This window comes from Platalea leucorodia (genome assembly GCF_965183815.1).
Source record: "Platalea leucorodia genome assembly, chromosome: 1".
NCBI lineage: Eukaryota > Metazoa > Chordata > Aves > Pelecaniformes > Threskiornithidae > Platalea > Platalea leucorodia.
Window position 1 is genome coordinate 103,660,262 of NC_138823.1, and position 121,896 is coordinate 103,782,157.

General features: G+C 47.5%; 1 protein-coding gene across 2 annotated transcripts; it reads left to right on the plus strand.

The window, feature by feature from the left end:
• Positions 1–4,850: 4,850 nt before the first annotated feature.
• Positions 4,851–121,554, plus strand: NFATC1 (nuclear factor of activated T cells 1; the record flags this gene model as incomplete). Of its 2 annotated transcripts, none has more annotated exons than XM_082315113.1 (10): positions 4,851–4,986; positions 14,362–15,460; positions 24,816–24,975; positions 50,667–50,869; positions 53,969–54,141; positions 56,561–56,701; positions 73,071–73,126; positions 74,037–74,169; positions 88,058–88,744; positions 119,040–121,554. In XM_082315113.1, 10 exons carry the CDS (start codon positions 4,851–4,853, stop codon positions 119,087–119,089), a joined length of 2,838 nt encoding a protein of 945 aa, XP_082171239.1. In that variant the 3' UTR covers positions 119,090–121,554. The 2 variants fall into 2 exon arrangements, with proteins under 2 accessions (XP_082171239.1, XP_082171240.1); XM_082315114.1 differs by lacking the exon at positions 4,851–4,986 and adding an exon at positions 9,276–9,354.
• Between the last annotated feature and the right edge of the window lie 342 nt (positions 121,555–121,896).

A 121,896-nucleotide genomic window follows, 5' to 3' on the forward strand; every position in this document is an offset into this window, starting at 1 on the left:
TTTGTTACAATGAATGAAATTCTGAACAGATGCTGATGCTTCTGAAGCTGCCAAGACCCAAAAGATGGGCACGCAGACCCTAAGGAGATGGCCATTATTATATATGTTAGATATAAAAGGCTACAAGGGCAAGGAGCCCAAAACAGAACAAAATTTCTGTGCAGAGCATGGGTGGCTTTTTGTGATCTTGGATTATGGGATTCTGTGCATCTATTGTAAGAACATATTTGCTATTGGTAAACATTGGAGAGAGAGGTCCCCCCGACCTGCTTTCACAGCACTTTTGTGCAGACGAAGGTGAAAGATTCTCATTTTACAGGACACCGCGCAGAGAAACAGTTTGTCCCCAGTCTTGCAAGCAGGTGAGGGTGCAAGTCAGGAACAGCAGCCCTGCCTGTCTGTTGTGCCATGCTACTAACCTATGTCCTCTGGTGAGGTGATAACTAAGGCATTTTGGTTGAATTATTAGAGATTCCCTGAGAAATACTGTAGCTACTGTGTAAAAAGCTCCATGCAAACCATCCCTCCCGGTCTGCTGAGGCCCAAAGAAAAGGAGAGAAAAGCAAAATGCAGGAGGGAATACACACACTCACACGACTTACTACAATGTGAAACTAATTCAGTGAGCATGAATCAAACTCTTCAGTGATTAAAACATCCTGCATAAATACTCCGCAGGTTTTGGGGTGTTTTTTTAAAAGATAGCACTACATTTCCATGCAAGAGCTGAGGACAGAGGCCAAATTTATAGCTTTGCTTGCAAAGATGAACAGAAGGGGTAAAAAGTGATCAAAAAGTGCCCATTCAAGCCTGTGGCATTTGGGTCCTTCCTGCAGCAAAAGAGCGGTGTGTGGGGTTCGGAGGGAGTGCGTGTCAGACGCCCAGGCTGGGCAGGCAAAGCCAACACGGGCTGCAGGGGCCAGAGACAGCTCCAGCATCGGAAGGGTGCAGGCCAGCAATCGCCAGCGACGCCGGGCGGTGGGAAGCACTGTGGTGCTGTGGCAGCGCTCCTCACCCACCCCGCGGCTGGGTGGGAAGAGGGAGGGAAGGCTCCTTTCCTACTCCTGCCCTCCTTCCTTCTACAATATACAGATTTTTTTCTTCTTGTGATTTCTCCATTTCTTGTGACTGATTGCCGTCGGGGCAGTGGAAAATTGGTGGGAACCCAGAAAGGGTATGCGCTAAGACAGAGGCTCTGTGGCCTGCTCTGTTTCCCGCTGCGCTGCATCCCCTTCTTCCCAAACTATCACCCCCGTCCGGCCGGTTCCCCCGAGGGAGAGCCGTGACGCACCGCCTCCCATGAGCATCGCCTCGGCACGCAGCCACACGGACAAGTTTCTCAGCCTGACTCGGGCCACGCAAGCCGCCCTGTGCTCGGTCTCAGCCGAGGCGGAAAGGTAGAGCGGAGCAGCCGAGCTCTCCCTGGCAATTAACCTAGTTGGCTGGCTAAAAAGCAGCAAGCGCTTTGTTTTCAAGCACAGCTGCCTCTGCTGCAGCATGAGGGAAGGGGAGCACCAGCTCGCTCCCTCCTCCTGGCTGTGGGGCGTGTGGATGGAGAGGGACTGCCCGGGGAGCCCGTACGACTCTCTGCGGCGGCGATGGACTGTGATAAAAGAGGGGCCAGCGGAAGCGCTCGCGTGGAAAGCTGGAGAAGGCTGGCGGCACGGCGGTGAGGGGGGTGAGACACGGCCTGGCACAGCACCAGTGACAGGGGAGGGTTCCTTGCTGGGGTACACGTCTGTTCAGCCCTGCGTATCCAGCGGAGCAGAGCCTGCTGAGGTCCCACCGGCTCTGCTGTGATTTACCTACAAGGGATTAGGGCTGGTAGGTGAGGGACCGGCCTTGGACACGGGGAGCCCCGTGTCCGGTCTTAGTGCCCAAGCTGCCATGGGGCGATTCCCACACGGGGAGGAGAGGAGAGATGGGGAGCGAGGCCGCGGGAGCAGCCGCCTCTCCCCGTCGCTCACTGCCAACCTCTCCCTGCACGTGGGCTGTGGTGGGCAGCACCGTCACCCCGCGGCCCCGCGGGACCGCTTGAGGCTAAATGCGGAGACCTGTCTCTTTCATCGCGCACCTGGGAGGCGAAGGAGAAGTCCTACAGAAGAGCTAGCCCTGCCTCAAAAGGCAAGGGGATCCCCTTCCAGGTCCCTGCTGAGCCAGCGCTGGAGGTCACTGTAAATTGCTCAAATATTCCAAGGCTTTTTTTTTGCCTTTTTTTTTTTCCCCCCTCCTTTTTTCTTCTGTGGAAAGAGTTGTAGGTTTGTGTGTCGGAAAGTCTAAATTAATTAAGACCAATTGTAGCCGTAGCAATTATGGGTAGGGTTTAGCCAGTAGATGTAGGAAGGCGAAGCAAACAATGCTGGGCCGGCCAGGCGTGTGCGCCTCGGCGGCAGCGCAGAAGAAAAAGGACTTGGCATCTGGGAAGTGGCTTTTACAAACGGCCAGGGTGCATTTGCTACAATAATCCACTGAAACAACAGCCGTCTAAAAATAAGGTTGTTTTCTGTACTAAGCTCCTTTTAACTTCGTTAGTCATCACCAGCTCCCAAAATAAGCTCCGTGTAACAGTCTCTCCTAGTAGCGGCTGTAAACAAACTCGGGGAGGCGGGAGGGAGGCGCAGGGGAAAGGGAAGAGGAGCAGCGGGCGGAGGCGGGCGGCCCCGGGGCGGCGGCGCGGGCCGGCGGGGGCGGCGGGGCCGGGGCCGGGGCGGCGGCCGGGGCCGGGGCGGCGGGGCCGGGGCGAGGGGCGGGGGGCGGCCGCGGGCCCCGCGCTGCGCCGCCGCCGCCGGCTGCCTGCGCCGGCTGGCGGGGCCTTGGAGCGGAGCCACGGTGGTCCGGGCAACGGCATTAAACAGGAGGAAACAGACGGGGGATTCCGTCATTTCAGCGGGGAGCGGGGGGGCGGGCAGGAAAGGAGAGCCCCGCCGAGGGGAGCGCGGCTCACCCCCGCTCCGGCCTCCCGGGAAGGCGCCGGGATCTCCCCCCCAGCCCCCACCCCGCTCGGGCAGCGCCGGCAGCCGCCCCGGCGTACGCGGGACCGGGGCGGGCGGCCCCCGGCCGCCGGTCGCGCCCAGCGCCGCCGGGGCCGCGCCGTCGGGGGGGGGCGCTGCGGCGCCGCCCCGCGCCCGCCCCGCCCCGCAGCGCCCCCTGGCGGCGCCACGGCGGGGCCCGGCCCGCCCCGCTCCGCGCCCGCGGCCCCTGCGCACCCCCGGGCGGGCGGCGGCGCCCGGCTCCGCCTTGGCCGCGTCCCGGGTGCCCGAGGGGAGGCCGCGGGGGTGGGGGTCGAGGGCTTTCCCCTCTTTCTTCCCATCCAGCTTTCCTTGAGAGGAAAACGTCGCCCTTTCTGCTTTGCCTTGGGTTCCCCCCCCCCCCCCGAGGGGGCGGCTGGGTGCGGGGGGGCCGTGCCCCGCGCCGGGCGCGGCCTGTAGCGGGGACCGTCTTCCACCATGATTTAGTGGAGGAGCTGGCCCCAAAGAATCAGCCGCGGCCTCCTGTTCCCCGGGAGCAGACAGGATTTCGTTTATATTGGGTTTATTTTCAACCACATATGGGTGTCATGCACTAGATTTATGATTTTTTTTTTTTTCTTCATACACCAGATACGCTCAAAACCACCCCAACTCTCCGCACGCCGCCGTCCAATTCCAACAGGAAAGTATGGTCCCCTCCTGCCAGCTGTGGGGGCAGAGGGAGGCCGAAGGGGGAGCTCGGGGCGAGGGGAGCGGGGCTGGAAGCGGCGGGGGCGGCGCGGCCCCTCTCGGCAGCCCCCGCCGGGGCGGCTCCCGCCTGCGCCGGGGTGTCACGGCCGCGCCGGGGGCCGGGACGGGGCATCCCGGAGGTGGGAGGAGGAGCCGCCGTGGGTTGGAAACCTCTCCTCCCCCCCGCTACGAAGTGATGAGATACGACTGTGTTGCTGAGATATTTACAGAATAATAATAAATAAAATAATAATAAATCTGGAGCGACTGAAACCGAGTCCACCGGGTCTGTTAGTAATTTAGCAGAATGGGATTTTCCTTTCTCTCGCCTGCCAGTTGATGCTCTTTTCCAAATTTCCACAGCGGGGGAAGCCTGCGATTTTTTACATAATGATTTCAGCATGCGAGGCTGCCTGGCTTCCCCCCCCCCGCTCCCTGCCTGCCTCCCTCTCTCTCCCGCCCCCCCCTTCACTCCGCGACCCCGGCGCGCCGCCCGCTCCCCCGAGGGGGGCACTCGGCTCCCGCGGGCCGCGGGGACCCCGCGGGCGGCGGCGGCGGGGCCGAGCCGGGGCTGGGCGGGCCGGGGGCCGGGCGGCCGCCGTGCCCCGCGGAGGGGCGGGCGGGCGGCGGGGCGGCCGGGGCCCGTCGGTGCCCGCCGGTGCCCGCCTCCCGCTGGCCGCCGGCCGGCGGCGGGGCCGGGGCCCGGCTGACATCACGGGGCCGGGGCGGGGAGAGGGGCCGGGAGGGGAAGGGAGGTGGGGGGGTGTTTTCCAGCTTTAAAAAGGCGGCGCCGGGCGCGCAGCCCTGCGTCAGAGCGAGACTTCCCCGCTCCGCACACTCACTCGCCCCCGTACCCCGCCTGCGGCACCCGGCGGGCGGGCAGCGCCCGCCGCCCCGTCCCGCCGCCGCGGCGCGGGCAGTGCCTCCTCCGAAGTCCCCACGCACACCCGCCCTCCTCTCCATGCCCCGGCCCCGGGGGGGCGGCGGCGGCGAGCTCCTGTGCCTCCGCGGGCGCGGCTACCACGCCGGGGGCGGCGCGGCCCCGGCCCCCGGGGCGTGAAGGCGGGCGGGGGGCGCGGGCGCGGGGCAGGCGGCGAGGGGCCGGCAGCGGCCCGGGGCGCGGCGCCGGGGCTCCGCCGCCCCGCCGGGTGGATGCCAAGCGCTGCCCCGCCGGCCGCCGCCGCCGCGCCGCCGTCGCGGGACCCAGCCAGCGGGAGAGAGAGGCCGGCGGCGGCCCCGCAGCGCGGCGCCCGCCCGCTCGGCAGCACCATGAAGGCGGCGGAGGAAGGTAACGGGCGGCGCTGCGGCGGGGCGGGGGGCGGGCGGGCGGCGGGGTCCCCCGGTGTTTCCCCGCGGCGGCCCGGCGGTTCGCCGGCGGCCGCTTGCCAATAGGTGTCTCCTGCGCCTCTCGCACGGCGTCGCCTCGGCCGCGCCGCCGCTCCCGGCCGCCTCCCGCCGGGCCCGGGCCCGCTCCCGGTGCCGCTCCCGGTGCCGGCCCGGCGCGGCAGCGCGGCGGCGGCGGCGGCGGCGGCGGCGGCGCTGCATCGCTCCTCGCCGCCAGCGCGGGGCGGCCGGGGTCCGGCCGCGGGGGGAGGCGCTGCGAAGCGGCTCGGGGATTCCCTCCCCAGCCCCGGGTTTGACTTTGGGGGAGGCCAGGATACGCGCTGTGATTGCGGCCAGCCCTCCCTCTTGGGAAAACGGGTCCCCCGCGGCCCCGGCTCTCTGTCGCGACTGCTTTCGATGCCCCGTGGTAACCCGGCTGCGAAAAGTGGGCCGGAGACACGGCGGCAAAGTTTCTGGAGAGAAAGATCGCGGGCGGGGGGCTCGGGAAGCGCTTTGCGGGGAGCTCCTCGTTCGGACTGAACTTGGTCCTGCCAGGGGCAGCGTCTGGCTGCAGCGGGTCCCGGCTCCAGCCAAACGCTGCCCCTGGCAGCACCAAGTTCAGTCCGGAGGAGCAGCGCCCCGCAAAGCCGGGACCGGCTCCAACCTCTCCTCTGCCAGTCGGGACATTTTTCTCCCCCCGGAGCATCGTTACCCAGCACCGCTCTGCCCACTGGCGAAAACTTTCGCACCTCGCTTTTCCCTACCAGCGGCCCCGGGAAAGCGGGGACCCCGGCGGGCATCAGCTCCGCGCCGCGGCAGGTGCGGGGCAGCTCCCGGCTCCCCGCTGCGGGCCCGGGGGCAGCCCTCTGCCGTGCCCCCGCCTCCCCGCCTGCTCCCGGGCTCCCGACTTCCCTTCCCCGCTGGCGGTGCCGCCGCTTTGCTGCTGCCGGGGGCTGCCGGGGGCTGCCGGGGCTGCCGGGAGCTGCCGGGAGCTGCCGGGGGCTGCCGGGGGCTGCCGGGGGCTGCCGGGGCTGCCGGGGCTGCCGGGGCTGCCGGGCTGGGGCAGGGCGCAGCGAGCCGGAGCATCGCGGAAAGTTGTGCAGAGGGGGAGGGCGGGGGGGGGTCGCGTCCACGTCCGCCGTGTTTCTTCCGCGGCGTGGGACAGCGGGGTTCCCCGCCCCGGGTTTGTCCCCGGAAAGCTGGACGGGCGCTCAGCACCCATCTTTTCTTTTCCTTTTTTTAACACAGATGTTTTCGCTCCAGGGCTTCATTTCAGTTGACAGGATCCTGCCAGTGCAAAAGCTACAAGCGCGGCTGCGACTGCGGCTCCGCTTTGGAAGCATGCGAGCGCCTTTTTGGATGAAAGTTAATTACGTTTTATTTAATCGCATTGCCTGGCGTGCCTTTCTCCCGCTCGGACCTCCGAAGGCTGCACGCACGGCGTTTCCAGCGCTCTGGGCTTCAAGGGCTCTGAATGCACTAACTTGTAAAAATTACACCCAGAGACAGCCGACACAAAAAGCGTACTGGGGCCTCTTGTCAAAAAGAAAAAAAAAAAAAGTCCCCCCTCTTTACTTCTGTGGCATTTCTGATGCCCGCGTTAAAATGTCGCCAGCCCTCGCCGATGGTTCTCTTCCCTGTTGATGTATTTTGGAAGGGACTAAGAAAATGAGGCCAGCCAGAAAGTGTGACCCAATCCAGGAAACACGTAGGGGAGCCCTGCAAGTCAGGATCGCTGCCTGCAAATTAAGGTGCCCCTTGATTGCCAAACTACGACAATCAAAAGAAAATACTCTATTTCTTGCTTAGCCTGGGAAGAAGCCGTGGCGCAGTGTCGCGGTAGGAGGACCCCGCTTTTTCCGTGGGGTCGTAGCGAGGCGCGGAGTCCTTTGCTTCAGAGGATCCCGGTGGGGGAAGGCCACGTGCAAGTTAAGTTCTCCTTCGGGCCGCGGGGCTGCGTGAATTCTCCTTCAGGCTGCGTCCCTGCGCCGCGGCCGGGGCAGCCGGGACGCCCGGGCCGGCTGCGGGGGGAGGCTCGGGCGGCAGCGCCCGGGCCGGGGGCCGGGGGGGGCGGGCAGCCCAGGGGGCCGGGGCACATCGCCCCCCCCCGCCCCCGCTCCTTTCGCTCTCCCCAGTTTAATGGCACTTAAACTTGGGCTTGTTCACTGGCGCGACGCTGTTGTTCCGTCCCCACATGTGGCATCGCTTCGGGTTTACCTTTCCGTAGTACGTTTTTCCTCTTTCTCCAGGGGAAGGGTGCCAATCGAAATATTTCACCGACAGCACTGGTATTTATGGCACTGGCAAACCAAGCCGTCCGTAAATAGTTTGGGACACTTCCCCCGCCCCGCAGGTACCAGATGTGGGAGAGGCAAAGGAGCGAGAGCAGCGGGTACCTGGGAGCTGCTCCTCGCCGCCCCCCCGGGGCGCCCGGCAGGAGATGGGGAGCAGGCCCCGGCCCGGGGCGGCAGCGGGGTGAGCCCGGCGGAGCCGCCGCGGGGGCCGGGGCCGGGGCCGGGGCGAGGCGGCGGCCCGCCCGTAGGCCCCGGCCGGGGGCGGGAGGCGCGGCGGCCCCCGCCGTCGGGGCAGAGGTGCGGGACGGGCGCGGGTGAGGCGGGAGGCTCGTCCCGGCGGGGAGGCCCCTCTCCCCGGCTGGGGCGGGCCGCCCCTGGCCTGCTCCGGCATCCCGGGCCGAGCACGGCCCCGGCGAGGCGGCCGCCGCGGGCGGAGGGGTTCCGCTGCTGCCGGAGGGGTTCCGCTGCTGCCAGGGCCTTTTGCACGCTCGGGTGACCCAGCCCCGGCACCTGGGGCAGCGGCTGCGAGCGGGGGCACCGAGGGCGGCCCCGCGGCGGCCTCGCCGTCGCCCCAAAGCAGGCGCCCTCCCCTCCGGGGCGAAGCCGGGGCCGCCGGCTGGCAGCGCCCCGGGGCCGAGGGGCCCTGCGTGCCCGGGGCTGCCCCCGCCGGCCGCCGGTGCCCGCCGGCCCCTGCGAGAGACGGGACTGCAGCGCGGCTCGTCCCGGCGAGGAGGGGAAAAAGCGTAACGGGCTCTGATGGAAAAAAAATGTGTTTTCCTGGCACTTTGTAACGGAGATTTCAGCCATAAGCCTGGAAAATGGTATTCCCTGAGTTTATAAGGGAATACCATTTCCATAACCGCTTTGAAAAGCTATTCCTCTTGAAACCCGGCCTCAAGCTCGGGGAGCTCAGGAGCCGGGGCGAGCCGAGCTGCTGGGGCGGGGAGCGCCTTTGCCTGGCGGAGGCTTTCGAAGGGGCCGGTATAACCGGACAGCAGCGCCTTTCGGAACAGGGGGAGAGTCCGATTTACTTTCCTACCTGACTTTTGACCCGTGCCAGCGGGAACGGCGGCAGGCCGGGGGAGCGCCCCGCCGCCCCCGCGGCCCTGGGGAGCGCGGCCTCGGCCCGGGGACCTTTCCCTCCCCGGCGCACGGAGGCGGCCGTTAACGTTACGAGTCCCGCTTTAGTGCGCTTTTTATAGCAGTTGGCACTAGTGGGTGCTGCAACTAAGTGAAATAAATAATAAATAAATGAAAGCGAAGCCTCCTGGCTCGCAGGCGCGGCGCGGCGGGGACCCTCGGAGGAAGCCTTAGCAGCCCTCGGCGGAGAGGGAGCACGGCGGTGTCCCGGCCGGGCGGGCACAGCCGCCCCCCCGAGGCCCCCGGCCGAGGGCGGGAAGCGCCGCCGCTGCCCCGCTCCCTTTGGCGGGAGCCCGGCACCTGCCTCGTTAATCACCGCCGGGCGGGAGCAGGTGAAGCCCCGCTGCCCGGCCACCCCCGGCCTCCCCCCCCCCCCCGCCCCCCGGGGAGCCGGCGAGCCGCGGCTCTGGGGTCCCCCCCGGTGCCGGACCCCCGGGCAGGGGGGCGCAGCCGCGGCCCCGCAGGGGCTCCCCGCGGCGCGCAGGCTGCGCTGCAGGGGCCGAGCCCGGGGGGGGCCGGGCGCCGCCGTTGTTTGCATCGACCCGGAAACATCAACAGCGGGCGGGAGGCGGATCAGAGGCGGCGGCGGCGGGAGAGGCCGCCCGTCGGGGCCGGGGTCACGTTACCGCCCGCCGCGGCCGCCGTCCTGCGCCTGGCCGGGGCTTGCGCGCAGCCCGCCGCCGCCCGGGGGGAGCTCGGCCCGGCCCGGCCCGCCGGCAGCAGCAGGTGTCCAGGCGCGACGGGGCGGGCCCGACGGGGCGGGCCGGGGGCTGCGCCGCCGCCTGGGTGCCGGAGCGCGGCGGGGGTCGCGGCGGGAGCCATGACGGGCGTGGAGGCCGAGCAGGAGTTTGACTTCGATTTCCTCTTCGAGTTCAAGCACAGCGACGAGGGCGGCGGAGGTGGGTCGCGGCGGGGCGGCCGGGGCACCTGCGGGGGTGCTGGCGGAGAGATGCTGCGGGGAGCCCTCCCCTGCGCAGCCCGGTTCGGGAAGGGGGAAGGTGATCCCCCCCCCGCCCCGGGGGAGCGCGGCCGGGGGCGGAGGAGCCGGCGGTCCCGCCCGGCGGGGTCGGCCCGGCCCCGGGCGGCGCTTGTCGCCTCCGCCGCGCCGGGGAGCGGCGAGCGGGGCCGCGGCCGCCGGCGGCGAGACCCTGCCCCGCTCCCCGTCGCCGTGCCCTCGCAGCACCCGGGCGAGCCTGCAAGGGGAGGCGGCGCGGGGGGCAGCCGGCGCCTCATTTCGGAAACTTCGGGACTGCTGGGGCTGCCGCAGCCCCGGCCTTGCGGGCGCGCAGGGCTGCCCCCGTCGCCGGCAGCCGGGGGGAGCGGGCCGTCCTCGCAGGCTGCCCGGCGCTGGCGGGGGGCCGCCCCCTCCCGCCGCCCCCGAGGCCCCCGCGGGGTGGGAGCGGGGAGCTGGGTCTCGCCCCGTGCAGAGACGGGCCGGTTCCAAACCCGCTTCTGCCCCCCTCCCTTCCCCCGTGAGCGGAGCTCGGTCGGCTCGGGGTTTAGCTTGAAGGTCATCCGTACATAAAAATAACGGGCCTGAATTTGTCGCGGGTCACACCGTTCCCAGCGCCCGTGCCTGGTCCGGCTGCCTCTTTTTATGGCTTTCAACAACGCTGGAGGTGGAAGCGGGGCGAGCGGCTCTGGAAACGGGAGAGAAAGTGGTCCTTTGCGGGGGTGAGGTTGCTGCTGCGGCGCCGGGGGTAGCTGTCACCATAAAGAGCTCTCGCACCAGTAGGTGATGTAACGCAGCCTGGGAGTAAGGCTGTCCCCGTGTCTTTGGCCTTTAAATTGAGGCAGGTTCCCAAATCCTTGCCTGCGCCTCGCAGCCTGCCGGGACGCAGCGGGAGGCGAGGTGCTCCCCTTCCCCGTGCTCCCCTTCCCCGTGCTCCCCAGTTGCCCACCTCTCCGGCACGTTGTCAGCGTCCAAATTGTTGTTAGGAGCTTCTCAGTTCTTAGAAAAATGCGGTTTTAAGAGTTTCACACCAAGCTTTTCAGATGAGTGTCCTGGTAATTAGACACCGGGAAAGTGGAGGGGCCTAAGCAAATTAAGTGTCAAAGTCCCAGTGAGAAAAGTACCTAACTCCATTAGGCAATTTTGAAAGCATGAATTTAAACACAGACCTAGATGTGGCTTCATCTTTAGCAATGTAAAATAGCCCTCACCTGCCCTCACCTTCTCTGAAGCCCCCGAGCTGCAGGTGTTCAGCATTCCTATTTAAAGAATGTAAATAAAAACTGATGGTGCCCAGTGCCTTGCAGGATCAGCCCATTAATGACAGAAAGGAATAAAACTTTGGCTCTGTGAAATTAGAGGAAAAAAAAAAATCTGAATTTTTTATGTTGTCACAAAGTGAAATGTAATATGTGAAGATGTGCTCACAATGCAAGGGGTCCAATTTCTTGTCCTAGTTATGCTTAATGTAAGTGTGGATTTATTGGAACAGAACCGTTGCAGACCTGCACTGGTCTATCAGATGCTGAGGTTTGGCCCAAGACATTAAAATACACCATTGGAAGTGTCTTGGTAGTAACTGCGCTGGTCCCGGGAGCCTCTGTGTATCACGGTCGTGACAGTGACTCCGTGTTACAGTGTTACCTTCCTTTCGTCCCTGTCAGCACTGTCAAAATACCCTACGCAGCCGCGTTAGGGGATGCAGTTTTGTGCCTTTGTAGCCACCTCCATCTCCCGTCCCTCAAGACTGGCATTTTAGTTCTACATGTCACGAGGAACACGTCAGCATGTTATGAGTGCTGACTATGTATGTGCCTTCGGTGAATTTTGTAAATACAGAAGCTGTGGAGAAGAATGTGCTTTTTCAGAAATTGTAGCTGGTGGTTTTTAGCTCACGAACCAAGGACTCGGCCCTCTTCCTAGTTCTGGCTTTGGGGCTTTTATATTTGGTGGGCATACTTTCTACATGCTGCCTGAAAATTTAAGTTACCCGAGTATATTTGGAAGGCTTTGGATCTTGCTTCTTTCAGTTTTGAGTACTATTGTGTGAGAAGCTGTATGACACGTTATTTTTCTTGGCCCTTTAAAAGTTGGCTTTTTAAAGCTATGCATAATAGTTCTAAAAGAGGCTATTCCTTGCCATGTGCATTAGGGGAAGTTGTTGCTTTAATTTTTGTATTTTTTTAAAAAACTGGATTCCAAAGGCTGGTCTGAGCCTTTATATTGCCTGTTTGGCCTGGGCTGCAGATCTCCAGCAGACTTCAGTGTTTGAATTTCACCCTAGTCGTGCATTAGATTTTAAGAGAACTGCTGAGTTGGCAGTACTTTTCACGCAGGTAATAATCACCCCTGCTATTTTGTTTGTTTCCCTATTTATTTTTAATAAAAGGTTTAAAGGTGCTGATCCCGCAGTCAGCAGATGCTGCTGTTGCACCCCATCTGCAAAGCCGGCCTGGTGGGCGCAGAGCCCGGGCAGCCTGCGGCCCCCTGCCCAGGGCATCCCGCTGCACGCTGGGGACCGGCCGGCGGCGGCACCGGGCTGTGCCGTCTCACCAGCACCGTCCGCCTACACGCCGGGCCGGGGGGCTGTGGAACGGCCCGTGGGGCGTACGTGGAAGAAGGGCCTAGCCGGTGCCCCGGCAGCGGCGCGGTGCCAGGGGCATCACCTTCCTCTGGAGCTGGAGGAAGCGGCGAAGGGCTCGAAGCTGCCTTGAAGGCGCTGCTTAGACCCTTTCTCTGAGCTAATTTCTGAACCGGAGAAGGTCTTACCGCTGTTGTACCACTTTGGGTTTTTTTTTTCCATCAAGAGTGAGAGGGAAGCGGTGGTGGCTGTGGTGACACTGAGCGGCGCAGCCGTGTGGCAGGGCAGCAACAAAAGGGGACTAATTTTGGATGGAGGGGACTCTGATCCCCCAGCAGATCTGTGCCTTGCTGTGACCACTGCAGTCGGATTATCCTTGTCAAAGTACCACCTCTTTCCCCGTGGTTCCTGCCTGCCTTGTTGTTTGAATAGAGTGTGAACCGGCAGCACGTTTTGAATAATCCAGTGGCACGCTCCGGTGTAATTTAATGACCCTTCCTCAGTAAACGGGCAGCCTCTGAAGGCAGACTAGAGAGCGAGTTCAAAAGGTGCTGTTGCTCATCATTCCTGACTGTTACCTGACATGACATACGTCGGCTGGAACATCGCAGAGTTGCCGTGAAACTGCGACAGCACATTAATTTTTCCTAAGTACCGTTTGCCTTGGAGTCGTTGCCAGCGAGAAAGGCGAGCGCGGGATTGCCGGAGGATGACACCAGAGAGGGCTGAGCTGATAAACAAAAGAAAGAGAATAGCTGGCTGCGCTGGCTGGCGTTACCAGCTCGGAGGCTCGTTTGCATCTGCAGCGCTCCCGGGGAGCGGGTCACGTTGGGAATAGCAGCTGCAGCAATTAACGTAGCTTTTCCGTATCTCCCTGGGGAAGGTGGGCAAGGGTGACTGCCAAGGGAGCTTCCCTCCCGGCAGGGAAGGGGATGGGCTCCCCGGGTGGACGGCTGTGGCCAGGGGGGACGCAGAGTTTCCCTCTGTCCTGCGGGAAAGCGCTGCTGCCGTAATAAACCTCAGGGAAGGCTGAGGCGCTGCAAGCGCAGCTTGGGGCCGGAGCTGGGTGCATTTCCAACCTGCTGAGAGGAACCCGCAGACAGCATTACCCAGACTCAAAGTTCAGTGGCCGTTGTCCCCGATAGAAAGGTTTTGCTGTCTTTTCCCAGTAAGGCAAGAGGTACTGGCATTAGGGGCTCTGGCCCATGTGTACTGGTGACACAGCCTCCCTGTATCGGGAAGCATGGGTGGATGACTCCTGATCCCACCACTGCTCAGAGCACCAGGGGCACGTTGCCCTTGGCCAGGGGCTGCCCGTCTTCCCGCGCATGGCCCGCCGGTGTCTCCGGGTGGCAGAGAGAGACACACGTCGTGCAGCCCCGGGACGGGGGAGCAGAGCTGAAGGAGTCCCTTCAGCAGGGCGACAGCGAGGCGAGGCAGGGACGGTCTGATGCGGACCAGCTCTGAGATGCTGGTCCCCGTAGCAGAGCAGGGATGGAGGCACGCGAAGGGCCGGTCGTTCCCCTGTGCCGGGTCAGGGAGCCCATCGGCACAAGTCTGTGATGTGGTCTGTCACCTTCCAGGTTCTCCACACCAACTGCGCAATTCTGCCGTTGCTTGTGTACACCCGGAGCTGTTAAACGGTTAGACCGTTGGCCAGGAGCGCGCTGCCTGCAGCGCACAACGTGGCGCGCGCAGTAACCGGCAATTTCAGTGGAATTTCAGCTGTCGTGGAGCAGTGAGACATCCGTGTTTATCCTTCACCTGGCCTCTGCCAGTTGGGCTGGAGGATAAGTGGTCCCAGAAAGCAGCGCAGGTCAATAGATCTGTCTTGTTCCAAAATCCTAGTTAACTGGAACCAGTTGGAAACTTGCTGTAATGGAAATTTCGGTTGTGTATAATTTTTTTAACAGAACGCAGTTGATCACGTTCTTCGCTTTAGTCTGCCTCCGCTTTTGTTTTCTGTCCCGTGTTTTTTGTGTATTCCAACTTCTCAGGGAGGGAATTAGGCTCGCTTATGTAAAAACACATCTCTTGAGCAGCACTGCAGTCCCTGAACGCTGAAGCAACGTTGTTTGAAGACTCCATTTTTTGCTCTGAAGGTTCACATAAGAGTGTCCTTCAGGCAAACTCGGTCCGTGTACATCCCCCTCCCAAGATAGCTTGTCTGGTGCTGGAAAATTAGTGGCATTTTCAAGGAGGCCAGTCTGCAGCTTCTCCCCTCGCGTCGCACGCCCGTGGGCTGGGTTGTTAAGGAGAGCTGTGCTTTTGTGTGTTGTGCCGTGTCCCTCCGCTCCAGCCGGGTACGTTACTGAGTGACTATATTTGTGCAGCACCTCATATCATTCTTGTTTGTTTGTTTGTTTTTTCCAGAACACTATAATTATACATCTTCAAATGTAAATGCTGGCTTGCCTCTAAATGTGGCACATTCCTCGTTGTCAACTCCATGTCATGGCCTTCAGACATCGAATCCCGTCATTTCAGTTGTCCCATCGACAAACCATCCTTCTGGATACGGAGGACACATAGACAGCGGGGCCTCCGAGTATTACCTGCCACCAAACATCAGACCTAATGGAGCTCCAGCACTAGAGAGCCCTAGAATTGAGATCACTTCTTACATGGGACTTCATCATAACAACAACCAGTTTTTCCACGATGAGGTTGAGGAGGCCATCCCAAACGCCAAGCGGTCGCCTTCCACTGCCACTCTGAACTTACCGAACATCGAGGCGTACAGAGACCCATCCTGCCTGAGTCCAGCGAGTAGCTTGTCTTCCAGAAGCTGCAACTCCGAAGCGTCTTCCTACGAGTCCAACTACTCGTATCCGTACACTTCACCCCAGACCTCTCCGTGGCAGTCCCCGTGCGTCTCCCCGAAGACCACCGACACAGAGGAGGGCTACCAGCGCAGCATGGTGGCCTGCACTTTGCTCAGTTCCCCGAGGCACTCTCCGTCAACGTCTCCCAGGACAAGCATCACGGAGGAGAACTGGCTGGGGGCTCGCAACTCCAGGCCTCCGTCTCCCTGCAACAAGAGGAAGTACAGCCTCAACGGCCGGCAGACCTCCTACTCCCCGCACCACTCCCCCACGCCTTCTCCGCAAAACTCGCCGCGGGTGAGCGTCACGGATGAGACGTGGCTGGGGAACACCAACCAGTACACCAGCTCCGCCATCGTCGCCGCCATCAACGCCCTCACCACCGACAGCACCATCGATATGAACGACGGGATTCCCATCAAGTCGAGGAAGACCGCCATCGACCACACCCCGTCCATGACTCTCAAAACTGAACCGGCTGGCGAGGACCACGGGACCATATCGCCAACTGCCGATTTGTCACCAGAAGACTTCTCCAGCTTTCAGCACATCAGGAAAGGAAACTTCTGTGAGCAGTACCTGTCTGTGCCACAGCATCCCTACCAGTGGGCCAAACCAAAGTCTCTGTCTCCGACATCCTACATGAGGTAAGGAACCCCGACTTAGAGGACAATCCTGATAATATCTTTATTGCATGCTTTTTTCCCCTCCTTCCCCTTCCTGCCTCTGCTTCCTGCCAAATCTGCCCATTCCACTTAGCCCTATCTTGTGACTCTGCCTCTGCTGTTGGTGTGGCGTGACCACGAGTAAAGCCTTGAAGGGTTAAAGAGGCTGTTCTAGGAGCTGGCCATGCATGGGTTGTAACGGGTTATCTGCTTCCTAGGGGATGAGCCCCAGCCCGGGCAGTCTGGAAATGGGGTATGCAGAGGCTCGTCAGGCAGCAGGACGATTTGGTGCCATCAAACCTGTGGCTTTACCCAAATAGTTCATCATGTCTTAGTATGTTGTTATTGCGGAACAAGGAGATGGTCTCATTATTGTGGCTGTTACAGGGCCTTTTACATTTATGCTTTATAGAGAGTGAATACAAACAGAATAGGAATATGGTTCTTTTGTGCATTATTTCTACTTTTACTTCACTTCATCTGAAAGCTGCTTATCAGTCTTCTTTTCCTGTCTGTGTTGGACAGTGATTTTCTTTTTTCCCCCTTCCCCACCATGTTTATGTTTAAAGAAGAAAACCTTATTTGTCAGCTGATAATGTACTGGTCACATTTATTTATCACCAGAGGACTCCAGGTAGGAAGCACCACAGGATAGCCAGAATTTGAGTTACATCCATTGCTTTCTCTTTTGGTCTCAGTTATGGTCTTTATTTTGAACTCTTCTGAGGGCTGTATACGCAGAAGCACGTGGTGCAGGAAGAGAGTTTGGCTTTCCAACAGTTTGCAGGCTGTTCCCAGTCCCTGGTTGTGACGGCCACCCCCTCTCCTCTTCCTCCCCAAGCACACCTGGCTTCTTGCTTTGGACAGCAAAGCTGTCTTTCTCAAAATGAAAGAAGTGGGCACATAGCTGAAACATAATTAGTGATACATTCCCTGGCTCTCAACCATGCCAGTCTCACTTTTCTCCAGCCATGCTCTCCCTGCCATGTGCTTCTCCCAAAACTGAGGCTGAGCGGTCCACGGCCCTTTGTGTTACAGCGTGTAGTGCTGTGGTCCCCTTCCTCATCGTTCTCCTCCTCCTCCTCCTCCTCCTCTCTGCGTTGCCCAAGCTCCTTGCAGGACCTTGGCTCAATTCAGCGCTGGGAAACGCAGCAGCCCCTCTGGGTCTGGCCGCGCCGTCCAGCGGTAGGCAGTCGCTGCCTTTCGGAGCTGGGATGGAGACTCCTAACACCAGGCAAATCCTTCAGAGCCGTCCTGCGTACTTAGAAAAAGCCTTTTATGTTCTCCCACTGAAGTGCCAAGTAGCCCACATTCATCAGAGAGGCTGGCCGTGGGTTTTTGCGTCGGGGGGCCGCTTTTTGCCGAAGACTCCAAGGGCAATAGCAGGACAGCTTGACCAAACAGGCTTTTATCTTTCCGTTGCAGCGAGCAGCCCGTAGGCGCTTTGCTGCAGTCCGTCAGGAGGCACCCGGCATGCCTGTGCGCTAACACAAACAAGAAAGGTGAAGCGTACAAAACGGAGCCCCACTACGTTGTGTATTTAACATTTTTTCCACTGTTTTGGTCTTGTATAAAATATGTTTCCTGGTTCACAATATGTTTCCATGTGATCTCATTAACTCGTGCTCTAGGGCAGTTGGAAGTTACTGTCGAAATGTGATTTTAAGTTATTTTACCAATCAGATACACTGACCGTGCTTCCTTCCACCAAAAATACCTCTCGTTTTATGTATATGAAAGTGTTGGGCAACTAAGCACGGACGTCAACAGGATCACAGCCTACGCAACAGAAACTATGTTATTTTAAATCTTTCCAAAAAAATTGGTTAAGAATTTGTCACAACAGCGCTGGATTTTTTTCCTGTTATGTTACACATCTGTTCTATTTCAAACGTGAGGGCTGGAGGGGTGGGTTCCAACAAACAACTCGGGCTCCAAAATCTACCCGGTCATAATGATTTCGAGATAACCAGATTTGATTACCTCCTCTGTCTTTTCCTGAATACGCAGTGCCATTTTCATCAAAAGCCAGCGTGCCTTGGAAAATCACTGATGCCTTTCCCTCCCTCTCTTGCATTCCCGTCTCTTTGGGGGCAGGAGGGAGCAGGCTCAGGCAGACCGTCGGCCGGGTGCTGTCTCCTTTCCCGGGGTTTTATAGCGGGCATCAGTCTAAAAGGGAATCTGCTTTTTTGTATCGTTTCTAAAATCAATGATGTTTTTCATTTGTCGTAATTAAAGCTCAAGCCGCTTTAGGCTTTTCAAGTCCCGGAGCAAGAGAATAATAAGAGTGTATCATAAGAGTATAATAACGCCTGCCTTAACAGAAACACAGTCTTTCTGTGCCTCGTGCTTCTCTTGGTTACTTAGGAGGGCTATGGGCTCAGCCCGGTGCCCTGGCTGTGGGCTCTTTGGAGCAGGTTTGGGCTCACGCATCCCCCTCAGGGGCTATGAGCTCTGTTCCTGCGTGGCGCTCGGCACGCGGGTGCTGAGGGTCGCAAGACGGGGTGGGAGGGCAGAGCCCGACCCCGCAGCCGAGGCTGAAGCTGCACAGGTCAACCCAGGTCTGCTGGGGCTTGGTCTGCGGTGCTTCGGTTGCAGCCCAGGGCCTCACGCCAAATCTTTGGATGTAGAAAATATTTAGAGACCAAGCAGAGATTTTCAGGGGAAGCTCTGGAAGAAACCCTGAGGTAGCGATGGGAATCGTACCTTTTCCAGACCAAAATGGGTTACCTAAATGTACCAGTCTGCCTCAAAAGCTACTGGAGGTACATCATTAACGCAGAGAGTCAAGAGATGGTCTTTGTGAAATTCTGCTTTAGCTTTTAGCTCCAAGGTCTTTTTTTTGTTTTGGTATTAATGCATTGTGCTGTCTCACTCAAATGCAAGAAGTTTCTGTCTGTAGTCCCTCTTTTATAGTTAATGTAGCAAATAGTTTAAAAAAACCCCAAACCACACACTCTACCGGGCAGTTGTCATCCAAGCAGGTGATGCTCTGTGTTTCTCAAGCCCTTGCTGGCTCAGTTGTGTTCCTTTCTGTGATGTTTCTCCATCTCTCCTCAGTGCTGTGTAATGCAGAATCTCTCATGGGCAAAAGCATGTCAAAGCCAGAATGGAAGTACAGGACTGGACTGCTGCCCTTGGGTATGGGGGCAGTGTTAGTGACTATTTCCAAAACTAAAATCCCATGTTTTATTTTTTACCCGCTCATTAGCATGTCCTAAATCTTCTTATATTGCAACAAGAAGTATAGGCACTCATGAAAGTGCCGGATTTCTGAGTATCTTACACATTTTTTATGACTTCCTCTTCAGCCGCTGTATTTGACTGAACACAACCTGAAATTTCCTAGAGACAGTTTCTCACTCGTTGAAGAGTAATGCATTGTAGTTATTTTCAAGTGTCATCAGTTTAATCCAAGAAGTGTGTTGGCCTTTAACACTTGAGTTTTCATTAAATGTAGTGTTTTTTGGGGGGAGGGGGAAGAGAAATGGTTGGGTTTGTTGGTTGGGCGTATGGCATCTATGAGGTGTACCACACCAAAAGGAGCTTCCAGGAATAGACGCCCAGTTCCAGGTGGCTTATAAAGCTCCCTCTTGTACGGTTTATTTTTTTTAACTGTTGAAAGCCACATTTTCTTTAGCTGCAGTCTCTTTTTCAGCCTCAAAAATATACATGTATGTTCTTGACCTCACAGACACGGGGTCATGTAGTTTTACATATGGAGGCTGCAGTTTGCACCCAGAGAATGTATGGCTGGATACCTGTCTACCAGTTGCAAAAGCACATTTGGTAAAGGCCAAAAGTCTGCGTTGATGGGCTTGTTTATTTTTTGTGGATTTTTTGGATTCCGCTTTTGTGACTGCAACAGTATTAAACTCAAGCATGCGAAAATTGTTCATTGAGGGCCCAAATAATATGGTTTCCTTAAAAATCATGATTTTAAAATGTTGCCTATTTTTTCCTTCTTTCTTTTGATCTGTGGTCTTTTCAGATGCTCTTGATGCTTTTCTTTTTTGTTGTTTTTGGTTGTGGTTGGTTTTTTTTTTCTTTTTTTAAATAGATGTTTTGGTCCAGATCATGAGGTAGAGGACAACCTTACTTGGGAGAAGTTAAGTTTCTCAAGAAATTGGAGTTTCCCGAAGGTGGGAAAGGGCACCAGCTGTCTTAAGAAGAGATAGGCACCGGTGCGGCAGCACCGGATTTGCCAGCCTGCGCGTTCCCGGCAAACGCGTGCGCTTCATGGCGAGCGGGAGGAAGCTCCTCAGACAAAGCAGAGGCAGGGCTGTCTGGGCGCCACCCGGTGAAGGGGGGACCGGGGGCTGTGTGTCGGTGACCATCTCCTGGGACTCATTAGTGTTAATTGGGGGGCGGCGGGAGCGGACAGGGAAGAGCCTGCAACGCCTCTAACTTTTTCTCTCTGCTGCTATATTCCCGCTGGATGGGGATATTTAGATGCTTCAGCGAGTTCGGCTTGCCAACACGTAGCAGCGGCTTTTGGTTACGTTAGGTTGCTGTACCATAAGGCTGAAGACTGCTTGGAAGCCTGTCTCAGTAAACTGATTTTTTCTTTGTTTGTTTGTTTGATTTAATCCTCCCCACGCTTTCTCCTGACTGTTTTTCAGTTCATTCAAACGCCCCTGTGAGCATCTTATTAACAGCCTTCCTTCACCAGCTCGTTTTAGCACTGCATGATTCTAAATTCAGAAGGAGCAGAGATGCGATGCCAGCCGCTTGTTATCTCCATTCCTGCGGCAATAGTTTCTTGTTCTTCCTCTAAGCCAACAAACGCAGAATTTCCCATGCAAATCGATCTCTGAAAGTGAAATTTCAGGAGGGTAGTGTTAAGTATTATCTGGGAGCATGACGATGACTCGCGTTTTCAGACTTCAGCGTGAGGAATTCCAGTGCGCCACATGCACGCCACGGAGCAGCTACTTGCTCCGCATGCCAGCGAAATCCAGCCAAGTCTGGGGTGGGATGCAGCATCTATTTTAACAGCTCACAGCCGGATTGCTTAATTGTGAGACAGGAAATTAAAAAAAAAAAAAAAAAGAGATAGAAAAATCTGCCCACATTAACTCATAGGTGAAATACAAAGCAGGTATATTTTTCTGACCACAACCAAGTTGGTGGACACATAGGCACATCGTTGTTTTCTTGCTCTTTGAAAAAACACACAAGCATCTTTAACAGGCAACCGCTTCGATGTGAGACACAGGTAATAAATAATAAATTGTAACCGTGTTTGCATTTGGTGCAGAGTTGGAGCAGGGGCAAGATTGCAGCCTGGTAAAAATTTCAGCAGCCCTGTGATTTCTCTAGTTTATGTTTTTGTTTCTAAAGGAACACTCCCTGTTAGAAAAAATAAGTTCAGTGCAGGGCACCCAGTCTCAGCCACGCTCCTTCTAAGTCCCTTGCTGTAGTTTAGGCGCTGAACCACACTGACCACCCTGCCCTCCCAGGCGGCGGCTCGTGCCGCTGCCAGGCGGCTGTCTGGGGGAGATGGCTCCATGCTGTGGTACTTGGCCAGCGAGCAGGGTTAGTCCCTGTGCGAGACCGCCGGTTGTTCTGACACCTTTTGCACAGCAGCCTAGTTAAGGACGAAAAAAGTTTGCAAATCTCTTTTTCAAGTGGCCTTGGGCATCTAGTAGCTTAGAAAGTGCAATGGTAATTTAATTCCCAAATGCATAGCAGTCATGTGAAAATGGGGCTTAAACACTTTTGCAAAGTGTAATAGAAATTTTTGGCTTTGTTTCCTCTCTGTCTATATTCCAGTGTGCTGCTTACTATCTTTTTTTTTTTCTTTCTTTTTTTTTTTTTTTTTGAATTTGATAAATCTTTCTGCTAAAGGCAGAAGTCAGCCAGACTGGATAATCTGGTTTTGATTTAATCATATTGTGTATCTGGTGTATGCAAAATAAATCACTATTCATCTGTTTTGTAATCTGATTTATGTAGGACGGAGTTACATTGAGCGAGTTTTCTACAGCCTAACACCAGGTCTTGTGAACCAGCCTTGAAACAACTGTCCCTCGTTACAGCAGGACACGTAGAAAGGAATGGGACAGGTTTTCCATTGGCGGAAAATTCGATCTGAGGGAAATACACCAATGTATATTTGATAGGAAGACTGCGTGAAGACCTTTCCTTTCTCTTCTTGACCCCTGTGGAGGGGCTCTTCTCCCCTCCGCGTGATGCTGGCTAGATGTGAGGTAGTTTGGGCCTTTTCAAATTGATAAGGTTTATTTGCAGCAACCAGATTTGATTTTACCACTGCACCATTTGCTTGGTGACTTTTTCCTTTAACCACGTTTAGCTGCAGGAAGTTAAGTGCACGATGAAGATAACCTAACATAGGAAATAGCTCTGACAGCCCCAGCCCATGACACTGTTAAATGCATCACTCTGCTTCCTTTATCAGGAAAACTGCCATTAATTGTCAATTTATAATTGGGCAGGTGGTATTTTGGAATTTCAGTGATAGATTGCAGGCTAACAGCAAACTGTATTTTTATTTTCAGGCTTTATTTGAGAACATGAATTTTACAACTTAATTATACTGACATTTTCAGGTGCTGATTTGAAAGGGTTTTTTGTGGTTTTTTTTTCTTTGTTTTTTAAAGAGATGTAATTAGTTATGGAACTATTACTTACTTCCATGTGTCTTAGGAAAAAAAAAAAAATCCCTCTTCACTTGAGGGCTACATGCTGCCCGTCAGAGTTGTCCTTTTTAATTAAGTGTTAAAAATTTATAATCTGATAGATGTTGTGTCCTCAGAAAAAAAAAAAAAAAGATCCATCAAGTGAGAATTTACTTAAAACCAGAAACATCTGTTTAAAAATGTGTGCTGATCATCACCAGGAGAGAGACAGCTGTTTTGCTCTGCTCTTTGTCATTTATCATTAGTCAAATATGGTTTATCCAGGATTTTTTTTTTCTAGGGGGGGACGACTTTTTCAGACTAAAGTATGTGTACCTATTGTGCTAGGCAAAGAATAGTGGCTATATACAATGGCCAATTGCCTGTAATTTTTTGCCGTCTCTTTGCTCTTTGTACGAGTGGCTAGTAGCAGAAGAGCTTCTCCTCGCCCTCAAAGTGGGCCCTGGCCGCTTTGGCAGAAAGGCTTGCACAGGAGCTCGGAAGATGTAGCATCCTGCCTTTAGCCAAGGCTGGGGCTCCTGTGCCCGCAGGGACAGTAGCCAAATTCAGGATTTGTCCCTGGCAGGGTCTCGCCTCTGCAGAGTGTGCCCCGCGGGCTCCTGCTGGATCCAGATGTTTGTGGGAGCTGGGAGCCCTCACAGAGGCAACATCTTTCTTTTGGATGAGCTCCCATTTGGGCTGAGCTGGGAGCTGTACGGTTACCTTCTTCTCTCCCCCTCTGTTATTTTTGAGGATGCTCCATGTCCTGAGGGCTGGAGAGCAGAGTAGCTGGAAGTTTGGAGCCTGCGACTCTCCAGCAAGCCGCGCTGGGGTAGCAGGGGGTGCCCAGGGGTGAGGGTGGTCCTGGTCCTCACCCAGGGCTGGGACTCAGTGGCTCCAGCTGACCCCTGTAATGCGTGTAGTGCGTGCCTACAGGCATTCAAATCACATGGCTCAAATTGGCAAATTTATAAGCAGTGAAGAAAGATAATGTAGAGAAACTTAGCACCACCTGAAGTCCCGTCACTGTGTATGCACGTGTGCACTAGCAGATAGGAGTTAAATATGCTGGTGATAAAGGGCTGGATAAGCACTTAAAAAACCAAAACGAAAACAAAACCAAAACCAAGGCAAAGCAAAAAAACCCCCAGTGCAAGTGGTTAAAGTCTCTGGCCCTCAGGGGGAGGCAGCAGGGATGCTTTGGGGGATGCGAAAGCCATAATACCTGCGGAGCCGAAAGCATGCTAGGGTAATGTGTGGATCGCAGGGACAGTAAAATGGAGTATTCAGTCTCCAGCTGAATATGCGCTTGTAATATATGCATCCAGCGCGGAAGCTCTTTTGCATCCTCTCCCTCCCGGCCAGCTCATTTCAGGCGTGATTCACACTGTTCAGACTGTCCTTGCACCAGGGCTATAGCAGCAAGGCATGGACCCGGTAAATCCCCAGCAGCCACCTCCTCACAGACTGGGGCGAGAGCCAGTTAGCCCTTCAGCTTCCTCGTCTGCGGCAGGATGAGCCCTCTCACCACGGCGGGTAGCCCCGGTCCGTGGCGACAACAGAGGAGTCGAGGGCTGTGGTTTTCTGTTTGCTGGTCAGCTCCTCCAGGCTGGTGGGAGAGAGAGTAAAGTTTGATATAAGAGGACAGGGTAGCACGTTGCGATTGTGCCGTTTAACTACTTGTAAAGGCTTTTGAAGGACATCTGGTGAGGAGAATTCACCAAAGGAGAGAATATACACTAGACATAAAATTAGTGTGTTCATCACAAAGCTTTTTGCTTCAATTTTTAAGATCAATAAATTTGTCTCATGCCTAACACTGTTTCAACAGTGCTTGTTTGTTTCTTTTTCTTTTTTTTTTTTTTTTTTTTCTCCTCACCCCAAAGAGTCAACTTGGCATTTCTTACAGCCGAGCTCTGCTGACTATTTTCAAGTGTGGTTTTACACTGGAAGTGGGTTTCTAAGAACGACACTTCCCCACCATCGCATGCTGTCGGGCCTGCTTGCTTGTGTGATGGTAATGAGTCCTTAATATTTTAGTTAATTGCAGAGTCAATACAGGGCCGGAAGAGCAAGCTGGATTTTCTTCTGGCTTGTGCGTCATCATTAGTAGGATTTGTAAGCAAGTTCTGACTTCAGAGCTTGCTCCCTTGCAGTGCATGAACCAGAAAGAGACCGGCTTCGCTTTGAGACTCTCTGACGTGTTTTGTGTTGGGAAGGAAGCTGGGAAATGGCTTTTTTTCTTCTTTCCGCTCCCTGTAAACTGAGCAGATTTGTTGAAATCCATTAGATTCATTAAATGCAGAACTCCTCCAGAGCTGGTTTGGCATTCACTTCCACAGCAGAAATCCTCTTCCTTAAGTTCCTCTGCATCTTTCTGCCTACCTTTCTCCTTTTGGTTCAAGAATCAATATATTAAGATATTTGCAAGCTGTGTCTTAACATTTTTCCATTTTGTTTACAAACGGGATAGCATCTGGGCCATCAGATATGCTCAACCCATAAATCTTCATAAAATAACCATTACCTTTTAAATTACTTATGTTGTGGCATTATCCATATTGATGAAATTTTAAATGTAAGATGGTGAAGGATGAACTGTGAAACACAGTCTCTAAAGTAATAGTGCTGGATGCTTGTGGTTTGTGACAGTGTACTTGATGTTAATTTTTAATACGTTTTCCTTTCCATTATAGCCCATCCCTGCCTGCCCTTGACTGGCAGCTGCCATCTCACTCAGGACCTTATGAACTGCGTATTGAAGTGCAGCCGAAATCCCACCACCGAGCTCATTACGAGACGGAAGGCAGTCGAGGGGCTGTGAAGGCGTCTGCGGGGGGCCACCCTATCGTGCAGGTACCAAAGCGCGTAACGAGCAGCACAGGGTGTTTATCTCGGCGCTCTCTGGCAAGCACCCTTTCTTCTCCAGAACCGAAAAGTGGCGGGAGATTTCTCCTGTCCTCAAAGATTACTGTGCATGTGTGCGCCTTAGAGTGTACTTTAATCTGGATGGACAAGCCTTTACTGAAAACAAGGCAAGAGCATCCACTTGCTCTTAGCAATGTGAATGCGGCACAAGCAGATTGCTGCTCCAGCCGTGTACGACGTAGCGAGCGTTCAGCTGGCAAGAGGCGACCAGGGACCTATCGGTGCAGTCAGATTCCAGACGTGCAGGTTATACTCAGATCAGCTGGGGACGTGCTTAGTCCTTAACTTGTGGTTGGATTAATCAGAGCTGTGAACATGTCGGAGGGCAGGGCCGTAGCAGTGATGTGGAAGTATGTCGCTGGTTTGGATGTTGCAGTGAATGCTGAGCAAAGCGAGGCTTTTTGAGTTTCTTCTGTTTGGTTCCTTAAACCCTTCCAGCCGCTCTGGAAACCATCTGAGGTCTGAATCTAGTTTCATGAATTCTACCGAACTCTTCAGTTACTGTATATAAAGCATTTAATCTAATAACACTGTAAACTGACCCTTAATTCATTTACATGACTAGTCTCATTCATTTTTAAAGGACTTTCCTCAGGAGTGGGAAGAACAAGATTTAGTTGTTTAAAACAAAAAGAGAAAAAGCAGTGGGAGGGAGCTGACTGTGCCTGCCCCTCCTCAGCTGCTTCTTTCTCACCCAGAAGTTAAACTTCCAGTGCCTTCTGTCGGGGTTGTGACCCGCTGTGCAGCGGAGCCCAGGTTGTATCGCTGCCTGGGTACCGCGGGACCCACGGGTGTCAGGGCCCTGCCCGTGGGAGGGGGGCAGGCGCTGCCGCCCTGCTCAGGCTGCCTGGGTTTATGCCGCAACTCCTCCCGCAGCGGCAGCGGCGGCTTGTGGAAAGGCCGGACGGCTCGAGATACGACGTACAGACCGCACACGCAGGGCTCGCGTGCGTCTGTTTATTTGCTGTAAAACCCGGTTAGCGAACACGTCGCTCGAAGGAAGGGCGCGCGTTTGAGATGGCATTGGGCGGGGAGTGCCACTACAGAGCTTGTCTGCTGCGGCGGCAGCTGAAAAAGGAAAGTGAGGGGAGTCGTCAGCAGCAAACAGTTTGCTCTTCAGCTCTGCCAAAACTCATCAGTGACACGGGATTATGGAAATGACCTGCTGAAAGACAAAAGGTTTCAGCAGAACATTTGTGAATGATATTAAAGAGGGGTTTGTGGCAGACACGCTTGATGACAATTAATACCTACTCTGTTTGTGGCTTGATGCAAGGAAATGTAAATGGGGAGGCATCAATTCGCAGCGGCCAGCCTGGCGTTTAAAGTTTCCTACGTGCTTTTTGGAAAGACTGAATGTGATGCCAGCGTTTAATTGGACTAAATGAGTCCAGACATTTCCCCTCTCATCCCCTATCTCGGTCTGTCGGGAGTGAGCGTGCTACTTCCAAACAAAAACAAGTGTCAGAAAAGAGGAGAGGAGAGGAAACTGTGGAAGGGCACGAAGGGAGAGGGGAGGAAGCAGCCAGCCCGAGCCCTGTCAATTGGCTCTACCGGTTTAATAAAGATTAATGTATTTTTCAGTCCTTTTATTACAACCTGAGCATCCTTTCCTCCAAAAAGAACAGAAACATAAAGAGGGCCAGAAAAAGCTTCTCCATGCTGACATTGCTATCCCTGCTAGTTATCTGTTTGAGGAAATACTTAAAAGTTTCTGACTTAGACCAGAGTTGGATGGATGGATGAAAAGTACTTCCAAAAAAGAGAGAAAATACTTATAAATACTTTTTATAAGAGAAACAGTAAGTACTTACAAAGAAAGAAGTACTTTAAAAACAAAGGTGCTTATAAATAAATGAAAGGAGGAGGAGGAAATCTAGGCAGTAACTTCTGATAAATTGGTGACTGAAAAAAGCTGTAAAATGCATCTCCGAATCAACGTATTTCCAGATGTTGCAGGTGTTTGGGTCAGGCTTGATTCAGTCCACTATGTTATACAGAAAGGAGCCAAGCTTCAAAGTTCAGACCCAGGTGTAAGCTCAAAGAGTATCTTGAGTGTCTTCAGGTGAGAGATTTTGCATCAAGCTTTTCCCTGTAATATTTCCCAGTGTTTTCAATGGTGTTGACTCAGGGGCACCCCTCATAAAAATGCTCTGACATCTTGCACTACCCTTTTGCGTTATTTTTTTTGCCCCTGTGGGCAGTCAGGTCTTTCTTATGTTGCTCCTTTGGGGGAGTTTGCTTAAATTCTGCTTTTGTTAAAGCTCTTCCCCTTTACCTTTAACAAGAGGAGAAGGCAGAGGAGGTCTCTTCCTCCCTTCTCCGTTTCAAACCCCCTCTCACTAGCATCCTGCTTCCCAAACCAGATTTTCTCACAGTAATACCGCCACATATCTGTAGGGCATGCTAAGGTAGAGGAGAAGTAAATCCAGAAAGCATCCACTGCTCATGGCACGTTCCCCAGCAAAATTGCCAGGAGGTGGCTTTCTCTGCAGCCGGAGCATGTTTATCTTTTTTTTTTCCCAGGCAGCGTTAGCTTCCTTGCTGCTGCTCCAGCTCTTCTTGTAGGAGGTGGAAGGGTCCGAGAATCAAAGGTTTCTGAGGCAGGCGTGCTGGACGAGGAGAGTGGTGGTGTAGGAGGGCAGGAGTCCCTCATGGGTGTGACATGAAGTCCAGGGTTGGAGACCAGTTTTTTTCCTTGGCTCTAGTGGCTTCCTCCAGGCTGTTGACTTTTCTCTGGAGCTGGAGAGGGCCGCACGTAAAGCTGAAGAGCTTTGCCCTGGGACCCAGCAGCATGCTCAATGCCCGCCGGTCTATGAGATTACTCCTCTCTCCCAAACCTCAGCCTGGGAAAGTGCAGGCAGCGCTGAGCACGGCAGGCTGCCGCGGGGGTTTATGGCGACCCGCGGAAGGGGCAAGCCTGGCGGGTGCTGCCAGCTGCCCGCGGCAGCAGAGTCTTGCCCCGACCTGGTGCTGGAAGGCGCCACTCGCTCCTTATCATCTCTCCATCATCGGCGTGGGGCTTGCTCACTTGGAGACTCCTGCAGGCTGTCTCCCAGGCCTATTTCATGCCAGCAGGATTTCCTATGGATTTCCTTCTGTGGGATGGCTGCACCCTCCCTTCTGTACTTAGGAACGATACGGTTTTGAGCGCTTCAAGCTGCCTGTGAGGGCTAATGAGCCCGCTACGCAATATTCCTCTCTCTCACGTTTCGCCTTTGCCTGTTTCGGTATTTGGCTGCCATGGCAGCCCCAAGCTATCGCTGTTCTCGGTTGCTAAATGTTTTGAGAGTGGGATGAGCCGGCACACCTAGCGAGCTAAAAATGCTGCAGAAGATTGGCAAACGAGCGGTGCTGGGGAGCGGTGCTGGTGAGCTCACGGCTGGCACCGGCTTTTACCCCTTGGCTCGGGGAAGTATTTTGCAAGTTGTCGTTGCCTGGATTTCAGGCCGGGGTGCTCCCCGCTCTGAGTCAGAACGGGGCCTGTGCCCCAGCTGGCGTCGGGCATTAGGAGGCTGCAGGCCGTGCCAGGTGAGGGCGAAACCTGGGACCACTCCGGCGAGCGAAATCGCGCCTGGTAGCATCCTGCTGGCACCGCCGCGTTTGCAGGAGTTCACAGCTAGAGTGAGGATTTCTCTGAATGGAGCAAGATGAAGTGAATGGGGACTTTAGGAAACTCACAGAGTTAGATAGCTACAGCCATATTTTAAGTGAGGTGAATTTAATTCAAGGGGTTTACATCCAGAATGTCTTAAAAATGTCCTTCCTTTGGACCTGTCTCCCTATTATTCTTCATTTTCAAAGTGGTGGTAAGGAGTTACACAAGGTGGGGGTTACATGCCAGCCAGCGATGGCTCTGTTTCAGCTGCAGGTAAGTCATCTGGCAGATAAAAGTTTGGGATCCCCAGGGAGGGATGGCACCAGATTATAAGTATATGGTCTATAGATACTCTAATTAATAACTCATCTTTGGAATAAGTCAAGCTCTTTGGCTGCCTGAGATAGAACTTTTACAAGCAGGGTGTGGTGTATCTGTGAGATAAAATCCAAATACTCAAGAATGTTTAATTAAAGGGCATGATTTACGCCCATAGAAGACTGGACGAAAGGGTAAAAGAAAATATTAAAATGCACAGAATAGTCTAGTAAGCACTTTCAAAAGTCATGATTATTATTCAGTTTTTTGACGCAAAGTATGCCAGGAATTTTCTTCAAGGTCACTCTTGGCATGAGGTAGATAAATCGGTTAGAAAAAGGGAAGAAAGGAGTTAGAGGATTTCTCCTTTTTTATCTAGGTAACTGGTACTAGCCAGAATTTGTTTTTCTCCTGGAAATATAAGTTAATATTGAAGATAGAGTGAATGCTGCCTTGCCTTTCACTGTATCGCTTTGCAGTGTAGAGGTGGAGGTTGTCTATGGCTTGTGCGCTCCTATACAGAATTTGGTCTGAGCCTGTGAACAGATGAATAGTCTGAACTCCCTCATTTTACAGGCAAAACACAATGATTTGTCTGCTGATTTACATAGTCAAAATGTCTGTACCAGGAGGCTCGCTCACAAGAGCTGGCTTGTGTTGTTTCTCAACAAGATCTCAAGAAGGCACTTTGGGTCTGATTTTCAAAGTCCTTGAGGCATATGTTGGGATTTTTAAATCCCCTTATGACTAAGAAGTGTCAAACTCTTCTCTAAAGCAATTGCTGTCTCAGTATTTTTGTACATCTCCACACCACCATAATTAGGCACCAACATGCCTCTTAGCTATTTGTGCACCCCAGTAACATGTGGAGCGCGTTATCGTTTGCTTCCCAGGGATCAGTTGGTTTTGTTGCTTTTGGATAACGAGCTCAAGTAGTCCAGGTCCAGGTGCTGGCCACCACAGGTATCTATCAGAGCCCTTTCATCTTCCAGACCCAAGAACTATGAATACCTTCTGCAAACCCCTCAGAGGACAGAAAGCCTTGTCGATCAAACCGTTGTAACTTCAGGGGGCAGCAGTCAGTCCGGCGAGCTGAAATGCATTCGGGTTGGGGCTTTATGTTTCAACATCACAGTCACATATAGCACTTCTCGTGCACCTGGCTTCACAAATAGTTAACAGCGCGAGGTAATAGGGTTGTGTGGTTACACAGAAGGCAAGATAGGAAGAAGAGAGAAATGAAGAGCTAAGGGAAAAGACTGGAAAGAGGTGTTCAGCATTGATGATAAGAAGGAGATGAAGGGATAAGGAAGCTGAGAGGAAGGCTCTTCCAGACGGAGCGGGGCAAGTCCTTTGCAGCAATGCTCTGGTGCTGCACAGCAAGAGTGAGCCCGTGGTTAATTTTTAAGTACATAGTATGGGACTTCTCATATACCTGCGGTGCATGCCTAAGTGCTTTTCTTGGTAGGGGTCCCCCAGTGCTGTGAGTTTGTTTGAAACAACAGGGCTGCCACCATTGCTGGGTGAGTCAAGGGAACTGGAAGGAAAACAGTCCCTGGTGGATCCAGCTCATGGCCATCTGACGCCTGACCAAGAGGACTGGATGTGGAAAAAAATCATGTTAGCCGCTTTCCCCTTCCCTCTCTGGATCTATCAGAGCAGAGAAGAGGGCATATTCTCGTTAGTAAGCAGTGATTCAACTTGTCATGCCACAGTGGACTTCCTCTCCGGGCTGCTCTTAACTTCTTTTTAGAAGACAGCGTCACCCTTTTATCCAGATGGGAATATGATCCTTTCTTATGGTGAGGATATAAAGACATTGGCAAGCACCTGTTAGCCAGGTTGCAATTAATAGCACAAAGCCATGCAACCATACAACAAACCAGACAGGGAGCCTACATTTTTATAGCCTTGTTTTAGACAGCCGGTACTTCTTAAGAATAAATCTAAGTTGAATGGCTTTCTCACTTCTTGCATCTGTATAGTTAAAGCTAACCTCAAACTAGCAGAGAGATAATCAAAACTGAAAACTAAAATGATTTGGCAGATGTTTTAAGGCTGCTATTGCTTCTATAAATCCAACAAATTGAAGAAAGCCCATTGAAAGCTTTTTATCATGGTTTTTCATCATTAGAAGATCATATTTTGGGAAGGGGGGAGTTTCTTGGTTTTGGTATTTCACACGAAGTTTGTCCCACAGGGTAGCTCCACAAGCACAGCCGTACAGGTAGCATAAGGCCTCCCTGAGAAGGGCCGAGTCCAGAAGGGAGCCGTTCTGGAAAGTGTGCTGCTGTCAGCCAGTGAAGATTTCATGACCCTGAAAATGCAACTTCAGCTCTGATTTATGAGCAGTCCTGGTGACAGGCCTCTGCTGTTTGGCGCAACAGCCCTTTCCAAATGAAAACTGAAATTTCCACCAGCCAGTGCTTGGGCGATGCACTCTGCTCACGTTTAAAAATGATACCTCACCCACAGAGGGCTGATGGACGCCACAGTACGTATCCCGGCGGTTAGGATGCCGAGAAATTCAGTCTGGCTTACCAGCTCGAAGGACTTAGCCTAACAGCCTAGGTGTGCCTTCAGTTTGGATTCGCTGGCCACCGGCAAAGCAGAAGTTAGTGGTGGCCTTGAGGGAGGAGGGGATGGAAAGCGTTCCCACTCCGCCGCCGTTGCTGTCTCCGTTCCCTCGGGAAAGGGGATGATGACATCAGCTCCTGGCTTTCCTCTTCCTTGGCCTCTCCCGGTTTCCTTTCTGCCTCGTCCTTCGTGACAAGGGAGTCGGTGGCATTGCTCTCACTGTGTTGGGGTATCTTCTAGCTGTCCTCTGGTGGTGGTTGATAAGGCAAAGACCTTCTAGGTTAAACCTAGGAAGGAAGCAGGGGAGTCATCTTTATCTCCACCACTGCTCACGGAGCCATCCTTTCTGCTTCCCTCGTCAGGCTGGTTTTGGTGACCAGCAGCACACGCACGCACACCGAGTGTCTAGAAACAATGTGATGGGAGTCTCTGCAAGACCAAGAAAGCACATAAATGTAGTAATCTTTCTTCTCTCATTCCTCATTTACTTTGTCCTCGGGTCTGATGCCGCATCCTTTCACTTGGTGAATTGTTTGCAGTGTGGACAGAGCTTTTTCTGCACATTGTCTGAAAGGGCCATTCATCATTATTTTGGAAGCATACCTCAAAAACGTGTATCACTGCTCTCCAGGGAGGAATCAGGACTCATCCTTGACTGTTTGAGTGCTATGCTTTTTTTGTCCTTTCCATCCCTTTTGCCCCCCTGCTTAATAGTGCATCACTCCTGCTAAAAGTTGCAGACGCCATGGCTCTTGCTCTGTCTCTGAATTTTCTTACAGAAGTTGCCATTCCTCTTTCCCACAAGTGTCAGGTCCCAAGCAAGATAACAAAAATCCCCTTGCCTTGTCTTTTCTACATAACTAAATAAAGTGCAAGTGTATCTGTAGGCCTGGGGAGTATCTGTCAGTGGGTGGTGTTCAATGAAGATGGAAATAAAAAAATTAATGTAATCAGCAGTTGAAATAGGCAATTTCTCTGCAGTGGTGTGCTAGGACCTGCACAAGCTGCAGCAGCCTGGCAAAGGCATTTGTAGTACTGCTGGTGAGGCTGCTGCAAATGTGCTTACAGAGCTAAATGTTCCCAGTTCCTTCCTTTCTACTCTCTGTCAAGATCTGCTAGAGCTCAGGAGCCTGCAGTGTGATCTGTTCTCTCTTATATTTCTTTTTTAAAAAAGTATTAGAAAGAAACGGTTCAGCTTAAGTAATACAAGAAGAGAAAAACAACAGCCAATGGGATTCCTGGCGATTTTGGGACATTTGAAAGCTTAAAAAATGGTCATAATGTAAAAGCAAAAATTGGCAATTGCTGAATTCATGCTCTAATAGATCTTTGTCTTTTGGAAACATTATTCAAATGCCTGAGCTATTCATGTTAAAAAATGGCCCCTGCATCTGCATAGTGATTGCTCTCTCACAAGAGCAATCAGTGGTGGTGGCGGCGGCGGGTTTTTTTCTCAGTAAATTTGTGGTAGAAGCATCCTTCTACTGAAAATGCATGCATCGGGGGGTACGAGAAGTGCTGAGAGTCACAGAATCAGAAGGCCACAGTTCTGCAGCCCTCCCTAAGCTTCAGCTGCTCTTCTTCTGCCTTCCCAGCATCTGAGAAGGAGCTGCAGATGCTTCTGGTTAGCCAAAAGAGGTTACCAGTAGTGCTACAAATGGGTACCCACTTTTCTAAGGAAAAATACAACATGGGGAGACCTTTTGCTTGCCTTAAATTACCAGACCTCAGTTACCAAAAAAAACAGCAAAAAAACCCCAAAACCCAAACCAAACCACATTCAAAGCGCTATCGTGGTACTGCTGAAGTCAGTCAGCTTAGCCTGCTTAATTCAAGCACGTGCTTAGGAGTTTGCTGACTCTTAGTCAATTTAGCTGTTGTTAAGAAAATAAGGCTGTGGATGGGTAAGATGTTGAAGACTGGGTTTAAAATGGCCTTACAGGGACGCTCAGGCGATTTGTGAGGCTGTGCTCTGGGCGTGAACCACAGTTGTTACTTGACTTAGTTTTTGTTGCAGTTGAGAAGACCTACACCAAAATTATCAACCAGTAAATCTGCTCCAGACTTGTCAGATTATTGCACGTTGACATGCACCCAAAAGCTGAAATGAAACACGGTTAAAATTAAAATGCAGCTTTACCAAAAGCCAGATGCTTCATTATGAGCTGAGCTAACCTACCTGCCAAATACTGCTAACCTGCATGAGGCAGGTGATTAATTTTTTACAAGTCTGCTTTGGCAACTAGACATCTGTCCTCTATTCCTAAAAGGAATATCTCAGGGCAAACGATTTTCTTTTTTTCTGGTTAGTACTCCAAATTATATAAAACATACATATAATGAAAATTATATTGTGTGCATTCCGTATGAAGATGTACTGGGGGCCAGTTCGTATTTCAGATCACTTTCACACCAATGTAACTCCATTGGAATAATTCCTGGTTTTATACTTTCTAATTTTTATATGTAAAAGAGTAAAAAATCACATCCGTAACATACCTTGTAATCTGGAATGTCAGGATATGGGGTTATAATATGGATTTTCCATTTTAATGAGTCATTGTTCCAACTAACAGGCTAATCAGTGGAAAATATGGTGTCAAGTTACTCAGTTGCTCTCTCGAAGTACGTTGCAGCTTTCATTATGAGCAGGGGTTTATCATTTCTTTCCTTGTGAAGAATAGCTCAAGATCTTCTTTGATACGGGCTGTGAAAGGGAGATGATCCATTACAGCATCTGCTGTATACATACACATAAGTAAAATATGTTGCATGCTGGCAGTGCAGTGAAATTAAATAAACTTTCTCCTCCCTCCACATGTTTAAGAAATAATTTAGCAGGAGTTGCATATTTTCACTGAAACAGTTGAAGCACACTAGTGATCAATTTACTTGCACATGGTAAAAATAATACAGGTTGCAGACAGATTTGTAATATGGTTTTTAAACACCTGTTTTTAATGTTTCAGTACCCAATAAAGCAGAGGAACTCCTGCTTTTGGTTTGCATGCAGACATTATGTATATTGGGATTTAAAAGTCTACTGCCTAGGTTTCAAATGCAGCCCTGTTCAAAGCAGCAAACAACGCTTGCAGGCACAGCGTGGGTACGTTTTTGGAAGTTCCTCGGCACTACAGTTACAGACACCGAAGTCCCCCTCGATGTGTTTTGCTCTTTGGGGAGCTGATAGCATGGTGTTGCTGCCAAATGTGAATCCTGGCGAAAACCCATCGTCCTCACCAGAAAGGGAACTCCTCCCTTGCCACTTGCAGTGCTACTTGCATAAAAATATTGCTGGTCCAGTTCTATGTAATGTAAGGGAAAAAAATGTAAAAGAGATTGAGCAAAGTGATCTTTCTATTACAGTGCAACAGAGCACTTAAGTACATCCTTAAATTTTCATAAAGTGGAATTAAATGTTGAACGTGCGCTTAAGTTTTCTACCAAGCAAGGATACATTGATCAACTGGCAATTAATTGTGTCACTTATTGTTGCTTAGGTTCCTCAGCTGCAAAATCTGGATTAAGACACTTCCACTGCCTTGCAGGGGCGTTACAAGAGATTGGGTGTCACACGTGAGCATGTGGGGCTGCCAGCTGCCCAAAAATAGCATGAAAAAGGGAGCAAGTTGCAGAATCTGCGCGCTGTTCTTGCAGACCTCTTTGCAGCTTTTCAGGAGGTCCATTAAGTTTCCCCTCTTAAAAATCTGATGCACTTTGGGCATAGGTTGCAGGTTCCCCATGTGTTGTTGCTGCTTCCTTCTGATGGTTTTCAGGTGAATGCTATTAACTGGATCCTCCTTTCCCTCTGCCTTCAGTCCCTTTGATTTTGGGATCCCTTAGGATGATTGCATCTTTTGGTTCCGCCACCATTACGCCTGCCCACATCTAATGGGCCTGAAGTCCCTGTGTCTCTGAAGCTTTTACTGGACGTCTTGATCGCAAGTCAGGCGTAATGATGCCAGAGCAAAGCTTCCCGTCGCCATCCAAAATCTTCCCATTACTTTCCTCTGTCTTTGGGCAATCTGTACCTTTCTTCATGTCATTTAAGTCTGTAATTTAGACCGGTCACTGAAGTCTGCTATATTTAGCTGATTCCTGTCCCTGTGCCTGCATCAAAATAGCAGTATCAGCATATCATGGGTGTTCTGCGCAGGACATGGATGCCCATATTCGCTGCACTTAGTAAGCCGCACATTCCCGTCCCCTCGGCTCTCTGCCCGTGAAAGGACAGTGGCTAGTGTTCGGGAAGCCCGCGGCACATCGTGGCTGCATAAGTAGATAAATAGCTAGGAGGGAGTGGGTCGGAAGAGAGATCACGTTTCGTTTCTGGAGAGCTGCTCAGAGCTGAGCTGTGCGTGAAGCCCGGGCACAGCCCAGGCACAAAGGGTTGGTCCCGAGTTTTCATCCCCCTCTTAGCGTCTTCACCTGAGGCCGCGGCTTGGTTTAGCACCGCAAGGGGAGAGACCTGAGCCCAAGATGGTTGCGACATGTCAGGATTAAGAAGCTCGAGCAGGGCTTGCACAACGTTGCCTGTGCTTGCCGCGGGCCAGGACTACCGGCGCCGTGGCGCTCCTGCGTGTGCACGCAGGGACGTAACGCTTTGCCCATGAGCGCGGGGCGGAGAAGGGAGATGCGAGTGCCTGTTTTGGATGAGGCCGTTGCCAAAGCGAGCCCCGGCGAGCGGGGCGCGCGCACTGGTGGGGCGCTGGATGCGGCCGCGGGGCGAGGGGACGGGCGCCGCGTGGGTGCTGCCGGCGGCGTGGCTGGCGCAGTGGGCAGCACCGGGGCCGGCGGCGGGCCGAGCTCCCGCCGCCGCCCTCCCTCCCTGCACATCCTGGCCTGGCATGTTGTTGTTATGATTGCTATGGAAATAATTTCAATATGTTTTGTAGTTCTGAGATGCTGTCTTGCATTGTTTGGCTGGAAAGCTGCTTGACTGGTTTTAGAGGGTGGCTGTACATGCACAAACACTAGCTGATTTTTTTCTCGTGGTGGAAAGTAGGAGATTCGCAGCATGGTTTTAATTAGAATCGCTCATTTAGTCTTTCACTGCAGTGTGTTCTTTAGTTGAAAGATAATTTAATTTTCTTTGTTTTGGAAGATCTTCGTGCTTGTCTGTGTGAAATGTCTTTATTTACTGTGCCTCATTGTGCTTTGTGCATAGCTTTGGTTGTGAGGAGAGTCAAAAACAAAAACTTGCCTGGGCTGTATTATTTTCCACCTGCTGTGGCTTTTAATACAGTCTCACTGCTATATATGTACCAAGTGCCTGCATTTCTAGGAGGAAAGCACCAGAGAAAATTGGCAAAGCATGCAGGGTTAGATTTAGCTGTAAAACTCTCATTGACTTGAAGAGGAGTAGCACATCTAAAAGTTGTGAAATGCTGAAGAAGTGTAACTGGTATGGGTTTGGGTTTTCGCCTTGGAGAAGTCCACAGAAGGTAACGCTTGTTGAAAAAAGGCAAAACCCAAAAAAATCCTGCCTCTCTTTGCAGAACTCCGTATTAAGATCTTGTAACACCTCCTGTGCTATGGAGAGTATTTGATCTGGTTGAAACACAACACAGTGTGGAGCAGTCATGTTTGTATGTATAACAATATTTAGATAGTACCTGTTATCTCAGAATAAAAAAAAGCTACATAAAATATGTAAATCTCTCCCCATAGATGCAAGAATTCATAAAATGGCTTGGAATGTGCAGCTTTTTAAAAAAAATTATAGATGGCATTTATTCATCAATAATCCTTAATAATCCTGCAACAATTTTCCAAATGGCTTTCAAATTAATTTTCAACCGCTTCTCTTGCAATGATGTTGTTTTCATTATGTGGTCCTTATGTGTCATAGCTCTTATTCTGCAATGATATAATATTCCTCAATATAGACTCAAATATTGTTACTGAATATAGGTTGTAGAGTATTATTAACTACAAAATGGCATACAGTAGTAGAATTTTACACAAACTCCACCTATAGCTGCAAACATGAGCTGCCAGGGACAAACAAATTTAGACCACAACTTGCAGGCACATGTGCTAGCATCTAGGTACACAAGTAATCTCAAGCACATGTCCTGAACACATCAAAGCCTCATTTTCTAATCCCTCCCAGTTGTGAGGAAAACCTTAAAATATGTGAACTGACATAGCCCCACTGCTGGCTGCAAGAGCCCTACTTGAAATGGAGGCAGGTTGGAGAGGTGTTGCAAAGAGCAAGACAGTGCAGTGGCGATGCTGGCGCTGGGCTACGGCTCTGCAGTTCTGCTAGCGTAAATGGAGCCCCTGAAACTCTCAGCCCAAATAGATTTTTACATGGGTAGTTGCTCTAATCACAGGGCAGTGGTAACCTAGAAGCCTAGCTGTAACAGCAGATGTTTTTAGGAAAATCGTCTAATGAGTGAAAGCATTCTTCGGTTCCTGCAGTCTTGAGTAAAGTAACGTAAATAAAATAAAGAAAAATATGATCAAATTTGGCCTCTAGCCTCTCGACTCTCCAGTTATTAGTGAATGCTCTTTTCCCTTTTTGTATTAGAAAGGTTTGAATTGAGTATAAAAATGACCATTAGCAAGAGTACTGCCTTTTTAGTATAATTTTAACATGCACTCCCGTTTTGAAACAACAGCAGCGGCAAGGCCACCCAAAACGTACCTGACGCTGCTGCAGAAGTTCCCCTGTGCTCCAGAGCTGAGATGGGGAGCGCCGCTGGGACCGGGTGCGTGCAGGGGGAGCTGCTGCAGTCTTTGCATGCCAGTGAGTTGGTCCTTGCACACCTCTCCTCTGAGGGAGGGAAGGGTTTTTAGTCCCATCTCAGGCGTGGAGAGGGAGGCTGTGGGTGCAGCTGGTTAAGTATCCGTCTCCCAGCCGTGACCACCCGCTGCCCACCCTGCGTTGTGGCTGATTCTAAGTCCAGGGTACAGCAGGCCCCCAAAATCAGGGTGGAGAAGCCAAAGCACTGAAGTTAAGCTGTGGTGGAGCTGGCTTTGTTCCCTCTGGGAAAGAAAAGGGCTGCAAAGTACAACTGTTCAAGTTGATGGTCTCGTAACCCTGCTGTGAAAAGCTGTGGGCGACTGCCCAAAATGCACGATGGTGAAGTGCAAAGCGTTGTGCCTGTAGCGGGCTCTGCCACTGCGGGGGTCTTCTCACAGAAGCTCTGCTCCGTGTCGCTTTGGGCTAAGGGTTTGTGGGACACTCATGCTTTGAACTGTGGCTGGTTACAGGGGCAAGTCTACGTTTTGGGTTTATTTGGCTAACCGTAGGTGTCTGCAACTGAGCTAATTGCCTTAGTTTCTCTCTGTAATCAGGAGAAGGCTTGTCAGTATAGAGTTTAGGGAGCTATTAATTTTATTTTGATGTGAACATCTGAAGCAGCTCAGGTAAGTCACACCTTCAGCGTGCCTGTCTCATTTTGCTGGCTGCGAAGGCAGCCAAGGTGACTAGACCCTGTTGTTGTCCAGCCTCTATGTGTTAAAGTTAGGTGGCGTGAATCAGCTGGCTTTTCCCTGTTCCTTTTTGGCTTGATGTGCTGTGTATAATTATGTGTAACTGGGTCCGGCAGGCTTTAAGATCTTACCTGTTTGCCAGGACTGAAGTTTACTTCTTAGGTTAGATACCCAAGCAAGGCTTGAGTATGTTGGGGAAGAGCAATGGCTTTTAAGACTTCGGCGTTCCTGTCTCTGGCTTGGGACTTGACCCATGCCAGAGCCTCGTGTTTGAAGTCAACAGGTTGATATAGATGCTGTCTTGGTTTGGGTGTAAAAACACAGGTCCTGGTCACCAGTACTCATCGTACCTCCCTTCAGAGGAGAAAGTGTTACCCTCAGCGTCCTCCTCAAATCCCAGCTGCGCACTGACATCCTGCTACACCGACTGCAGCAAGGTGTCGTCCGTTTGCAGCAGCAGATAAGCTACTCTGTAAAGCTTTTATTGGCAAATTCTGCCATTAGTATTTGCAACATTTTATTTGGCTGTCTTACTAGCTTTAAACAGGGTTATGGTATTAGCTCGTCAGTATTTGGATGAAATTCTAGTGCAACAGCTGTTGCTAAATAATGTTACTCAATGTGACAATATTTAGAATGATTGATTGAAAATAGTCCATATATGTTGAGAAAGTTTATCTAAGAGTCTTTCATGTTTACTTTATTTACTTGCTGTTGGAGATTACAGGCCTTTCACTTCATTTTAGCCCTTGTGGCCTGTTGGGCAGAGCTGCTCGTGTTATGCTTGTCGGTCAGAGAGTCTGGTCGGTTCGTCTTTTTTTTTTTTTTTTTTTTAAACAAGTGACATCAACCAGTGGCAACACCATTGCTCTCAGACGACTCACAGCATGGAATCCAATCTGTCAGGATTTTTCACAGTTTAATCAGACTGTCTTGGAGGTCAAAACCTTGAAGCCGAGCTGTGAGATATACCTGACCTATTTTTATTGCTGTATTAAGATGCTTTCTGTGGAAGGCACGCTCTCAGATAAAACTGCAGCGTAATCGGAGCTGTAGGACCAGGTGGATCAAAGGTGGCTTGTGGAGGGAGAGTAGGACCAGAAGTGTGTAGTGACCTAGAAAAACACACTGCCCTTTTCTGCTCTGAGACAGGAGTCACAAATAGCGGGTTTATGAATCTTGTGCATGTGATGACAATACTTCTTGGGGGTTGAAACAGTGGAAGCAGAACCTGTCTTGAGGAACATACGTGTGCAGACTGCACTTTTCTGACTCTGAAGAGCAAGGGGGTTGCATTAATCTGCTATATTCCCCAAGGAACGCGGGTGTAAATTGCGCGAGGATTGGAACCAGAGGGCTGGGAAGCGCTGCGTTTTCCATAGTGAAGAAAGGGTTACCCGGCCACGTGGCATGGTTACTGGCTTTTATTTTATAAGAAGGCTGAAGCACAAATTGATTAAACATAGAGCAGGCTGGAAATATGTAAAAACTTGTTATGAAATTTTCTCTGCTCTAATCAAGTCATGTATCTGTGATGAAAGAAAAACTATCTGGCAGAGCTGGAGACGGGAACTCGGTCACCCTATGCCCAGCTTGCTACTCCTTCAGCTGCAAAGCCACCCTTGCTCTGCACTTTTATAAAATGCCTTGAAATACTTTCCTTCTTTTAATTCATTTCTACATTAAAAAAACAACAAAACGGACAGAGGTACTGTGAAATTTGGAAGCCATCGGTATTCATGTGACTTGCAGAAGCAGCAAGGAGGTTTATTTCAGACCTTCAGCCAGCCTCCCTTCCCGCTCCCTCCTTTTCCCAAACACAGAAAGCAGTCAGGGCTTGACTCATGGACTGTCTGATTATAATAAGTCCCACTTGGGACATACAGCTATATAGCATGCTAGCGCACTACGTGCTTCGTCTGCCTCTATCATTGAGTTTTCAGTTCCTGCTCTGTGCTGTGGCCTTTGACTCGGATGGCTAATTAAATAGCAAGACGTCTTACATAAGAATCCTTTTGTGTTTTCAAAGGAGTTCTTGGCAAATCAGAGAAATTGAGAATTGGAAGTGTATTTATAGTAATTTTCATGGCAACAGAACAGTAAGTCCAATATTCATATTATGAATATGGCTCAGTATTTATAGCTCTCCAAATATTTACAGAGATAAAGCCTTTAAACATAGCCCCAGCTTTCTGTCTTCAGTAGCAGTTTAAATAAATGTCATTGGGATAGGAGCTAAAATTTAGGGGGAAAGCAACCAGTTCTGGTCTAATACTGTCTCACTGGTGTCTGTGAACCCCAGAGGTATTTTGCCTGGAACTGCGTTGCCCCTGTCCCATGTGAGCCAGCGTTCTTCTTGATGTGCAGGAAAAGCACCTCAAAAGAATTGACCCTTAAGCAGATAACCCTTGGGGATAGCTGGGCATCCCGTTGCCCTCCAATTTGCAGGGGTGGGAATTCAAAGTCATGCAGTTACTGCAGCAGTGGTGAGCCACCGAGTGACGACACGGCATTCGGGCTGTGTGGGGGGGTGTCTCGGGTTTGGAGAAGTCACCGATGGATATTGGCAGTGGAGGTGTGCTGTGGTTGGGACGGGCATCGGTGAGGGCATCACGCCCGTCCCGCTTGCGCTGACGGCACCTGACGCGCGCCCAAGGATCCCGGGCCAGCCTGTGCTCACCCACAAATGGGAGCTTGCTGGATGCGAGCGATGCGTCAGCGGCATGACGAAAGGCAGATTCACAAGTATAAGCTTGCCTGGGGTATCTGCCTAAGAATATGTAATAAATTCCTGTTGCAGTGCTCCTGTGATTTTTTTTTTTTTTTTTTTTTTTTTTTTTAACTCTTACATGACTATGGGTAGGCCTGTCCAAACTGAAAGCTGTTATGGATGCTGGGAGCAAATGTTTGATTGGAAGCTGAGTAAATTGAGGGGTTGGGTGGTTTCAGGGGGTGCACTACTGCATTGGACTTCCTCCCAGACCCGGATTTTTAATCCGCGGTTTCCAGAGCCCCTCTTTCTGTCGTCAGCATACATTTACTCAAACGCAATTTGAAAGACTCCCGCGCTTCAGCTTCACGTTGCTATGGATCCTGTCCAAATGCGAACGCACACAGGCTGCTAGGGTGGAGAGCCCCAAAAGGCCACACGTGGTGGCCGTGCCGTGGGACAGGCTATCCGGGAAAAAGTTGTTCTCCCATGCGAGGGCCAGCGGCGGCCCGCCCCAGGGAAGCGCCGGGCTGTTCACGAAGAGGAAAACTTCCTCATTTAGGTGGACTGCCTGGCCTGGGTGCCACCTCCGTGCCTCCACGGGGGAACGACTCTCCCCAGCCCTGTCCTGCAAGGTGGTTTTGGAAGCTCCCACAGCTGCACAGTTAGGTGATGCCCTCTTGGAGATGGGCCGTGGTGGGGATCATGTAGGGGCAGCTAGGATTATGGAAAGGACACCTCTCCGGTCTCATGGTAGAAAATGGCACAAGAGCAGTAATGATCTCCCCGTGTCCCAGTGAATAAGGTGCTCAGGACCTACAAAATCATTCTGTTAGAAACTCCTTTTCTGATGGGCATCCCTCTTGTAAGTCTAACAATTTTAGGAGGAGTGCAAGTTGGGTTGGTTTCGAGGTACGTCTATGTTTGAGGAGGAAAATCCTTCCTAGAAATAGGGAGCAGCATCTTGCGGCTCTTTAGACAAGGAGGTTTCATGGCTGTGCCGAGAGCCAGCAGCCATGAAGGCTGTTTTTCCCTGGATAGAGACCGAAATGACTTGTGAGCCAGTGACTGAGTGTACAGCGTCTCTATTACATTAAGATTAATAATTCCTCACAGCGTATTTGCAGCTGGAAGTTTTATATAGGTCTTTATTCATCATGATGTGAACAGCTGCTCTTTTGCAGCGCTGTTGAATTAAAGTCCAAGTGGCAGTACTAGAAAGTGCCACATAAAACACACTCCTGCTGTTTTCCATTCACTCCCCCTGTCCAGCTCTCACCCTCTGCCCAGGCTTAGCCCTTTGCAGGAGCAAGCCATTTTATTTTTATTTGTGGACCAGCTCTGACTACATTTGGATCTTAAAACAGAGTTTGAGTGAATCCAAGGAAAATTAGTTTTAGAAAGGAAAAATAAATCTTGAAAGCAGCACAAAAACCTGTAGGAATTCCTATTATGTTTTTATTTGAAGTAAGTGAGGGACTAAGGTGTCGTAGCATGTATGTTAAGTTGCACAGGGCATAAATTATACACTTTTTTGGTTAACTGTGTCAGCTAAAATTCAGCAGAAGCTATCACAGCCAGAGGGTCACCTCAGCTCCTAAGGAGGTGTTTTATTTTCTGTTTTGTTTTTTTGGTTTGTTTCTTTGTTTTTTTATTCTGAAGTCTGTATGCTCTGCTGTTTTGAATAAGACGCTCCTCTTTTTTTGGCTTTCATCAGAGAACAGCGTGCAGGAGCATTCGCGTGGCCCAAGTTCAGCACCTCCATTTTGAATCCACACTGACAAGTGGTCTGGAGCTGAGCTTTGCACCTCATCCGAAAGCTGGCACCCGCTGTTGCCTGCCTGGTTGTCAGCAAAGGGAAGAGGTACCTGGTCAGGACGATGTGCCTCTCTCCGTCCTAGGTACGCTGTGGGCTGCAGCAGCCTGCGTCCTTCTGGGCCAGAGACCTAACAAGCACGTGGGGCGCGTGGGTGGTATGGCAGCGGCCGAAACACGTACACCTGCAGAGCGTGATGCTGAAGGTGCAGAGAAACGGCTGGAAAGAGACAGGGGTGCTGTGAGAGCCCGCAGCGAGGCGGGTGCCGCAGTGGTTTGTTGGTGCCCCATGAATAGGTGCTGCCGGGGCCGCTCCGTGGGGACCGTGGGGTCCCGCATCTCTCAGTTGGGGGCTGCCGGCCCTTGCCTGGAGCCCGCTCTGTAGGGCAGAGTACAGCTGCCTGCTGGTTCCCTGCCGCTGCCCTGGGGCGCGCGGTGCACCCCCGGTCTGCGGGAGGGCTGCCTGGCTTCTCCCGGGCACTTGGTATGAAGTCCCTTGGTGTGGGAGGGGAGGCTGAGCGGAGAGCCTCTGCCGTCCCCTGGCTCTGCGCACCTCAAGTGTGTTTTTTCCACAAGCCTCCCCTAGCAAAGGAATTTGGAGTCAAAAGAGGCTGGAATAGGAGGGGACTTTGCACCGAGGGCAGTCTTTTCGTATCTTTTTTTCCCCGAGCCGTAGGTTGCTGGCTCCCTGAGCCTTCAGCAGCGGGTCCCTGGGCGTTTTCAGCCCCGGGACGCGGAGGCAGGGCAGCTCGGTGGCTGCCCAGGCGAAGGCTGGGCAGGATCTCGGCAGCGCGCACAGGAATAGAGGCCCAGCTCTCCTCACCTCGCCCTCGGTGCCTTCACTTCGCCTGACAGCCGTTGCCCACGAGACCAGCTTTTCCCTCTTCCCATGTAAACCGGTGATGCAACGGCTTACGTTTCCTAGCGCTTCTACGTGGTAGCTGAAAGTAAATTCTTTTTCTTAAAAATCAGATTGATGACCCTATTTTTATGCGTGCTTGGTGCTCACAGCTGAAATCAATGCTCAAAATGTTTGTGCACTTTCTTTGTAGTTTAAACAGCTTGATCTTCAATTTGGTTTTAAAAGATCAGGGCACTGAGCACTCGCTGATGTTATTTTTTTGAGGCTGTATATTAGGTACATTTTTAAAACATGACCATTTGTTTCATTTTATCATTCATCATGTGCAGTTACTGTAACAAACAAAAGACCTGCTGCTTGAGAAAGTTAGCAATAAAGCCATTTGGTGTGTAGCTCCCAAAGCTCTGGCTTAAAGAGACAAGCAGCAATTACTTTAAAAATTTCACTGTTTTGTAGATTTTATCCTATTTGACCTTTTTGAAAGCTTTGGAATTACATTCCAAAACACTGATGGGAAAAAAAGGGAAAGAAGCCCCTTTTCCCCAGACTGAATGTTTAGTCTCACCAATGATTCTCTCCAGACTGACTCAGGGTATTCCTTGAACAGTTCTAGAAATGCAAGTGGGACAGACGGACGTGTAAGGCACTGCTGAGCATAAGCTCTGGTGGTAGGATAAGAAAATGTACATATTGTTCTTACTATTTTTAGAGGCATAAATGGGTCTATTTACTTGTTGTCTTTATTATGTACCAAACGTACAAAGAACAGGCATGCGCGTTTGTAGACGCATCACTGGTATGGATGCTACCTATGGATTTTTTTGGGCACATCATTATCATTAAAGATGCAGCCCCTAGTAGCCTGGAGAGCCTCAAGCACAAGCTGCTGACTAGTTTAGAGGGTCCCTGGTCGTGCCCCACTTTGTTATTAGTGGGAGCTCTGCCCTGAATGCATTGGGACAGGCTAAGCCCTAAATCAGGCACCACGGGCATTTAACATATTTACAGAGTCAGGGTCTGGAGGAATGCACCGCTGGAGGGTTTTTGCAGGCTTTTCCCAGAACTCCCAATAAGTACATTTAACAGCTAATATATGGTGTAGCTCCCTTTTTTCCTGACAGCGTGGGTGGGTGCAGAGGGTGTACCTGGCTGGTGTGTCCCGTCAGAACGGGACCATTCTTTCGGTGGCCTCCAGGAGCCTCTCCAGGCACAGAGGACTCCTTGTTATGACAGGTAGCTTTCTGAGCATTTCAACAGATGCTTCAGCATGCCAAAAGCATAAAGCACTTGGAAGGGAGCACGCAGAATATTTCAGCCGCGTTTCTTAAAATAAATGTCGTGGCTTAAATAATAGAAGTTTTCCTCCCAGACTCTAGAATAACCACCAGTGCTGAAATAGCGTTTGAGTTATTGGACGCGATATTTGCAAAAATTCCTCAAAATTCAGTAACTAGAGCGAGGTTTGGGGAGGGTTTGCTTTTTTCCCTAACGCTCGTGTTAAAAGCACCTCAGCTCCATCTGCTCATTGTTTTTCAAGTCTGTTTAACTCTGATTGCCAGATTTCATAGATATCCACCAGGCACACGGTTGGAATCCAGGCAGGCTCGATATGCTCACATCTGTGATAAACCTCAGGTTATCATTGCTGTAGGACTGAATCAGATAGTACCTTGCAGTCAGATGTTGGCTGCAAGGGGTGAAACAGCGCTGTTTCCCTCGTGCTTTGCTGGCTGCTGGAGGAAGACGCCTGCGATCAGCGCCACGGCGCCTGGACCCGCGAAGACCTTCAGCCCCGATGCACGGTGCACAGCGCGCCTGCCTGGGGAAAGGCTGGGATTTGCTTTGGCACCCTGTGCCAAGATGAGCAGCAACCTACTGGTGAAAATCAAGACGTGTTGGTGGGAGAGGACGTTGTGAAAGCGATGACGGAGAGGTGTAGGAATCCCAGGGAAAGCTTGGTGTGGTGGAGCTGTCGCCCAGCCGGTGCAGCCTTTCCCTCGCTCTTGCGTAAGATGATGTAAGGTGACAAAGAGCTTAACTGTGATCGGTCCTGTTCTGGTGTTAATTACCAGTGACTGCATGGCTTTTGATAGAGGAGTGTAAAACAGGCCCACAATTAAGTCCGATTTTGATCTTAGCAGCTTCAGACAATATAAATGCAAATATCATTCGAGACCAGTTCAAATATTTTTAACAGTGTTGCTCAGGAAGGAAAAGAACAGAGTCGTCACTGGTCGCTCAGAACAAGAGAATATGACCTACTTTCATTTCAAAACCAAAACCACTGACCACAGAGGTCTTATCTGCATACTTAAGTTTTGCCTGTGTTTTTCCTTTGTACTAAACCAGGCAACTGCCGTATCCTCACCTTTATTTGGGAAGGAAAACTCATTCCAAAACATTGTGCACCTGATCCTTATTTGCAGCTAAGTCCTTTTACACTTTCACAGCAGGGGAAAGTACAGCTCTTTCCACTTGGATCTACGTATTGCCAAGCAAAGCATGCTTGGTAGGAAAGGCACATCCTTTATTATGAATGTGGTAACCGAGAGCAGCCTTTGTCACCCGTACTCAGCCGCTGAGTTATTAAGAGAAGAGCTTCGGACTGAGTTACACAGAGAAAAAGATAAAAATAGGGTGTCTGACGCATGCATCCCATGCCGCACGCCAGGAAACAGAATCATTATACCACCGAGTACAGTATTCCAGAGCATGCGTGGAAAATATGCATGGGTATGAACGCGCGAGATCTTTCCTAACCAAGAAAAATACTCAGTCCCCTTTTTCCCCCTTCCCCTTTTACATCGGTCTTGTTCGCTATTCCCTTTACCTGTTGACAAATCTAACAGCCCGGAGTACCGCAGCTCTGCCTTCGCTGCCACTGCTCGCCTCCTCGTCCTGCTGAACGACGTGACAGTAATAACGCTCTCCTATATTTTGAGGGAACCACAGAATATTCTCGCTGCGCCCAGCTGAGAGTAAGCAAAATCTTGCCCGTTCTCCAGACATCTGCAGCGTGACAAAAACTCCCAAAGCTCAACGCTCTCTGTCACAGAAATTGTGTGCTGGGTGCATAATCTAAAATGAGTCATCCCCAGTATGTGCCCCTTTAAATGTTAATCCTTGCATCGTTTTCTTTTATTGTTTCTGTTGGCATACACGATTATGTGACATAACATAAAAGTAAATAATGTGATGCAATGGGTAAAACTCAAAGGGAAATACATATCCGAGATCAGATGCCTCTTACCACAGAATATGAAATAAAACTTAGAGCGAATTGAGAGTGAGGATTTTGCCTGTTTTGAGGGCAGCAAAATCAACTATATAGTGATTACACTAGTCTTTCTGGATGTTTTTGGCACTTCCCAGCTCTTGAAAACTCATGTTCATTCAGCGCTGTACTTGTCTTCAGGTGCAGAAGTAGGTGTCAGGGAGTAAGCAACTGTGGGTAATGGATCCAAAGCAAAGCCCAGCAGGGCTGTACGATAGGGGCCTTTAAAAAAACAAACATAAATTTAATTTAAAGATCGCAAGCCTTAAGAAACACTGCAAAATGTGCATCTGAGATCTTATTATTTGTTTTCCAGCATGTGAACCCTTCTTGGGGGAGGGCAGGTACACAAAGCTGAGGACTTTGGGTGTTCACTTGCCTCCTGATAGGAAACCTGTGGGAAAAGCACAAGCTGAGACTCAGCAGTAGGTTATGAGATACAGCAGCAGCCGAGTTCAGATTTAAAGATAAAGCCTGAAATAGCAGAACCCAATGGAAGACCAACATTTTTTGACCCCTTTGCCCAGATTCAGTAAAACATATGGGTACCTCGGTGTGCGATTTTGCTTTTGCTGAATTGAGGTTTAAGTTACTCACTAGTCTATTTTTACCTTTTAAGCGGCCTTGTAATTCAATATGTGTTTGTTTTAATTTTACACTCTCCATAAAAAGCACCGTCCATGATGAGTTGGAGAAGCGACCAGTGGTAATGCATAGAAATTTAGTTGGCTGGTGTGTCACACTGTTCTACTTTCCCCCCCTGCAAACCTGCGTGCCGCTCACGATCAAAAATACCCCGTGATACCCTGCGTCTCCTCCGTCACCTCAAGCTTTACCGCTGAGGCTCTGGAGATGCCGAGGCCGGGTGAGATCAGCCCGGGCCGAATCCAGGTCACTCCGCCAGCCCCGCTCGCTCGCGCCGGTGGTGGCAGCGAACAGCCAGGGCGGCGAGGCGGGGGGACGGGGCGGCGATGAGTGGGACGGTGGCTTCCCCGTGGCCGCCGGCTGTGCCCGGAGCATGCCCGCGATCGCCTGTCGACAGCTCGGGCTGCATCTCCGCCTATGGGGGCTAATACCAGAAAGCCCTCTTTGTGCAGCGTAGCGCTGACGTTGGTGTGAAGGGTCGTAGGAGGCGGGCGTGGGGCTGAACTGAGACGTGCAGCCCGTGGTGCCCTGCTGAAGGCAACGCACAGGCTTGGCTCTGCTTTTCTCTCTCCATCATTTTGTTGATACCGCAGATCTTCAAACTGCCACTGATGTGTTTTCAATTTGAAAACGCTTATATGGGCCCACACACCCTCCCCCCAGTATCATATCGCAACCCCCTGGTTCCGAGCTGCCTTTGTGTGGTGTCTCAGCAATGCAGAGCTGATAAAATACCGGAGTGCTGGAAATAAGCTTACTCCTCCTGTCCCTGCATCCTCCCAGCATCCATGCGCTTTAGATAAGGATGTAAAAATTGCTACACCGAATCGCACAAGTTAAAGTGCTTCTGTTGTCCTCTTGGCTCTTCTGACCAAAGCATGGGGTGAAAAATCTACAGTATGCCCGATGAGTGATAAAAGATGTGTCTAGGCACCACGTCCCTTCTTGCTCATGCACTGGTCACCGTGGTACCTGAAACATTGCCATTACGCGTTCCTGTTGTCGGCAGTGTGTTTGATAGCAGCGGGAAGGCTTCGTGCCGATGTTTGCACTCACCAGAATTTTGCAATGCAGAAGAAGCACAAGTGACTGGAGATCTTTGTTCTTAATAGCATTCCCACTATCAGATGGTAAAATACCCTGGAGAGATAGGTCTTATGTTATTATGAAGCCATAAATTACTTTTTGAGATTTAAGGAGAGTGAAAGCAAGCAAAATACAAATATCAACAACATTTGATAGGGGTTTCACCACTTGCTTTCAGCTTTATTTAGCTTTGGACTTGCATGCATCATAAATGAAAAATGTTGCTCCTCACCAAATTATGATCAGTGGTCTAATTTCGATCTATCAGATTTAGTGATGGTGTGGTGATAGTGGGTAACTTGTGCCCAAACCCACCTGAACCATTTGCAAACTAAACCTACAGCAAAGCAAGCAGGTTTGCTCTGCACGTCTCCTGGGACAGCCCACCTTGCCCGCGCTTCTCCCTCCTGTAGTTGCTGCATCGTCCCTTCCCTTGGGACAAGGCGTCACAGCTAACTACTGCAAGATAACTGTTTTTGTGAGACTTGTTTCCCAGCGGCAGGCGGCCGCACGAAGTGGAGGTCGGAGCTGTCCCCAGACAGCTCCACCCGTGGTCTCCTTCGCACCAGCGTGAACCCAGGGTAGCTTCTTCAGGAGATGGTGGGGATGAGGTCAGACTCTGCTCCTGCTTCGTCCCCAGCCTGTGGCAGAAATAACTCTTGTTGTCATCAGAGCGGTCACTGTAACATGGATGAGGTTCAAGTCAGGCCCAGTAGCTTCAATGAGATTTTTGTGTGATTATAACAAGAATTTGACACACGTGGTGAGCTACTACCAGTCATGTATATGTGATCTGTCTCCACGCTGTCTCAGGAGGTATTTACCAGCATAAAAATCAGTTAATGAGGGGACGTGTCCCAAGCGGCAGCCTGCTGCTGCACGAGGGATGACCCGGGAAGCTCGGGGATGGATGGGCTGCGTCCTTTCCACTTGCAAACTCCATCAGTTTTGCCACCCTCAGTACTGGGAGGGAACATTGACTTCATTGTGGTTTTTTGCTGAACGCCACAGCACACTTTATGCAAAGTTTTCTGTGGACGTAGCGGGAGTGCTCAAAAGCTCACCCCATCTAAAGTGCCTCAGGTCCTTTAGGATAATGAGACATTTTCTGAGTGCACCTTTTTATTGTACCAATATTACGTTACAGGAAAAATGGAAGGGGGGAACTTAACACATAGCACCTGTCACAAGTTCTCTCCTTGAATTAGGCTCTCCTGCTTATAAAAATTTAATTGATTCCTAGCAGTTTATGTGCATGGTGCTCAGTGGGCGTTTTCTGTTCTCTTGCCAGCTACATGGTTACTTAGAAAGCGAGCCGCTCACGCTACAGCTGTTCATTGGGACTGCAGACGACCGCCTGCTGCGACCCCATGCTTTCTACCAGGTTCATCGAATCACTGGGAAGACCGTTTCCACCACCAGCCACGAAACAATACTTTCCAACACCAAAGTCCTGGAAATTCCACTTCTGCCAGAGAACAACATGAGAGCAATGTAAGACCCAGGCACCGTATCTGACTCCTAGCAGTTTCCTCTTGGTTGCCCCACTTGATTTCTTCTGTGCTGGTTTTTTTTTTTAAATACAATTTTCCTTTTCCTATCTTTTTTTTTTTTTTAAGTTCTCTCTGTAATAGTAGGTTTTCACAACTTTGCTGGGACAAATTGCCCCTAATCAGCTTAACAACAAAATGAGCTTCACAAATATTTATGACAGCTGATTGCTTTCATTCTAGAGTTTCAGCCAATGTGCTTATTTGCCATTTAAAATAAGTATCTCAGTTACCAAGCTGTAAATATCTCCTACCTCAGCTCCTGCATTTAGTTTCTAAATATGACACCTCTTGCTCCTATACGCACTAGCACAAGGAACAGGGCCTATTAAAATTTATCTTTGGATGTCAAAGGAAACTCTTAGAGAGCATTTCCAAGTACCCTAGTGGTTTTTTGAGATGAATAAAACCACTCTTATTTCTTACATAATAAAAATCAGGCATTTGTTTAGAAGCAAAGCTTCTAGAACTAAGAAGAGGAGTAAAGGTGATAAACTTACAGATTGGAGTTACTAAACTGGGATGAGTTTAGTCCTATGCAGAAAAGCAGGCATGGATGTCTTGGGATCTCTGAATTAGTAGGAGTCTGAGTGATAATTAAGTGCCCTGTAGGTCCATTACACACAGGTAAATTTCATTATAGGATTGTATATGAAAGTTCAGATATCCCTCTGTGTATGTGACATACATGAGACCCTCCACGTTATTTAATCCCGTCCTCTCTGCCCCCCTCATTCAAATGATCCTAACCCTCATCTGAGGTGTCTGCCTTCGGAGGAATCTGTGTGTGCTTGTGTGCATGTACACCTCTCAGTGTGTGTATAAATGTGAATGTATTCATATTTATGTATAGATGCATGCACCTTTGTGTGTATGTATAGGGAGATAGAAAGATAAGTAGGTAGATAGACAGAAAGCAAGCAAGAAATCCTGGCCCCACCAAACCATATACCATGGGAAAATCCCAGGGAGCTTACTAAAAATCACAGGTTCGCTCCTTGTTATTCATACCGTTTTCCATGCCTTAGTGAAGTGAAAAACGGTATCAGACACCTGAAGTTCTTGTGCACAGAGTGGTTATTAGAAGCTGGTTTGCAGCGTCATGTACATGCCCTGGAGTGCCTCATGTAAATAGAAGAGCTAGAATGTGTTTAGATGCATTGCCAGCTGGGCTTAGGGTGATCACTCAAGACCTGAGGACCTCTGTCAGTGCATTGTGTTAAAAGTCATGACAAGCCTGCAAAATTATTGGCCCCGTTTGCTGTCGTCTTAAGCTGGCACAACTGACATTGAGGTTATTGAAATTTCACCGATTTGTACCCACACGATATTTATTTGGCCCTTTATTTATCCAGTTTGAGTCATGATTTTGGCCATCTAGGAACTTTATTACCATTTCAATCATCTCTCTCCCTAGAATAAAGGTAGTTGCGCAGTTTGGGAGCCAAGCTGAATATTTTCGTGACATGCGTGCCAGATCGTAGTAGAGCTCTCTCAAGAACCACAAACAATGCTTTGGCATATATAAGCCTTACACGTCAGTAGTCTAAAACCTCATGTAGCACTAACAATGAATTGAAATTTGGAGCCAAGGACTTTTCTCACACATACTTTGTGTATTCAGGCCTTGATTCAGTGAAACACTGAAGCTCATCTGCACATTTAAACTTTTGCACATTTAGCTGCTCCTGTTGACTTCAGATTTTAATGTCCGTGACTTTACAGGCCTGAATTTAAGTGCTTTTTCTCCTCTGAACTTTATTGGCTCTGAACTAGTTGTCACTAAGTACTTTTTGTTTATTTTACAAGTGTTGCCGCAGGAGAGACAATATTGAGAAGCGCACTGTTTCTTCCATATCTTATGGATCTTTGCACAGAATATTGACATGGGTACAAATATTTCATAATTCTTGTGGCTTCACCTGCTAATATGCGTTGTTGAGAAGCTTTAATACTTTCATTAGTTTCTTTGATCGTATCAGCAAGGGCCTTTTCGTTATTCTGAAATCCATACTTTAGAAAAAATGCAGATCAAAACCGTGCTGCCATAGTTCTTGTTTGCTTCAGAACAGAGCTTCAAAGGTCTGGAGGGGGAATTAAACTCTTGGAATGCAAAATAAAATTAAACTATGCATATTCAGTGTAATAAAATGCATGCCAGAGACCAGTACCCAGAAGAAATTGCCATGTAGGCTTTGTAGTCGTGGCCAAAGCAGAGGTATTTTTGCAGTGGGCTTTTGAGTGCGTATGTTTATGTATCTTTTGTTTTGGGAACTTCCTCTATTGAAATTTGCTTTGACAAAAATCCTGACTTGTAAACTCATCCAGGAGAAAACCAAAGTTAAAAAAAAGGAGAGAGAGGTTGGAAATAGTAATAGTTCTATCTGACAAAAAGCATGTTTTTCCCTAACGTGGAGGGAGGACTCTGAGTTTAGGTTTTTTCATGCAGGGCTTCAGCTGACCGCTCAGCTTGGGAGTATTTCCAACTCATTCAAATACAAACACATAGACAGTAGAACTGACCTCAGGGAGAGCTGTGCTCATTAATAAGCATTTTCAGGATTTTGCCCTAGAATAAAAATCATGTCAGATTTTTCTCCAAATGAGCTGTAACAACAGAAACCGTAAGTAACCCTGCGTTCTGGGTTAGTAACACTTTGTGCACTACTGTCTCATCCCATTGACTTTTCTAGTCTCGCGGTTTCTTTGGGCTTTGGTTAATCTGTAAGCGCCATCCTTACAGGGTGTGTTGGAGAGGAAGGATCTTTTAGATTTTCTTCCTCTGGGAACCGAAGTAACATCCTAAATTTGTAGCTGCTCAATAGCAGCTACTACCTGTTACTACAGATAGCCCCAACTTAGCTACTTGTGGATGCAAGTAGTAGGCTTGACAAAGTGTGCCGTGTTCAGCCTGGTCATTGGGTCATGTCTAACTCAGATTTTTAAGAAGGATGTACAGGAGAGAGGGAAGATACTGCACGCTCGTGTCTTCCCGAAGTCTGCTTGAAATGAATTGAGTTGCTGTGTGTTTCCTTTTGGATAGCATCGACTGTGCTGGGATATTAAAGCTCCGAAACTCTGACATTGAGCTGCGCAAGGGAGAGACGGACATCGGTCGGAAGAACACGCGCGTGCGGCTGGTCTTCAGGGTTCATATCCCGCAGGCCAACGGCAGGACCCTCTCCTTGCAAGTAGCCTCCAACCCCATCGAGTGCTGTAAGTAGCAACAAACATCCTTCTCTTGCTTTGCCACCCCGCATGCAGTCTTTGTCCACCAACATGCTATACATTGGTTTTGCTTTACCTGTCTAGTCGGTGAACCTTAATCTGCTTTCCAAAAGCACGTGGTTTATACTGAAGACAAAATACCCATGTTTTAGAAAAAAAACTGTAGCTTTGTGCATTGATTTGTGTAGGAAAGAACACACTTAAAACAAAAGTAGAGTGCACTTAGACTAATAGTAGACCTGGCAGTGACAAGGCTTTCTTTTTTGGTGACTCCCTGTCATACAGGTAACTGCTGTAGGAGTTTTGGAAAACAGCTATCATGTCCTATTCACTCTCTGTCTCCCCACCATAAAGCAAAAACCAGCAAACAAAACCCTAGCCCCTTTGATGCTGAGCTAGCAGTATGCTAGAGCTGACACACTGGCACAAGCTGCCTGTGGCTTCAGAAAACCTTCAGAAGCCAGGTTTCCGCACTGGGGTCTCTTTGATTGAACAGACTGCTTTTTATCAGATACACTGGGGCACCCTCCAAAGCCACCTATATCATTCTTGCTCCGTAAGCCTCGTCAGCCTCCCACACACAAAACAAAACCTGTTTGCTTCGTGTAGCTTTAACACTCCAGCACAAGTGGTGGAAACTGAATTTCAGTCTAACTCCCATTGCTCATTTGGTCGGCTGGATGGACCGAAACAGTTTTTTAAGGTTTTGTTGGATTCCACAAAGTGGATCTTTCTGATGTCGACAGGGTAGGGAGTAACTTAACATCTGGCAGGTATGTGGGGGATGAGCCCTGGGGGCGGGGAGCAGAGGGGATGGGGAGGAAGGTTTGACCATCCCTAGCCCCATGCATGCTGGAGGGTTGTGTCCACGCTTGTCCCTGCGTCATTGACAGGCTGGACTCCCACACAGCGTGTCTGGCAGGTCCTGGAGCACACCAACATTTGATCTCTTGGAGGCATGGTGCTTTTTCGGGGGTCTTTAATCAAGAGGCTGCAGGAAAGAGCATCCCTGCATTCCTCTTACAAAAGCAGTGGCATCAGTGACAGGCTTTCAGACCGGCGACAGTACTCCATCCTTTTGCCTAGGGTAGCACCGCTGCCGCTCTGGTAGTCCAAGTCTGCAAGAGAGGCAGAAGTTGTAGGAAAGGGTAGTGCTGTTAGACCAACAGTGACAGCTTCTCTCCTTCACAGTCGTTCATTTAAATAAACAAATGAGCGTTGGCAGTGGGAAGGGAGTTAACATTAAGATGAGCCTCTGTTATTTATAAAGAATAGCAGAGCCTCCCTACCGATAGCAGGTAGACTGACATAAAGCCCTGTCTTCTGTCCAGGATATGTATGAGATGAACAATTTTGTTCACCTTTGTTTCTTATTCAAGGGCAAGTTCTAGGCTAACAGGCAAAGCAAAAAATGTGAGGAGTCATGGTTTCATCCTGCTCTTGTTGAAGTTGATGGGAGCTTTTCAGTGGCTATATAGCAGGATAAGGCACAATTAAATACATCCTGAACTGGTCTGTGCAAAGGTACCAAGCTCAGGAAGCCACTAAATATGAAGCTGATTGGATTTGTATCAGTGAACTTCAGTTTTGGGGGTTGTGTAATGAGCAAAAGCATGGTACGTGCCTCCTGAAAGGAGCGGAAAACAGGAGAAAAAATAAGTGCTTGTGTTATTTCCAGTGCAGAATGTGGAATAAGCTGGTGCCAAAAGCTTCATGCATCTCTTAGTGCATGTGACACCAGGAGGAACCATGTAATCTGGATAAAATGTCACGTCATCCCTTGAAGCACAGCCATGCTTGCTCCGTGTCCCAGTTGGGGGGGATAAAATATGTGCCACAAGAATACCGGATTCTGTTTGCATGGATCCACGTGTGCTTTGGCACTCGGGTGCTGGTGGAAATACGCTCTCTAAACTGTGAACTTCTGCTGGATCGCGAGGCCCATGGCTGCTGCTGCTGCTGCAAGACAGTTTGCAGAATTGACAATACAGTGTTTGGTGATGGAAACACATTTTGGACATGGATGGTCATCTTTTCATGTGTGCCTTGTAAACACGTGGCATATGTTATAGATCACATAAGAGAAAATTATTTTAAATAAATGAATTTCAATAAAAATTGATACAGTACAGATCAAGCTGAGTTTTAAAACAGCTTGTTCTTTGTAAGCCTTTTGAATCTGTACTGCTGTGTTTGATAACCCTATTGTTTACAATCAAGGCACTTGAAAACCAACCATGTTTCCTGCAAACCTTCTGACCTTTGTTTCTGTATCAAACTCAGCTTAGCTTGTGAGGGTAATCATTAAGTTACTTACTAATGCAGTATTTACTTATTTTTGTCTGTGTGTTTGTGGTTGCCTTTTTTTTTTTTTTTTTTTTTTTTAATCTTCTGTATAACTCTCCAGCTCAGAGATCTGCCCAAGAACTGCCTCTGGTGGAGAAACAAAGTATTGACAGCTTTCCTGTTATTGGAGGGAAAAAAATGATACTGACTGGCCATAACTTTCTGCAAGACTCCAAAGTCATCTTTGTGGAGAAAGCACCAGGTATGTCTTTTCAATCTAGACTCCCGTCTGCCTTTTTACCCCTGTTTTAAAATCTCTGCCAAATGATGAAAGCGTAAATGCGGTAATGACATTTTCTTCTGCATGTAATATGTTTTCCATGTCACTGGGCAAAGCTGTGAAAGTGATCTGAGCCGTGCCTAATGCTGAGGTTGCACACTGGCAGGTGTAGTTACAGGTAGACAATAGCGACATTGAAAGTCAAAGTTGGGCATTTGTTGCTGTAGCAAACCACGGCTGCACCGGTTAGGACCTGTGAAAGGTGTTCGAAACCTCAGGTGGCATGTCCCCATAAAGCCTGCAAGGAGGTGCATCTTGCTAAACCTTTCTGTAATTTGTGGAGGAGGGATTTGCTGGTGATGTGTATGTGCACATGTGTCTCCTTCTGTGGCAGTCGAGACCGGTGGCATTTACAGTCCACTGGCTGAGGAGGACTTTCAGTGCACACCCATTCATGCGAAGGAGATAGGTCTGGTTTACCTTGAGGACTGGGGAAGGACGGCCGCCGGCTCCCCTTTGCACTGCACTGCTTCTGCAGTGCATTGGTGGTGGGACAGGTCCTCTCAGAGAAGGGTCACCAGCCAGGCTGAAGCAGGGCAAGCGGCATGGGGTGGGAGCCGGGGCTGGAGCAGGAGGTGCCTGGAGGAGCGGTGGGGCGTCTGCCGGAGCGGTGGGTCACAGGGTGACAGCGCGTAACACGCGTGAATGCCCTCGTGGGAAAAGGCGATGGGAGCAGAGCTGTGAGTCAAAGTCAGGCTCTGAAACGAGATCATTAAGAGTAGTTTTGAGTCTTGTTTTGGAAAGGGTTTCCGTGGCGCTGGCACAAGCTACGGATTCCTCAGCTGCCGGCTGAACCCCCCCTGAACTTTAAACGGTCTTGGGCACTCCGCAGGCTGCCAGCGCTGGCTTTGATGCTGCGCCTGTTTAACCCTCCGTGTCCACGAGGTTCCCGCGCCATTCCCTTGCCCACGGCCGCTGCCGGTGGCGCAGGAAGCTGGGCCGCGGGAAGGGATGGCGGGGTGAGGAGGGGAGGCTCTGGAGGCGAAGACGTCTGAGTAGGCGCAAGCTCAGCGGGCTCAGGGGAAAAGCAGAAGACTTCCCTGAAGTTCCCCAGTGGAGTCCTGGGTCAGTGAGGTTTTAAGTCACCAAAAGTGCGCGTGGGGTGGAGGTGATGCCCTGGCTGCTCGGCGAGAGCCAGTCAGCGCCATTCCTGTGGCCCCCAAGCACCACGTGTGGTCAGGCTGTGGCTGTGAGGTGAGCAGAACGCCCTTCTTGTTTCTTAAGAAAGTTAAAAAAAAAGGGAAAAAAGGTTGTATTGCAATTAAAAAAAAACGGAACTTTGCATAGCATGTGGGTAGGGAAGAACGTGACTGTCTACTTCATATTTAAACTTTGTTCACTGCACAAAAGTGGGTTAGTGTGACACGTCAGGAGCAAAGTCCTCCATCTGTCTCGTTACAGGAAGGAAACCACATTAAAAGGTGCTTTCCTTCATACTTATTTTCTCTCCTCTTCCTTTATTGAGTTAGAAAAATTTTGAAGTGTCATGTCCCAAAGGATTTTGATGGTGATGCTACTAGCCTACCAGCGGGTACCAGAGTGTGGATTTGGATGCTGTCTCCCTTAGCATTAAGTGCACCAAAAGCAGGATGTTCACTGTATAGCCTTACATTACCAAAATGCAAAACAGGGCCAGCCTTGTACTTCTTAACCAGACAGATATCTGCCTCGAGCAAAAGGAATTTGAGGCTGCACAAAGACAGCATATAGATAGAAAATAATTTATATAAGTGACATTTTTTAAACTTTGTGAGAGATGAAGGAGTGCACTGCTGCACACCGGGTGTGCTGATGAGGAAGAAAATTATCAAAAGTCCTTGCCTGTCACCCTGAAAAACTCCTGGGGTGAACTCCTTGGGTTGGCAGGATGGACCAGTGCAGGAGTGTCTCTTCTGCATGAAAGCACCACTGGAAATCCGCCTGCTCTCTTCCCCCTGGCATGGAGTGGGGGGCAACGCTGCAGGAGTCAGTCAGTGAGCTGCTATCATTGGAAGAGTAATCAAGATCATTAAGTCATTATTGAAAGATCTGATCTGAAACTGTCCTGCCTGGTTTTAGTAGTTTCACGGTAGATTTGTTGCGGCTGCAGGGCAGTACTGCCTCATGTAGGTACACTGCAGGGGCTGAGCCTTTAAAGTCAAGCGTGTTCAGCATCTCCAGGAGCTGCAATCATGTCACTAGGAATGGCACACAAAAAGCAAAGTTGCCGGCTGATCTGGGCTGAGCAGTTTCTGGGGCTTAATTGACGAGTTGTGTGCTGCACTGCCTAACAGCTTGATGCATTGGAAACAAACAAGCGTGATGCATCGTTGTCTTAGTGGCAGACTGCTCCGGCTCAATTTTTGAGCAGCGTCAGCGTATTTAACGTCAAATGAACGAGCATTATGAGCCTTCACTTTTGAAAATCAACACACGGTGTTTCTTTCCCTTTCAGCTCTTGCACGTCTGTGAAAGCAGGTCAAGAGAGGGAACACCAGCATAGTTTCTCTTTCTCTTAGAAAGCTGGTTATGAACTCTTGTGATTAGCTGGAGACATTCATTAGTTTTGCTGCTGTTACCACTTTTGGTTTTGAATTCAAAATGTTAATCACGTTCCTAGTGGGTAGCAGCCAAACGCATCTATTACAAAGTAATACATCACAGGAATCATTGCACTCATAAGGAGAACGTATCTTTTATGTAAAATTTAAATATACTACATGAGCTCATATCTTCAGTCCTCACTGGGGCAGAGTCCCCAAGCCGGGAGGCAGTTTCCAGGAGCTCGTCTAATTCATGCTAGTCTGCATGCTTAATTGTTTAACGCAAAGAGTTTGAGAACACTTTTTTGTTTGCCTTTCCCCCCCCCCCTTCTGTCTGAATAATTTCTTTAAGCCTGCCTAGTGCATTGTGGTCCGCTGAATGTTTTTCCAAGCATGAGTCCCAAGCTCTCCGTCTTCAGGGCTAGCCCTCAGCTGTTGTAGTCTCTGGAGGAATGGCATTATCCTGGCCTCCTTTCGTGGGGAGTCTGTCTGAGCAGTGACTCATACAAGAGGGAATCCCTGAAGAATGATCAAATCAATCCTTCAGCTGGGGAGGCAGCGGCTTGGCGCTTTCAGCTTAACCCCTTACTGGCTCCTTTTCAGCCAAGAAAGCCTATGAAACAGAGCAAAACATCCTTTGCAGCCCTGCGACTCTGTGTCTCACGGAGGAGGAAGGAGGCAGCCGAGGGCTGAAGGCAAGGCGCACTGAGAGGACCATGGGAGGAGCGCTGGGAGGACCTCCTCTGAAAGGAGGACCCCTCACGGTGTGGTCCAGCGCTCAGGCGGAAGGCATCCCTTTGGATAAATAATGAGTCTGTTCAGAAGTGGACTAAAATTTGCTCAAGCCTTTTACAGTACTGTAAAAAGTTCTCGTGTGTTGAAATGAGTCCTTATTTTACGGGATTTTGGTCAATGTTTTATTGCTTGCACATCAGACCGTATTTTCCAGTGATGAACGATGGTATAAAACGACCATCCAAGAAACCTAGTGGTAGTAAAAATGTGAATGCTGAATGTGCTCTGAGAGGTTCACGCTTTTAATTCAGAATTTCTCTAGACTGGGGAGCCCCACGATGCCTTTGTCTCTTACAAATTACGCTAATAATTGTTTTTCTTATCTTTTTTCACTTTCTCTTTTCTCTTTCTCTTCATGAGAAAGTCATGCTTTTCTCTTCCTGAGTTTCAAAAGGGTCTTGTGAGTCTGCATGTCATGGTTCTTGGGTGCTAGGTTTAGGGCGTCCAATACCAATCTGTTTTTCATCAGAAGAATTAGTACTTTCTAAAATATAAAAAAAGTCTGCAACTTCTTACCGGCAAGGGCCCTTGATGTCTGTATGCCTGTATTCGCTGTGGAGGCAAGGCGTGCGTTTTAATTACAACAGCGGATGAAATGAAGTTGATGTTTGTTAGCTGTGGGAGGAGGTGTTTGGCTAGGAGGGACAAAATGTCTCTTGTCTAACACATGCATCTGCAAGAGCATGGATTGTGATCTGGAATTGTAATGAAAAGACGGTGATTTATTTACATATCTTTTTAAAACTTTTTATTTGATTTCTAGATTATAAATATACCAGGCCACAAAAATCTTGAGGGAAGTTGAGAAAATGCAGAGGTGTTTGGAGAGTATGTTTTAAGGACTATATATCTGTCAGCTACCTTTTTTGGTAACAACTTCTGCAAACACTGTGTATTTGTTTTCAAAGCTAGTTTTTTGAAGGTAATGTTGAGTTAGTTAACAGAAATGACCAGACTGCTGGCTCCTGGTATATCAGATTATGATTAGCGATCTATAAAACTGAGTGCAGTGGAAAAATCCTAGTTTCTCTTCACTCAGTTCACAACGTGTTTCCTGTAACTGATGAGTGAAAGCCCACCGATGAGACACAAAGCCAATATCCCAAGCACCAAAGCGCAGGAAAGTTATGGGTATGTCTTCCTGGCATGCTCTAGGACGTTGTAAAGTTGCCCAAGATATTTTGGGATTTAGAAAGAGTCTGGCACTAAGATCTGAAAGAGTTAATCTACCCCGAAAATCACTCTGTCCTGGTTTCAGCTGAGATAGAGTTAATTTTCGTCTTGGTAGCCGGTATGGGGGCTGTGTTTTGGGTTTAGGATGAGAACAATGTCGATGATACACTGATGCTTTGGTTCTTGCTAAGTAGTGCTAAGCTGTCTCTGAATAGGTGCTAAGTGGCGCTCACAGTGGTAAAGGACTTTTCAGCTTCCCCTGCTCTGCCGGGGGCACAAGAAGCTGGGAGGGGGCACAGCCAGGACAGCTGACCCAGACTGGCCAAGGGGCTATGCCATACCATATGACGTCATGCTCAGTATATAAGCTGGGGGAAGAAGAAGGAAGGGGGGGGACATGGGGCATGATGGCGTTTGTCCTCCCAAGTAACCATTACGCGTGATGGAGCCCTGCTTTCCTGGGGATGGCTGAACACCTGCCTGCCGATGGGAAGCAGTGAATGAATTCCTTGTTCTGTTTTGTTTGCGTGCACAGTTTTTGCTTTGCCTATTTAACTGTTCTAATTTATTTTACTTCAATTATTAAACTGTTCTTATCTCAACCCACGAGTTTTCTCCCTTTTACCCTTCTGATTCTCTCCCCCATCCCACCGGGGGGGAGTGAGCGAGCGGCTGCGTGGTGCTGAGTTGCTGGCTGGGGTTAAACCACGACACACTCCTTGCTCAAAAATTGCTCCTTGCTCCTGTAGCTAGAATGGTTTTGGCACTGGAACTAGCTCAAGTATTTCTGGACTTCACAGATTTGGCCAAGTCTAGACATACCTAAGAGATCAGGTTAAACTGACCGAAATCTTCATTATTAGCAAGTTGTGATCTATGGGAAGAAATGGATATTTAGTGTATTATTATTAATTATCATTCGGTTGAGTTTCCACTAGTTAAGTTGGAGCTCCAAACCCATTTCTTTGGTTTTGTGCTTAGTGACCAGAGTTCAAGGGAAGAGTTTTAAAGAGCGAAAAGGCAGAAATGTAACACCCAACTTCACTACAGGATTAGTTTCTCAAATAACACTGACTTTGAAATTCTGATTCTGGGCTGTTAATGTTGAGGGCCGTTTTGTCCTGGTCAAAGGCCTACATGTGAGCTTCCTTGTGACAAGTGCTCCTCCCTGAAGACGCGTCACTCTCTTTGATGGACTTTAAGAGAGTTCACAATTTTTAACGCTGTATCCCTGAGTAACTCCAGGCTTAGAGACTTCAGTGGTTTTGAAGGTGGTGTTAATTACTCGGCCTTCAAATCAACAGTGACCCTAGCACCTACACACTCTGTAATCTAATTGCATAATATCCTCAGCTGTTGTGCCCAAAGCCTTTGAAACTCAAGTTCCTGAAAGACAGAGAAATAAACAGCACCTAAGCAGCATTTCCTCCAGGAGTTTTTCTCTTTTTGAATACTTTCAAGCAATTAAAGAGTTTTTCCGATTTAGTTATTGCTTCAAACTGTGCATTCTGCTCTTGTTTTTATTTTCTTAAATGGATTTTTCTGTCAAAACTGTTCCTCTTCCCTGCTGGAACAAGTTTTGCTCTTAGAACACGAAGGCGTTGACGTGGCATGGTAATAGTTATACTAGAGCAGATGAAAGATAGCTGGGTGAAATCACCAAATTTTTTGGTGTATGTGCCAAAGGAAATCACGCTTTTCGGTAAGTATTTCAGATGGGAAAACTTACAGTTTGCCTCCTGTTAGACGTGTGGTCAAGCTTGGTCAGCCGAATGCTTGCACAAAGTAAATGCGATATGGAAAAGAAGGAAGCTGGCTGAATTTAAGTGTCCACTCAAGCATTTCACAGGTTTTTTTTGTTCCTCTCAAATTTCACTGTCTCTGGCAAAGATTAGAATCAATCAGTCGCTGCTTTAAGGTACAAATGTCAGTCTGAGAAATTCAGTTCTGTTTCCCGTATGTTGTGTGAGCAAAAGTTACCTTGTTGCATGGCAGGTAACTCAAGTGCAGTATTTCAGCTTCAGGAGAGCTTATAAAAAGTTCTGGAAAATGATATGTTGACGTAACATTTGAGTGGCATGTGGATGGAACGGATGCGTTGGGGAAGCATGTGGGCTTTTTGGTTTGACTCAGCTACGCTTTGGAGCTCAGGGTTTGGAGTCTGTTTTGACGTGATGTGATGTGATGGGGAGACGGGTGACCTGCGTGTTGGCAGAGCTCCATTTGGTAAAAGATCTTACATTCTCAGAGATCTTTCCATTGCTCTTTCCATTGCCAGTAGCAGTCACAGTTTGGGGGGCAACTGGCCAAAAAGGGGTCATGTTTCACGCTGGTAATCATACTGTAGCTCACATAATAAATAAGCAAGTGGCAAAACTCCTTTTCCCCCTCTAGTCAGATGGACAGATACTACATAATTTTGTCTTTTATCTGTTTATCCAGGTTTAGGACACACGTTCCAGTTGGCAGTGAGCGATTTCACGCTGACTCATGCGCAGTGAGGTTAAAAATTCTGGAAACTAGATAAACTGGAAACTTCAAAGGCATACAAGTTGGGAGCACGGAGTTCATGTGAAGGTCACTTGAACCTATTTCCTAGAGATGTATCGATAGCTGAAGGGTTTTCTGGCCTCTGCCCAGAAATAGATATCCTTGGGCAAATAGTGTCATCAAATGGTGGAGTCATTTGATGGTGGAACCCTTTCATGCACACGCAGGAGTGGTGATGTAGCTTGTAGGAAATGTCAGCACGTTTCAGTTTTTCCTGGCTGTTTAGTCTAGGGAATGGCGAAGACAGAGTGGGACAGCAGCCATACGCATGAGATGGTATCAGCGGCAACAAGCCTCATCCAGGGTGTTGCTCTCACAGTGAAGAACGAGATCAATCAATCACAGATACTTACTGTGGACAACAGAGAAATAAGGAATAACCATATGGTCTCTAGTTAAAAGTCACTTGTCTGAGTAATCCTGTGAATTTTTAATTATTGTAGAAACTGTGACTGAATGCTTGAAGTTTACTCTTTCATGTCTTTGCCAGACTAAGTTGCTTCAAGCAGCTGTATGTGTGCAATCAAAGCTTTGTCTCTGAACTTTTATAACTACCCCAAGATTTCAGATACTTTTTACTGTTACTGTTCCAGTAGGACCCTCTGTCCGAACACACAGGAATTCACAGCCCTTACCAGAAAGCTGGGAGTCTAATGAAGCAATCAGTGCCTAGAGACAGTAGAGGAAAGGAGTGTGGTGGGTTGCCCTTGGCTGGCTGCCAGGTACACACCAAGCCGCTCTCTCACTCCCCTTCCTCAACAGGATAGGGGGGAGAAAATAAGATGAAAAATCTCATGGGTCAGGGTAGAGACGGGGAGATTGCTTACCAGTTACTGTCACAGGCAAAATGGGCTCTGCTTGGGGAAAATAATTTATTGCCAATTAAAAACAGAGTAGGATAGTGAGAAACAAAGGCAAAACTAGAAACCACCTTTACCACCTCCTCCCTTCCCAAGCTCAACTTCACTCCTTCGTTTCGACTTCTGCCTCCTCCCTCCGAGTGGCACAGGGGGATGGGGAATGGGGGCTGCGGTCTGTCCGTAGCAGCTCCTCTCTGCCACTCCTTCCTCCCGATGCTGTGCCCCTGCTCCGGCGTGGGTCCCTCCCACGGCCACAGTTCCTGCCAGAAAACCTGCTTCTGCATGGGCTCCTCTTCACAGGCTGCAGCTCCTGCCAGGAGCCTGCTGCAGGAGCGTGGGCTCTGCGCGGGCTGCAGGGTGGATATCTGCTCTGGTGTGGTTGTCTCCATGGGCTGAAGGGGGACAACCTGCTTCACCATGGTCTTTTTCGTGGGCTGTAGGGGAATCTCTGCTCAGGTGCCTGGAGCACCTCCTCCCCCTCCTCCTTCACTGACCTTGGTGTCTGCAGGGTTGTCTCTCTCACGTATTCTCACTCCTCTCTCTCACACCTCCTGCGCAGTGTTTTTACCCCTTCTTAAATACATTGTCAGAGAGGCACCACCAGCTTTGCTGATGGGCTCAGCTTTGGCCAGCGGCGGGTTCATCTTGGATCCGGCTGGAGCTGGCTCTGTCTGACATGGGGGCAGCTTCTGGCATCTTCTCACACAGGCCACCCCTGCAGCCCCACCGCTTCCAAAACCTTGCCACACAAACCAATACAAGGGGATACCTCCAAAGTACTTAGTTTTTGAAGCAATCATCTACATCTTTTGGAAAAGCACATCTCCTTGTCTCCTATTACTTCCCTGACATGATTAAGAGTTTGTTCATCTCTCAGGTGGGCATCACAGGAAAAGTGGGGAGAGCTGAGGGAAGAGGAGCATGTTCCTTTTAGGTCTGTTGAGGGAGTAAGATTACACCTTCAAGAGCAATGTGGAAGTACAATGACATTTAAGAGAGGAATAGGGAGATAAGACCTTTCCAAGGTGTCCCTCGTTGCAGGGAAGCTGATGTCAAGGCAGATAATCAGAGGAGAGGAGGAGGAGGGACCTCTAAGATTGAGCCCGACCTTCTTGGACAAGAGAAACAAGAAAAGGGACATGAGGGGGACAATGAGGTGGAAAAAATAAAAATGCCATTCGAAAGCTTACTGTTTAGACTCTGCTAAAAAGTCCTGAGGGGTTGCCATAATGGGATGTCTCTGGAAGATGAGAATTTGTGGCCATATAGATAAAATGAAGAGTTTGTGTCTTTAAAAATAATCAAGAAGGAAGAATTGAAAGCATTTGGATCAAACTTACATCTTAAGATGAGAAAGAAGTAGGAGTAGCTATAGTACAGGTGGTGGTGTTGGCATCAAGCACAGAAGAAGGAGAGGAAAAGAATTGTTCATGGAAGGAAAATTTGGAACTTGGTTTAAACTGGCTGTGAGGTTTGTTACTCCAATAGTCTCTGAGAAAATACGAGACAGATTAGACTGAAGAAGATGGACCAGGAATATTTTACTCAGTTTCAGCTGCGGAGTCGCAGGTTTCAGCCTACTAGAGGTTCCCAGAGGAAAGTAAAATTGTGAAGGCAAGGAGATGCCACGAATGTAACCAAAGACAGAGTGAAGTATTGTCATGACTGCTGGTGGGTGGCTGTACTGGGTGTGCATGGTTCAACCTGCCTGCTGTAGAGGGATTTTGCAGGGATGTCAAGCTGCAGTTTTACTTGGAAGTTGAGTGTCTTAGACCTGGAATTACTGAGAGTTATTAAATAAAACCCTCAGACCAACGGTGGTTTGAATAGGGGGAGGTGCCAGAGAGCACAAATTGTATAACCAGCTTCCATTCTGCTGAAAATAGGATCTGGCAGGTCGTTCTAATGGTTTTGGCTCAAAATGAACCCTGATCAGTTAGTTGTCAGCACAGTGCCTCCTTTTAATTACCTGGACTAAAATTACAGTTCATTTGCAAACACTTGAACTCAGAATAATTAAGTCTCTTAGACATACTGTGGTAAAAGCAGCTAAAAAGGCTCACCATTTAGGAAAAGTGAGCCCCTCAGCTTTTGGCTTGCCCAGGTGAGCAACCAGAGAGGAAGCACATGTTTGGCACAGATGCCAAAGTACTGTAAGATACAGTTTGTACTGGATTTTTATCACCTGGTTGCTGCATGACTTTTTTATTGTTAATTTAAGGTAGAAAAGAGAGAAAAAGTAACTTGAGACTATCATATGCATGACAGACACGCATAAGTCTACATTCAGCTCAATACTGCAAAAATGTATAGCTGAAGGAATGGACAAAATCCATATGCTGCCAAAATGCTTATGAGGAGACACAAACAAATATAGCAGCTTTGATGTGGAAATACAAATAGGTCAGTTATGCATGAACCCTGCTGCGCATGGACTGACGCATGCCAGAAGACGTGCCAGGGACGGGGAACAAAGCTATGGGGGAAGCCTCTGTAGCAGGACAGTAGGCTGCGAGGAGGGCAGAGAACAGCTGGGGTCTTCCTGGCAAGGAGGAGGAAAGTAAAGTAGGCGAAAATCAGACCAGCTGTGTGGTCTCGTAGCAAAAGTAGTGGAAGAGCAAAGGGGAGATCAAGGCGGCTGGAGGGGCGGACGGGGACGAGGTGCTGGGCAGCAGGCAGGCCGTGGCACCAGCGGGAGCGGCGGCAGGAGGTGGAGCTGCTCGGCAGGTAGCTCTGGGCGCACACACAGCCAGGAGGCATATCCCTCCTCACAGAGCCCTAAGAGATGGCCGATCTCAGGAGGGTGAAGGGCCATCAAGGTGGTCAAAAGAAAGGTCCTGGCCACTTGCATTGCAGATACTTACTCTCCGCTCCCTCTGCATTTCTGAATGTTTTCTTGCTCTCTTCCTGCCCCATCTTCCCTGTACATCCTATGGCAGACTGCTTGGCTGGTGTTAGTTCATCCTTATAGCCTGTCCGTTGTAAATGTCTTTAAAATGTACGCTCGTGTGTAAACACGGGCATAGACTCCCACCCACAGATTATTGGGCTTGCTGCTGTCCAGTGGGGGAGATGTTGTTCCCAGCAAGATGCCTGCAAGACCAGCCTAGAAAAGTGCCCCGGCTCCTTGTGGCATCCCCGGATCCGAAAGGCTGCTGCCTCTGGAGCGAAATCCAGCACAAGTACACCCATGCCAATGCATATCCTCTGGCAGGTGAGCCAGCGCCAGCGGGTCAGGCCCAGGACTGGTGTGAAGAGTGCTCTGCTCCAAGCAACGGAGCCGCCTCTTCGCCTCTCCCATTGCCCACCCAGGCGCAGACCCGGCCCAGCCTGCCCTGCGCCTGGAAGCTGATAGCATCTCTGCACAAAACTGGATGACTCTTAAGTCTGAATGATAAGACTTTGCCTAAGTCTTCATCCTCTTCTCTGGCTGGAAACCCGTCCTTTCCTTCAGGACCTGTTCACAGATCCATCATCTCAGTGCCGTGAGCGTGCTTCCCAGGGAAAAGGGGTTGGGGTGCAAATTGAAAACTTGCAAATCCTTCACTCCTAAGGGATTTGAATATGCATTAACAGGGCCAAATAGGAAGGTAGACAACCTTTGCAGAGCACCTCGAAATTACACTGTATAATCATTCTGCATTGCATCTGTACCCTGCCTGTTGTGGACGTGTTAAAGTAATCTGGGATGTAATATAGGCATTATTGTTTAGGGTAATCTCACAACACATTAATCAAGTAGTCGGTTCCTTTGGGAGGGTAGAGCTAGTTTCACCATCTTATTTGCAATATATGAATGTAAATACAGATTTACAGTCCAGCCAGTGCAGTCAAACTCTGTTGAGCTGCAGGCTGGAAGAGTACAAAATGTACACTGTGTACAGGCAGTGAAATCCAAGATATTGTCTATTCTTCTCGTATGTCAAGTGAACACAGGACTACTAAAGAATATAGACTATTTTAACCTCCTGTAGTAAAGTGAAATCACTTAAATATATCTGAACGCTCCCATTATGCCCGTTTCATAGAGGCAAGGTTTAAGTGGTTGCCAGATGTTATACCGTCCTGAGTTTCCAGGCTTGGGATTTTTTTTTGGTACTTTATATTCTTTCCCCTTTTTGCCATCCATCGGTCTGTAATGAAAGTTATGCTGATATTTTGACTGTTGTGAGCTTGCGAACCCCTGGCACTATACTCGCGCTGGGGTGCAAAGGTAAACCCAGCCCTGGAGACCCTGAGGGATCTGTCCGGATGGGCAGCAAGGAGGGGAAGACGGTAGAAAAATTTTGTTTGGAAAGTCTTTACAGCTCTTTGTGTTGCTCTTCCATGAAGAAAATCCATATATTGTGGTCTGCTAGACTTTATGTGTGAATAACTGGTGCCGTTAGATTTACACAACTACTTTTTAGCGCTGCTTCTGTGTTAAAACAGGCCTCTACAGTGCCTTTTTATGTGGAAATCTTGTAGCTGGGTGTGGTGGGGAAGCCGTTCGGTGACTCATACTGCAGGGAATTCCCTGATGAATTAGAGTATTTTTACTTCTGGACTTGTGCGCAGTTTCCTTTAACGCCAGAGCGAGTGGCTGATAAGAGCAGACTACAAAGGCCCATTCACCGTTCAGCTGCCACATGTTAAAATGGGGTGTTTATGCTTTGCAAAGCTGAAAATCCACCCCACGTAACGTGGTAGGTTCGCGGTATTTTCGTCATTGGCAATCCCAGGTGCTCCGAGTGTCACAGTGCCGAAAAAAAAAAAAAGGCTGAAGCGGCTGGTGGTGAAGTGCACCCGAAGCAGGGATGGCTATAAATAACAGCGATCGGTCTGTAAATGTCAGGCTTCCTGACAAAACCCGGTGTCTTCGGCTGGCGGCAGCGCTGATGGCCACCTGTCAGCGCAGCGCCGAGCCCGGGCGCAGTCGGAGAGCCCGTGCGAAACGGGGGATTTCTCGCTCCCCTGGCACTGCCGCACTCCTGCGCTTCCTCTTTGGAGGGGGAGGGATTCGAGGGTCCTTCTTTCAGCCCTTGGCATGGCTCCCCTGGCGGAGCCTTGGCTTCGCTGGGTCAACCGCTGCTGCTGCGGCTGGCACCGGGGGAGCGGGGCACTCCGCCGGGGTCTCCGCAGGGCTGTTGCCCTGCGGTTCTGTGCGCGGATGTTTTGGTTTTACTTCCCTTCTGTAAAAAAATGCACAAAATAAAGCAAATCCGGTACAATACCTTGACACAACTTTTTAGCTATATAAAGGTACGTCTTTCTGTTCAAAATACTGCACTATAAATCTTAAAAACGCCAAAACAAAGCCAGGCATTTGGTTTGGAGAAGATACTTCGTATTACTTGGTAAAAGTAAATAGCGAAATGAAAGGGAATGAAATGAGACCTTTGGAAAAGCCGTTTTCTCCCTTCTCCCTTTTCCTGCCTGCCTCCTCCTCTCCTTCCTCTCCTGCCTCCGTCTCCCTCCCTCCCTGCCCGTATAACAACTGCCCATTTGGGTACGGTAATTCCAGAGAGTAAACTTTAACGGGAATGCCTGAAATGTGTCTGCTTCAGCTTTGTGTTATGTCTGTAATTTGAATTATTTGCATTTTGGAAAGGTATAAATTGCTCTGGTGTACTTTGGTTGGCGGGCGGCCAGGAGGGAGTTGCCTCGGGCCCCGAACCAGGCGGGCTGCTGCAGATGTGGCAGCCGTACAATGGAAACTTTTGTGGTCGAGCAGCCCTGGCTCCTCCGGCACACACTGACGGGAGGCGGCATCCCGCCCGCTCGCCAGGGTCCCCGGCCTGTGGGCGCTGGGGGCAAAACCCTTTTCTCTGGTGCAGGCGGGTTGTCTCGCTGCTTCAGGGTCCCACAAACCGTTCCAGAGCCATTATTCCTTTCGCTTTTTTTTTAATTTCAGCTGAACTGTATAAACCTGCAAAACATGTTTACTGTAAGAGGTTGACGTAGTGGTCTAAGGTTTCCCTCCTGGAGCTGGTCCCAGTCCGTGGGCGTTGAGATTTCCCTCTTGGTTCACCAGACGTAATATGAGGAATTGTCTTTTTTTTTTTTTTTTTGTCTCTGCTTCATAACAACTTTTCCTCCATGTGTTTTTGTTAAATGAAATGTCACTAGCTGTTAATGAGTTGTCTATTCCCTACTTCTTCCCTCTCTTACCCTTCCCCTCAGTCTCTGAGCTGCGATGGTCTGGACAGTCTCAAGGGAATTTCTTGGAGCGAAACCCATATTGTTCTTAGTAGCTTCCAAAGACGGGCCACGGCTCTGGATTTTTATTTTCCTAATAGTTTAGATTACAGCATTTAAATATTTCTGAACAAACTCTTTGTCATCATAAAAATTTCAAAAGTGCATAAAGGCAGTGCTGCGTGAAGTAATTGAAAGATTAGCTAGAGATGGAGTCGTTTTGAATTTTACTGAAGTATCGGCAGGAAATAAAAAACAGAAACCTGAATCAGATCATTCGTCTTGCAAAGCAGAAATTAAACATAGCAAAAACCCTGAACTTCTGGTAATCCGTTTACAAAGGCAAATTGAACACATGTTAACTACTAGTCTGGACGACTGTAGATTTAAAAAAAAAAAACACCAGCAAACCCCTTACAAAGCAGAAGTTCCTAGAATTTGCGAAACGTGTGATAGAGTCGGTGTTGTGTTACTTTTACAACTGATTGAATTAATTGGGGGGGGGAAAGGAAGGGAGGGCTACAGGGGCTCTATAGGGAGGGGGTGGGAGATAAAGGAGGCTGCTCCCAGACAAGGGACGTGGCCTGGCTTGCCGAATTTCGGTCAGGTTTTTTCTACTGACAGCTCAGGGGAAGCATCTGTTGGATAAATTGTGAAGTGATCGCCAGTCCTCCCGAGAAGTCTGCTTCAATTCTGGCGCTCTCAAAAGGCATCGTTAAGGAGGCTCGAGCACGGTCTGGCTGCTCCTTCTCTCCCTGCAGCCGAACGTGGCAGTACCAATTAAAGGGATTCCTTTTCCAGCGTCACAATTGGAAATGTAGTAAGAAACTAAGGGTAGATCTGCTAATTGTTTCCTACAGAAAGACCTGCCAAATCCACTGTGCTATTTGTGCTGCAGTTTTCAGGTTGCACTGCTTTCCATACGTTAAAAAGAAAGGGGTTTTGGACGTTAAAACAATCGCCAGGGCTAGTCCCTCAGCAGCATTCCTTTCACAGTAGGACAGCTGTACACAAAAATATTATTTACAGACATTTGTAATAAATCAGGCAGTTCTAAATGCGTCACCTCCATCCTGGCCATGAAAGCGAAGAGAGAAGAAAAAGTGCATTCACTCTTTTACCTTGCCGAGAGCTGTTTTTCTAAAGCAGGCCCACGTCTACGCGATGAAGTTCAAAATAGCTAATATTTGCATTTGCATGTCCCGATGCTGCAATAAATATACAAAAGAGATGACATAAAGTCTCATTTTCCCTTTCATTCTGATGACATTTGACAATGGTGGGACTCATGAAGCTGCATGTGTCCCCACTGCCCAACTTAGACAGCAGTCTGCTTGTGGCCTTCCGTACACGTTTGTGTTTTTCTAGGCCTGCAGAATGGAAACCTTACGTTTTGTATTATTTTTCTAATTTCTTTGCTGTTGAGTTTTGAAGCCGCAAGGAAGAAAAAAAAGCCTGTTATTGACCAGTGACTTCTGTATCAGTGAGGTGCAGGAAAAATGACCAGGCAAAACCAGTTTCTTCCAAAAGACGGGTCCCCAGAAACAGTGATAGCTGTGGCTTAAATCTGTGTTTGCTTAAAACCAGAAATACAGTAGATTAGTAGGACCCAACACCACTAGAAGCAGCTCTAGAAAATGTAGGTGGGACCACTGTAGCTGAGCTAAACCAACTCCATTTTAGAGTCAAAAGCTATGTTTCCCAGCCTATGGCCTTGCCTTTTGATCCAAGCAGCAGAATTATGACAAGCCAAACTAGGAGTATATTAAAATGAAATATTGCATGGCTGGGGAGCTTCCTTAATACTACTTGTTTTGTTTAATATTAATGTTGAATATGACTTACTGCATAGGTAGTAATCAAGAGGCCTCATAGGTAGCAGTATTTTTGTCTGAAAGTTGGGGAAACTAAGGTGTAGAACAGTTGCATATTTTGTCCAAACTAGTGGCAGAATAAACTCCCGGTGTCTTTCTCCCATCGCAGTATCGTGGGCTCTAGATTGCGGTTCCCCCTTCAAAAAAGCAAAGTGGACTCCCGTCATAGATTACCCAGATGGCCTCCTGGTTGGGGCACGCTTGGCCAATGTGTTTTGAGAGCTGTTTTTCATATATGCAGTGTCCCTTCAAAGAGATTTTTTTTGCAAAAGTCATTCTTTTGTAGGCTTGGGAGAGGAAAAAAGGACGGAACTAGATATCTTTTTCTTTTGTCTTTTAGATGGTCACCATGTGTGGGAAATGGAAGCCAAAACCGACAAAGAAATGTGCAAGCCAGTAAGTCTGCCTTAAATATTTTAACATCAAGATGAAAAATATATATTGCCTTCTCCAGCACTGTTACTAAAGAGGGATTTCCAAGGCTTTGGCACTGTGTCTCCCTACTGAAACAGAACAAGTACTTAGGCCTCCCCTCCTGGAAATCTTTCTTTAATGGGAGTGGGGTAAAAAGCCTTCGTTGGAAGCTGTCCCGAAAGTAGGAGAGACCATTTGGAAAATATTTTTCATTGTCCGGGATGGGCCAGCCCTGTCTGCTCATCTTCTGTCTTGCTGGGTCAGTTCTCCCCTCTGCTCCCTAAGCAATTTCTGATCATTTTCCTTGGCTTTCGTCTATCATGGCAGAAGAAACGTGAGTCCCCTCACAGGAGATCAGCCCCATGGTTGGAGAAGTGTGGCTCCCTCAGCCATGACTGTAAGTGGGAAATATGGCCCATATTCCGTCTCTGCAGGAATATGCAACAGTTTGTTAGCTGCAAACCTGCTGGAGACATGCAGGCAAACGATTCAAAGACCTCAGCTGAATGCAGGCCAAATGCTAAGATGAGCATTCCCTTTTATTCTTTCAAAAAGTGCCAAGGGAGGTTTTGATGGTCATAGCAGATTTCAATGTGCATTTGTGTAAGCTGATGCCCTAGCAGCTAAGTCGTTCCTTAGCCCCGTGCTGGAGGATTTGTTTTCTGACAGTGGAAGATCATCTACATGCTCTCCAGCCCTTCTTCCTGTAGCACTGGATGTTCTTGCAAGATCTCCCATCCACAGAAACTAGCATGCTTAAAACTTCCCAAGTTGTTACATGAAAAAACATTTCACTGTGGAAAATGGAAATATTTGAATAATCACATGCCTGTCCTTGTACAGCTCAACTGCCTTAGTCATGCCCTGACTTTCTGATTTGTTGCTTTTGCAGAATTCGTTGGTGGTTGAGATACCACCTTTCCGCAATCAGAGAATTACCAGCCCTGTTCAGGTCAACTTCTATGTCTGCAATGGAAAGCGAAAGAGAAGCCAGTACCAGCTTTTCACCTATCTTCCTGCTAATGGTAACAAACTATATTCCTTATCTTTGCTAGTAAAAATGAGAGATAATGATTACTTAGAAAGAGATATGGCTCTGATAACTCTTTAGTAACCTGAATAATTTGGAGGTATATCTGGTGCCATAAAATGAGAGTGAGAATCAAACCATGAGAGCTGCCTTCCTCTCTGCTGCCCACGCAAGAGACCTTCTCTGCAGGTTATTTTATTTTGTATTGGTGGCAGAGACCTGTTGGAACAAGGACTTTTTCTGATTTTGGGAGCTGAAGAGCCCCAGCACAAACTCACGTGTGTAGCCACAAACTGTGAACGCGCTGAGCTCTCTGCTAAGTTGCTGTCAACCCTCGGTCTGACTCTCTGGCCCCAGAGGGTACATTGCATTTGAATAATTCTTCTGAATTCGCACCACAGCATTGTAGGCATGCTGGCTTCTGAGCTGGAGGTGGTGTGGGGATTCGCCTTCCAGTCATCCTGCACTTCGCTGTCTCGCGCAGGCTGAAAATAGTGCTCCAGGCTGGTGCTGCTCTTGGGTAGCAATGAAAAGCACAATGTGGATGGAGATCAGAGTGCTCCATACAAAAGGCTTCATGTATAGGAAATGTTCCGAAACACCTGTGCCAGTTTATTTTGGAAGCTTATATTCGTGGCTGTGAAGTGGCAATAAAGTACTCATGTTAGCTGAGTTCCAAGCAAGCTTGTATGAAGATTTTAATAGCAAGTAAATTTAGATTTTTTTTTTTTTTTAAAAAAGGCTCTTTTTCTGAGAACACTTTTCTGGGGAAAGTAGGTAAAAAGAGTGGTTGTTTTGTTGTTGTTTTGGAAGGAAGAGGAATTAGAAAAATTATTAGGTTCATGCTTTTTTGTAGACTTCCCAAGTGAAAATGGTCCTTCTGAGGGAAATTCCCACAAAGCAATACTTGAGTCATGTCACATGACTTGAAGAGACCTGCCAACTTTTTGCAGGTGAAATCCCATAAAACACACATTTGGAATTTCACCTAGTTAGCTTGTATGCACTCCAGACTTTTATCAGGACTTTAATTTAAAATAAAAGTGCAGGAAACCGACATGGGCAACTGGCTGCTTATTGCATGTGTGCTGCATAGCTATGCTTCACTGAATCAGCCTACTTATGCAAACTTCAGCCCCAGTGGGCATGTCTGTGTGTATTTAAAGACTGTTCATCTCTTAAATTGGAAAGAAAAAGAGTTGTTATTCTCTTGCACAACACTTTTCAGCAACAAAAATGTGTTGTAGAGGCCAACAGGTATTGCCTTGCCACCCGAATTACCCTCATAAGTGTTTCAAATACATGCCCGTTGTTAACTGCTGTTTATTAAACAGCATCTTTCCTCTCTAGCCTTTACATACGTCATTTTATTCTAAACCATGGGAATAGTATTCACTGCTGCAAAGTTGGTTTATGCTGCCACCATTCTAAGTTTGAAACATTTGATGTTTCATTTGATGTGAAGCGATGGGAATAGCTACCTAGTGACAGGCAACAGAGAACCAGCCTAGGCTTTATTCTGCAAAGACATCTTTAATTATGCTAATTGTTGAGAACATTGAGAATCTTGTTTAGTCTGCTGTACTGATTTAAATTCCTGTGAAATCTTTTCATTCCAGTGTAGGGAAACCTGAAAGAAAAAAGTATAACACCAGAGTAAGGGAAAGGGAAGCAGGTATTGAATAGTAAATATGCCTTCTTCCCATTCCTGTTTGGTTCTCCACTCACGTTCTCTTAATATATATGTATATGTGCATATAGGTAATTGAATCTTATGTTCTTTGCAAACTCTCTCATAACAGTGGTAAGTGTTAATGTGCTTCTGCAATCATCAGAATTAATAGTATAGTATGTTTTTATTATGCCTGTGTTGTAGCTGTAAGGTTTTGCCCTTATGTTGCTGGTGGTTGTTTCCATTGTGCCTTTCAAAGATAGATACGATCACCTTGACTACGTACTCAGAAACCATGCGCAATGACTGAATCAGTTATTTACGCTGTTGTATTTCTAGGAGTCATTTTAGGATGTTCTGCTTTATTTGATTTCAGTCACAACATTCTTTTAATTTTTCAAGACATTGTAGAAAACCAAAGTTTAGCTCATGAAGAAAAAAAGTAGTTGAGTCAACAATCACTGTGTGATCAGTGTAAAAAAACGTAAAGGAGATAAGCACTATTTTGGTCCAGGTGACACTTTGTCTCTTGTTTAAACAAATCCCACAAACATAGGTGGTGTAGGTTTTTGACAAGCAAATGTCAGAGTGATCATCAAGTGTGAGATGTGGTTTTACACAAATCAGATGGTGTCCTGTAAGCTTCTTCTCCTTCTGTGCTTTAGGACTAGGCAAAATGCTAACATTTCAATGCCTACCATAAGTTTGCAGGTATTACTGCATGAGGGACTTTTTAAAAACTGCATGACGCACATTAGACCTGTATTTTACAGCTCAACTGGACTGTGCCAAAGCAAAATACCGTATATGGACTAAAGCCTAAATATTGTGTGAGCCCGCTGGCCCTGCTCCTGGGGTGGGTGTGGGCACGCGCAGGCGGTGCAACCAGCGGGAGAGCCATGGGCTCGCTGTGCGGTTCCCCCCCTGACTGCAGAGCAAGAGGGTTTTTTTTTCCTGTAGCTCCTGTTTCTCCTCATTCCCTAGGGGAAAACAGCCAGTGGATCCAGGGACACGTGGCCTCACTCGTCCCACCTCCCGTGGATGGTCCTATAGCGTCTCCATGGAGTACAGCTCTGTGACATGGAGCCAGCACAAGCTGCCCTCTCCAGCAGAGTGTTACGGTTTCGCCGCCATAAGGCTTCTCCCGTGCTGCGGAGATATGGCAGGATTGTACTTTTCCACTGTGTTAGCTCAAGTGTTTTGCAGAGCGGGGACTTACTTGGTGAAGACAAGTTCCTGCCTCAGAAAGAAAAAAAATGCTGTAAAAATGAAAATCTTACTGCTCTGTAAATGAAAAGTTTAAATAACAAAACAAAACAGAAAGTAGAGGCTTCACAAATAACAGCCAAGGCCTGGAAAATGGGCTTGCTTAAGTCTTTGGCTTGGGACAGACCGTAAACCTAAGTACTCATAATCCACTTTTAATTGAAATTTTGATTTACTCTTCTGCTGTATTTGAGCAATCCCCAAATCCTGTATTAGCCTATTGTACAGAAATGACTGTAATGTCATTTTTTTTGGTATTGCTTCAATATTACACATCGCTGAGCAATTGCATATCGGTTTTGTCCTGGAGTCTGCAGGCTGTAGGCTCTTGAGACTCCTCCCCAGACATGCCTGACACAGAAATATAAGTAGTTTCCATACCATTCTGGCACAGGTGAATTCCCGCAGCTCATATGGTAAGTACTAGTACGTTTTGCATTGCCACAGCCCGTCAGAATGTGAGGAGGAAAGCGCAGGACCGGACGCTGCACTCGGGAGTCTGAGCAGAGCACAATGAGCAGACGCTTGGATATTCGGCTTTTAAAGTCCCTCCGCTGCTGCAGCTCTGTGCAGGCGTGCTGTGCGGCTCCCTTATGTGCAGCAGAACGTTTTGGAAAACCATTGGTGAACCCTGCATTTGTGAACCCTACCCTCTAGAAAAACGCTTGGTTTTCATTTCTGTTGATGACTGTGTATCATGTTGCTTCTATGAATTTATTATACCATTGGCCCGTATATGCATTTCAAACAGGAGAAATAGTCTTCTGAAATCACTAGACGTAAGCCGTAGCATTTGAGGTATAAACTAATCTGGAGAGGCTGAAGAAGCACACAAGTAATCAGACATGTATGCTGTGGTTCCAAATCCTGTGCTTTCATCTGCTAAGAAAGCTGAAGGAGTTCTCCAGCTCAGAAGACTTTAAACAACACACTGAATGATAAGGGTTAGATCTCTGTTTATTCAGATTTCTTTTAAGTAGGTACATCAAAATAGAGGAAACGTGTTCAAGAACTTACTTTTCGCAGATAGGAGCGAATGCTCTCTATGATTTCTGTTATCTAATGAATATTGATATCAAGAACGGTGAACATAGAAAAGTTTTTCTTTGAATTTAGACAAGTAGTGGTATTTGACTAAGCGAAGACAGGCCAGTTTGTCTAGGAAATATTTAATAAGATGGAAAAAGGAAAGTTGATGTGTTTCTTTTACTGGAATGAAAAATACACTTTTGCAAAGAGTTGATGATAAAGTATTTCGGTTTCTGTTTCTGTCAGGCTTCTTAATTGTCAAAGCATTATTAAAAAATCATTTCACTACTTCTAGTATTTATTAAAATGGTGTTGATATGCTGGGCAACTTTTATTTTGAGACATGTTTCGCCACCCATAGGGCCAGATTTCCAAGTGCACAGCCTTCACTCAAAGAGCTAGCTCTTCTGCAGTTTCTTTGCCTCCCTGCTGGCACCTGCACAAGGCCCCAGAGTGCTGAGCTTCTCTGAAAACCTGGCCACGTAGACAAGTGACTTGGTGGGGATGGAGGTCCCTTGAATCTGTGGGTACAGAGCTGTGCTGAGAGCCTGCCTGTGGTGACTAGATGTGCCTCAGTATTGTTGTTTACAGCCCGGTGGCGTGAAAGGTGGGCCCGTGCGAACCTCATGAAGTTCAACAAGGCCAAGTGCAAGGTCCTGCACGTGGGTCGGGGCAGTCCCAAGCACAAATACAGGCTGAGCAGAGAATGGATTGAGAACAGCCCTGAGGAAAAGGACTTGCGAGTGTTGGGTGATGAGAAGCTCAACATGACCTAGCAATGTGCGCTTACAGCCCAGAAAGCCAACTGTATCTTGGGCTGCATCAAAAGAAGCGTGGCCAGTGGGTTGAGGGAGGTGATTCTCCCCCTCTACTCCACTCTCATGAGGCCCCACCTGGAGTGCTGCCTGCAGCTCTGGGGCCGCCAACATAAGAAGGACAAGGACCTGTTGGAGCAAGTCCAGAGGAGGGCCACAAAGATGATCAGCGGGCTGGAGCACCTCTTCTGTGAGGACAGGCTGAGAGAGTTGGGGTTGTTCAGCCTGGAGAAGAGAAGGCTCTGGGGAGACCTTATAGCAGCCTTCCAGTGCCTGAAGGGGGCCTACAAGAAAGCTGGAGAGGGACTTTTTGCAAGGGCACATAGTGATAGGACAAGGGGTAATGGCTCTGAACTGAAAAGGGGTAGATTTAGATTAGATATAAGGAAGAAACTCTTCACTATGAGGGTGGTGAGGCACTGAACAGGTTGCCCAGAGAAGTTGTGGATGCCCCATCCCTGGAAGTGTTCAAGGCCACGCTGGATGGGGCTCTGAGCAACCAGATCTAGTGGAAGGTGTCTCTGCCCATGGCAGGGGGTTGGAACCAGATGATCTTCAAGGTTCCTTCCAACCCAAACCATTCTGTGGTTCTATGATTCTATGAAAGTGAAGCTCTCGATGTGCTTCTGAAAAGGGTGAGCGGTGCCCACTGCGCATTGCTGTCAGCATCCTCCTGACTTCCTGCCTCTGCTCTAAAATTGTCTCCTGCCTGCCCTACAGATGAGTGCAATCAGCAGTTTTCTAGTGATTGCATTGAGCAGCCGTGCCTCTGTTTCACCTCGGCTCTTCCGCCCACAGCTCACTTTCTAATTTAAAAGGCGACATCGGCCGCCTTAGCAGAAAACAATAAAATGAGGATGCAAAGCGTTGCTGCTCTAACACGACACAGAGCACGGCTTTTGCTGATCATCTCCTGACACCTCTCACCTCTTGAGTATTTGTTGAATTTTCATGCTCAAGGCTGGCAAGATTACTAGCCTAGCCATGTCTGCAAAACGGTGGTAATTTGAGGGCGGCTGGGGAAGCAGGGCCAGTTCACTGCCTGGGTTCTGAAAGGATCCTAACCTGCGGCGTATGCAGCGTGACCGTGGCAGTGCCACAGCGAGCAGAGCCTCGGCGGCACCTTGCAGCCGGCCTGCGGAGCTGGAGGAAGGGGCATGGAAGTCAATAGGAGTGCGTTACGCCCAGGCCCACCAGTCAGTGCCGCGTTCCTGGGGCCGTGTGCGAGGGGATCGAGTGTGGCCGAGCCAGGCCTGAAGCCTCGGACCTGCTGGAAGTGTTTCCATCCAGCCCAGGGAGCAGCCGGGCTGCCACAAAGCCTGCGCAGATCAGGGCAGGGCAACAGAAAGGATGGGGAGAAGGGTGGCCCCAGGGTATTTTTTTTTTTTATTTTAGGTGAAAATACGAATCGTGGTTGCTCATTTTTACACTATGCGCTGTTACAGTTTATTTCATTTTGGCTGCTGGGTGGCTGATTGTTACTTTTGACGTTTAAAGGAGTAACAAAAAGCAGGCAAGATGTTGTTGGAATCCTGTTTCCATTTAAGAGGATCACAAAATTCATCACCACCAGGCGCATCAGCCCCTCCACTCCCTTCCAGCAGCCGCACCAGGTCTGCGGCGGAGCGGAGACACGCGTTACGTAAGCTCACCAGCGTCAGGCCCTTGGGTGCCTTTGCTCCCAGTTGCTGGGTCCCCACTAGAGCTGCCCACGCTTCATCCTGGTGACATCCCGTTTCGGCCATCGGCCGGAGCCTAGCCAGCCGCATCCAACCTGCAGATGCCGTTGTCTTGATCTTAAGAGGCAAAACTCCGCCTCGCTGTGTGGTGCTCCATCTTCGTCTGGAAGGCCAGGAAGGAGCATTACCTGCGTGATGTCCCTGCAACAGGCAGGGGTGGGCGAGCACTGTGTAGAAGCCCCTGGCTGTGTCTGACCAGCAGGCTCCGTCACAGCAGCAGTGATCACCCATAATAGTTAACTTCCAGTGCATAAAACTGTCTTTTGGCAGTACCTCCCTTTTCAAATATTCCCCTTCAGGTGACAAAACCCAGCCTTTAGTTTCGGTCACCGAACCCCTCTGCATGAGCATTTTGAGGACTCCCTCCCTTCCTTCCCAGTGATTTCACATGCATGTGTTAGCAAGCGTGGGGCTTTAGGATCTTCCAATTAGCTTAAAAGCCAAAAGGTAAAACTTGTGTGAAGGAGAACGGGGTTTAGAATTACACGGGCTGGATTACAGGAGATGCTTATTTTTGTTCTCCTCAAGTGGCTGATGACCATAATTCATCTAGCCGAGTGATTGATCCTAAAGGGGCTGTGGTGGCTGCTGGAGGTGAAATGCACGGGCAAGGATGCGTTTTGCTGGCTGTGGGAGGGACTGCATCCGTCTCTGAAGACAAAGGCCGTGTCGGAGGCGAGATGGCTGAGGTCAGCCGGGTCCAAACCCCTCTCAGAAGAGGGTGGAGCTGGGGACTGGCGCAGTAAGGATGCCCTCCTGCCGGCGGGTCCCCGCAGAGCTTCCTGCAGAACTGCCAGGGATGAGGGGCGTCGGGCTGCCCCCACGCTGCTGCTGCGGGACCCCTGCCCGCAGCCCCTGCTTTGCTGTTCTCCTCCCCTCACCGGGAGAGCAGGAGCAGTGTCAGCGCTAGCGGTGTAATATTGTGCCGCACCATCAAAAGAGACCTCACCCCAGTGAATTTTAACGTGTCTGACAGAAATGACATAGAAAGCCTTGGCCAGGGCAGCCTGGGTGTTGGGCACAGTTAAACCTCCAGCTCAAGGCAGCGGTGGAGCTGGGTGCTGCGCCGTAGGAACAGCAGTAGAGCAGCCCAAGCGGGCATGCCACAGGACTTGATTTATCCTTTTCCACATTGTAGGATTTAATAAGGTGCTACAATGGAAGATGAATTGTGCCTTTTAAGAATTTTCCCCCTTTCTTTTGAAAGAAAGCTAATGCATATCTTCTGTACTAACACAAGCCAAATGCCCTCCACCTACCTTCCACTCCTCCCCACCCGGTTTAACAGTGTATGCACAAGCTACCATATATAATCTTCCGTCTCATAAATATGCGTTGAATAACCTAATAGTTTAACAGCTGTTGAAAAGCACTTAGTAAATGAGTTAGCTGGAAAGCACTTTCTAATCAGATAATGGCACTGTCCGAGATTATAGGCTGAGATGTATGCACAAGCCTTCCATCTACCTGGAGGCTATTCTTGTACAAAACTGTGCATATGCATCTGATCCCATAAAAATATATACACATGAACCCAAGGAGGGCAGGCAGGCATGCGTTAGAGGTAGCCCTCCCCATGAGCGGTACCAGTAGCAGTGTACTAGCAAGAGAGGGTGAGTAAGTTCAGATACTTGCGTAGATAAAAGCTGCCAGCGCGCATGTGTGCTGCCTACAGCTTCTTGATAGCGTGAGGCTCCCTTTGTTTCTGAGTTACCGTACTCTGGTTTCATTAACTAAAAAGCAAAGGCTTGATAGTAGCTTGACCTTTAAAAAATGTTTTGGTTGAATTGGTGCCTAGGGAAAAATATCCAGTTCACGGGCAGCACCTGCAAAGGCCCCTGTATTGACTGTCTCAGGAGATCCCTGGGGTTGAGTTCCCATCCCTTGTCACTGAGATTGCCACTGCTGCAGATATGTTGGCAGGGTGTTTCAGAAAGCTTTGCTCAGCCACTGCTGCTCTGGTGTTACAAAACGGGGATTACAGTTTCTGAGGGCAGCCAGCCCGTTGCCTCTCCCCAACACCAGACTGCTCCAGAGTCAGAACAAGGGGTGAGGTCCTCGCCCCGCTCGAGCCTGCTGGATCCAGCCGAAGCTGCCGCAGCGGCCAGGATTTTGTCTTTGCACGAATCCGGAGTGTCTAAGCTGTACATGGAGATGTGTCCACATGCCTAACCGTGTCTCCAGTCAGCCAGCAGCAGAGCAGCGGCGGCAGAGCAGCAGCAGCAGTTGGGATGACCTGCGCAGCATCTTCTGAAGGAATCTCTGGTTCGTGGTGAAGAGGGTGTGCTGCCTGGCTCAAACCTGACTGATGGGGGAGGATTTTGAAGGCACAAACAGCATTTCAGAGGTCTGCTCAGTAACGGAGATTTAGCCACCTAACTCCTTAACCCTCTTCGAAGGTCTCATCCCAAATTCTTACCAATTATGAGATGTTTAGTCCAGAAGTTGAAGAAAAGCGTGTGTGCACATGATGAAAAAAAGTAGTGTTTTGATTTTCATATGCTAACCAAAATCTGTCTGCCTGTGCCAGGGAACTACATCATAGTCTGCACTGTGAAAGGTGGCTATTCTGTTTGATAGGTTCAATCAAACTTAAGGGTAAAATAAGTATATTATAGTGCCGTAAATGTCTGCATTGATAATACTACGTGGAAATGGGAATTTGTTAGTTTAATGTTAATCAGGGTAAACATCTGTTTAATTTATATGATTATATTTTCTCAGTTCAGATATTTTAATAGCATCCCTCCAAAAAATGTTTAAAAACCCATCTGGATTGCTGAAGTGTAAAAGCAAACAGACTTGTTAGAATTGTCAGAAAATACATATAATTTATATTTAAGCACTTTCTGACTCCCTTTACTGAATGTGCATGATTTATTATTTTTCTTCAAGGTTTGATATATTAACTTTTTACCTGTTAGAAAGGCCTTTCATTTAAACGTGGGCTTGCAGAACTGGCTGAAATATTTCTCCCAGATTCAGACCCACACAGAAGGACCATTGTCTTCCGCCCAGTGCCTTGGTATGATGTCATAACCCTGGTCTCTCTGAGTAAGAAGCTTTGATTTATAGCCAGGGCTGCTGCCAACACGCGGTTCTCAGAACTTCGTATTAAATTAGATGATATAATGACATGAGTCCAGAGTCTTGTCGAACCATTGAAAACCAATTAGCACAGATTAAGTTGCTTATCAGACTAATTTAGAACTGTGAGCTCTGTCATATTTTAATATTCAAAATTGAGGACTATTTAAAATCATCTGTTGGCCAACCTAATGCATTGTGAAGTATCAAGCATTTTAAAATTCACCATACAAACTGCACCGGCGTTCATTTTTCTCTTTTTATGGCAAGGGCCTGATCCTTCAGCAGAGTAGGGTCTCCTAAACAAGTAACATTACTTTTGAATCTGAGTGTATGTAAAAACTGCATTATCTTTTCTGTTTACAATTTCACAAATTCTGGCTTCATTGCTGCAATTTATTATTGGCAAATCTCAGCGTATGGCAAATTCAGTTACAGGTTTTCATTCTAGCCAGCTGAGAGTCTGCAAGACTGGGTGTTATCTCAGCACCATGGAGCAGCTTTGAGACAGAATGCTTGTTGCCATTTGATATGGCTCTGCTGAATTTAAGAAATAGTCTGGTTTCTGCTAGAAGTGCTTGCAGATTCTGAACAGCTGTAGGGCTTTCCACTTAACTGCCAGTCCAGGCCTGCAGTGTGACTAGGAGCGTCTCTTTCAGCTGGCAGGTTTTTACCAAGTCATTTAAGATTTTAAATATTTGAGCTAGAAGTTAGTCAGGCTAATAGTGTTCTCTGTTAAATATTAATCCTGAGAAAATTAACTGTACTCTCTGTATCACGTCGCATCTCCATGTGTGAAATATTCACTTGTGCAAGTGACGGTGGAAATGGATATGTGTTACGGCAGCTAGCTTACTGTGCCTCCACAGGGATGTATTTGAGAATGAAACTCCTTTTTCTGGCTCAGGTCTGTAAAGATTTGCAGTTAATCAAGTATGAGTCAATAGGCAAGCGGTAACGCTAGTGCACGGCTGGCCAGTGATCAGCCCTGGCTGCTCTGCAGGAACCCGCTGGGTTCCTGCCTAGGAGAAAACGGTGAAGGTGGGCACGTAAGGTTTGTGTCCTTAGCTGCTCTCAGTCTCAGCTGCTCGCCCCAGCTGAGGGTCTCAGCCCCCCAAAAGTCAGGGAGACAGTGGGTAGGGTGTGTTAGGAACTGGTAGCCTTACTACGTGCAAGTATTTTAACTTGTTTGAATAGCGCCATAGACACCATGATGGTAAGTGGGTAGTCAGCGAGTACAGGTACAGGCTGTTCCTGCATTGGTTTTGGAAGGTGTGCCTCGAAATACCCACTGCTCCTGCCTTGGGCCCTCTGCAGGCCTTTGCAAAGTGGAAATAAACGGTTGACCTTTTCAAGAAAGAATAGGTGATGTACACCAACTTTTGACACATTCAAAGTATTTTCAGAATGACTAGGAGGTCAGACCCGCAGCTCAGTTTGGCAATACAGACATCGGCAAAGATTTGTGGCCTTTGGTACTCCATTTGGTGAAGTTACGTAGGCTGGGGAGAAGCAGATACAGGATAGAGTGTCATAAATAAACTGTTAACTGGTGTAATGTGGCAATTTGTAGTATATCTGTCCTCCACAAGTCAATACAGTTATTCATGTAAAATACAAAAGTTGAGGTCTAGCCAGAAAGGGACAATGTAAACAGATGTCAAATAAAATGGTGGTCCCACTTAATCTCATATCCCTCCCTCTTGTTTCCCTCTCTGGCTACCAACCTGCCATCAGCAAAAAAGCTACTGTGACTTACCCTAACTGGTCCTGTAATTAACACCAGTCTCCATTTTCCCTCTGAACTCTGAATTTATGGGCAGCCATGAGTGTCCTTAGTTGCTGTCCCCATCTCCAAGAGAGTTTTTGGACTAGCAGGTCTGGAGTAGAGTCCCTTCCACCCATCAGTCCTTCGCCCAGTGCAGAGCAGGACTTAACTGGTTATCCTCTGTTGGTTGCGGCAGGTGTATTTCAGTGCAGCAACATAGGAAAACAGACTCCCAGTGTTCATGGCCACTAGTCAGACCTCCAAATAGACCCCACGGCATTGCTTTTATAAAGAAAAAGTTCAAAGTGACGTGACACCGAAGTGCCTGGTAAACCAAGTAGCAGAGACGTACCGTAGAAGAGCTACAATGAAAAATCAGCCTGAGATCAGGAACCTGCCTTCTTTAAAGCCTCCAGCCTACTTGCCACCAGGGCTATAACCCTTCCCTGGGTTATAACAAGTCAGACGACTTCAGGGTTTATTGGAGTTGAATTGCCAGTGGTTGAGCTTGGAATTATTTAGCACAGGTGTTTCTATAACAGTGATATATTGGGAAAATTCAATGTTCAACAGCCATCATATTTCCAGCTGTGCTGTGGTTAGTGCTAGTACAGTGAACCTAATATAAAACATGTGAGAATATTTGCTAGCTCAGGAACTTGTTAAAGGTATTTTCTTACAATATCTGAGCTGCTGTGTTTATCTAGGTGCGTTTCTTTGGTCTTGCATTTTCATAAAGGGTGTGATATTGGTTTTATAAAGCTGTCACTGAACCTGGAATCTGCTTCTCTGCAACCAAGTGCGTTAGTAGCCCTGCTAGCCAGTGTGCAGCACACGAGCAGGTGAAAATAAGATTATGAGGAATCCAATGACAGTCCATTATCCTTAGCACATTCGTCTTGAGCAGCACCTGTGCATCTGTTACGTATATAGACATGTTTTTACTAGGGGTGCTAGAAATCTTGAAACAAGTGTTGCAAGCATCTATATGTAAAAGAACATAAAAGGAGCAAAGTTAACAAGAGGCTAGGGGACTGTAAAACACGGGTAGTGAAGTGCATTCACCAGCAGCAAAATTTGTGAGTGTTAAAAGAGGTTTTATGTGTACACATACACACATGTGCATTTTTAGGGTTCAAAAGACTCATACGTGAACATAGTAAATGGCTGGAGAATGTATAAGGGTGTTTATAAAACACATGCAAATAAAAACAGAGTCCGAGATGCTCAGGCAACACGCATGTGCTCTGAGCTGAGCTGTGCAAAGATGTTTCAGTAATAACTTTGTGCCACACCGAGTCGGTTATTCTAAAAGAATATTGCTATTCTGAAAGAGATTCTCTGGTGTCACCGTAAATTTCCTTCAAGCGATGGCTGTTCTTGCGGATCTCTTTTTGGGAAAGAAGATAAATGCCACTGCACATCCATACTCAATTGTTGTATGCGTTATAGTTGCACCTGGCTAGAAAAAATACATCTACAGACTAGCTTGGCCCTATTATTTATAATTTTCCTGATAGGGAAAGTGAGTGTCTTTTATATATATATGCACTGCATATGTTGTAGGAGAAGCAGCAAAGGCACCTCTCTCTGATTTGAGAGAGAAAGCCGATATGAAAAAGACACTCGAATTTGAGGAAGGATCTCTTCTCTGATTTGAGAAAGGAGCTCTACATTTGTCATGACTGAGTTGATGCTCATAGACAGTCATTCTGACCACGTGCTGGTGGTATTTAGAGACATGGCTTGACAGCTCAATTAGAGCCTCTTTTGGGACAATGGGCAGAGCAAGCAGAGGTCTAGAATAGGAGTTAGGTTTTTTTGGTAGCCAGAGACTGAGTTAACATTTGTTAGGAGCTGGCATTAGCAGTTTGGATCCAACTTAGAATCACTAAGAGTTGGATGCAACTTATTGAATATTTTACACCCATTGGCTAGTTAGTAAGATGGAACACAATCGTGTAAAAACTAAATAAATCAAATCCTCCTCTTTCAAAAATACCCTCATAATTGAAAACTTCTTGTACATAGTAGTTTGTCATGTATCTTTGCAATTTTACTTTCACTGAACTCTGAAAGCCCCATCTCTACCTTATTATGCTCCAGTTTACCGAACGTGCAGACATTTATCAAATGGGCCATCAGTAGCCGTAGAAATGCAGTAGTATATCCAAGTTAAAATTCTTGCTTTGATTACTACAAATCCATGGAGCCCTTGGGTCCAAAGCTTCCACTGAAGCACAGCTATTTGCAAATAGATTTTTATAGCACATTAGTGCGGGAGGAGAGTCCAAAGAAAATAGTCCTTTTCAATATTAGAACCAGCTGTGACTTTCTTGTGCTGATGACTCATTCATTTTTTTTTATAGGGTGGGAGAACTAGGCAAAAGACACACAGAGTCTTATTCAAGACGTTGTTTGTTTTGCAAAGGGTATCCTAGCCACAAGCCAACTTGATCATACCAATACGCAACTCATGTTTATTTAAAACTTTTTTCTTTTAACAGTTCCAATTATAAAAACAGAACCCACAGATGACTATGAGCCTGCTCAAACCTGTGGACCAATGAACCAAGGCTTAAGCCCTCTCTCTAAACCGTACTACAGCCAGCAGATCATGATGCCCCCTGATCCTGGTTCATGCCTCGTGGCTGGCTTTGCCTCCTGTCAGCAGAGAAACGCCGTGATGTCACCCTCTCCCAACGCAAGCCCCAAGCTGCACGACCTTTCGTCCTCACCTTACAAGTGCATCCCCAACCCGGGCCACAGTCACCTCGGACTTCAGCAGCCCGCTGGCGGTGTCCCCACCATACAGGAAGTGCCAAGGTCTATAGTTGTGCACCCAAGCTCCCCCGAGCAATCATCTCACATCATGCTGCAGCCGCAGGTGAGTCAACATCTGAGCAGTAGCTGTCCCCTTGGTTATCAACAAACACTCTATCCCAACAGTCCCTCTTCTCCAGTTCCATCTGTTACCCAAGAGCCAACCTATTTGCAGTCCTGCAGTCCAACTCACTCATCCATAATGGGTCAACAGCAGCAGCAACTGCCGAAGGTTCACAGAAATGAGTCTCCAACAACCCAACCACTGTCATTGCCAGAGTTGCATGAGGAAAGTAATCATAATTTGGCCCCTATTCCTGTAACGATCAAGCGAGAACCTGAGGAATTGGACCAGATGTACCTGGATGATGGTAAGTCTTCCACAGCATAGGTTTGCGTTCAACCATGTTGCTATATCAGTGAGTTCCCTTAACCCCCTCCTCCTTTTGAATCCTGGTGGAAAAAAGTTCAATTAACAGCCTGGTGGAATGGTGCGGACTTTTGCTTGGATTGTCTCAATACGGGAAAGGGCTCTTTAATTTCGTTTGCGATAATGAAACCATATTACCTAAACATTAAATGCTGTTAGTTACCGTAGAGCTAGCTGCATGACCGATAGCTATGTTGCAATAATCTTAACTGTACGGTCTTGGCTTGTGCCCATGCCAATGACCTGTGGATCTGCAATGAAAACATATTTAACATTGTCCCATCCATAATGCAGTGAAACGTCTGATGTGCAAATCTGTTCACTGGAACTAAATGATAAACTGCTCTACTTCAGTTGAGAAGGTTCCAATTAAAAATGGAGGCACATCTTTCAGCATAACTTTTCAGTCTGGTGGCATCTGACATTAAGGCTACTTTTTCTTCCATTCTTAGTGTGGACTTGCTGCTGCTATTTTTTTTTTTTTTGCTTTTGTAAGCTTCTATATGTATATGTATTCTACACGCACCACTGAAAAGTTAAAATGCTGTGATGAACTTGTCAGACTCTAGTTTCCAAAGATTTATTAGTCGAACATAATAAAAGGGATAATCTGGAATTTGATTATGTGACCTCACTGAACTGTGATTTAGCACTTGCTGCTAAGTATCCCAGTAGTATTCTGGACCCTCACCTTAATGCAGTACGTGAGTTCCTTTCCAATAGCCACATAACTTTATATAACATACCATGCTATTTGAAGAAGAAATGCCTTTGAAATGGCTGCATTGAAACTAATTGGTGCCAAGGAACATCTGAATGTGATTGTCTTTCAGGGAGAATTTAAAGACAATTCATTGCACCGTTTTTTAAAAAAGGACATTTTACTCCTTCTATTTTAAACAGCATGATACTCACTGAATTAGGATTACAAATGAATGTTTTGGAGCTTGAGTAGCAGCCTTTTGCTTTTCAACTCCAGGAAAATGATTTTTCTTAACGGGAGTTTTTGGTTGCATGACAGACAGGTCTAAGGAATTTTTCCTAATTAGGAGTTCAGTTCACTGAGGTTTTGCACAACGCATCTTTTGCGACAAGGTTTTCTTCATACATCATGCATTTTTAGCACATATCTGTGCTGTAAGGAGCAAGATTTCAACAAACCAAACAAGAAATGTACACAAACCAAAACAAAAAGCCATGCCCAAATTTTGGTTTTGAGAGAAACCAGAAGTTATCTATGGAAGGAAGAGAATACAGATCAAATCTAAACCTAGTCAATAGCTGTCTTTCTAGAAAAGCACAAGAAATGGGCAGTCGTTCTGCCTTACCTCTCCAAAATCCAGCAACCACTTCTCTGACAGCTCTACGAAAGCTGCCTTTGGCTGGTCTCTGCTGGAGAGATGGGACTGCGGCTCAGGGATGAAGGGTGAAGCTCCTCAGCCATGTCTGCTTCAGGTTTTTCCTGGAGAAGCAGAACTACCATGAGGTCTGAGAGAGAGATTTTAGTTTTTTCAGCCATGCTCATTCTCTCTGACAAAGCATAAATGCTTTAGTCTTCATGCCCATCTCTCTTCCATCCCCTCTTCTGGACACACAAACACGCCAGTCCTCTGACAGTTAATCAGAAGTAATTGTAGAAGCCACCATGTACATCTGCACTGATACTTAAAGTTGACTTCGAAAATCTCTTCAGCTAGCCAAATCCAGATATACTTCCCTTTGGCATCCAGCAGGCTATCAAAATCGTTCTGTGGCTGACCACAAGAACTATAGACCAAGAAAGAATTCACAGACATAACGGTCATGGTAACAATATATAATAGAAAAAAATTAACTTGTGTAGTTCCAAAAAATTAAACACCACAAGTTCCCTCTAAGGGTGGTAATCAGAAACGGTAACCAGAGGAAGTCCTTTTTCTATGTCTAAACTGGTATTTAGGTTTGTCTTGGGGGCCACACTGATGGAGCGTAACCCACGTGAGCTGCCCTTTCCTATCTATGCCTTATCTCACTGCCTGAAGAAAAGGTCATCCACTCTATGTTTCGTGTTGACAAAATGAAGCCCTTGTAGAAATCAGGAGTGGACTACTACTGTCGTCTTATTTATCTTGGTATTTGGGCAGTCGAGAGAGAAAGTATGCGGCAGAGGGACTAAAGGCAGGAAGCATGTCTTGTGGGACTCGTGCTGGCCAAGACCCTCTGTTCAAACCGCGCAGAGCCGCAGCATGCCTCAGACGCGCAGCACAGGAGCACGAAGCTGTGAGTCAGGCTGGAAGGCCGTTTAGGTCTATGCTGTATGGATTTCATGGAGGCAGCCCTGCCACCACCAGTGCAGGCATTGGTTTCACATTACGTTTAATCGGATGTAACTGCAGGCTCCCATGGAAAGGGTGGCCTCGATCCATCTTGCCCTTAGCCACATGTTCTTGCTGCTTCCTTTGAGTCTTATCAATTGATTATGGAGTGGCAGAGCAGGCTAATGGAAAATTAACCTGCCAAAAATAGCAAAACCCATGTAGTTTTCTGCTGGGTCAGCTCATGGAGCCACATCCCCCAGGTCCAATAGCTGGGTCCAGCCCACGAGAGGGGCAGGAAGCCTGTTGCTGCGCGTCAAGGAGTGCAGCAGGACTGCTCTGGGTGGCAGCAGCCCACCCGTAGGCCAGAGTAAGTGTGACTTGAAGCCACATCTGATGTCATCTTACCCTCCCCGGCAACTATCTAATCAACTCATCCTGTCTCGGTAAAAAAAAACCCTTCTCGTGCTCACCTATTAGTTATGGAAGGATGACATCTGGGCTGCCTTGCACAGTCTCAAAGAGCAGTTTGGCCACTGCAGTGACTGCCTGGAAACCACCAGTAATTGCTTCTGGTGTCCTGGTAGGTGCTCTTCACCGAGATCGGCACTGAAAAGGCAAAGCATTCCACATATGCACCTGGTGCCGTTTCATTCAGACCTCTGGCCATAACTGTGGAATAAGGGAGAATGGGTTTTGCAGAGTGGCTCATACTCAATAGGAGCAACTAATTTTTCATGTGCTTAATTTTTTTTTTAATGGGAGCTTTTAAGCCATTGCCATTGTTTCTTGTTAGTGTCATATCCATCTTTAAGTGTTTCCTTGTTGGAGGAGTGGGTGGGATGTTTGTGCTTTATGACCATATTCTGAAAACCAGAATATCAAATCATACCCGTAAGTAAGGACAGTTACTCTTTTTTTTTTAATAGATTGCTGCCCTGCCTCTTTATAATTTGTTGTCTCACTGATTCAGTTCAGATCCCTTCATACAGCATGATTTAAACTTTTTTTCAGTATTTTTTCAATCTTTGCACCTGTGAAAAACATGAAAGCCAGAGAGAGGTCAGATGTACTTGACTGCTTTCCTTGCCTGTTACTCTAAGTATACCAACTCTTTCCCTCATTCCTAAAGTAATTTAAAAGTAATGAAATATTTTAATGACATTAAAAATTAAATTCTCAAAGCATCACTCCATTAAAAAAGTGTATCTTCACATGTCTTGTAGCTATTTAATACCTCCAGTTTTACCTGAAAGTACTTATGAAGTGTGAGATATGGACATCTAACATAGCTGTGGAACTACCAGACAAATAAAATATCTAACTGGTTATGCCAGATTATATTTGGTGAAATTTTGCTTGCTTGTTCACCACTCGTGGAGGTTTGATTTATGTATCTAATATATGTATAGCAATCTTGGACCAGGTATAAACAGAAATTTTTTGGTTTCAGCTTATGGGGTCAAAACAATATTCATTCCTTTTGGTCTGGAGTATCTCCAAATATAGACCATCTATACTGCAGAGTATAGATGGAAAAAAACAGTCAGTGAGTTTATATAAATATATATCCTGTATATGACATTTTTCTGCTTTGGTAATGGTGGGCAGCTGAAGTGATATAAAGGGAGCACCCGAAGAGACTTCCATTTTGGCAAATAAGTTTTGGTCTTGGCAGTCTTGTTTTAAATCAGAATCTACAGTAGCCACCTGGGCTACTCATTGAATGTGCTGTCCATTTCAGTATATGAATATATGATTCAACATGTAGAACGTATTTAAAACTCACCCCGTAAAGCGATACCTGATATATTATGGCTATGCTCTTGATATTGAAAGGTATCTGGCTTGTATACCAGCACTCATTTCAAATAATTCTGAGTTCAACCTCCTAACAAAGGTTATGGCTGACTCCCTTTGCTGCTTTCACAAGGGTTGATTAAAAGCGGTTGAAATGTGACATTTATGCCAGGTTTTGGTCCTCTGCGGGAGCCCATGGTCCTTTGCAGCAGGAGAGGGGGTGTCTCCTGTCCTCCCCACCAGAAGCTCTTGGGGCCACCCGCAGGGCGCTGGGGCACGCTGGCAGGGCACGGCAGGGCTAGCGCTGGCTCCACGTGCGTGTGCCACCCCTGCCCCAGGCAGTGAAGGTTACATGACGTTCCCCTTTCAGATCGAACCTGGGAGTAGTGTGGGCTGCTAGGGTGGTGGGGCTGATGGAGAATCCTTAGGCAGGCAGGCTTGAGGGACCTCTTCAGTCCAAGTCTATGCAGTAATTGCTTTTAAGAGAGAGCATTTTATTTGGGGATCGATGAGTCTAACGTGCTGTACAGCCCTTTGAGGTGTGAAGTGGAATTAGCGTTGCCCGAAGAGATGGCCAGTTTGGGGAAGCTACAGGCTGACGAGAGCTCTTCCTTCTCCCTTGAACCAGTCGTTCTCTCAAGGAGATGTGACAATTTACCTGATTTATATCTCACTTTTGAACGTGCTCCTCTCTCTGGCCCTCTAACTAGGACTTGGGTCAAAAGCTGTGCTAGTCTGCTCTTGAACTAATCCTACTTCTTCTCTGTTGACCAGGGCAGCTCAGATAATTCTTCCAAATTCCAACTGCTTTTCTTAGTGGTAGAAGAAACCCCAAGGCAGAGGCGGTGGAGTGTAAGTTCACACAGCTTTCAGGATGTTCAGGCAGCTGGGAACTGGCCAGGCTCACAACAGGAGATGCTAAAGGTGACTTGAAATCACCTTCCTTATCCCCGTTTCCCTTTCCTGCACCTAGTGTAGCCTGGGTGGAACACAGAACTGAGCTCCAAATCTTTTATTTCACCAGGATGGAGAGAGTTCAATTAGGCATGCTAATGCCAAGAAACATTTTTCAGGTTGTAACTGGCACTCCCACAAGCTATTACATTTTTTACCTGCAGCAGAATGACACTCAGTTGTGAAATTATTTCCTGCCGTTAGAAACATCAAAGAAAGTAGTTTTCATTACAGATGAAAATGAAGCTATTTCAAAAAAGCAAGGGGGAAACACATTGGTCCCAACAGGAAAAATGTATGACTTATGTTCTCAGCAGATTTCAAGGCGTATTGTACAGGCTGTGATCCCATTTGTTACATTGATGCACAGAACTTTACAATTTTTAACTGAAAGCAAAGCAGCATCCTGGAGGATTCTTTCATCAAGGTATGCTTGAGTACTGAAGCTGAAGAAGACCTCGGCTTCTTCAAGCTTTGCCTGGGTTCTAATCTCAACTTCTGAGATGCAGTCCCAGCCGCATTGAAATCGGCGGCACGCTCCCATTGCCGGCAGTGGGGCCAGGGTTCCACCCGCCGTTGAAAAAACTGTGCTCCAGAACACCCCGAGTCCTGCATAGGAGCCAGAAGTGGAATAACAGTATCTGAAAGACAGATCTCTTGTCAGAAGTTTTGTATATTAATTCAGCCGCCTCCTCTCCACACGGACGCTTTCATAGAGGTCTCTATCCTGGTCTTGACTTGATGGGATCTATAAATCTTTGTGCAGTAAGATGAAAATACATAGGGCATAAACGGAGGTATCTGATGTTTAGATATGTGGCTAACAGAAAGTATCGGAACCACATCATCATCTTTTTTAAAACAAGGAGGCTTTTGTTCTGGTGATTGTCTTTGCACAGCTGTGAGTTTTATAGCACTGTGCCAATGAATGCACTCATTGCGACTTTTATTTTACTCTGAAAAGGTAAATTGGGAGCATTAAGCCCCCAATAAGTATGTAAAAGTGGCAAAACCACAGGTAAAGTGTTACTGAAAGCTGCAGCCCTGCCAGCCATTTCATTTTAAACATGGCTCTTTTAAAAATAACTTTTGCAGTAAAAGCTGTAACTCCTGGATGTAATATGAGCTATTGCTAATGTCATTCCCATGAATTGCTTACAGTGTTGAACTGTTAGATGTCTGACAAGTCCATATATCTCCTATACAGTATATATGAAAGTTTTTTGCCTCTAAACCATATGTTCTTTTTTTCACTCTTCTATATTCTTCAAATGCACGTGGTTTGGTGATATAATTTATTTGAACAGGAACCATAGCAGACAGAATTATTCTTTTGCTGAAATGTATCCTTTTTCATACATCTCAGCTTCATGATTAAAGCAATTGGCTCTCGAGGCATTAAGTTTAGTCTGCTGCTGCCACAATTATGCCTTTGAAAACTCCTGAGTGCACTCGGTGATTTCCAGTAGTCCAGATGTCATTAGAACAACACGCAGGTAGTCTGCAAAGTCCAGTAACACTGTCTACACTTCGGTCTGGCTTGGGCGAGCTTTTCCCTCCCTCCCTCTTGGCCGAGCCTCGCAGCTCTGAGAGAAAACAAATAGCTTTCCTCATGGAAAGTTTTACTTAACCTGGCGTGGTGCCTGAGCCTAGACCCTCCTCGTCTCTAATGATGATTGAAAGTGTACATGCTACTGTGATAAAACATGCTGAGTCGTTAACATTTGGGGCTTGGGTTGTACGCGATGAGTAAGGGAGGACTGAAGTAATGCGTTGGAGTCAGACCTTCGGTGGACTTGCACGTCTGGGTTTGAGGGGTATCCTGTTACACGAAACCGCACACCCATGGGATCGGGTTTTGCTGTTTCTAGCGGGTTTGCTGAATTGGGTCTCCCTGGAGGCCCACCAGAAGAGAGCCCCCAGAAGAGCAGCTGACCAGACTAGGTGTCACTCCTGGTTTTCTCCGGTCCCAGGTGTGCGGCTGCCCACAGAGCAGACGTGCCTACCCGCTTAGCTGCAGTATGCTGTGAAATCTAGCAGCGAACTTTGCTTTCTTCTAACATCAGCACTTAGATTTCCAGGGAGGTCCTTGAGTCTCAGGCTTTCAAGGAAGCGTCCGATCCCTGCAGAGAAGTCCTGAGTGCCTCCACTCTCATTCAGCGATGGCAGACACTGGCGGAGGGAGCAGGAGGCTGGCCAAGCAAGGGGAAAGCTGCACAAATCAGCAGGCGGTGCTTTGCAATGTTTTGAATACTTGAGAGTATTTTTAGTGTTGAAAACCCAGCATTTGCTTGATGTGCATCCGCACGCGCACCTCTGCGTTAAACATTTGGAGTCGTTATGTGTTCAGCTGAAGCCGCGTTGCACCCCCTCTTTTCAGCTACGAGCCAGCTTCACACCGCAGCCCTGCTCGTGGCTGTGCAGTTAACTGGGGAAGAAGTCGCTTCTCACTCTCATGCCTGATTCATTCTCCTATTTCCATAGTAATGGCTGTTGGCATTGCTGTTTCAAATGGTAAAGGTTTTGTGGGTTATTTTCTGTAAGTTTTCCTTGGCGATCGGGGGGGAGAAGAAGTTGCTGTATCTGAGCCTTGGTAACATTTACATCTGCTTTTAAGCCTGGAGGAGTGCCAAGGAAAATATGTGGCTTGCAGAAGCGCAAGCTTCATGAGAAAGCTTTGTTCCGATGCAATTCGTTTTTGGAATATGTTGTTTGTTTGAAATGTTTCTGCTGAGCTGTGCAGTGTTAGCTGGTCAGGTGTGGCCGCGTGGCTCGTGTACGGCCTCCATGCTCTCGGGTCCCGAACCCGTCCTGGCAAAACCCTTCTGGCAAAGTTGTTCTAGAAAACCCCTCTTCTCCAGGGAGCAGACTATCACGCAGACCCCTGCTGCGTCTCGGCAGAGCTGGGCTGAAGCAAGCCGCCGGCTCAGCCCAGCAAACACATACGTGTCAGAGGAAGCGCTCTCATGAGTAAACTCCCTGACTTCACGTACGGCGCGCTTGGCTAGGCGCTCGCAAGCTGTAGTGTTGCTAGATCGCAGAGCAGCGAAGGGCCTGCCTCTGCTCCCACTTAAGTCAATAACACTGTTCCCTTTGGGTTTGTTGGGAACCGGACCAGGCGTATGGCTGGTAGTTAAAACGCATAATAGCTGCATTCATGGAAATCTGGTCGCTGACAGACAGTCTTTTCTAGCAGATTTCTGCGCAGCACAGTTGATTGTTTCATCTGCGCCGGCCGGGCAACTGGGGGGCTCGGTCATGGGCCTGATAGCGGCTTGACCATCGCTGTCGAGAGCGGGCTGCTTGATAACCTGGCTCCTGGTCTTTCCTCCTCTCTGAGGAGCTAATGCTGATTGCAGCCAAAGGGGGCACAGGCTTTCCACAGCAGGCTTATCTCCAGGCTAGGAGGAAGCTTATGAAAAAAAGCAGACCCTCAAAATGTTCCCCTCCTCCTCTGTCACTGAGGAAGCCGGCAAAGTCTGGACGTTGAAAATACCTGGAAACAATTGGCGAGTAAGAAATACAGTAGGAAAACCCTGGTCCTGTTCCTCGTTGGCCAGCCTGGCTGGGTTTGTCTGCAAACCAGGGAGCTAGACCAGCCCTCTGCCTGCTTTACAGGCTTCACTTTGTCCGTAGGTTTTCTACATTTTGCACACTTGGAAGCCTACTGCAAGGCAAATATCGGAAAGCGAAGTGAGATGGTGCTGCGAGTGTGTCGAAATTCCCAAACTATATTGTCCCTGAGCACACAAATTGCAGTATGAGCACTTGGAACAGTCTTGAAAAGCAATGCTACAGGCTATCAAAGTCCATAATTAGTGGATTAAATTCTTTGGTCCTGACGTAGTTATAGCTCATGTTATCCAAGTATCGTGTATGCACAAGAACATTTCCCCACTTGCCTTGCCTTTGCACAACCAAAGCATGATTTTTCTACTTAATTTTGACCCTTCTGCAGCCATATGAGAGTGCAGAAGACAAGATTTGACTCTTCATGTCTGTGCTGTCCAGATTGCTCTTGATGTTACATTTCTGTGGGAGCTAGGGCTAAAGGCTTGTGCCATTTCATAACTCTTGTGATATCTTTGGGGTTGCAGAATAGGTATTGCAGTAGATATTACGAATCAATTTTGATACCCTGGGAGCAGCAGTCAGTTCTTTTTCTAGTGCTTCAAGGAAAATATGTGTTTCATTGCCACCTCATAAGCAGAATCTTCTGCAAATTACTTGAAAAGTAGAAAAAAATGCTATTTGGGGTCACAAGAGAAGCCTCCAAAAATACAAAACTGAGGAATATTTATTTTAACTTTTGTTTCTATCCTGTATATGCAAATCCGTACACACATAAAGTACGTGTGCGCATACATACACAGACGTATATGTAATGAGCTATAAGACTTAGAATACTAATTCTTTTGCTTCTTTGAAGTTGTGGTGGGCGAGAGTGATGTAAATCTCTTCTACTCATGACTGACTGCTCTGAAAATCCTGCAGGTGCCTGTTGAGTAAAACCTTTAAGAAACATGAGGTCAAGTGGAGAAGCCTATCCTGTGGACCTTCTGTTGTGCACAGTTAGTTTCTGAACTGAAATGCCCATTGCAGCTCTGAAATCTGGCTCCATGCTGCTGCATGCCTCTGAGCTGCAGTTGTCCCTGCTGCTGAGTGTTTCTTGGGCATCTGAGTTTTTGCTACCCAGCTATTGGTTTGGAAGGCTGAAGCAACTGGTAAAGACGATCTCTTTGCTATTAGTTGGCTTTTTTTTCCCTGTGGTAACTCTGTGTTCCACCATGCTCCAGGCTGCACTTGGACTCAGCTATTCACTTGAGGGCTTTCACCTCGGAGCATCTGCATGAGCCATTAACAGCTTCTCCAGGCATCTTCTCCTTAGAGTAATATGTCTCTGGGTCAGTAGGACTGGGAGGTTCAAATGTGCTTCTCAATCTAAAATGACCCTGTGTGAAATTGTCACGTAGAAAGAGGTTAGCAGAGAAACTGGTCCTGATTTTTTTCAATTATGCACACACTTGTTTGTTTTCTTTCTTCTGAGGAATTTCCCCGACTCATTAACTGTTAATCATTGCGCGAGACGATACAGAGCTGTCCCTTGGGCCCTAGCAGTCAAAGGCTAGAACTTCCTGAAGCTGCTAGAATTGATGCAATGCAAATTCAGGTTTTGCAGAAAGGTACACGGAGTCCAAGCTTTGGCTATATGTACCTCACCCAGGCACTGCACGGGGTCCCTTTGAAAGGGGGGCCCTGGAAGGGCCGCCAGCGATGGAGATGGCTGCTCTACTCCAGTCCCTGAGTTCCTAGGTGACTTTGAAAGAGTTCTCAGGGATTTTTGCTTATTTTTGCTTCCACACAGAGAGTACGTTAGGATGAGGAAAGACCTCACTGCAAAAGGAAAAGAAGCAAATCTGATTCCAGGGCAGAAGGTGCCATCAACCACAGGGAGACTATGCTTTTTGCTTCAGTGGACAAACACGGCAGCAATGGCTGCTTCAGAGAACTTTCCAGGAATTCTCCCACTGTTTCCAGAAACCCAGGCTGGACCTTTACAGGCCAGACAAGCACCACTACAGTCTGTTTAAACCATAGACTTAAAATTGGACATGCTGTGTCAGATCACCACTTGGTAGGAACCTGCAAACCTCCATTGTTGCCAGACAAACTGCTGGTTCCTGCCCTATTCGGCATATAGCCAGACTTGTAGAGATAAAGGTGACCATCTCCCTCGCAGAGGGTTTAGACTTACCTTTTTGCAATCCGATATCCCGGATATTTCACACTGTTTCAATGGCAAACTAAAGTCCTAAAGAGGAACCAGCAGTGCCGGAGTCAGGGAGAGGTTTGCCGGAAGGATGTGCTAACATGAAAGCATCTTCTTGCACTATTTTAGTTTAGCTCGGTGACAAGTCCAGAGATAGCCGCCACCCTCAGCTGAGTTGGTGCATCCTTGCTGGCAGGGTCAGCTCTGTGTGACAGGACTCCAGGGCCCCCAGTCGAAGCAGGGGCTCTGCGTGGGGCTGCAGCCTGGCAAGGATTCAGCACAGGTGGGGGATCGGGGCCCTCTGTGACAAGGGCCAGCAAGTGCATGTGTGTATATACATTTATTCTATTTGGGGAACATGCTAAAAAAATTGCAGCTTTCTCATGATGCTGTAGCACGGTTAGCAAGCACTTCAAAGTTTCAGACTTAGAGTATGGCTGTGAAACTACCTGGTGGTGTAATTAAAGTTAAAGAAGGCTTGAGAAAAAGAGAAATGAGAGGAAGGTTAAATATAACATCCCCATAAAAAAAAGATGAGCAAAGATGAATATTGGAAGAAGAGGGGAAAGGGTGAGTGTGGGTGTGAGAGAGAGGAGTTTCTCTAAAACTGAAATGGTACAAATGAGTAGTAAAAACCCAGGATTTGACTGCCATGGAAAAGTGTATCTAAAGAATACCTCACTTTGCCCCAAAATAATTTAAGTATAGAGAAAAATGAGAGGAGATGATGAAATGAGCAATGTGCTCGTTAAACTTATATATATCTGAGGAGAGAGTGTATCTGAGCAGTAAGCTCAAGTCAGAGGAGCCCGTCTGTTTGTCCGTATTGGCCTGCAGTGAGATGGCTGCACTGTCTGGAGGTAGGAGGCTTCGGTGGCCCGGCTCCACTGGGGCAGGACCCTCAAATAACCCGGGTAGTTATTTCCATGCTCCGTTGCCAAGTTTTCTAAGGAGCAAGGAAAGGGCTTCAGTGCTACCACTGGGTGGAGAGAGCTCCTGTAGGGAGCCCCCAAAAACCCTCAGAAATATGGTAGAAAAGAACGGGGTGGGAAGTGCTCTTTGTGTAAATACAGTCACGTCACCTGAACTTAGTGAGAAATTTTCATACCGGTTTTAAGATTTCTCTCGCAGTGTAACGGGGCATTCAATAAAAATGAGAAAAATCAGAAAATATCATCCATTGGCTCTTCCCCAATTAGAAATTACCCAAAAAAAGTACTGCTAGAAGGAGATGTGATCAGCCTTTGACAAGGCAGAGGAGGATTTGTAAAAGCTCATTTTCAAGGTTATACGATTGAAGAATAAAACAGGAAATCCCCTTTGCAACTTTTGAAAGATGGCATTCAAATTACATTTAGGACGTGATCCAAATGCCATGAAAAATTTTTCCATCAACTTCGATGGATGTTCTAAAACAGGATGTGTTAAATCAGGGGAAATAATAACAGAGTCACAAGTAAATTAACAGAAGAATCACAACACATTATGAATCACTGTATTAAAGAATCAATTAGAGCCAGCTATTTAAATAAAGGCAGAGTAGTAGCAAAAAAAAATTTGAACTAGAAAAAATTAGAACATCTGCTGAAGTTTCCAAAGCTATATTTAATATTAACTTGGGAAAAGCACCTGGACTGAATGGTGTCTCATCAAAAATTTGTAAGTGTTTCCAGACCAAAATCACTTGGATACTCTTAGAAAAAAAAAGTCATCTGCTCAACTAAAACAGAAAACTCCTCTCTAAACCCTTCCCTACCACTGAATTTTGTTATGGAGAATATCACCATCTTAAACCAGAGAAGCAACAAAATGCAAATGTTTCTGTATGGTCCCGTTTTTTGTTGCTTGTTGAGATCTAGTACCAGAGTCTCTGCCCTGCTGGCTGCTGCACGCAAGCTGCACCTTCTGCCCCAATGAACTGCTTTGCTGGAACAGGACCTGCCCTTGCCTAACAGTACAATTAGCTAACAGACTTTATTATTCTAAAGAATATTTCGGATTCAAGGACTCGGCACAGAGGAGAGTATGAAAAGTGAGCAGACTTTCGGTAGAGAGGCCAGATATCCTTTCAAGAAATCTACAAATGGATGGACCGTTTCTTTGATTGTTAGGTGAATATTCAGGAAAAAAATCCGCTTTTCAGATTTGAAGCAAACTTACTGCCTTTTTTTATTTTAGTCAGGAAGGTGGCAGGAGACAGGACTGCCTATGTCTGATCATATGAGTTGTGACCCTAGAAACATTTGGTCAGCCAGCTAGACACCAGCCAGCCGTATACCTGATGTTTCAGTGGCTATATTTATGGTTTCTCTGATGATGAAATCTAGATTTCTGCAACGACCAACGTAGTTTCTCTGCTGTCAGTTAAGACCTTGTTTCAGGGAGGAGCTGGCAGATGCTTGTGATGCCAAACGAGGCCGTATCGTGCTCTCTGTTAATGCATGGTCCCCTGAGCAATGCGGGCCACCACCTCCCTGTGCCTATTTTCTGAAAAATGTCGGTGTTCAGAAAGTTGCCTGAAGACAGATTTAAATTTCATATGAAAAACTTTCATGGAGGGGAAGCACCACTGCAGGGGGAAAACCCCACACCTTGACACACTAAAATGATTGCAAGAATTCTTCCTTAAGATGTCTAAGTAGGAATATTTCTCCTAACATGGAAAAGACATCTAGATTTTACATTGCTGCTGCAAAATGAACATCTTAGAGTGGGAGAACTTACCTTTGGTTATTCTTGATAGAGACAATTAGAGTAAGTCATCACAGATCCATCTAGATGTAGTGCAGCTGCACTGATTTCTACCTGTTCAGACCCTAAACCTGTTTATTTAAGAATGAATGTACTAGCTGCAGGGACGATTCTTCTAGCTACATCCTCACTTGAGATTACCCCACTTTGGAGTACAAGCAGACATTTCTGTGTATTTTTTTCTTTTCCTTTACAGATTTTTATTTATATTATCTCTCCGTATCTCACATACCAATGGAAATCAGGAAAGGAAATTAATTTGTATGAATGGACTTCATAAATTTCATGATTTACCAGTAATGAAATCCTGGTTTGCAGAACGAGAAATAATAGGGCTTTTCCAAAATATCTTAATCCTTGGCTATGATTAGTGGCATAAAATGAACCATTCTTTCCTATGTGTCTACAGTCCAAGTTGTGCTCCATGTAGCTATGTGATATTCTTTCCAGTCTCATGTCAGTAAATAATTGCAGTCCTGCTCTTTAGTCTGTCTCTGACCTTCTCTACGCTCACCGCTCTTGAACAAAAGCTGAGAATCGTGACAGGTTGATCTCCTTCTGTGATCTGATCTAGTCTAGTGTGAAAGGAAAGTTCATTAATCCGACTCCCAAACTCCATAACCAGTTTACCATAAATGTAGTACTCTATAAGCATATGTAATACAGCACAGCCATAACAGTGCTTAAAACAGGATTAGGCAATACATCATATTTTCTAACTACTTCTACTTTTGCAGAAATAAAAATTCACTTTCTTTATATTGTCAAGGGTGATTTTTTGTAAAAAAATTATTTTAACTAGTTTAGATTTTATGAGTTTAGGCTAGAATATTGTCTAGTCTGTCTAAACTTGGCCACTTTGTGTAATTCTAGTTGTTATTATCTGAACACGAACCAAAGATGATTCGTGTTTTAAGGAGCCTCTTTTGGGGATGGGAAGAACCAAGCAGCTTAACATCATCTTGTTTTAACAATTAAAAATTGGCAGCTGAGCTGTGTACTCAAGCAAAGCAAGGATTTTTAGGCCCAGAGAAATGGTTTAGAATCTAGAAAAGAAAAACCACATGCTACTAAAACCCTGTGTGTGGTTTTCCACTATTCCCTAGAAAGCGGGTAGGGCTCTAGGATCAAACTGTACCCGCACGCATATGCATTAAAGCCAACACACTGAAGTAAACATAGAAATGTGGTTGTCCTCTTTGAGTGGCAGGAATCAGAAGGAAGTCTGCTGACATCAGAGAAGTTGTGTATGCTTCAAAATACAGGCAAAATAAGAGAACAGATCTGCTTGCCTTCTTTGCATATCAACATTAAAACATGTCAAATAATCTTTAGGGAATAATGAGCAAAATAGGGTGTTTACAGTGCAGTGACTGATTCTTTCCTGCCAAGCCATCAAACCTGTACCTTGTGCATTTGTAGACCACCTTTACATATCTGCCTGTGTTTAATAAGGACTTGATGCAAAGCCCATTAGAGTGAATAGGAATTCTGTTGTCTTCTGTGCTCTTTGGATTAGGCTCCAACTTACAATGACGAGAACCTATCATTTCATGCTCTTAAAAAAAGTCCTATGTTAAAAAAAATGCATGAAAATCTCTAATACTAAAATTTAAGGGCCCAAAAGTTGATGCAGACACAAGTTATAGTTCCCAAAGTAACTGTAAAAGATTATATTACATTAATATGTAAAGGTTAATGGCACATAGAATAATCTGAAATCCTCTCTGTATGGTACATGTAGTGTGACTGACTTGCAGGGTTTTAAGAACCCTCACTTTGGTTGTTTGGGCGTGCTGATATTTAAAGCAATGTTTCTGTTGGTTACAAGGCCTAGGCCAAAGAGATTTCAGGCAGCCCTACGTTCTTGCACGTTGAATAGTGGATAAGTATATTTTGGGTGAATGCACCGTCCCTGTTTCTGTCCCCCTTTATGTCAGTAGGAAAGAGAAATTTCTCTCCTGGAGTAGTTGTTGTACAGGTACGTCAGGTCCCTTTGTGCCATTTTGGAGGTCTCTTGAGTTGCTGTACTCTTTCGTGTGGTCTGTAAAGAGACGACGACAACACTGCACCATGCGTTTTCCATGCAAAACGGGATAATTTCAGCAATTTTCCATTTTCTGTAATGTTTTTCTCTGAAGTGGGGGGCCTTCTTTATGTGTGCAAAGCTTTCTGTTGCAGCTCTTCATAGATAGCCATGACCAAGAGAAAGCATGAAAGCTTCTAGGGCAGAACATTCATCCTTGCTTATCTGGCCCTCGGAGACATTAGCTAATCGAGGCACGATACTCCATACAATAGGACAAGTGCTGTAAAGCTACCTCTGTTATCCCAGCAAACATGGAGACTTATCATTCCCATGGCCATTTTACAGGATTTGTTTTCTTCTGACAACAGCATCCACAGCCTACGGTGCTATCGACTCCAACAATGAATCTGATGCCGGCTCTGTGTGTTATCGTCTCCCTAATAACTGTCTTTTTTTTTTCTTTTTTTTTTCTTTCCCACCCCATTTGTGAGAATTTGTGCCCTGGAGCTCTTCTCTATCAGGCCCCTGCAGCTGCTGTTATTTTAGATATGGCAGGAAGTAGGTACCGGAAAACAGCGAGAGCTCGCAGCGCTCAGAAAAATCTAGAAATTCCTCTGATTTACCCCAGGCTCTGGCTCCAATCAAAGCCCGTTGCAAAAAAACAAAAAAAAAAAAAAAGAAAAGGGAGGCGGGGGGGTGTTGGCGGGGGGAAAGGCCCAAGCTGACAACTATGTCTGGGCTGCCTGGGTCAGGAAGAAGAATTTTATCCATCCCCTTCTGCGGGGTACCGGGGAGATGCTCGACACGGCCGTGCGAGCCGGGGAGCCCTTGGCTGGGAGCGGCGTCCCACGTCGCTGGCACGGCAGAGCTGGGGCCGGCAGGTGGGCAGCCCCTGCTGCCGGCACCCTCCCTCGCCAGCCGAGAAAACCCCCTCTTGCCTCCCCAGGGAGATGCGTTTCTAAAAGCTCATCCCTTTCTTACGCTCTCCCCTCTCGTGTCCGATGTGCACCTAAAGCAGATCAGCTTACCCGGTCGGGCGGCGGGCTCCCATAAATGCTTTTAGCAGCACTTAGCAAAGGGCGCCAGCCAAAGGTACTGGTGGAAAGTCACTAGAGCAAGAAACTTACATCACTACTACTGGTATTATTATTACTACTGCTATTATTATTATTATTATGATTATAATTTTACAGCTCAGGTGGGATCCTTCTTAATCTGCTAAGCAAAGACATTTTTAGCCACTTTGAATACCTTTTAAATCAGACTAACTCTGGAGATGACTTCTAAAAGAAAAGAAAAAAAGAAGAAACGATAAAGAAAAACACCTCCAAACCTTTCAGTTCAGCAAGTGGTTTCGAAAAAAGACACCACCACCCCCATACACAAAGACATACACGGAAAAGATACTACCTTTAGAACTGGTTTTAATAAAGGAATCTTCCTCTTTGACACAGCAGATAAGGAGAAAGATGTCCGCCCACAGACATCTCACACCATTAGCAATCTAGTTAACATCTGTAAATGTTTTAGGGAAAGAAATTACACTTTGAGACATTTCTTTTTTAATTACAGGCTCCAGATGAGATTTGTTAGAGCAGGGAAATGTATCCCATAGCGACTGATGTCAATAGCAAGCAGTCCCTAAAGCCAGCCAGGATTGGGAAAGCCATGCTGTTTGCTGCTCTTGGCACTGCTCCCTGCTTTCACAATGTCAAACTTAGAACCGCCTTTATATGCACTTTCCATTTTTTTTTCCACAGTAGCTGTTGCCAGCAAGCTGTAAACTACCGTATATCACTCAGATTTAAGAACCTAAACTTTAAAACAAATTAAACTCTTGTTGACATTGTAATAAAAATCAGAATCGAACTGAACAGCTCAGTAAAACTGCACTTCAATTATTTTATGGATTTAAGATTGTTTTCTAGGATTCCCAGACTCCCAATACAGCAAAGTTATTTCCTCTTGGCAGATGTCTGGAAAAAAAAAAATCATTGAATGGATAAAATTATGTGGCAGACACTAGGTTGAAGCCTAAAGGGAGGAAATGGTGTCTCCCCAGCACCTGTAAATATTTGCTCTGTGTCTTGACCAGAAGAGCCTTTTGTCCGTGCTTTGAAAAAAAAATTCAAGGTATTTATTTTGTGAGTTTTTAAGAAAATAGAATTTTCATCTGTCAAAACCCAGTCCCTAACTAGGTGTTTATGTGGTTTTGAACGAGAACGGCAAATACAGGTCTGACCCACCCTTCAGAACCATGTCCAAATGCAGGTAAATGCATGCAGCACATGAGTGCTTCCAGTTGCTGGCCTCTGCTTATCTTTCATCTCCCTACTTAGCAGTTAATGTTGGGTATTCTTTTTATAATTCTCTTTTTTTTTTTTCCCTATTCTGTAAAATGGAAACAGAGGTTTCCATCCGATTAATTGCCAGGTTTCCATTCTTTATAATGTTTCCTCTCAAAACAGTTTGGAACGCAAGTATTTCAGAAATGTGTGTAGACGGAAGCTACTGGAGATAATAATTTGTTTCATGTAACTGTGTTTTACTAAAGGTGTGGTGCACGAGAAAGGCTGTTGCGTGGAGCAAACAACAATCAGCTTCCACAGGCTTTCACCAAAACCTTTGTTGCGCTTAACTTTTTTCTTCCATCGCATCAGTGAAATGACCTTTACTGTCCCTGAGGCCCCAGCCTGAGAAGTGTTGCGTTCGCAGGGTCTTCAGCAAGAGCATCACAAGGATGCTTCTGAAGATCGAGGCAGATGTTGCACATCTGCATGCCCACAGCTAGGTCCCAGGGTCTACGTGTTCTGGCTGAACTCCCCGGGGAGTGGGGAGCCGCCTCTCCCTCCGAGCAATCTGTAGTTGTGTGGATTTTCCAAAGCTGCTGTGTTAGGCTCCGTGCGTTCACCTCCTGATCTGAATTGGCTGACTTGACCTGACTGAGTCTCACGTAAGCAGCCAGTTTTCTTCTTTGTAGCATTAATACATTTTTTTAAAGCTACTCTTGAATTACTGCTAAAGCTCTTCCGCTCATTTTGTTGCCTGGAGCACCTCTCAAAGTGCAGGCCAAATTCCTACTGGAGTTTGGATGTGCTGCCAGATCACAGTCCAGGCCGTGGAAGCACCCTGTCATTTCTCAGCTATCGAGAAGCGAAGGTTTCGGAGTCCAAGTACTCAAAAAGAGGCAGAAAAGAAGTCTGTTGCACGTTGTGAGTGGTTGTTTGGAAAGCGTAATGCAAACATTTTGAATAAAATTTCGGATCCTTAAGTGTGCTTGAGAGATGAGTGTTGTACGCCTGTGTTTCTCAAGTGCCTTTTTCCTAGTTCTCTAGTGCCGGCCGCAGGTTTGCCATGCTTCATTCTTGGGGCAGAATAAATTTCCTCTCTAGTGGAGAGCACTGAGCTTCAGCACGGTTCTTGTGTCAAGCGTTGAGCTGCAAGGGGGAAGGTTTCGTCTTCCCTGGGAGCCCAGCTGTGATTCTTACTGAATTTTTGCAGCCCTATCTGGTGTTTTTTCTGTTGACATTGCTCTGTCAGTCCAGCCTAAGGAGCCATTCGGCAGCCTAACACAGCATGTGGGAGACGAGAAAGGAGGAAAAGACATTTTGCCATGTTTGCAGCTCTGTCACACTGGGACCATGTACAAATCAGAGTATTCTTCCAGCTGCTCTACTTCGAGGCACTTGCTATAGGCGGTTTGAGCATCCGAGTGGTACTGGAGTCCAGCAACTGTCTGGACGTGGTGATTTTCACAGCTACATCTTCTGTGCTGGGCAGAGCACCTAATAATACCCAGCTGGTGGTTTCCCCACCATGGCCCAGCTTGCAGTGATACAGTGTGGCTCCACTAAATCAACCTTTGGATCAAACCTTCCCAGCCAAACTGGATGGGAGTTCTGTCATGAAAATGTCTTTACCTGGTGTAGTTAGTGAGGTGCAAAACCAATGCAGGAGTATCATTAACCACTGCCAGTGCCCTTCTCCAAGGAGCCGTGACGGAGAGGACGTGCATTCCTCTTTGGACTGCAGCATTCTTCAGCAACAGATGCTGCCGTGGTTAAAATAAAATCCTGTGGCATTACATACAGCTCGCATTATGGTGGTGTCCAGGTCATCATGCCACAAGCAAATATATTGCATGACGATTTGCCTGCAGTTGGTTTTTTTGCAGGCTGTTTGCAGCCACCAGCGCAGATTCCCAGAGCTAGCCCTGCTTCTGTGCCCACTGCTGAAGACGAGCAGCCGTGTTCCATCACCTAAGGATTTCCCCCAGCTAGCACGATCTTTGCCAGCCTACCCCCCATCAGGCTCAGAGGTGGATTTCTTTTCCCTTATGAAACACATTAAAAACTTTATGAGCCCCACCCAGCCTTTCTCTTCCATCGAGCAGTGTGTGGCCACTCACCGAGTCATCTCATGGCTGTCATTTTACCTGCCTGAGCAAAAACCCTGTGAATTAGGGGTTAGCAAACAAAGCTCAGCCTTCACCACAGCCTAGGTGGAATGTGGCCCAACAGCGGTCGCCCCCCAAAGCAGCACGTAGGCACATTGTGTATTGGATACGCAGCAGCATCCTAGTGGTGTCCCTGCCTCGGTGCCCTCTTTGCTAGATGATGTGAATAGTAGCATTGATCTTTTCTGTTTAGCATGCACTTTGAGGTTTGCTGATGAAAAGGGCTACAAAGGAAAGAGATGTTGATGATGGTGATGATAATAACGCAAGTAGAGTCCGTATAAAAAAAAAAACAAACAACAAAACAAAATCAAAAACCCCTCCTTGCTCAGGAAAAGATCAGATAGACCCTGTTTTAACCTATCTCCAGAACACTTTTAGTGTTGAGACCCAATGTTACTCCTACCGAAGTCCATCAGATGTTGAGGCTGGTTGAGGGGAAGAAGAGCTGAGTCTCTCGGCCATTCTCTGCCGTGGAAAGAAAAGGGCACTCAGCAAATACTCCGGTGTGACCCAAGGTGCTTCTTTCTTTCTTCCATTCATTATTTCTTTGCTTTATTTGATATGCCCAGCTGAACATGAGCTGTTTTTTTACGAACAGAAGCGCAAGGTGGCTCATTTTGGAGGATTCCAGATGATCACTAGGGGCCACACTATTATTACATAAAGTCAATTAAAGAGCATACGTGCACATCCCATTGATTTGATTTAGAACTAACAAAAGCTTCAGTAATGTGCAATTACAATAAACTTAATGACCCCTTTATATTGAATGCAACTTCTGTGGCACCTAATATGCTTTGATGAATTGCTCATTATGTGCAATGTTGGAAAAGCTTCTAAAAAGATTAATAATTGTATAATCGATAGAGAAATTCAGTCTTATTTGGCTTTTTTTAAACTCTGAAATCAGTAAGTCAGAGAGATTAGGGGTCCTCTCTTGCTCCCCTTTTTCCTCCTGTACCCGTAGAAATTTTTTTTATTGTAAAGCTAATCTGTCACTTTTCCAGCATGTGGAGAAACTCCTCGCGTTATGCGGAAAGGTCTGGCCTGATACAGGGTTGCCATGTGAGGTCCAAAAGGCTGGTGCCGACTGCTGGCAGAAATCACTGGTGCTGGGCTGGATGCGTGCGCATGGGAGGCTCCTTGGGCAGGGCAGGAGGTCCCCAAGTGGCAGCCTCCAGCACGGGGCTGAGGGCTTTGCAGCATGGTCCAGACCCGCTCCCCCTCTCCCGTTCGCTGCCTGAAAGCTTCGGGAGCTGCCAGCCCTTGGGGCCATCAGGTGGGCTTTAACCTCGCTCTTCGAGCCATGGGATGCTTTGAGAGCCTCGCATCTCAAGTGTTGCCCACGCTGTGGTTGACTGCCAATTGTGAGGTACAGCAAACCCTGTGGGATGGGATCAGAAATAAGAGAGTAAAAAGGAAAAAAGGAAGTTTAATTTCTGTTACATTCGGGGTTTCATAAATACTGCCAGAGACGTCTGGAGGCTAAAAAACAGGCAAATGCAGAATTGCTTTAAATTTGTTTCGATTTTGAATCCATGCTCGTCATGCTTCAGGGCATGATTCATGAGTTTTGAATGCTGGGGTCTGACAGCACTATTTTACTGTTGGGCGCTAAACTGGAAAGTCAAACTGATTGCCAGGATCAGTTTGTATTACTGTATTTCTTATGTTGGGGGCAAATTGCTTTTGTCTCTTGCAAAGCGGTGCATGCTCTTCCTTACTCCTTCCTGACTGGTACCCACAAAGCTTCCAGCAGTACCGACCTTGGGTTTTGGCTGCCTTAGGTAGCATTTGCGTAGTTCTTCTGTCATGTGGAAATTTTGTGTAAAACGTAAAATATGTCTGTTTTGTTTCCCTTACAGATGCTCTTAGGAACGTAAACACATAATTTTGGTTAAAATGTGGTTTATTTGTCCGTTGCCCAGCCCTACCCTCACGCGTGTGTGTATGTGTGTGTCAAACGTGGCTTGCATCATACCAGGGCAGCTCCTGCAGTCTCTGCGCAGCCCAAACCCCAGCGGCTCCAGGCAAGGTTGGCCTCGGTGAGGGCTACTGAAAATTCCTGTTGACTCTCTGATTCTTTGGTATAAAAGCCAAACCAGGCCGAGCACAGCCACCCTCAGATTGAGGGTAAAAATGAGGTAAAGTTTAGACCCCTGTGTGTTGGGAATCACTGCGGCTCTGCTGATTCCTGCGCTAATTCCCAGCAGCCGGGGAATTCATCCCTAAGTGTTTGCAGAGCAAGAGATGCAGGGCGTTCCCAGGGTTGCATATGGAAGGGATAAAAAAAATCCAAACCGAGGAGTTTTGGTGTGATAGGATGGGACTCATTTAGTCTGGGCACCTAGTCAAGAGCCCCGGTTAAATTACTGCCACACAGTGCTGTCATCGCAGTACGGCGAGGAACCTTTCCCATTAGCCCTCCGCGGCGCAGCCGCTGCGGGAGATTTTGCGTTATTTGGAGTTGTTGAGCTGAAAAGGCAGAGGGTAGAGCAGGTAGGAAAATGCCTCCATGTTAATGGCTGTCATGCACAACAATACTATCCATCGTGCCAAGCTGACGTTCATATGGGAGGATCATGTTTTATTAAAACCTGCTACTTGTTGTCACTCACTTGCTCCACTGTCCTATTCGCTGTCTCCAAAAATAGCATGCCCTGTGGTGGTATCTTATTATGATTAAACAGATAAAAATAAGTTTAAGGTTTAAACACATCCAGGACACCTGAGGTAATACAAGATCTGACTTCTTTATGGAACGTGTGAAGTTATATTTTCCATTGCTTCACAAGACTTGTTTTGTTTGGTTTTTAATTCAGTAAGCTTTAATGTGATCTATAGTTTCACATTACAGGCTGGCACCTCAGGAATTTGCATCACTGTTTTCTGATTCTTATTCACAGGACAATACTTAGTAGCTTTGACAAAAGAATTTCTCTAAGACAGCCCTTTTTTTTCAGTGATTTAAGTAATAATTCTATGTTGTTTGTTGCAGCTTTCATATGTCAGAAAGGAGCGCTGCTTACCAGTAGTGAGGAAGTAGGTACCCTGATAAAAACTGTAGGATTTCACTCATGTGATGGAGTTTATACCATGGAGTTTATACCATTTCTTTACTCATTGCATATATGTCTATATTTAGCCATTTTTCTCTTTAAATAAAATCTGTACATGGAGGTAAGGGAGAACATTTTTTCCTCCTGCATTTCTGCTTCCTCTGCATTCATTTGCGACTTTGAATTCCTCTTCAGTGATGCTAATATGTGGCATTTCGTCTGAAATGAAGGGTATACGAGAGCACAGGAGCCTGATGGAGCAAGATGTGGCATCGCTGGTGGAAAAATCTGAGGGCAGTAATTATAGACGGCAAAGTGAACGTCATACAACGAAGCATTACTACAGGTAGTGTGGTGTCAGCGTCCAACTCATAGACTCACTCCAGAGTGATGTTTCCCTGTCCCTGTTCGTATGCTGAATAGTGACAGCGTGGTCAGAGCTGTACCCGGTGGAGAGGAAAACACGCTCCCCGCTCCACGGTGCTCGTGAGCACTGAGCTGTTGCCGACAGTGGAAATTCAGAGCGCTTAGGGGGACGTCCGTGCTGTGTAACGGGGTATGCGGAGAGATGCCTGGCCTGGGAGTCGCTGTAGTTGTACCGACATAAGGCTTGACCTGAGCTAGTGAATTCTGCTGGAAGGCAAAACTGATGAGTCAAACGGAGGCAGTTTTGCTTTCAGGACTGCTACTCTTTTCTGAAGATTGCTCAAATGTGACACCTAGCCGTGCAGTTTGACCTGTGTCAAACACGGTCCAAACGAGGTATCCAAACGTGGTATCCAAACATGGCACTGCATTGCTTGGGCAGTTACACCCATCTGAAAGATGAAGCATTATTGTCTGGACACGGCAGAAGCTGGACATAATTTCACACAGGCTTTTCACACATATAGCTTGAAAGATGCAGCTGGTATTACTTGTATTTTCCATGACACATGCGCCAGTCAGAGCAGGTTGCTTTTGTTCGTTTTCGGCAAGAGCGCATTACGGCATCTGAACCTCCTGCTTCAGTTCTGCTCCATGGTAGAGACGGTGGTCCCCAGCGGTCACAGGTGGACGTGAAGTAACAAGCAAAGGTTGGCTAGTCAGCTGTGGAAAACAGCTTGACGTGACCCTGAAGGCCTAGATGTTTTGGGACATGCCGTGTGGCTCTTCCTATTGATAAGGAAACCAAAAACAATCCTGAAGGAACCGAGCTGATGCCATCGTTATTTATGGAGGAACAGGGACATGTACACGTCCAGTGAGTCACAAGGTGTCAGCTCTGCACAAAACCTCTCGGTGCCCTTCTGCTTCAACTCTATCACACCCCTTAAAAAAGAGTGGAGCAGAGAGCCGCGAACCTCGCTTAGTGAAAGAGAAGCTTGCAGTCAGAAAGGGGCACAACAGTAAATACAGCCCACAGCTCTGCTACTGAGTCTCCTTGTAGAAACCTCTGTGGGCTGCTGCTGAAGTGAATTGAAGTCAATGGAAAGACGGTCGTTGACTTCCACAGCCTTCGGTGTGCAATGTGTGAAGAGACAGTGGCTTAACCCGGACAGAAACTGGAGCCTTAATGTTACCGCCAGCAAGTGAGCAGGGATGGGGTATGTTTTCAAAGTGCCATCGTTCCCTCCCAAAACTGTAGGCTCAGATCTTTATAATTGTGGGTCTGACCGTGGCTCTCAGCTCACCTTCCATTTTTTCAGACTCTTGGGAACATTCGCCTTTAGGAGTATGAAGTCTTCCAAGCTCTTGTGTTTGTAGCCCCGAAGAGCTCCCCGGTTGTGGAAACCCCCTCCATGTGCCTTCTCCCCACTCCCTGCACCACTGACCTTGTAACTTCTTTGATCCGAGTGGGATCAATATGTGAGCTGGAAGGCAGAACCTTGTCTCGGAAGAATAGGTATTTTATTAAAACAAAAGGCCACAATGTTATCCATATTAGTAGTCAGATACAAGGAAAGCAGTAGTCTGCAGAAATTTAAAGTTTTGCCAGTTGATGGAATCCATGTACAGCCACCAAATGTTAAAAATATTCCGTTTCCTATGAAGTTCACATCTATATATGGAACCCACATTTGTTCAGATATATCTGGTTGTCCTGTTCCGTTCAGGAACCCAAACTGTTGCATCGGTAAGACACTGATTTTGCTAATTAGTTAAGCAAAAATTTCCATTGCAAGGGCATTTTAAAGCAAAATTAAATACAAGAAGAAAAAACTCCTTATTAAACTAAAATGTGGTGTAACAGCTCACCACATCCTGCTACCGTGGCATCTGCTGTTTAGCAAAGGAAAGGTTCCTCTTTCAGACTCCTTGACAGGTAGAGAGGTCACGTGTTACCTGCATTTCTCAGCACTATTATTTTTTTTACTCTCTGTCAGTGGAAAAGCTGAACATGACAATGGAAAATATCAGTTGAGGGAAGGCATTGTGGGGAACTGTAGGTGTTAGCTATAAAAGCGACAGTGGCCCCCCTCGCCAAAGCCAGCAGAAAAACACTGAAAAAAATCTGATGACAAAGGTGCTGTAAATCATTGTACTCAGCTGTTTGATCTGATAGGGATCAACCTGTTGCTTTAAGGCAAGTGTTGTGCTAATCTAGGCATTAAAATTAAACATCTTGCATGCTATTCCAGATCTGCTGCAAAGCTGCATGTAGGGCCTCCAGCAAGCCAGGTAATTCTTTGGGTCTCATCCATCCTGTCTGTAAAATGGGTCTTCTTGAGTACTCAGGTTATGTTGTTATAAAAATGAGTGTTGTAAAGCCTTTGCAACCTTTCTTTGAAAAATTTTGCACTCATTCAAAACACAGCTACTCCTGAAATGGTACTACAGGCGTGAATGGACGTGTATCCGAGCAGCAGCGGAATCAAAGACCAGCATTTGCTTTAGGGATGAAACTCAAACCCAGGCCAAAATACTGCTTGCACCGAATACTGCTGTTCTCTGGAGCACACACAATCCTCTTGTAGTAACACGTTTGTAAGCCAAAACTTGAGCATTCAAGACAGCAACCAGCTGACTCTCCTCAATTATATAATATTTTGTTAGAAAGGTGGGAACTAAGTGTAAAATAGCAATTATTTTCTCTGCACGAGTGGAGCCCTGAGGATACCAAGGGGAAGGAGTGTGATGGATGTCAAAGGAGGTGATGGTGAACAGGGGACAATCAGCTCGTTCACACAACACATGAATGAAATTATCAAGCAACAAACGTAAACCAAAAAAAAAGCACTTTTTCCACCAGCACATCCTTCAACTGTGGAACCTGTTGATGCAGGAAACCGTGAAGGCCAAAACAGGTTCAGAAGGTTATTAGAAAACTTCACGGAAGGAAGTTCATCAAAGTTCACTAGAAACAAGGATGCAGACCCCCTCTTGCTCACAAAGTCCTCCAGCAGAGTAAAGGTGTACTGAGAAAGCATGACTGGAGGTGTGCCTGGTTCCTATGCTCTTTCCCAAAGAACTGGCTACTGGCCGTTGTGGTAGATGCAACAGTGGTACGGACGGACCTACAGGACGCTTCAGCAGAGCCATACTTCAGCAACAGAATTTTTGATTTGCTGTTGGGCAGGACAATCTTGGGTCAACCTACAACAAAAATATTTGACGTTTTCTTGCCAAAAAAAAAAAAAAAATCAGTTTTGGGTCAAACAAAACATTCCAAAACATTCCATTAGATCAAAAATAAAACATTTTCTAACATGCAACAAAAACATTAATACGTTTTGGGGTATTAAAAGAAGCAAATTTTCCAGGAATTTGAAATAAAAAATGTTGATGCTAAAGACATTTGAAACTATTTGAGAAATGTAATCCATATTTTCATGCCATTTTGATGGACCCAAAACTGCATTTTCGCCCCAACAAGTTTTCCCTCAACGTCTGTTTCTCAGACCTGGAGGGAGAGAGGAGTGCTAGACCATACAGCTGGAGGTGGCGGGGAGCATCCTTCCAGCTGAACCCAGCGAGCATCACCCAGCGTAATTCACGTGTGCTTGCCACCTGCTTTCCCCCCGTTCCCACCCGCCGGAGGGTTTTCCTTCCAGCCTCAGGTGCCTCCGCGGGCAGTGCGGGAAAGCCCGCTCTCAGCACACTTCCCCTTTCAGCTCTCATGTTTAGTGCTCTCTGCCAGTGGTCCGCCTTTACAAGATCGGCTGCTTTGCCTGATCACATATAGCCCCACCTGGGCCTTGTGCTTGCACCCTTGTCCCTCCCCGTAGGTTTTTTTCCACTGCGTTATTGGGAATTTCTGCGTTTTCAGCGCTGCGGTGGGTGAAGGGGAACAAGCGACAGTGAAATAGCGAGACCTGTGTCTGAGCCATGCTGTCCATGGGACACCATGGATGAGAGAGATGTTGAACGTCCTCTTGGCGTTTTTGGGCCCATTTGTGAGATGGTGGCATGGCCCCACATGTGAGATCTGGTGGCAATGGGTGCACTTTGGTTGAGGTTGAGTTAGCGAGTCCATGTTGACATTGTGCAGCGACTGTTGTTGAACAGTTCTCAGATGTTGCTACATGAGGACACCAGACTTGACTGCTGCTCATCGAGGTAGCAGAAGTCCACCTCTGTTAGAAAAGTAGCATATAATAAAAATGAGCAATAAAGCTGAAGGTCTGATCTGTTGGAGACAATAACAGAATTACGAGTGATTTCAGGTGGGGACAGATTGTTTTGGCTGCCGAGAGCTAGAGAGAGCGTGACCAAAGGACCGCAGTGGTCTCATGGGCTGAGCCGAAGGCAGGTGGCCTCCCAGCTGAGAGGAAAATTCACATCATCTCTAGGGTGAGCCATGTGTCCTACAGCGCTTGAGTGACAGAGGATTCAGCTGAGGGTACCTAGCATGGCTGGAAAGGGCAGCCTCTGCGTGCCTAAGCTGATTTTGGAGATGGACCTTTGGCTCTTAGACCCTCATGTAATCAAGTTGCTTCCAAAATACTTTTACTAAATGCCTTAATAGGGAAAGCATGGGCTGGCGGGCTGGGGGATGTTACTTTTGAAAGTTCTACTGAATGAACCAAGCAAGAGTACCTCGGCGTGTACTATAGCATTAGTCTGAGATTGGAGATACCTGAGTGCTAATCCTGACTGAGATGGGAAGCTCCTCAGCTCTTCCACCTCCCTGTCCCCATCTGTGAAATACCAGTGATACTTATGTTCACATTTTACAGAAGCGCTGTGAAGATTAGGTATTTAATGTTTCTAAGCACTGCCTGTACAGAGACTGAGGATTGCCTTGAGTAGTATCTTAATTTTATTTGGTGTAACAGAAACTTTGAGGGAAACTTAGCAAAACTGTGACACTGTCTGGCCCATATGAGGATTTGTTTTCATTGTCACGCTCAACACCAAGATATCACTGTGTGGTTTTGCTGCGTACCCAATGTTGCTTTGAGAAGTTTATCAAAGAAACTATCTTTACAAAAGCATCATGGAAAAATCATCCCACAGAAGTGCGCTGTTTGCATTCAAGGCAGAGACTCGGTCCTGAAAGCTGTCCAGAGTCTCGCAGCGTGTAAATGGGGTAGCGCTCCTTGCTGCCTTCAGATGCATGCAAGGCAGTCTCTGTCACAGAGCAGGGCTTGCTGCTTGAATTTGTTTCCGCTGTTTGGTAATATTAAAGATGAACTCCACGCCACTCTCAAGAGAAAGAACTGCTTTGTCTTCACGTCTCATTTCCATACTGCTCTTTTAGTTTGCTGCCATAAATAGGTAGTTACAAATGCAACTGATATTTCCTTTCTGAAGTATGGTGTGCCTATCCATTGGTAGAAGTGGTTTCGGTGGCCAGGACCTGTGACACAAATCCTGACTGATTCATGTGCTGCAATTACTAAGTGGGCAATAGGTCTGCAGGGGGAAAAAAAAAAAAAAAAACAAAACAACCAACCCAAAAAACCAACTAATTGCTTCAGGAAGTTGGTTTTAGACAGGTTTGGTCTTTTCCAGTAAACACATGAAGTTATCTGGATGGCTGTGAACAGCAGCCCACGAGGAAAGGAAAACGCGGGCTTTTCCATGGTGCTTCCATGACGTGGGCATGTGTTTCCCACTCCCAGCAATGTTAGGGAAACTCAGAAGCGGTGACAGCCCTACCGGTGGCATTTTGTCTATCTTCGTGTAAATCAGGTGGTGGCAGTCGCTGCAGGGAGGTGGGGTGGAAATGAAAGGGGTGTTGTGTAGTCCACTGTAGATGGCCTTTGCCAGGTTCAGTCATTTCCTGCCCATCTGCCAAAAATCACAAGCTGATAACTGGACATAATTGGAGTGTGGGAAACTGTATTGCTTGGTGATCTGCAGGGGAGGGGGAAAAGAAGGAAAGAAGACTCGAGAATAAAGAAAACAACACTTTATCGGTGGAGATGCAGTCTGACTGGCTGATGCTGAGATAGCGGACCTTGTTTATTCTTTTCTCTGACTCCTATCAAGGGTTTTAACTTGCTCGTCCCTCCCATCTGTCTGTGTGGATAGGAGCGAAGACTGTGTGTCCAGTGTGTTGGTCACCACAAAAGGAGGGTATATATTTACACGTGTTACCGGCTCCAGTGAATGGGCAAGCACGCAGCAGATTCTTCTCTTCTTCTTTTTTTTTTTTTTCGTAATACCATCCCACAGTGGAAAAATATCAGCACGTGGAGTCGTATTCTATCTAGGCATTGCAGCTGCACATACCCAGGTTCGGTGGCTGGCAGCTCTCTGCCATCAGCACCTACCACGGCTAACATACTTTCCAAACAGCTCTTTTTATGGAAGGGGTAGATTATTCTAAGATTTCCTGTGGTTCTCTCCGCTTTACATTTCCAAGCCAGTTCTAGAGCAAATGAAATGTTTTACCTGTAACTGATTCGAAATGTTAAATATGTTTGATGCAATCAAGAATCCAGGATGCTGCTGTTCTTGCGATGTCTGGGTTTACACAGTATTTAGCATGTTAATAACCTTGGTTAATCCTGCTGTTTTGCACTGTGATCAGCCTGTACTAGCCATCTCGTGATGTTACGCTTCATGTTCAGAGCTGTACCGAAGCCGTCCAGGAATGGATGCAAGTTTGGGGGGGCTGTGTACTGAAGAGACCTGCCTGCAGCAGTGGGATGCTAATCGATTCCTTTTCTCTTGTCTTCTTTCTTTGCAGTAAATGAAATTATAAGGAATGACCTTTCCAGTACCAATGTCCATTCATAGCTTTCAATACGGGCCTGGTATGAAGTCCACACCCACTTTTGACTTAGCTGGCGTGTCAGCTCGAGTAGAGAGATACCGAATAAACTGAAGACGTTGCCTGGTACCACTCTGATCTTCCACCTTACTGAATGTCAGGAACTGAAGATTTACCTCTTGCTTACAAAGAAGTAGCTCCTCAACTTCAACTGATGAAACAGCTTCTTTAAAGAAAATCATCTCAAAAGAAAGAGGAGGGAGTACGCTCCGAGACGGCGCATTTCATGGGACAAAACTAGGAAACTCAGCAAAACCTGAGTGCTTCTTCCCAGTGCTGATCTTTGTTGGCATGGCACCGCTGGAATACAGCCCTGGAAGTGCCTTATTTTACCAGGTTGTGGCATCAGGGCATTTTTAATAAGCTTTGAATTTGCTACCATTAAAAGTGTTGGTAGGTGCAGAAACTGTAGAGCTTGCATTCTGGAGAGTGATATTGGAAAAAAAGCGTAGGACTCTGCAGCAAAGTAGGGAGAGCAATCACTACTCCAGTAAGATGCGTTTATGAATTCCAGAATTTCTTCAGCTTTTCCTCTGCTGTAATGTACAGCCCTATTCTGCCTTATTCTCAGTGCATTTCAAAAGCCTCCTGATTTGTCATCATCTCAGCTTTCTTTTGCATATTGTCTTTATTATGTGCTAATGAATCATAGGGTTGTTAGTAGTAGCATGTTAAGATTTTGATTTTAATCTGGCTTCAGTCATAGCACAAGTGAGTTGAATAGCACAAAGTAAAAAAGGTTGATGGACAAAAAATTGAAATCTATCTATTACATGATAGATGAATGTGTATGCATGTACATACATACTAGTATATATGCATATATTTATATATGACAAATAATATAGATGATTGCCTAGTGAGGGCACTGAACTTAGCAATAATTTCAATTTCTGAGAATGCATTTCAGATCCACAACAAATATTTCAGCTACTTCTTTTGAGGGTTTGTTGCACCTAAAGCAGGTATGCATTTTCTTTCCTCATGCAGTTAAGCAAGCACTTTAGATAGGCAAGAAGGATGCATACAAGATACATGTTATTTACCAAATAACAAAATATTAGTTATAGTAACTGTAAATACCATTATGGAAGAGTGTAAAATATTTGTTCAGTTATAATGTTATTATTCCGCAGAAGCCTTATAACTCTCTGCTACATGTATGAAAAAGAATATTACCAAAAAACCACAAAGGTTTAATATGCAGCGCTGTATAGTGTGTTTTCAGATTAGCTAATGTTTCTGGAGCTACAGGTAGGCATGTAGTGTAGCCTTTAACATTGTATTTTTTACAATCAACTGCTTATTATATAACTAGCAACAACCTATTATTTCATATAACCAAAAAAAAAAAATAAAGCTAAAATAAAATAGCATGACTTAAATTAAAAATGTTTAACATTAATATTGTGCCTTAGGAATCTGTGCCCCCTTCTGGAAATACACCTGAACTACACCTCCGTGCTGGGGTGGCTCCCTAACCCTAATGCAATGAAGATTGAACAGGATTCACAAAGAGGTGAAATCCTCCTAAGTGTTTTCAAACATTATTCTGTATAATTATGTCTTACTTTCTTTAGGAAAAAAATGAAAGCCATATTTGTCACATTTGCACATTACTGTGAAGACATGAGAATATAATATGGCTATATGTACATAATATGCTGTTATTGGTCATTATAGTAGTCTGTTATTCTCACCTGTTTAATCCCAGTTATTTACCCTGTATTTAGCATTGTAGACGTTGCATGAAACATTTCTTATAGACTGCCATATGAAAAGTTAAAAAGCTTGACAGATGTCAGCTTGACTTGTAGCTAGGAAAGAGATCCAATAAAGCAAAATGTTTTGCTGGAAGCTAGTCTTAGAGTGGTTCATTTTATGTTACCTTGACAAATCTTCCTTTCTCATATAAAATAATCATTTTTACATTATATACATATATATAAATATATATCTCCATCTCTTCTATGTGAAGCTGTTTGCATCCTGCTGCATTCTGCTAATATAACCATGTTAGTATGGAAGGAAAGTCTTTTGTCAACAGACTCTTCTTCATTTCCCCCCTGCATTTAAAGACGTTGCTGCCAAGGAGAGAAAATGATAGATGATACAATTCTCAGATTTTATTCTCTCAGTATTTCAGAAATGTCAACAAAGTGTGCGTGGAGGAATCTCTGGTTATGCCAAAGCATTTTTTTATTCATATACATAAATATCTTGGGTGAGGCTTTTACGATACAGGACAATACACACACGCACACAGACACACCCTCCACATGGTCACATTTCAGCAGTAATTTTAGCAAGGTTTTCAACTGTATTGTTTGGATATGTTGCACGTCCTTCATCCTTATTTTTATTTTCCTCTTTAAGCTATTTTGGAAAAAAAAAAAAAAAAAAAAAACCAAAAACCAACCTGTTACTTTTAAGCCTGGATAATGGAAGATTATGCATCTCTTGTATATGTATTCATAAAATAAAAACGAAAGCAGAAATATTTCCCATACGAGACTGCCATCTTGTTTTTGTACGTGTGTTATGGTTGTTGCTGCCAGTTTATGAAAATGGTTTTCATCAACCCTTTTTGAAAACAAAGCAGAACCAAAAAGCCACAATGCTCTGAACTTAGAGCGTAGTCCTTATAGGTATGTTCAAAAAGACTTTTGCCAGGGATGATTCTGACTATTAAAAAGAGGCCTCTGGATGAATTTTAAGTGGTGGAACAAACTACCTTATTAATCATGCAGCAACGTGCTTGCATCTGTATATA